Here is a 144,179-nt window from a genome sequence, read left to right as displayed (position 1 = left end):
GTGGTCATGGCAGCTTCCTGGCCCCTTTGCTCTGCCAGAACAGCTCGAAGGGGCCAGAACCCAGCCCATTATCGAACCTAGTAATGTCCATGCTTAGAAATCCCACTTCTTCCTTCCCTTAAAGTGCATCTCTTAACAGGGCCTGCTCTACCAATTTTGCCGCCCCAAGCAGTCGCCGCCGAATTGCCACCGCGGGACACGGACTGCCACCCCATTCTGAATGCCGCCCCAAGCACCTGCTTGCAAAGCTGGTGCCTGGAGCCAGCCCTGTCTCTTAAGTATCTTTGTAAACATGGATGCTGTCTCCTCCCTGTGTGCATGCGGACTACAGATGAGTTCTTCTGAAAGGTTCTGGGTGCTCTCAGCTCACACTGAATTCAATGAAAATTGAGGGAGCTAAACTGCTCACATAAAGTGCTTATCACTTTGCAGGGACAGGTCATCAACTCCTCCGACACTTGTCTGTGGAGCACCATGCACACCCACAGGGCTCTGGATACATCAAAATAATACTAGCATTAGTGACAAATATTAGTTTATTCCCTAACTTACCCTCATCAGACCAGCAGGGTGAATACAAGTATAGGAGGGGAAGCTGAAGTGTCTCTTGGCTTCTGTATCAGCAGATTGTTGACGGTACTACATTTCCAATTGCAGGGCCAGATTGTCCCCACAGACAATGGAGTCATACAGGTGTGACTGAGGCTATAATTGAAAACAGTAAGGTGTCATGGGTATAACTGAGGTAATTCTTTGAAGATCCAGAATTCCTATCATAGTAAATGGGAGGTTTACATGCTCAAGGAAATCCAGGATCACGTCCACTGTTACTATTAGATACGTTTTATCATTCAGATGTGAATGATTTGCGTCACCACCCAGTCCAGCTTTCCTCAAACCATTTGGTTGTTAGACAGCAAATCTTCCTGTTTCTCTTAATTCTTTTATTTCTGTGAGCTTTATTTCCTTAGTGAATATTTGTTTTTTGTAACAAAAACAAGTCGTTAGTCTCCAGTGAGAATAACACACAGATACGATGCTTATATTTCAGTAAGTAAGGAGACTTCCTTAATTCCATAGTAATGGGAATTTGAGTATTTTATGTGTCCCATAAAATCGTGCATCAGTTTTCTGAAATATGGAGTCTTTCACTTTAGGACATTCCCCAAAAAAATGAAGGTTCTTAATGTCATGGCATTTCCTCCAGTATTTTGTTGTGAAATTTTATTCGTACAGGCGAGAATCCCATTATTTTAATGTCAACTCAGACTTGTTGTATAAACCACTTTCTGGACTTTCTCCTGATGTCGTCTCCTCTTCTGGCAAAATATCCTTGCTTTTCCTTTCATGAAACTGCTACAGATGGAAGCAATTTGCAGTTCATGTAACACTCAAAGAGCCCAATCCTGCAATTGCTGTAAACTCAGACCCAGTCTTGTACCAACTGGAATCAATGGAAGTTTTTTTTTTTCAATGACTTCAGTAGGAGCCAGAGCAAGCCCTCATGGACGAGATACCTTGGGGATAAGTGCAGCACAAAAACCTAAATAGGTAAGAAATGTAGACTCAGAGAGAGAGAGAGAGAGAGACTGCGATGAGTTACACCAGTGTAAATACAGAGTAATTCCATTGTCTCCTGCCAGTATAAATGAGATCAGCATTTCCCTCAATGATCTGATCCCAAGTGTACAGATTCTGGGTACAGTTATAGCTGGCTCTTGATCTACCAAATGTGCAGAGCCCGAAATAGGTTTGTATGTTTCTGATGGGAAGAGTACTGGAGTGACAGGATTTAGGGCTTTCTCATAAAAGTGAAAAGAAAAGGAGTACTTGTGGCATCTTAGAGACTAACAAATTTATTTGAGCATACGCTTTTGTGAATGCATCCGATGAAGTGAGCTGTAGCTCACGAAAGCGTATGCTCAAATAAATTTGTTAGTCTCTAAGGTGCCACAAGTCCTCCTTTTCTTTTTGCGGATACAGACTAACATGGCTGCTACTCTGAAACCTGTCATAAAAGTGAGGCTCATGTATTTCCTGGAGGGAGAGAGATAACTGAGTAAGAATAAACTAACAGCAAATCTGCTGTACTCAGATTAGCAGAAATTGAGAGACACTCCCTGAAATTTCATTTTGTGACCAAAAATTGTATTAAGAGCTGATTGAAAATACTACTTGCATTTGTTCCAAGAACAGTTCTAGCAGCAGCAGTGGGAAATGATCAACGTAGCCCATTCTCATCCTAAGATAAAGACTTTAATCACCTTGAATGCTGAAGGCAGGATAGCTGAAGTGGTGGCAGGTCCCATGTGCCAGAGTTAACCTGCCTTGCATCATTAGACAGGAAGCTATGCATGCTCAGACCCAGACAATGTGCAAAGTACAGGCTACATATGTAGCCGTTATCATGCAAAGTACATATTCACACTGGCTCCACTGTCAGATACTCTGAAGGCATGGAAAATGCCCCCAAGAGATAAGCTATACATCTTTGTTCATTCTACAAGTTTAAATTGTTGTCTGCTCTGCTGCATGGTCTTTATCAGACCCATTTGTACAAAAAGCAGTCTGCTTCTGATAAGTATTGCTGGTGCCATTACTTTTAGCGGCTTGCTGGAGTCATGTTTATTTCCTAACAATGCACAATAGGGAACCAAAGACATGTAATCAGTGGTTTGTTCACTTATCTTGAATGTGGGTTGCCCTGTTGCTTGGGCCTGGCTATGAAATACATTATTAGAATTACAACAGTTACATCAAGTCATGAAAGGCACTAAGGGTCTGGTTCTGCTTTCCGTTGGTACCGCAAATCCCCACGGACTTGAATAGACTGTGCAGGATCAGGCCTTAAAATAGTTTAACATATTAGGAAGATTGTCCTTTTTCTTTTGTTGGGCTGAGCATTGACAGATATTGGAGGCTGGGCAGCAAAAGGCAGAGAAAATCCCTCTAAATTGTTTTTCCCCTGCTTGTTATGAATTTTAACCAGTACCTGAAAATGCCAAATCTGGAGAACATTTCACCGTAACCCCTTATAGGAAATACTTTCGTTCCACATCTAGGGGCCCAATCCAAATTCCATTAATGCTAATGGAAAGACTCCCACTGGCATCACTGCAATTTTATCAGATCCTTTTTTGTCCAAAGTTTTGAGCAGTCAAAGGGACTATCTGATCTGCCATTCTTACTGCTCCATTTGCCAATCTCTCAGGGACTGACCGTGAATTTCAGGATGACACTGGTGGTACGGGGCTGCATAAGAGCTCAAGAACATACATTTTAATATTATCGGGAGGGGAGCCCTGCTGACGGTGATAATTCTTCCGTACATACATATAATCACAGCTTGACAGTCCTGCAACTTTTGTGACCAAGTCATGCAGTGCTAGTGCCAGGATCACTAGTGACATTAACATGCTTTAAGACATGAGCCAACCTTAAACTAGCGAGGGTTAGGAAGAAACTTTCCATGGGGGGGCAGGTTGTCCCCTAGCTACCAACTGTGGGATTCTTACACCTGTCTCTGAAGCAGCTTGTATTGATCAATGTCAGATACAGGATACTGGACAGGTTGGACAACTGGTACAGTATGGCAGTTTCTGTGTTCCTAACTTACTGCAGCAGGGTAGCTGGCCCCTTAAATTAAATGGGGCTTGGCTGTCCTGTTACAGTCCAGGTGCATCCTAGTGTGGTGTAATGAGGAGAGTGGGGCTGCCCCCGGAGTTATAAATAAGAGTTCAGAAAAGAGCCCAGAATCCTGAGAGAGACAGTGAGCTTAGAAGCAGCATTTTAGAACCCAGAGTTTAGAAAAGGAAAAAAATTCCTGAGGCTTAAAGAGAGCTTGGAGGAAGAGGAGAGCTGGGCTGAGCGCTTCAGGGAGGGGATGCCCCGAAGGAGGGAGTGGTGAGAGTTCTCTGGTTGAGCAGTTGAGCCAGATCACGCTCATAAAAGCAGAAGGATGAAAGGCAGGCAGGTGTCCACCTACAAACTTCCCCAGGCCAGAGAACCATGGCCAGAGAGAGTGGAGAGCAGCTGTGGAAGGAGATGTCTGCTGGCTGAACTGCAGAGCTGAAGCCGGAGGGCCAGAGAGGGCTGAAGGCTGGGGAATGATGAAAGTGTGAGCCTGCTGATGTCTCCAGGCAAGAGCTGGAACTGTACCAGGAAGCTGGGAACAGATGTGGTGAGAACCTCTGCTCAGAACCCTACCTGGTGTTGGGCTGAACATACTGTCTGGACTGTGCTAGGGAACTCTGGTTTACGGTATTTAATTAACCCCACTAGAAGGGCTATTTGTGTACTCCAAAGGCTGTATTGAGTTTGAAGAATCAAGAGAGAAACTGAGGCAAGGGGCCACTTGCAGGGCTCCCCTAAGGCCACAACGGGGTGTCCAGGAGAAGGCCACGGGGTTACACTTACCAAATAATCCCAGGGAACTCTGGTAGATAAAAAGCAAGGTGGCTATTTTTGGTACATATATAGCTTAACCTCCTAGTGCCTATGACACTTAGAAAATAACATGAACCACAGTGGATTGTAAGTGGCAATCTCTCACTCAGAATATATATTCCTCAGGACTAATTCTTTCCTACAGCTGTGGAAGGCCCTGAACACCAGGGAACTAATGGGCATCTGCCATGTGGGACAGAGGGCATCAGCATGTGAGGGAGCACACACAAGAAGTGACTAGATCATAGCCCCATGGGAGTTTCCTAAGCCCCATGGCGGATGGGCATTTGCGGGGAAGGGTGGATGCACAACTGCATGGCTCCACCAGCTGTTCCTCATGCAGAAGTGGGGGGTACTGTAGCACCTGGAGCTATGTGGTGGAAACTCCATCCTCTGAAGTCTAATTCACTCTGGACAACTTTCTACAATATATGCTTTAGTTCAACCAGAAGATGGAGGGTTGATGTAGGAAGTACTATGTGATGCAATGGGTCAGACTGGAAGATCACGAGTGTCCCTTCTGGCATTAAAACCTGTTAATATATTGCATCCCTGAGGCTGCAGGGCATCAGATCAGTCCTGCTGCTGCTCTGCATCCTGTGGGAAGGAAGATTCTTTGTGGGGAACCCCCAGTGCCTATGCTCAGACAGTTCAGCTTAGCCCAGGAACCATAGCTTTGCCCAGTGACCCCTGGGTGTTGTCCATATCAAGGACAAAAGAAGAGCTTGTCTTTTCAGACAGAGAAAATGGATTTTAATCTAAATGTAATCATTGTCTTTTATTCCATTCTGTATGGTACAGTTAAATAAAGCCAAATGCTGTATTAAAACAAACTTAACTCTTACCCAATGTGATGATTTGAAAAGTAGATATTTCACCAAACTGTGCACGTGATTCACTGTGGCCCTGCACCATGGGTACTCCACACCACGAGAGCAAAATGGCAGCATTTCACACTCACTCTGCACTGCTATACTAAATGACTAGATAAGGTGCAAGGCAACAGGGAACTGGCCTAGTTTCTGCTGTGAGTTGGCAATAGTCTGTGGTTTGCCTACATATTATTAACAGAGCTAGTGTGACTAACATATGGCTTGCAGTAGTGCCTACTTGCTTACCTTTCACAACAAAAAAACCTTCAGTTTCAGGGTTATGAAAAATTAGAGATGGGTCAATATCAGAACCAGGTTTCTCCCAAACTGTAGGAGTAAGAAATGGGACATGGAGCCACTCAATCCATTTTGGTTTTACCAAGCCACCTAGCCACCACTGAACAGATGGTAGCAAGTATCATTCAGTACCACCCAGTAGTGAATTGATGATTGCTTCAAGCCCATTCCAAAACCCACTAATGTCAATAAGAGTCTTTCCATTGACTTCAAAGTGTGTTGGATCAGGCCTTTAATGAACTACTTGAAGTCAATTTTCTTTGGTAAATCTGGTGTTCTGTGGTTGTCATTCACAGACAGGAACAAATTGCTCTGCATACTGATCTTCTCTAACATGTTTTTAAGGATGCTGTTCTCCCCTATGTGGAAATAAGTATTATTTAGGAGATGCAGAATTAGTCTGGCCCATTATCAACATTATCCAAATGGGATTCTTGATGTCCACGTGAACTGTTTTAAAAGACTTTAGCTTCATCATCAAAGAAAAAATATAACTTTGTTGTTCTTAATTTAAGCATAATTTTGATCAAAATAAAATTGGAGTGGAGATTCCCAATGAGGCAAATTTAGTTCTAGTTAGTGTTTTCCACCTGGCCTGAGTTGCATTAGAAACATCTGTGGGGAAAGGTTCACTTTTTGATCATTATTTTTTAAAAAAATCCAGTCTGCCTCCCAAATTTGGTTCATTAATCTCTATGACTCCAGAGACAACTCATCCATTAGCAATAGCTCATTTAATGCACTTAGAGAGTAAAAATTGATGAATGGTGTGTGGGAGGCAATGCTGGTGATAATTATTTAGTGGTGGTAATAGGTCTATAATTAAAGATGCCATTATAAATCTGGTTTTCAACTCTCCTTAACTACCTCAAAAAGAAGCAGATTAATGTCACACTGCACCTCTCTTTACAAGGCAGAATTTTCCTGGGAAGCTTGTTTAAAAAACTAGAACAGGAGTTTTAAAGTTATGTGAACTCCTGGCACAACAGCTTCTAAGTTATGTCTACACTGCAGCTGGAGCGAGTTTCCCAGCCTGGGGAGACAGACTCACACTAGCAGGGCTTGCACCAGCATGCTAAAAAGAGCAGTGTGAACATTACGGCTTAGGCTGTTCGGGATCTGTCACCCACCCACCAACCCCCTAGGCTCAAAAGCCTGAGCTGGAACACCCACGCTGCTATTTTGATGTGCTGGCTGAAGCCCTGCTAGCACAACTCTGTCTACCTGAGCTGGGAGGCTCACACCCAACTGCAGTGTAGACAGACCCTAAGGGGCTATTACAAGCTAGTGCAATCTAGACCAGGCCTGAGGTTGCCCTAAAATGGGCTCTCCCTAGGTAGGGGCTGGACTTAAGCGCCAAAGACTATAAAAATCCAAACCCACTGAACTGACTGCAAATGTTTCCATTGACTTTAGTGGATTTTGAATCAGACCCGTCATGTAGAATAATAATACCTAAATCTTATAACAGGCTTTTAATCAAATGTACTTGGTAATTGCTAATACTGTTTTAAAAATCTCCTTGCCCTCTCTCTCTCTATATTTTGCCTACCTATGTTTAATGGCTGAGAACCACTCCTGGCTCAAACAGGCGGGAGATCAAATAAAACCTTTAAACTTTGCCTTAGTTATCAGTAGCTCATTTAGTGGCACCTGCATTCAGAGAAGTTTAGTTGAAAGTACAATTGTTAATGTGTAACCGAGCCCTCTGATTTCATTCTCATCATAACTGTGAAGGACAAAAGAGTCATTTCACTTGTCATGGCTAATTCTAAAGAGTGACCCTCTATCTGGCTAGACAGAAAAATATATGTGAAAAAATAATATAGAATACTTGTTTGACAGCTTTTATGAATATGCATGTCAGGGGGAAAATTACCAGAGACTACAGCTCCAGGTGTTTGCAGAAATAATATGGGAAACTCTGACTGTAGAATGGTTCTGGTGCATTAAGGTCATACTGAGCATAATAATGGTTAACAAATGAGATCTTGCAAAGCTTTTAACTTAAGTATTTTAATGATATTATATAAGCAACATGGATTTAAAAACTGAACAAAACTTCGAGGGCAGATTCTCAGCTACTGTAAATTATCATAGCTCCACGGACACTGACAGGATGCTATGACAATTTAGGCCAGATGAGGATCTGCCCCCTAAAATTCATCTCTGCAAAAGTGTTCAGAGGGCAGGACACCCACCAGCAATTCCATGCTTCTTAGAAACAACTCTACGTTCCTGTATGCCTGCCCAATGGACTGCAAGGAGATTATGGACAAAAACCTAGTCCCAGTGATGTTTGTCGTTTCAGGGAACTGGGACTTGCCCTTATGCTAGCCTTGCAAAAATCTACCTTCCCACTTGCCCAGAATAAGTAGTAGTTTTGTGTAAGCAAAATAACATTAATTCATATTTTCATTATAATCAATCTTCATGGTACAGGATGGGTGAGTAGATTCACTAGCCTGGACTGACTTATACCCTTTAAATATATTTTTTGGGTGATGAATATGATCTTCAGCCAAGTCTTTTATCCATTTTACTCCCACTGAGTGTACCCATCAAGGTGCACCATCACTGCAGGTACAACATTTACAAGGATGTTCTGCCTCTGAAAGTTATTTAATATTTTCTCTGATATAAAACATGCCCATTGACAATACTTGATGTTACATACTGCAACTTTGCTCATGCTGCGTCTTCACCAATAACTTATCTTACTGGACAGAAGTGATAGAAGTGGTTTGTGATTTTTTTCAGGGCTAGTCAGAAAAGGGGGAGGAATTAACAAGTATTTTGAAATGTGAAAATTTGAAATTTAACATGTCTTGACTAGCTTAGGGCTGGTTGGAAAATGGAGGGGGAAAGTTGTGAAAATGTCAAAATATTTTCTCACTTTTTAATTTTGAACCAATCCTAGTGATTTTCAAGGGGAAATGAATTGGAGGGAAATTGTTTTTCTACTTAGAATCAAAAACATCCTTACAAAAGAAGAGGTTCACGTTTAATTTTTTTAAGTCTATCCAGGATAAAGCAATATATAGTCAGCAGTGAAATTGCAGCTATTTCTAATCATGATTGTGGTTGACATGAGGCATATGTTTATGGAATAATCAATGAATAACATGAAAAAGTAGGGTTTTTTCCTGTTTCTGATACACTGTTTACGTCAAAGTAAAACAGATGTGTGGTAAAAGAACAAAGCTCTATATCCCTGATTGCTGTTCTGATTTTTAAGTTTTTAAACATGGCTATTATACCTATGGATACTGTACGCACGCATACATAAAATTTATAGATACAGAATCAAATAATTCTTTAATGATTTCAACCTTGTTGTCAGCTTTCGGATGCTGAAATAGTTGATACCCCTGAACATGAATTTCTAAACTTAGAATCAGATTGGTCGATGGTTGAAAACTTTGTTTTGGATAGGAGCCATTTTTAGGAAAAGGATTGTTTACTTAACCAGGGAAATTTGCCTGTAGTGCATATACATCAGAATTGTTTATTATTGCAACCCAGATGCACATTAATTATGTGATTTGAATGACTGGATAACATCAGCCCCTCAGGCTTTGTGTGTCAGAATGTCATCATGTACTGCACAAACTGACCCAAGAAGTGCATGTTCATACATTAAAGGTTAAAAGAAGACTGTCCTCCATCTCCACCCTAGCCCTTTCATGGTGGCTACAGTTCAGACTCGTGTCTCAAGTGGATCAGTGCACTTTGATATACAAAGAAGTGCAGCAGCCTTGCTTCAATTTCACTTCTGTGTTGTGATTGCCCATGAAAGATCATCTGTCATTGTGAGTTCTTGTAACACATTTGCAAATAAGGTCAAACAATTTGTTCAGAGATGAACACAAGTATAAACACACTGTAAATATTTGAGGATGAGTTTTATGGCATTTGTGAGCCACACACAAAACCACACAAATAAAATTGCTGTATGTTAAAAGAAATTAGAAGCTTACACATGATTTGAGACTTTGGTGGATATTCATCATAATTAGGGACATTTGTTTGTTTTGATATTGCATTAAGAAAAATGAACTACAGCTGCTGATTAACTGCAGTTAACTCACGCGACTAACTCAAAAAAATTAATTGTGATTAAAAAAATTAATCGCAATTAATCACACTGTTAAACAATAGAATACCAACTGAAATTTATTAAATATTTTTGATGTTTTTCTACATTTTCAAATATATTGATTTCAATTACAACAGAATACAAAATGTACAATGCTCACTTTATATTATTTTTGCTTACAAATATTTGCACTTCAAAATGATAAACAAAAATAGTATTTTTCAATTCACCTCATACAAGTACTGTAGTTCAATCTCTTTATCATGAAAGTGCAACTTCAAATGTAGGGTTTTTTTGTTACATAACTGCACTTAAAAACAAAGCAATGTAAAACTTTAGAGCCTATAAGTCCACTCAGTCCTACTTCTCATTCAGCCAATCGCAAAGAGAAACAAGTTTGTTTACATTTACGGGAAATAATATAAAAAGTAGGATTTAAGTGGCTCCAAGTAGTAACAGACAGAACAAAGTAAATTACCAAACAAAATAAAATAAAACACGCAAGTCTATGCCTAATACAGTAAGTGATTACAGAAAGAAAGTGATTACAGATGAAATCTCACCCTCAGAGATGTTCCAGTAAGCTTCTTTTACAGACTATCCTCATTCTAGTCTGGGTCCAGCAGTCACACACACCCCTGTGGCTACTGTCCTTTGTTCCAGTCTCTTTCAGGTAACCTTTGGGGGTGGAGAGGCTATCTCTTGAGTCAACTGAAGACAAAATGGATGGGTCTCTCAGGGGCTTAAATAGACTTTCTCTTGTGGGTGGAGACCCTCTCCTCTCTCCTATGCAAAGCTCAGCTCCAAGATGGAGTTTTGGAGTCACATGGGCAAGTCACATGTCCATGCATGACTCCGTTTTTGCAGGCAGCAGCCATTGCCACATGCTATCTTGAATGTCTCCAGGAAGACTTCTTATGTGGATTGGAGTCTTCCAAGATCCATTGTTCATTAAGCCACTTAAATCCTACTTTTTATATTTAATAAAATCACTTTTTACTTATTAATTAACCTAGAGTATGCATTAATACTGGGGGGGGGAGGGGGGCAAACCGCTGTGCATATTTCTTTATCAGTGACGTCAGTGTCCAAACTCTCACTGAGTTGTATAGGGTAAGGTCACAGGGTGGGGCCCTTAAAGCTTATTTTGGTATGAAAAATAGTGGCGGGGGAGATTCTGTGCTCTGCCTCTGAGGCACAGCTCAGAACTTGCAGTCCAGGGGGAGATGGAGTTAGCGGTGGCTTTAAATTACCTTTGTACCCTCCCAATCCTGGACTGTTTCTTGGGGCAGTACTTTGACATCCCTGGGGGCCTGTCCAGAGTTCAGGCAGCCTCCCCAGGTTGCCCGATGGGTCACAGCATTGCTTGGAATCTCTGCAGCACATGATGTGCTGATCCCAAACCCCCGGGAACATCCTCTGACAGGGTTTGCAATGTGATCCTTGGGAGGCAGCCTCCCATTTATCTTCCACAGTGCCTGTGCCAGGGGAATCCTGCCCTACACTGATTCATGGTATTTACCACCCCTTTACAGCGCTTTGGCCCTTTCACATGATGTATATGAGCTGGTGAGGATCTTACCCGTGTATCGGCCCCAAATTTTGAGCACATGGTCCCTGATTAAAGCTTGGATTTAAGGATTTTCAAATAAATCTATTAACTTCTGAATCCAAGAAGTTAAAAATCAGCCTTAAAAATGTTCATATTTTGGATCTCATGATTTTCAAGCCTCTCGCATGCATTCCCCCTGCTCTTTATACTGGATGCAGTCTTGCAAAACTTACGCATGTGCGTAACTGTGCTCACTTGGGCAAGATTACTGACCTTGTATATGTTTGTATGCTCAGGTCCTTAGACCACAAGCTCTTCAGAATAGGGATTTATGTTAATATATGTGTTTAAGGCATGCGGCACAGTTTGGGGAACTATAAATAACTACAAATATATTTATACACACATTTAGAAGTAAAATCAGTGGGTTAAACTATTTTGAAATTGGTTGGATTTCTAGCCAAATGCAACCCAGAGTTGCACTTATTCCATTCTGAAGCTGTAACATAAATCACAAGTATGTAGCGTGCCCAGAATAATTGGTTTGCTAAGGTTAATGCTGTTTTGCTAGTTTTACTGACACTTCTAAGCTCACTTTTCTGTTGTGACATCAGACTAACATTTGGACATGCCTCCTTTCTATTATATGAACACTCAAAATAGATTGCTGCCCTTATTAGATAAGATGCCAAAGTAGTGGCTGTTTTGATTTTGCAGTTCAGATGAATTTGACAGTCTATACCCAGATATCCGTTTTTGGTTATTCTGGGATCGTTTATCAAACAAACTTCAGTTCAGAGTTTAGACCAAGTTGTTCACCAGAGAGTTCTGAAAAATACATTTGGAGGGGCAAATAGAATTTGGAAATGGTCCCTTAGGAACCAACCATTGTACATTGAATACTCCCATTGGACTTTTGGCTTTTAGGCTCAAATCCAGAGCCCAACATCTCACGCAAATGGCTGGCTGTTGGAAAGATGTGTGGTGGGGTGGTCACCAGCATAGAAATGGCAGCTGAATCTTTGGGAACAGCTGAGATTACTGAGAGGTAAGGTGTAGAAGAAGAGTGGATAAAGGAAAGACCCCTATGGGACTCCCACCAACAGGGAGTGGTGAGGAGGAGGGAGATGTTGGGAAAGTGACAATTACTGCCAGTATCCAGATGCCTAAGTACAAGAGTATTAGATGGATTATGAACCAGGCTATTGGAAATGCTGAATGGGCAGTTGAAGAGTTAGGAGGAGGAGAACCAAGAGAGTGTAGGGACACAAAAGTCAAGTCACAACATTGTGTCAAGGAGCAGGGGATAGTCAATTATACCAAAGGCTCCAAAAGGTGAGAGGATATGAGGGTGGAGTAGAGGTCCTGAGACCTAGGCCGGAAGAGGTTGTTGGAAACAGATGAGAGCAGGGGTGCTGGAACTAGGGGTGCTGAGATGCGACAGCATCCCTTGGCTTGAAGTGTTTTCCGTCATATACAGGGTTTACAGTCTTGTTCAATGGCTTTCAGCACTCCACTATACAAATTGTTCCAATGCCACTGAGCGAGAGCAGTTTCAGCAGAAGTAAAACCATCACATGAAGGGGCTCCAGGGCAGGAAGTCACTGTAATGGTTTTAAATAGCCTGTTCAATGAGTTTAGAAGTGAGGGAGAGACGATAGACCTGAATATTCATTTTTTTAATGAATGGGGAATACTAGAGTTTGCGTGTGTGTTAAGGGGATGAAGCCAGAAGAGAGGAAAGAGGGAGATTGTGAATGAGAGAATAGATGTAGTCGAGTTAGAAAATGGGGTGAAAGGGGATTTGGAAGTGGAGGAAACTCAGCACAAGTCTTTTTGTTAAGAACTACTACTATTCTATGGATGAGCACTTCAAAGCAGTGCAAAATAAAATGACTGCAAAGTTCTTAGTGTGTCATAGAAGATGGTATTATCTAGAAAAGGAGTAGCAGAAACTTTTCAACTGAATCATACATCATCCTGTTGCACACTCCCTACTGTACATATCAGTGTCACCTTATCTATGCTGCCCTCTTATTTACCCCTTCTGCGTCCTATGTTTCTTCAGCCCGTTGGCTTGATACCATGTGGAGGATTACCACTTCAAAAAGCAAGAGCGCAACTATGGAATTAAGCTTTTTAAAATATTTTATTAGCATAAATTTGTTTTCCACCTTGTACGTATCACTATAGAGAGACCAGGTATCGTGGTCATTATTTATTATTATTACAGTGGAACCCAAAGACCCTGTTCAGAAACAGGACCTCCTTGTTCTAGGTGCCACAAAACATATTTCACAAGACAATCTTTACCCCCAAAGAGTTTATAGTCTAAGGCTCCTGCAAGGAGCTTCGTATGGGTAGACCCCAAATTAATTCAGTGGGGAGCCACATAAGTGCAGAGATCTGCCCTTGCAGAGCTAATAGCAGGATCAGTGCCTAACAAAGACCAGATGTGATGGGAAAGCATCACACCAAAGAGAGGATGGATGGTGGTTATTAATACTGGGTACAAGTGAGACTCTCTTTATAACAATACTGTGAATTCAGTTTTCTCTCGCACTCAGGCTATACCCTATAATGAGCAATAATAGGCTCGCTTGGGTGCAAATGGTAGCCAAATTTGGCACTAAATCTCTGTCCCTTTTTCTCCATCCTGCTGCAGTCCCTCAGCCCATGCTGTAGTCCCTCAGCTGTTGGAATAAGTTACATTAATTCACAAATGTCTTGCAGAGCCACGGTGTGTTATATTAATATAAGTGAGATAATGTATTGTTGTTACTTCACAAAATCTAATACAAAGTTAATGAAAAAAACCCTCCTCGGCACTGCAGGAGCTGTGAAACTTTATATATTTAAAAGAAAATATGGTAATACAGAGCAGCTCTGAGCTGTTTAACATTTTTTAAAAATCCCCCAGCCATGTAAGGCTGCTGATGTTTTTCTGTCTACTGAAACACTCCAAAACATTATATATCACACACAAAACTAGGTTAAAATAACATAAGCCAAGAAAAACTGAGGCTGAAATTTTGCCCTTTGCTTATCCTGTTATGCCTAGGTTTTGTGTCTCCCATCTCACATTAGCTCACTCTTTGTACTCAGGCCTCCCTGATAGAGTGCTCTATCAGCAGCAAAATCTAGGTGCAAAGGGTGAAAGATGCTGTTTTCTCTCTGACTCTGAACTTTTTGGCTTTGGTCGGTCAAACCGAGACCCTCAGGGCCTGTGGCCAAAATTGTTGCACCCTGGCCTACAGGATATAAAAACTTGCCATAATCCCATTTGGAGAGACTAAGATACTGGTACTGCATGTGGCAAACCGACAAAATTAAAAACAAGTCCTTGTGGCACCTTAGAGACTAACAAATGGGACCTAACCACATCAGCCACACCATCAGGGGCTTGTTCACCTGCACATCTACCAATGTGATATATGCCATCATGTGTCAGCAATGCCCCTCTGCCATGTACATTGGCCAAACCGGACAATCTCTACACAAAAGAATAAATGGACACAAATCTGACATCAAGAATTGTAACATTCAAAAACCAGTTGGAGAGTACTTCAATCTCCCTGAACACTCAATAACAGACTTAAAAGTGGCTATTCTTCAGCAAAAAAAACTTCAAAAACAGACTTCAGCTAGAAACTGCAGAACTGGAATTAATTTGCAAACTTGACACCATCAAATTAGGCCTGAATAAAGACTGGGAGTGGCTGAGTCACTACAAAAAGTAATTTTCTCTCTGTTGATACTCACACTTTCTTGTCAACTGTTGGGAATGGGCCACATCCACCCTGACTGAATTGGCCTCTTTAGCATTGACCCCCCCCCACTCCCACTTGGTAAGGCAACTCCCATCTTTCCATGAGCTGTGTATTTATACCTGCCTACTGTATTTGTCATTCCATGCATCTGATAAAGTGGGTTATAGCCCATGAAAGCTTATGCCCAAATAAATTTGTTAGTCTCTAAGGTGCCATAAGGACTCCTTGTTGGTTTTGCTGCTACAGACTAAAACGGCTACCACTCTGAAACCTGTCATGGCAAAATTTAAGTATTTTACAAGAGTGCAAAGCACAAATATAGGCAGTCTCTAGCTTGCCGTAGGAGGCTGCAATATTGTGACTTCTATTGCCCTTAGTGGGGTTATTATTATAATCAATACTTATCATTTGCATTTTAGTAGCACTCAGAAGTCTCAGCCAAGATTGGGGCTATGTTGTGCTGGTGTAACCCACTATTGTCTATACAAATAAATATGACAGCCCCTGTCCTGAAAGGGCTTAGAATCTAAATGGACAAAAACAGATTAAGGATGTGAGAAAAGGGTCTCAATGTGTTAGCAAAATCTTCAGCGTGATGGATGGCAAATGTCAAGTTGTTTGGGCATTTGTTTTCGGGGTAGTTCTGGTTTTGTGTGTGTGAGAGAGATGAAAAGACAAAGGAGATAAGTTAATAGGAGCATGAAAATAGGTGAAGGAAGGGAAATTTGGAAGGTTGTGGGAGGAAAGAGGAGAAGAAAGAATGGGGAACAAGGGGAGTGAGGTGCCAGCAGAGGGATAAGGACTGGGAGGCAGAGGGTTGGAATGAAGGGTGAGTCAGCAAGGAGGGGAAAATGTCCACAGTTGGCTGGCTAAGAATCCAGGGCTTGAGTGGATTCTTTGCTTTGCTTCTCTGGGAGTGGAGAAAAAAAATGTTCTGCTCTTATCCTGATTCAAGAACTAGATAACTCCCATGTGAAATAAAGCTGGACTTGCCAGAATCCAATTATTTAAAGCCTTTGGTTGACCTTTGAGACTTCATAAACTTTCTAACCCTCTTCTTCCCACTCCATAAACCATAAGGTTATTTTTTATTTTTAGAAGTTTTACAGTAATAAATTTTTAAATGGCTGGATCTCCCATACTCCTGCTTCTTGGTTGGCGCCCCTTTTGAGCAATGGATCATAAGGCTGACATTCATCTGGTGATGGATTACTTGCTAGCATGGCACCGGCCAGGAAAAGCAGGTCAGAGAGAGTTTTAATTTAATCTTTTACAGCTATGGACGAGATTGCTTTAAAAAAATTAAAAGATTCAACAATATACCTGGTTCACATGTGGGAGGGAGAGGATGTTGGGAGATGGAAGGCTTCTGGAGCCACTGACAACCATGTGTCAAGCCACCTGTCTCATTTTGGTGCAGAGCCAATGGCAAAACAACAGTTCAGAGGGAAATGATGGAGAGATTCTATGGAATGACTGCTGGATTGTGCGCTCACTTAGAGATGCTGTGGCTTGCCTCCAACTGCCCTTTAGATTGCCCCACCCCAAAACACCTTTTAGCATTGAGGCACCAGTAGCAGTTCCATAATTAAAGGTGATCATAATAAACTTGTTTGCTTTCTGATATTTTGGTTAAGAGCATTTGAGAAAGCTATATTGCTTATTCCTGGTAGTCCAGCTGCTAGATTTCTTAGGTCATTACAAAATAGCTACACTTTCAGTGTGTCCTTTGCAGAGGTAGGCTTGATCCTTCACTTCTGTGCACCTAAACCTCGTAATGATTTCACTGGGAGTTTGAGGTCTGCAAGAAAGGCATGCCTGGGCACCAAAACAAGTTGGATCTTCAATGAGCTTATTTAGTTCACAAAGGGTAATGGGGAACTGGGTTCTAGCTTCTGCATTTCAGAGGAACCAAGTAGAACTTACAAAGATAGATAAAGTTTGACATATGTAATCTAATATATTAGCACATATAGGGCCAGATGTGTGGCATTGGTAAGTCCCCTTTGGACTGCTCTGGTAGCACAGGGGGGTTACAAAGCTGACCTAGGCAGGCAACTGGGGAATTGCCAGCTAGTGTAGTCAGCAGACTGCCTACTTCTGTAAGGGGAGCCAGATTAGGCCCAGTATAGTATTACTGTTGTTGTTTTAGCCCCCTCACTAGGTTTTCCTCCTTCAATTCTTTTCAGGGAGTCAGAGTTCTATAATCAGCTGCTTCATGGTAGTACAATACTAGATTCTCCCACTGTGATTCAGTATAGCCTATTCCAAACCTTCAAAAATCATGAGGTGGGCCAAAATCATAAGAATGTCTTAAATTATTAATTTTAAAAAATAATAAATTTGGGGAAACTTTGGGGTTGACTTGCTTCACATTTCCAACAACCATGAGAGCTAGAAACCTACTTCGTTTTTAAATGAAAGCTGCGATTCTCATTAAATCCCCTTATTCCAGCAGCTGGGGCTCTAAGAAAGAAAACAAATATCACGAGATTTGTGATAAAATCACAAGAGTTGGCAACACTGTTTATCATGCTGAGTTATCTCCTTAGTCCACAAGCAGTCCAAGTGAAATCAGGGGGATTACTTGCCCCGCTAAATACTACTTGGTTGGGTGGCAGAATCTGGCCCTATGTGATATCTTTTACATCTTCAACTCCTTTTCCTCTTTACATAGGGTCAGAGGTGCCCACAATTCTTTGCAACTTTTTTGGGTCCATTGCACGGGTGTGTAGGTCTTGGAATTCCAGTCCTTTTCTTGTCAAACTTCTCTTGACAAAGTCTTTCCATTGTATCCTCGGTCTTCCATGTCCTTTCTTGCTGTCCTCTTCCTCCCATGCTTACTTTACTGGTGGTTCTTCTCCCATTCTTTTCACATATCCAGCCCACTTCAAACGTGAGCTCTCTAGCCTATCTATCTCTGAGAGCCCAAAGTTCATCTAACCCCTAATTTCTTTCATGCGCACTCTGCTTGTCTGCCATTCTCCTCAGTATAGTATTTTCTACTACCTGTATCTTTTTTCCTTCGATCTCTGTAAGACCCTCCATTTCCAAACCATAGGGCAGGCAGGGACAGATACATGCAGCATACGCTTTTCCTTTCAGTTGGTTATTTAATTGTTGGTCCCACTCTATGCCTGCAACCTTTTTCACTGCTGCCCGTGTACACTGTGTTCTTCTTTTCAACTCTCCAGAACTCTTGCCGATGGTACTAAGTGCCATTCCAAAGCACGCAGATTGATTCAGCTTCTCTCCTGAAACTTCAATCAGCATCTCTTCTGCCACTCTTCCTACTTGCATAACTTCAGTTTTCTTTGTTTACCTTCAACCATGGTCTTCAAACACAGATTCCCCCCCGATACACACACACCATAGTTACCAGTTTCTCTTTTCTGTCACTCTAAGAGACTAGATCACCAGCATACATTCATTTTCTCCATCTCCCCACAGGCTTGGTTCCCCTATTAAGTAACCCCATAATTAGGATGAAGAGAAGTGGACTCGGCACACTGGCTTGTCTCAGTCCCACTCTCTCAACTCTCGTGTTGTTACCACATCAGCTTGATACAGCTAAGTATACAGTAAAGAAATAATGGGCTAAATTCGGAAGTCAAGGCAACTACTTGCATGTGTAAAGCAAGCAGGATTCAGCCCAGTATGTCTACATCTTGTAAAATATCAAGTGATTGCTATGGCTAACCTTGAACCAGGCAAACTGCATCTGTGCAAAAAGAAAGGAAAATGACCTAAGATTGCCTCTTGAGAGCATGATGCTCACCAAAAGTACAGAGTTGTTTCTTTACAACACAGACAAATCAGCATACGAGTAACACTTTAGCTGGAGTAAATGACTTTTTGCATTTATCAGTCCTGTACTATGAGCAGGGGTGAAAGTAACTTAAAGGACTTACCCAGTTACGCGGGAGTCCTGAGCAGGGGGACGGGTCTTTAAATCCCTAGGCTCTTTAAATCGAAATTTAAAGGGCCTGGGGCTCCAGCTGCAGTAGCGGCGGCTGGGAGCCCCGGGCTCTTTAAGTCACCGTTGGAGCTACCAGCTGCAGAGGCAGCTGGGAGCCCTGGGGGTCTGGGCGATTTAAAGGGCCCAGGGCTCCGGCAACTGCTACCGCATCAGAGCCCCGGACCCTTTAAATCGTCAGCCTGGGGAAGCCAGTACGGTATGGTGTACTGGCTCTTGCCGGTACGCCGTACTGGCCCGTACCGGCTTACTTTCACCTCTGACTATGAATGAAAAACATATCTGAGTAGAACATGGGTATATGTTACAAGGGGGGGGTGTGTGTGTTTTGAAAACAGATGAACAGCCAGGTAAGTAGAGAAATTTTAAGTAAGTAAGTAAGAAAAATTACACATACATATGCAGCTAATTGAAATAAGCCAGCACTATTTCTAGTATTGTAGCACAACCCTCATGAGAATCACTAGTTGGCATTTGTAAAATTACATCTGCTGCCTACGAACAAGTATAATCAATCTTCATGCTACTACAGCTATTTGCATAACATATAATCAGTGACTGTGAGTGAATAGATTGAAATATGTACCATTTATTCCTGTCCATTTACAAGTACAAATACATAATCAGCAAGGCAGACAGGTAGTCATTAGCATCTTATTTCTGTGTCAAATCCAGTGTTTAATGAGGAGGTGCATTTTTTTCCCTCATTATCCGAGCCATCCCCTATACATCTTGAACCATTTTTGTTTTCAATTTCTCCCACGTCAGTCCTATGTTGAGACAACCAGCTCTGAACAAAGTACTTTTGGTCAAGATGTATCATAGTTTTCTATGAAATAGTTAATATCTGGGAAATATTAATTATGTAAAATATTGAATGCATTCAAGTCATCTTTGCTTATTTGTTTTGGGCAGGCATTTTCATTGCGCTATCGTATCCAAAATGATCCTTATCTAGTGCCTGAGGGAACCATGCTAACTCAGAGTCCACTAGCACACCGAGAAATTTATTATGTTTTCTAATGTGCAGTTTTGCACAAGATTTGCTGTTAAGATGGATGGGTGTAGATTTAGTTGGACCTTCATCTTTTTGGAGTGTGTAGCAATCATCCTTAACTTTTACTACATTTAAGCTTTGGCCAGTTTCATCATTACCATCTTTGTTTCCAATTATTAATAAGTATGGATCCATACTACTTCCCATAGGTAACCCTATTACCAGTTCTTCTCTATACTAAAGATCAACTGTTTATTATGGACTATTTGTTTCCTTTGGCTTTTGATTCACAACAGAACTTATTTATTTTCCTTCAAGATCTCTTATTAGGGGCCGTGTCAAAAGCCTTTTGAAAATCCCAGTAAATTGTGTCCACAAAATTCACTCTATCCATTACTTTATTCACTCCTTCAAAGAATTCTTGCAGGTTACAGAGACACAATTTACCCTTACAGAAGCTGTCTTGGTTGGTCTTTATCATGTTTTGCTTATCTTAATGTGTAATCTAGTCTTGAAGTAGATTCCATTTGGAGCCTTATCTTTTTCCAACTAAAGACAGATTAAAGAGTAAAGCCTTTGTTCATTGAAGTGCTGTGATTCACGGGCTCTCAAATCCTTGGAATTCAGGAGTTCAATCAGGCAAGGTGCTGAGCATTCTGGCCCCAATCCAGCAAAGCATTTATCCACTTGCCTAACTTTAAGCACAGGGATCATCTCACTGAAGCCAATTGGACTACTTACGCTTAAAATTAAGCATGTGCTTAAATATTTTTGCTAGATCAAGTGTTCAGCAAATTGCAGAATTGAGCCCCAGCTGAGGAAAAACATCAGAATGCATCATCTTCTGGCAATTAGGATATTATTTTTCTAGTGTATTTTCCATATAAAACATCCAGTACTCATGGCATTTGGCAAGGTTGTATTTAAATGCCCTACTTCACTGGCTCCAACTTCCTTACATTTATTTTCTGTCATACCTCAAGTGATGCTTAATGTTTCCGAAGAGGCACGATGAGAACATTTCTTGAACTGTTGAATTTTCTTGAAATGTTCTTGAAAAGAATTCATTGAAGAAAACATGAAAATAAAACGTGCCTGAATTTTCCTAAGCTTGTCATGCATGAATCCTGCCTAAATTGCTACACTTTCTTCACATGGAGATTTTAAGAGAAATTCTACAGCTAAAGCCAAACTGACAAAATTAGCCTACTCCACATTTTCCAGTGACTGGTGGGAAAAACTCTCCCATCCACAGCCACTGTGTAGCTTGCTTGGTTTCATTGTGTTAGCACCGAGTACAACAGCAACCCTTGCTGCAGGATGGCTGTGTCTTTTAACTGTTATATCCCCTTTGAAGTTTTCCCTTCTACCAAGAGGTCACTGGAGTCTTTCATTTGCTCCTTCAAAAGGATCTTTCATTCACTTCTGTGTTTTGTCCTGTAACCATGGGTTCTGCCCTTGACTGGCATTATGACTCACCCCACACAAGCAGTCTCTGCTTTAGGTGCTGTTGTTTGCCCTTCTTACTGCTTCTTTCATTTATCTTCTCTGACACACCAAAGGGAAGAGGGAGTAGAAAGAGAGAGACTTTATTTGTAAGCTAAATTGATTGCATGTTACATTTTTGGAAGTCTGGCAGCACGCTGCATCTGAGAGGGACAGTTCTGCAATCTCAGTGTCAGGAATATTTTCATTTCTATTGTGAAATCTGTCAAAGTAAAACTCAGCATGTCCTCCTTCCTTCCCCTCTGCAACCCATTAGTGAAGTTCCCCATACAGTCTCCACAATGATTTAGTTTCTAAATAGAACAAAAGTGACCCAAGAAGACACCCTGTTCGCTTAATAGGGCCATGCTGTATCATCAGTTGGTTTTTTTTTTAAATAAAATTCCCATTGATTTTTAATGGGATGCCTGGATAGATGAATGGCAGGAAAATAAATAAACTTAACCACAGAGAGGGTAAAATCAGAATGTCAGGCAATTCTTTAATATGTGGCAGTTGTCTTACTCTTCTGGTTGATATTAAACAGCACAGAGGCCTCTGGGATTGCTAGATATTTTTTTCAAATGAAAATATCTAACACTTCCTTATGAAAGATTCCCACCATCTTAGATTCTTTGTAGTAGAATTCTCTTAGGTGCATTTTTTCTATTAATGATTTTAACAAAGCCTTTTTGAGATTTATATTATGGCCCAGTTCTCCACAGCGCTAGTTCTGCTTTACCCACTCTTCTCTAGCACAAAGCAATCTTAAACCCAACAGATCCAGTTGCTTTAGAATGGGGATCCTCAGAGGGCATAGAGATGCAGTAGCAACCACCCTCCCCTTCCAGCTGCTGGCATAGGGGGCATGCCCATGGGAAAGTGGGTGGGACTCGGACATCCTTACAACACAGCAGTATCCTACAAGTGGAATAGCCCTTGATTGTCATTGGCAGCCCATACAGCTTAGAGCATCCTATGGCTTCTCTAAGTTATACCTTGACATTGGTCCAGTGCTTACCATACTCAGGATTGGGGAGTACAAAGATGCCTCAGAAGCCACTTTTGCTTCATCTCCTGCTGAGCTATGCCAAGAGCTCTTCAGGTACAGCCTGGTATCTGAGCTTATGTTAAGAACTAAATACAAGGTAAGGTTATCAAGGGCAAGGGAAGTGCAGAGAGCTACTGGTTCTACTGTCTTAGTGCTCTTTGTTCTACCTCACCTAGGATGTTCAGACGGTTAGTTAATATTTGAAAAGGGCTGTGATCATGTAAAGCACTATACAAGTGCTTATTATTAAGATTCAAGGAATGCTCTGAGATGTCTAGATTTTTAATAAAGCCTCAAAAATATAAAGGGAGGGGGTAGAGCGCTAGCCAGTAGGAAACACTGCCTCCCTTTACAATGTACTGTTCCCTGAAGCCAGTGCCCTGTTTTATGTTGAACTAAAGGACACTATGACTGCTACTTTTTAAAAAGCACCCTTTCACTCTGGACACAATCTTTCTCTGGTTAAACCCAATTCACTGCAAAGGCCAAACTGGGCTAAACAGATGATGAGGTTCTTTCAAAGTTTGAGCTGTGGGGTACTGGCAGTTCTGCCAATCAGTCTCAGATAAGGAAGTGTTCACCTTTACCATTAGTCTTAGTTGTTTCCCAATTGCTTCTAACTTGCCCTACTACTCTACTTCCACTGGCTCCAACTTCCTTAAACTTATTTTCTGTCATATCTCAAACGTTGCTGAATATCTCCAAAGGGACACAATGAGAACACTTCTTGGTGAGAAAAGAATCCACTGAAGAAAAAGAAAACATGTGCCTGAATTTTCTTAAGCTTCGCAAGTCCTGCCTAAACTTGTATACTTTCCTCCCAGGCAAACATTTGAAGAGAATTTTACACCTAACCCCAAACTGACAAAATTTAGCCCTTTCCACATTTTCCAGTGACAGGTGGGAAAAACTCTCTCATCTTAAATTTTGGTCTGATATGTAACAGTTTCATTCCATCCCTGAATATAAAAAGCCAGAAATAATGACTTCGCCTAGGACCCTGCATCCACTAGGGAAGAATGCAATCTAAAGAATATAATGCTGTATGATGTGTCACCACTCAAAAATGTAGAAGGAATCCAAGGGGTTACTTTATACCTTTTCCTTCCCGTGTTATCTAACTTACCGCTGGCTTTGGGGATCTTTGGCGCGAGTGAGAACTGATGGAATGTTGAGTCTGAAGTCGTCACTCAGCTGACAGGGTAGTGCTTCCACATGATACATAGCCACTTGCTGTAGTTCCAGCACCTGATTTGGGATGTAAGCTAAAGTAGAAACAGAAAGTGTTTGAGAGAGTTGAGCAAAACCAGGGCTTCGAGAAGGTTTTAATTTTGCAAAATCTCCCCTGCCAGGTTTTAGTTTTGCAAAGGCAAAGCCAGGGGTTAGCTCAGCTTCAGGTCCCATTTATCTGAACCCACAAAGTTTGGGGGCTTGTCTAATGCTTCTGGTCTGGCCCATTTCTTGTGTATGATACAAAATATGCCATCCCTTTGGTATGATGTAGGAACAGTATATTTGTGGAGGGGGGGGTTAGTTCCTTATTTTCTTGTTTTATGCATGTATAAATAACATGTTTATGAGGGAAAGAATATGTTTGAAGAATACTATGGATATAATTCTGTAAGTAAATGAAATATGAAGATCAGAAGAAAATTCACATGAATGAGATACATTCGAAGTATAGAAGAGGCAAGATCTGTTGTCAGGTTGTTTTGAAAGAAAGGAAGAAAGAGAGAAAGAAAGAAAGAAAGAAAGAAATTGTTCCTAATTAAATGTTCAGGGCAAAGTTTCCAAACTGGCTGCCTAAATCGTTGCACCAATCTTGCATCTGTGCACAAAACAAGCAGTTAGGGATGCACTTACCCATTCAGTATGCACAGACATGGGGCCTGTGTATAATGTAGCTAGCCAGTTTAGAGCCAGTGTCAGTTGTATAGCTTAAGCCTGGGATTTCTGAAGGGGCCTAGGGAAGTTTAGTGACTAACTCCCACCAAATATCAGTAGGAGCAGGGTGCCTAATTGCATTAGACCCAATTGAAAATTTCAGTCTAAGTGGCCAGGGGCTAGTCAGAAGTATAAGGCATATGGCAGAAAGAAATGCATCTGAGTTGGACTCTTCAGAGGCAATTTGAATATCACAATTAGGAACTTTTCACCTAACCACTGTTTGGAAGTGACTATTTTGCTGAGATTGTATTCCAAAACTTGACACACATGTGTACTGAATGCCCATTCTCAAACATAATCTTTGAACAGCACGCAGTGCAATATTATAATACCCACACTCCGAGAAAGTCATCAGATAGCCCCCTGTTTGAAGCTACCCAAATTACTTCCAAGGCCTGGCATATGTCTAAACAAAACAGACCTACCTGGCACATGTCTGCACTTAAGAATGACCCAGTTGGCTAAATGTTGTTCTTAACCGAAAGTAAATGATCTGCCTAAAACACACAGCTGTTTTCAAGATCTTGGATCAAAATCTATATGTGAAATAATTTTAATAATAAGCCTGGAGTCAATCGTTATTTCAGTTCTCTGCGTGTGCCATTGGTTATCAACTCAGACATTATTGGCTAGTAATGAATGATTTGTTATGTACTGTAGTATTGACTAAAGGGATATTTTGATAAAAAAATTATTGATAAACTATTTACTAGAGTTTAGCATATAACATGACTCCCATTTGGGAATCTCAGTGGGAAAGATTCCCATTGACTTCAAAAGGGTTTGGATCAGGCTTTGTATTGTCTTCAATTTGATTAATTTAGCCTCTTTTCTCCTTGTGGAAGTAGATCCTGCAAGTAGATCCTGATTTGCTCCAGTTATTGTTATTCAAATTGATTTCAGAACTATCTTTTTGATTGATTGATTTATTTTAATGTATGCACTGATAATCAGTATTCTGTGTTCAAGCTGTGCTGTTTAGATGTGATTGGCCAGAAAAGTTATATGATATTGACTCTGTGTCCTCATTGGATGAGACATGAATGTTTAAATTTAAAATGTATTTCCTCAAACTTTGATCTTCACTTCCTGCAAACATTTGTGCCAGTAAAACTAGACCACATGAACAGTCATGGAAAGTGAACACTACAGTTTTGTGAGCTCAGCCAAAATAAATTCATGCAAAATTCTGAATATCTGCACTATTCACCCATCTCTAGCTGCAGATCCTGATTCACAACTGGAGTAGGAGGCTAGGGTTCTATCCCTATTCTGTCACTAAGGATATGTTTATACAGCAGCTGGCAGGACTGGCTTTGCTTGAGCTAGCATATTTCAGGTATGTCTACACTCAGTGTAAACCCAGGCTTAAGACTAACCCCCCTTGCATCTATACTGCAATTGCACTAACCCAGGGCTCAAACCCAGGGTCCGAGCCCTATTGCTTTGCAGTGTAGGTGCAGCCCCGCTTGACTCTGGTCTCAGGAGCCATTCAGAAGTATCCTATGATTTCATGGGACCACTTCCTTAGTCCTCTCTGTCCCAACAATCTGTAATCCACTTGAAAACAGAAGCTGCCCCGGCCCCTTGGCGAATGGCAGTAGCTCAGGTCAGATCAGCATTCTCTTCTGATAACTGATCTGCAGGTGTAACGCTGATCATCAGCCTGGTCATCGGCGGGCGGGATCAAACTTGGGACCTCTGGAGCTTAGTGCTTGACCCTCTACCTGACGAGCTAAAAGTCAAGTGACTGTTAGCTAAGGCTGTAGAGCAGACTCATTCTCTAAGTGGTCTCAGTGCCACTAGATGGGACAGAAGGTGTGTGGGTTATACAAGCACTCTATCACAGTGGTTCTCAAAGCTGGTCCGCCTCTTGCTCAGGGAAAGCCCCTGGCGGGCCGAACCGGTTTGTTTACCTGCCGTGTCCCCAGGTCGGCCGATCGCGGCTCCCACTGGCCGCGGTTCGCCGCTCCAGGCCAATGGGGGCTGCGGGAAGCGGCGCAGGCCAAGGGACATGCTGGTTGCCCTTCCCGCAGCCCCCATTGGCCTGGAGCGGTGAACCGCGGCCAGTGGGAGCCGCGGTCAGCCGAACCTGCGGACACGGCAGGTAAACAAACCGGTCTGGCCCGCCAGGGGCTTTCCCTGAGCAAGAGGTGGACCAGCTTTGAGAACCACTGCTCTATCAGAGAGTCTCCTGTGTTTGCAATGAGTTTGGTGGTCTGTTCAAACTTCCTGTAACATACAGGGCAGGCAGTAAAATTTTCCTACAGGGTACCATGGTCCTAGGGCTAGAGAGGCCACATTTCATGGGGGTACTAGGGACTCTGGGATACAGTTACTTTGACTCAGGTCTTGCAGTGTGCATGCCAGAGCCCTAGGTTCGAGCATGGGTTAGAAAAGTCTTAATATAGGGTATGAATACAATGTAGATGTTCATGCCCAGGGTTCATTGGTCAGCTGATTCAAGTTCCACTTACCCTGTGCTTACATTGCAGTGTAGACATACCCTAAAAATAGCAGTGTGGCCATGGCAATATGGGTGGTGGCTGACTAAATGCCCAAGTACAATCCTGCCTAACCAGGATATGTGCTAACTCAGCTAACCCAAGCCACCGTCTGTGCTGCCAGGGTGGCACTGTTGTTTTTAGCTTGCTAGCTTGAGCCAAGCTAGCATGTGTATACCTCCCAGCTGCTGTGTAGACATACCCCTTGTCACTTGGGCAAGCTACATGGGCCAACATTTTCAAACCTGGGTGCCTGAAGTTAGGCACCTAAATCCATAATAAGTCACCTCAATGAGTGGTTTGATTTAGGTTTGCAAATCAGATAAGGGGATTTAGCCGCACTGCTCCCATCAATTTCAGTCTTCTCTGTCTGCTTTGAAAAGCTCATCTTTTATTTTCAGAGGGGCTGAGCATCTGCAGCCACTACTGAAGTGAAAGAGCAGGTAGTGCTCAGCACCTCTGAAAATCAGGCCACTTATTTACAGATTTAGGTGCCTAGTTTTGAGTACCCATGTTTGAAAATTTTCCCCTAGAGCTCTTTGTACATCTGTAAAGTGCATATGGACTATTTTCATCTCGCAAATTATTGCAAAGCACTTCACAGTCTTTTAAGGATGTCACTGTGACTCTGATCTAGCAAAGCACTTGATCACATGCTTAACTTTAAGCACATGTGTAGTGCTATTGACTTCATTTAGACTACTAATGTGCTTAAAGTTAAGCATGTGGATGGATCACTTGATGATTACCTGTTCTGTTCATTCCCTCTGGGGCACCTGGCATTTTCCACTGTCAGAAGACAGGAAACTGAGCTAGATGGACCTTTGGTCTGACCCAGTATGGCCATTCTTATGTTCTTATGTGCTTAAGTGCTTTGCTGAATCAAGGCCTATATAAGTGCAAAGTGTTCTAGAATATTTTTAAATGTAGACACCTCACACCACTTCCCTCTAACTTTCCTTGCTATTTTTTTAACTTCAAAAAAATTGGTGGCCTTTTAACGACATTCTTGTTCAATTATTTTCCACCAGAATTCCTGCTTGTAACCAGCTTGAAAAATTAGCCCACCAAACAGGAGTATTGTGAGGATTACAAGACTGATCCAGCCCCTCCTGAGAGATTATGAATATCCTTGATACCCGTTGATTTCACTGGGAGTTGATAGTGTTCAATACCTCTTAAGAGGCACTCTGTACCCTATAGCAGTGGTCTCCAAACTTTTTGGATCGCACACCCCCAAGGCCAGCTCTAGGGAAGCAAAAAAAAAAAAAAAAAAAGAAGAAGAGGAGCTGCCGCCCGCATGCCGCCGAAGATGGGGCGGGGAGAGCCGAGCTGCCGCCCGCGTGCCGCCGAAGAATCAAAGGGCCAGGAGTGCGCGCACCCCACTTGGGAGACCACTGCCCTACAGGATTGGGCTCTAATAAACGAATGTTGGTAGAACATCTTGAGATGCTTAGATTTAAAAGCAGTGGTTCTCAACCAGAGGTACGTGTACCCCTGTGGGTTTGCAGAGGTCTTCCAGGGGGTACATCAATTTATTTAGATATTTGCCTAGTTTTGCAACAGGGTACATTAAAAAACAGCTAGCAACATCAATACAAAATACAATTTCATACAGACAATTATTTGTTTATAGTGCTCTATATACCGTACACTGAAATGTAAGTGCAATATTTCTATTCCGATTGATTTATTTTATAATTATATGGTTAAAATGAGAAAGTCAGCAATGTTTTAGTAATAGCGTGCTGTGACACTTGTATCTTCATGTCTGATTTGTAAGCAAGTAGTTTTTAAGTGAGGTGAAACTTGGGGTATGCAAGACATATCAACTCCTGAAAGGGGTACAGTAGTCTGGAAAGAGTCACTGGATTAAAGGTGACATATAAATAGAACATACTATTTTTGTGGATGATAATGATTGCAGGTAATTGGCTGTATTCTATTAGTCCAAGCAATTAATAGTCAACACTGGAGGCATATGTTATCCACACAAGTTTCATAGTTCATTCAAAATAAAGTCACTTCTGCAACTGCTTTAATTTAAAATATTTAGTTATCCGTTATTTTTTACAAAAACCCCAATCAGTACATTTACAGCAACATATTATTTGCAAACCATTGCACTGGGAAATTTGTTCAAAAGTGAGTTTGCCTATGTGTTCCTTATGAGCACTCCTCCAATGTTTATCCCTGATAAATAACAGGAGATGCTGCCAAATAATGGAGGAGCTGCCTGAAAAATTCATCATGGTGAAACACAACGTGGAAATACTTGAGCATGTTTTGTCCAATTAAAAGGAAACAAGCCCATCTTGCAGTGGGAGTAGGGGCATGAAAAGATGTTAATCGCATGAGCAGTAATCTCTTTGGCTGTTCAGTGTGCCACACTTGGGCTTTGTTTGCCTTGACTTATCTGGCTTATCCCAGTTTGTGTGATCATGTAGGTGGTAGAAAGTCCTTTTTGAGTGTGCACAAGTTCAGCTACTGGAAAAGTGCAATGAAACGTGAAGAAGGAGAGGTGGAATCATACAGAAGCAATCGCTGTGGCCACCTCTCTAGACAGAAGTGTTCAGTCAAGTAGGGGGACCAGACAGCAAATGTGAAAAATCAGGACGGGGGTGTTGTGGGGGGGGGTAATAGGAGCCTATATAAGAAAAAGACTCAAATATCAGGACTGTCCCTATAAAATCAAGACATCTGGTCACCCTCCAGTCAAGCGATAAAAACAGAAATTAATTGAAATGATTTATTAAAATCCACAACTGAATGTAGAGGATGAATTTCCTCTTCTGTACTGCAGAAGTGCTAATTTGAAAAAGAAAAAAGGAAGGTGGTGAATTTTCCCACTACCTTGAATGATCAAAAAGTGATCCTGATTGATTAGGGGGAAAAAGTTGTATTGGGGTGACCATCTCAGAATCAAATTTAGATTGTGTTTTCTCAATGAACTCAAAACTGCTTGGTGTTAGTAGCTAAACTTCCAGGCTCTCAAATAATAATGGGAAATCATTAACGTTACAGTAACCAATTCCAGGTACATTCATTTTTTAACTCAAATGTATTTCTTGTGGAATCTTGATTGCAGACAAAACATACCCAGCACGTGACTCTAGTCACTGTTTACAAGGGACTATGACCCGCATAAGAACAGAAAAGTATATTATGTGGTTTCTTAATAGTCTTTACAAAGAACCTTCTGTTTCTAACAAACGGTTTATGCAAATGTATTCTCTGACCTGCGTCAGCAGTGTACCTGTGAAATAGCATTTCACAATAGGGAAAAATGAACATTCAGTGCAATGTTTTGGTCCTCTCAGCAAGTGAGTTAATGGACAAAATGTGCCCTGTACCATTGTCATTTTCCACTTTTGAAATGTCAATGAACAACTGGGGATGGCAAAGGCAAGCCATTGCTTTTCAGCTCTTCAGCCACAACTCCCGGGGTGGAATGTGGGATTTGAAATTGAAGACTAGACATAAATTTTCAGTTTCAGTGAGCCAGACTGAATGGCTGTTTTACAGAGGGGCAGCATAGAGGGAAAAAATGTGGCAATACCTTCTGAAGTCAGTTATATTGCTAGATGTTGGAAGGGAAAGGGGTTGAATGGTCTCATTCACAAAGCCTCCATTTTTTTAAGGTGGTGATAATGCAAAGAAGAGGGTGGGCAGTTTGGTGTTTTGGGGCCTGATCCTGCAGGCTTCATTCAGACCAGCAGCCACGCTGAAATGAATGGGACTCCTTGTGTGGGTAAGAGAAGGGTGAGTAAGAGATGCAGGATTGAGCTCTCATCTTAAGGTCAAATTCAAAGTGATGGATAAAGTGGTGTAAGTTTGACCCCTTTCAGTTAACTTCAGTGCCTTTACATTCACCCAGGCTCCTCTCAATCTACTGAATCCTGCTCTACCAATGTGTAGGAGAATCTGTGTGTAACTTACCCAGCAAGGAATAGAAAGAAGGAGTAAGAAGGGTAAGTTGAAGTAGCCTTTAGGGCTTTTAAAGTCACTTTTTTGGCTGTCATGCACTGAGTACTGATAGCAATAAGATGTATGTGCTGAGTCCAATGAGCAGATGTAACAGTTCACGGATATTGCAAGCACTCTCTTTCTCTAGCAGGAAATATTCTGCACACCTGCATTTTTAGAGATTTCCCAAATGTTTTTCTTTGGGAATACACATGAGTAGCTCTCAGTGGTAAGGGGAATGTTAGTCTTAGTCTTTGGATTCTGTAAGCTGGCTAATCCGCACTGTGCTGGGAAACTGGCTGACAGTACCTTTTGACATTTGGAAAACTAAAGGATTGTGGATAAATCTTCATGTAGTTTGAAAAGAGGATCAGATCTCTTTTTGTGATGTGCAGAGGCATTCAGTATATACAGCACGATAATGCTTTTGTGGGGTTTTCAAGTAACTTTGTCAAATTAAATGCACTTGAAACTATGGATCAATAACTTCATACATGCAAATGTCTACTGGTAAGTAACTCTGATTTAATTTATGACCTAGGGGATGTGCTGGTCACACTTTGAAATCTGCATCTCATCTGTCCCTTCAAAGGGACAGCTGGGTATGCACTCTAAAGACTCCAGTTCTGGTCAGTCATAGGTAAGATATATGATGGGTGATGTGCCACCATGGACTGGGATCTCATCACATCCTGCAAATTTAGGAGTCAGATTATGACAGGCACTAAAACAATTGTGCAGACCTGCAGTATCTTGTGTGACATGCAGAAGGAGCCATCACAATTGTATTCCCTGCACTGAGGGCAGAATGGTGCCTCAAAGGAGGCAGAGATAGGCATGGAGGAGATGAAGCTATGACCCTGTCCTGTCCCTCCCCTCTCCCCTGGCCCATAGCTCAGGCCAGCTGCACCAGGGGAAGTGGGCTGCATGACTCCAAAGGACAATGCAGTCTATGAAGTTGCCTGGCACACCTGGTTGCTCACGGGGAGGTTATGCCTCTTTGAGGCACTATTCCTCCATGAATTCCTAACGGCACAGCACAGCTCGGCACCGATCCCATATCTCAGCCAGTGGCTAAATGGCCCAATTTGGCCTAAGCAGGATTGGACCTGGTCTGTACTTGGATGGGAGTTCTAGTTGCTAGGTGAAAATTAAGCAGTGTTGATGAGTGATCCTGTTTTGAACCAATGCCCCCAGCATAATGTGGAAAAAGGAACTGCACTGCTGTGGGTGCCACATTTCAAAAGAGATCTGAGGTCCTGGCCTGGTCACATTCCTGGTGATCAAATGATTCCCTGGCATATATCAGAATGAGAAAAGTGATAACACTTTACACTCACGTAGAGCCTTTCCTCTGAGGATGAGTAAGTGCTTTAAAATGCTGGGAACAGCAAGGGTGTTTGCCAGTATCCTGGCAAATTCCAGCTTGGTTAAGTACATTCTTGCTTATATAAAATTTCCCCTGCAGTCTCGGTTTCAAAAGTTTATAGCAAGTGAAAAATAACCTATTGTGTAGCGTTGCTGGTACAGAAGGACTGCTTAGCCCCACCAAAGAATAGCTGAATTTCTATGGTGGACAAATGATCCTTGTATGCTGTGTACAAGCTATAAAGGGCCTTGGGAATCCTTGTAGATGAAAAATACTGTGTACATGTAAGCTATTTGTATGTGTAGCTGTGGCATAGGGCCGCCAACTGGCGGAGGCCAAAAGGTGCGGTTAGGATTTTACAGGGATCCCCTGGGTCGGATGTATACCTAATAGCTTTACCAGGAGCCAGTAGCCCACTAGTCATCATAATCACTTCAGAAATGTATGTATGGATAATATTTAAGGAATTATGTATCTATACTGAAAATTACATTCTTAATGTCTTGGAGTAAAGGAAGTTTTGAAAGTTTTTTTTTTAAAGAGATAACCTTTTTATAACCGTAAGGTACATACTTGTTCCACACAGCGCTGCAAACTTTACATGACACCTTATATTACAGAGCTGGAAAAATACATGAACAGGGATTAATCTTTCCCTCTCCCTTCCATGTATATTTCCATTGGCAAATGGTACAGGTTAGAATTAAACATTGTATCATTGATTGTTCCTTACCATGTTCAGCCAACATAAACAATTGTCAGCAACTGATGCTTCATTATACCCTACAGAGCAAGAGCCATAAGACCAGTAGAAAAGAGAAACTTTTACTTCTCTACTTGCACTTTGTAGCCTACCTTAGATAATGTAGCCAGTGCTCTGTAGGATCCTTCCCAGCTGTTTGATTGTGTAAGGCAAATGTGATCCAAAAAGCACTTACTGGTGGTTCCTGGAAAACTCCTCCTTATTTACATCAGTTAGTTCACATCAAAAGGCAGCTAAACAAACATTAAATACATTCCTAATTTAAATTTTTCATTAAAGCAATTGCTCTAATTGCCATAGGAATACAATGCAATTGTGAATAAGAGGGGGAGGGTGGCCTGTGCTGTTGTGAATGAGAGGGGAGGTGATTCTCAAGGTGATCCTTATATTAATATATGGTAAACTTTCTGAAAAAGTTTGAAACCACTTGATTTGGAGCAAAGTCCCTTTCACCATTGGGATTATACACCTACACTAACCGCCTGTTTTGAAAACCTCTCCCATCTAAACTCCCTTGACTTTGGGGTTTCCTAGTTCAGAGGGAAGTGTGTTATGCACCAACATCTAAAGCACTCAACATTTGAATGGAACTGCAGCACAATTCATATTGTGAATGAAAAACCCAGCAGCAAGACCACCAGACTTGCTGCACCCCTCTAGAAGGTCCTCAGTGCCAGAGAGGCGTCTATGGTGGACACTCGGGAATGAGTACAGTACCTTTTTGAGGTCACAGGGAATGGGGAAGGCAGTAGAGGAGTAGTCTCATCATTTAATCCATAATAAAGGTTTTACTCCTGTGTTTTATACAGCAAGTCAGACTAGAGGATCACAATGGTCCTTCTGGCCTTGAAATCCATGAATCTAGGAGTATGAGAGGAAGGCTGATCCAGTGGTTAGGACTTTAACCTGGGACTTCTTGCTCTGTTCCTGACTTCCTATGTATCCTTGGGCAAGTGACTTAATATCTCTGAATCTCACTTCCTCATCTGTAAAGCAGGGATAACAGTACTGCCCTACCTCACGCGGCTGTTGTGAGGATAAATATATTAAAGATTATGAGGTGCCTAGATACTACAGTAGTGGCGGGGGGCATACAAGTGCCTCAGATTTAGGGCAAGGGGCTGAAGTATGGGCCAAATTGAATTGTGGGGGTGGTGTTTACATGATAGAGATGGAGTGAGCCCCGTGGAACTTGGAGGTTATTCACAAACCCGAGTACAAATGCTTGATTCCATATCTACATAATAAAAATTTATATGGAAATGAATGTACTACTCTTTTTTTTTTTCTGATTGGTGAGTATTGGTTTAAATATTTACCTAAAGAAACTTGTCCAAATACAGATTTTCAAAGGAAGGGTGACAGACAATGCCAGCCTGCATCTATCAGTGCCAACCACTGAAAGAGGTTTGACTTATTCTCCAATGAAAAAGCCCATCTGTCCTGGAGATGCCGCTTTATTAAATGCATGTTTTTTACCATCTTGTATTGGCTCCGTGTGCTAATATGAAAGAACTAAACTGAACAGTATTTCTAACTTCCCTTGGAATAGATTTCTGGCCAGCGAACAAACAAATATTGAAAGTACTTTGCAGGGGAAAAAAAATACTGGAAACACAAAAAGATGAGTTCCATTTGTAGATTTAATTAGGAGATCATGTCAATAGAGCATTGCACTGTCACTGGATAATGGTCTCCTGCTGCTATATAAATAGTGAGGCAAAGCTAAGGCGTTTATTTTCAAAGCAGGAGACACTGGTCCTGTGACCCCTTCCGAGTGAAGTGACTTTGATTCTCTTATACCTAGTGACTGATGTTGATTTAATAATTTCCCTGGTGCAGTAGAGTGACAAGTTCTCGCTGTGGGCATGATTCCGATACCCTTCCTCGTGTTACTCCACAAGTGGCCCCTCTAAAGCCAGGTGCTACTCAGTGGGAGAAGAGGAACCAGACTCTGGTCCTGTATCACTATTGAACAGTTTCGTTTCTCACTGATTAGTAAAAGAGGCTTATTGTGTGCTGTAGCCAATCAGAGAACAGCTTATCTATAAACATCTGGGGGTGTGGGGTTTGAAAGTGAAATGAACAATTAAGCTAGTGTCTGGCTAAAATATATTCTTTCAGATCTTATCAGAGCATAACAGTGATTCAGCTTTCTGACTGGTTGATGCATTTTTGATTGGACAAAATAAAACATACATGGGGCCAGATTCTCAACCTCTCTCCACTTCTTTTTGGGTCCCTGAGTGGCACCAAAGGACCTGAAGCTCCCTCAAGTGCCTTACTGTGGATGCTCCCAGCATGAGGAAGTGCCCAGGAGGCCCAGCAATGGCAGAGCTGCCTGCCAGGCTCTGTGTCATGGTGGGATAGGGGTTGGGAGTCAAGGTGAGGAGAGCTGGCTGGAGCCTGATGCATTCTGGCATATGGTACGTAGGGAATCACAGAAAGCCAACACACTTCAGAGAATTCCCCTAGGCTGCTATACCCCATACCGTGGGCCAGGGTCAAGGAGAGAATCATGAGCTCCCTTTCCAGCTCTGCTGCTGCACTCAGCCTACGCTGGACACAGTGGAGGATACGACTGCATACGTTTATCTTTTAAAACAAATAAAGATTAGACCTCGGCTTGACATGCAAGAAGCTGTTTCCTTTTGAAAAAAAAAGTAATATCAAAATGTTTATTAAACACCAAAAGGAAATCGCTGGCCTGGCCAAATTATAGCATGTGAATTTACCGTTTAAAGGGAGTATTTTGATTTCCTCACTGAACTACTCTAATTATTTCAAGTAGCGCTAGATACCGCACAAACCAGAACACATTCTGTAGCAGTACCATTCACAAAACATGCAACATTAGGTGTAAAACTTACAGTAAATCATCTTTCTGACAATGAGCATAATGTGAACAGAAAATGGGTTAAAACTCAACCAGAATCATGACAAAGGACATAACAAAAATGAGCATGCATTCAAACTCTTATTAGTACAACCTCAGAGTTCTTCTCAAGTTCCTTTTTGGATACTCTGGTTGCCCCACTTAAACAGAGACTTATATAACAGCCTAGGAGAGACATTACATTGGGACTAAACTACTAAATTGGCATTAATTACTTTACTCAAATGTTCTGCAAAATGAGATATTTTACTTCAGCCCTAATATTTAAGGTTCCATTTAATATTTTTGGCTAACATACTAGATGCTTTCGAAGTCTACTCTGGAGCATGAAGTGATAGTGTCTGCTGAATCCATCAGTTCTTATTGACAAGTCTGGTTAAATTATCAGGTTGTAGGTAATTTTATTTGAGTGTAGGAAAACGCATGTTACAGCCAGGAGCTTGGTGGGGTTTTTCTTTCCTGAGATGCTGATTTATTCCTTTTGGCTTCAATCGCTCTGGTGTCAGGCATATTTTATATTTCTCCAACTCTGACACTTCAAACATTTGATTTCCCTTTGCAACTTCCAACCTAAAACATGTTTCCCATTATAGATATTCAAGGGACTGCCATGCACATACTGAGTCATGAGGCTGTTTTTTATTTTCACAAAATATATAACCCTATTTGAATAAAATACAGATGGTGTCCTATACGTAAAAAAAAGCAAATTTGCATTCCCTCCTCCATCCTTCCCCCCATCTTACATCCCCCAAATTTTCTGCTCTACAGTGATATGAAATCTTATCACTCTGAGTCTGAATAGATCAGAGATGTAATGGCAACAGAACTTTTTATAAAGTGTTCATATTTTCTCCATTTCACTAAATATTAAGCAGGAAAAAAAAAGTAAGGACTCAGTTAGGCCAGTGCATGGTCTCTGAAGCTTTGTGAGGATGATCATAAATGTTACTGTAACCAGTCTTGACCATCAGTGGAGTTTGAACCAGAAACACAGTGCAAAAAGCATGAGCTAAAAAGCACCTGCTGAGCTAAACACTAAGCTTTTTAGCTAGCTACTGTGGCACACTAAGTGACCTCTTATATTGACCAGCCACCAGAGGGGGGACAAAGACTTATATTGCCCTAGTAGGCTGTGATTTATTCAGAAGAAAGTTAGCTTTGCTCAGAAGGCAGTGGACCCATACTGTAATAAGAAAAGGAGGACTTGTGGCACCTTAGAGACGAACGCATTTATTTGAGCATAAGCTTTCGTGAGCTACAGCTCACTTCATCGGATGCATACTGTGGAAAGTGTAGAAGATCTTTTTATACTCACAAAGCATGAAAAAATACCTCCCCCCACCTCACTCTCCCGCTGGCAATTGCCCATCTAAAGTGATCACTCTCCTTACAATGTGTATGATGATCAAGTTGGGCCATTTCCAGCACAAATCCAGGTTTTCTCTCCCCCCCCCACACACAAACTCACTCTCCTGTTGGTAATAGCTTATCTAAAGTGACCCTCTCCTTACAATGTGGGCCATTTCCAGCACAAATCCAGGGTTTAACAAGAACATCTGGGGGGGGGGGGGTAGGAAAAAACAAGGGGAAATAGGTTACCTTGCATAATGACTTAGCCACTCCCAGTCTCTATTCAAGCCTAAGTTAATTGTATCCAATTTGCAAATGAATTCCAATTCAGCAGTCTCTCGCTGGACCCTACCAACCCTACCAACACTACAAAAAGAAGGATTCTGGGTGGACTCCTCCTGAAGGTCGAGACAGCAGACTGGACTTCTACATGGAGTGCTTCTGCCGACGTGCAAGGGCTGAAATTGTGGAAAAGCAGCATCACTTGCCCCATAACCTCAGCCGTGCGGAACACAATGCCATCCACAGCCTCAGAAACAACTCTGACATCATAATCAAAAAGGCTGACAAAGGAGGTGCTGTTTGTCATCATGAATAGGTCGGAATATGAACAAGAGGCTGCTCAGCAACTCTCCAACACCACTTTCTACAAGCCATTACCCTCTGATCCCACTGAGAGTTACCAAAAGAAACTACAGCATTTGCTCAAGAAACTCCCTGAAAAAGCACAAGATCAAATCCGCACAGACACACCCCTGGAACCCCGACCTGGGATATTCTATCTACTACCCAAGATCCATAAACCTGGAAATCCTGGGCGCCCTATCATCTCAGGCATTGGCACCCTGACAGCAGGATTGTCTGGCTATGTAGACTCCCTCCTCAGGCCCTACACTACCAGCACTCCCAGCTACCTTCGAGACACCACTGACTTCCTGAGGAAACTACAATCCATTGGTGATCTTCCTGATAACACCATCCTAGCCACTATGGATGTAGAAGCCCTCTACACCAACATTCCACACAAAGATGGACTACAAGCCGTCAAGAACACTATCCCCGATAATGTCACGGCTAACCTGGTGGCTGAACTTTGTGACTTTGTCCTTACCCATAACTATTTTACATTTGGGGACAATGTATACCTTCAAATCAGCGGCACTGCTGTGGGTACCCGCATGGCCCCACAGTATGCCAACATTTTTATGGCTGACTTAGAACAATGCTTCCTCAGCTCTCGTCCCCTAACGCCCCTACTCTACTTGCGCTATATTGATGACATCTTCATCATCTGGACCCATGGAAAAGAAGCCCTTGAGGAATTCCACCATGATTTCAACAATTTCCATCCCACCATCAACCTCAGCCTGGTCCAGTGCACACAAGAGATCCGCTTCCTGGACACTACAGTGCTAATAAACGATGGTCACATAAACACCACCCTATACCGGAAACCTACTGACCGCTATTCCTACCTACATGTCTCCAGCTTTCACCCTGACCACACCACACGATCCATTGTCTACAGCTAAGCTCTGCGATACAACCGCATTTGCTCCTACCCCTCAGACAGAGACAAACACCTACAAGATCTCTATCAAGCATTCTTACAACTACAGTACCCACCTGCGGAAGTGAAGAAACAGATTGATAGAGCCAGAAGAGTTCCCAGAAGTCACCTACTACAGGACAGGCCTAACAAAGAAAATAACAGAACGCCACTAGCCGTCACCTTCAGCCCCCAACTAAAACCCCTCCAACGCATTATTAAGGATCTACAACCTATCCTGAAGGATGACCCACACTCTCACAAATCTTGGGAGACAGGCCAGTCCTTGCCTACAGACAGCCCCCCAACCTGAAGCAAATACTCACCAGCAACCACATACCACACAACAGAACGACTAACCCAGGAACCTATCCTTGCAACAAAGCCCATTGCCAACTGTGCCCACATATCTATTCAGGGGACACCATCACAGGGCCTAATAACATCAGCCACACTATCAGAGGCTAGTTCACCTGCACATCCACCAATGTGATATATGCCATCATGTGCCAGCAATGCCCCTCTGCCATGTACATTGGTCAAACTGGACAGTCTCTACGTAAAAGAATAAATGGACACAAATCAGATGTCAAGAATTATAACATTCATAAACCAGTCGGAGAACAGTTCAATCTCTCTGGTCATGCGATTACAGACATGAAAGCGATATTACCTAACAAAAAAACTTCAAATCCAGACTCCAGCGAGAGACTGTTGAATTGGAATTCATTTGCAAATTGGATACAATTAACTTAGGCTTGAATAGAGACTGGGAGTGGCTAAGTCATTATGCAAGGTAACCTATTTCCCCTTGTTTTTTCCTACCCCCCCCCCCTAGACATTCTTGTTAAACCCTGGATTTGTGCTGGAAATGGCCCACCTTGATCATCATACACATTGTAAGGAGAGTGATCACTTTAGATGGGCAATTGCCAGCGGGAGAGTAGGGTGGGGGGAAGTATTTTTTCATGCTTTGTGTGTATAAAAAGATCTTCTACACTTTCCACAGTATGCATCTGATGAAGTGAGCTGTAGCTCACGAAAGCTTATGCTCAAATAAATGTGTTAGTCTCTAAGGTGCCACAAGTACTCCTTTTCTTTTTGCGAATACAGACTAACACGGCTGTTACTCTGAAACCTGTCATACTGTAGTAGTTCCTTTCAAAACTCCAGAAGCTAGGTTTAAATAAGAATCTGTCAGTGGCATTAGATGGTGATGCCAGGTAATCTTGCTTTGTATTAAAGAATATGTAATTTTTACCATAGTTTGTGGCTATTTTATTTGGGTAGTTAGGTGTATATGAGTTGGAGTTTAGTTCTTTACCTCTCTAGCTGTTTAAAAGTTTATTCCAGCACAATTCAGGCATAAAGTAGGCAACTGGAAGGCATTTTTCTGTGCAATTTTGGGGTGAAACACAACCTGACCTGAGAAAGAGGACTGGAAAGATGACTAAGCAGTCAGTCAGAATCATTAGCTGAGCATTGTGCTATTTGTATACACAAAAGATATCAAACGCCTAGAGTTTGGGGTTCACTGGTAATCAGGAATTGGAAGACTCTAGATCTAGACTGTAAAGGAAATTCTTGAGAAGCTGACAGCTGGGAGGGAAGGCTATGGGCCATGTTGTGTTCTGATTTGGCTTCAGGGCATTAAGAGTTAATTATTTCCTGAAACTGAGAGTGGATTGAGTATTGTCACTGTGCAGCCACATGCAGTCTGGCACATGGTACAAGCATTTGCTATGTCAGTGCTCTCTCTGTTCAGGTCTGAGGCTGACCTATGTATTTCTTCTTATGCCCTCCTTTTCTGTGCCCCTGTTCTTTCTATATCTCCTTTTTGGAGCTTTGTCATCTTGTAGCAGTTGGGATTTCAGCACCCACAACCACCTTGTGAGTGAGTTTCATGTGACTAAAGTTAATTCTAATAAGCCAGTGTTTGTACACTGATTACAAGTGTTTTATAACTAGGATCAGCAACCTTTGGCACGTGGCATGCCAGGGTAAGCCCCCTGGCGCCCCGGGCCAGTTTGTTTACCTGCGGTGTCCGCAGGTTCGGCCGATTACAGATCCTACTGGCCGCAGTTCGCTGCTCCAGGCCAATGGGGGCTGTGGGAAGCGGCGGCCAGCACATCCCTCGGCCCGTGCCGCCTCACACAGGCCCCATTGGCCTGGAGTGGCAAACCGCGGCCAGTGGGAGCTGCGATTGGCCGAACCCGCAGACACGGCAGGTAAACAAACTGGCCCAGCCCCCCAGGGGGCTTACCCTGGCGGGCCACGTGCCAAAGGTTGCTGATCCCTGTTTTATAGTATCAGTACACAATGCCTCACAACTGGAGCTGCTGTTGAATTGCATCACTTATGGCTCTCTTTTATCCACACTGGTTAGTAGTTACGAACATGTAGCAGCTTTTTGTTCACACATGACTCCAGGAATTGGGACTTTAAGAAAAACCCAATATCAGAACATCAAACTCATGAGAGTTGGCAACATTAAGTATAATGTCTTCCCACAGCTGACACACTGGTAGTACTGTACTCCACAAGTAGCCACCATGAAAGCAATGAGATTACACTCAGAGTAAGTATTACTCTTGAAATATAGGGTTGGAAAAGACCTGAAATCATCAGATCCAGCCCCCTGTGGCAGGATGAAGTAAACCTAGACCCTGCATGACAAGTGTCTGTCTAACCTGCTTTTAAAAACTTCAAATAATGGGCATTCCACAGCCTCCCTTGGAAGCCTGTTCCAGAGCTTAACCACCCTTATGGTTAGACAGTTTTTCCTAATATCTAACCTAAATTTCCCTTGCTGCAATTTAAGCCCATGACTGTTATCAGGGAGCCCCTCAGTCGTCTTGTCTCAGGACTAAACATGCCCAGTTTTTTTAACCTTTCCTCACTGGTCAGGTTATCTAAACCTTTTACCATTTTTGTTGCTCTCCTCTGGACTCTTTCCGGGTTTGTCCACATCCTTCCTGAAGTGCAGCTCCCAGAACTGGACACAGTCCTCCAGCTGAGGCCACATCAGTGACACACAGAGCACTTACGCAAGCTGAGTAAGGTGGGCAGAATCTGGCCGCACGTAAACCCCCCCCCCTTACTTGAATCTTGGATACCACCGCACAGCAATTGTCAATACATGTTGCCTCTATTTCAGAACTTTCACTCCCAATCCCATCTAGAAATAGAAATCAGAAACACCCAAACAAAATTGCTAAAAGTTAGCTGAAATCTGTTTGAGTCTCAAACAAGCTTTGGCGTAGATGTTATTCACGTTTTGGACAAAGTGTCAGCATGTTTTAAATACTAATAGTAACACTCGTGTTCGCGTGACCCACAGTTTGTTCCCAAAAGTGAGAGGAGATCATCAGTCACTGTGGCAGAGACAGGGGCTTCTAACAGGTCATAACCCCTCAAAGCCAAAGTCTTGCACAAAATGTTATGTACACGCACTTCTAAAATTGGCACTGGCCACTCAACAGTCTGATTAGCTGGCACACATTCCATTTGGTATATTTACAGAAAATCTGTATTTCATAAATACCAATTTGTGCTATTATCTACATGTGTAGTAGGTTCCTTTAAATATCGAGAACTGGCAATTGTCATTAGAATGTACTTGAAATTAGTCAGCAGATGAATAACACATAGGAATGATATTTATTTGTTAAAAAAAAATCAGTGAGGAAAAAAAATACCTATCCCCTGCTTTCTTTAAGTAAAGCAAAGCAAAGTGGGAGACTTCTATTTTTTTCATAAACAGATTTGGCAAAGTCCAACTTAAAATTAAAACAAAAAGCTATCTTCATTAACGTTTTTTGTCAGTCAGTTGTTGGAATCCCACAGAATCACCAAGAACTATGATGGGGAGCGGGGGGGGAGGGGCGGGTGAGACAATGCATTTTTTTCTCACTTACATGGTCAAAACATTTGCAGCCAAGAAAAAGATTTTATTTGGATCTTAAAATATAGCCACTCTGAACTCTAAGAGCGTGATTCTGATCTGTTACACAGGTATAAATCAGGAATCAACTGAGTTATACCAATAAACCCAGATAGATAAAATCAGATTCAGGCTCTAATATGTCAAGTGGTGAATTGAAATTTTCTTCTTCCCTGGTAGCCTCACAGTCACTTGCTGAACAAGTCTATTTGTTTACAGGATGCAGCTTCCATTAAAGAAGTTATTTTCCCTGTGGCTTTAAATCAAGGGCAATTTCAAAATGAGGGTGACTGCTTTTTAATGTAGTTACTTTCCCCTTTGGTAAAGGTGCAGCTACTGACCCAGGGCAACTGCTAACACAATGAAGGACAATGGGTTTTTTTCCAAAACTTTCACATGCATCTCCTAAAAGATTGAAAATCAATTAGATGAAAATAAAAATACAGGACTTGAAAATCTACAAAAGGTAGACCTGAAAACGTAGAGATTTCAAGTTCTAGGTCTGTCTGAGGGAGGGCAGAACATGTGACCACACAGTGAGAGCTGTAAGTGGCACTGGACCTTATGCTGCAATTACAAAAAAGGAAATTGGCTCATGCCTACCTAATCACTATTGTTGTACCTTAGAAGATGTGGAAATCCAAAAATAATTACATTCTTCATAAATTCCAATTACCAAAAAGAGTCCACTAAATTTGAGTATACATTGGTTTTAACAGTATTTCATAATTTTCTGTTTTTTTTTTTATTAATCCAGGGTTCTCTGGCTTTTCCATTCTGTGGGACACTTTGTAAGAGAGAGACCCTTTCATGGATCCCTCTCCCCTTCCCAACCCCCCTCTGCTTGTTTCCACAGATGTTTGACACTGGATAAAGTATTTTATCAAACTTTTATTTTAGAAAATCCTCAGTTTTTTCATTAGAATTTCAAATTTTAGCCAAAAAAAAATCAGGACCATTTTCTAAGAAAATATTCATGAAGATTTTTCCCAATTTTTGACTGGCTTTACTTATTTCTTTATTGTACAAGACACAAGGAAGGGTTCTCTGGACTAAAGTTTGAGTACCTCTGCATCTATTTCCGGTTCTTGTGCTTTGTACTGCAATTTTCATTATATTTGGTGTTTTTTCTTAGTCAGCTGACTCAAGGAGCCGTGGATTTTATGTGAGAACTTCAATGTTCATTTTTAGAAAAGCTAAGTTTCTATCCCTTCTGGTAGTGGAGAAAAGCTTGGAAATATGATCCAAGGGGTCCCTCAAAAACCAGACAGCAAAGAAAAATTAGAATTTTTTTTAATCTCATGATTCTTGTAGGATTGACTAGCGATTTTCAAATGCTTAAGGTTGGCAATACCAAACTCTGTCTCATGGCTCCCTCTAGTCTTTTTGTCACTGGATTCCGCTAGTGTATCGCCTTTGCTTTTCCTCCCTGGGTAGTAGCAGTATTCTACCACATTTCACCAACTGCTTATTCAGGTTCATTCAAATAGGCTTCTACTCCATCCCTTCTGATGGCTGTCTGCTGATCAATCAGTGTCTGGCAGGGGTAGGACTAGCTGTTAAGTAATCACTCCTAGCCTGTAGTTTCCTGTATTAACTCCTGTAGCAAAGGGACCGCAGATCTAAACAGACCCCTAAACTTTCAAGCCTTTCCAAGAGTCATCAGGCCTTCCTTACGCCTTGTCAGATTTATACAAATGATCAGATAGAGCATTTTGTGAACAATGCTCACTATTTTATAGATCTCACTTCCCCCAGGCTCATTCAGTACATTGTTGGCAGTTCATTTCATATGCAGTCTGTTGGTTTTGCACTGAGTAAATCCCTATTCAGCTCTCAGGAATTAATTTCTTTTTTTAATACCAAGAATCAACCACGTAGAGCCTAGTTGGTGTCGTCTTTCCTTTTCCCACTTCGGAGCTGCAGGAAGCTGTTTGAAGATGCCAAGGAAATGTAAGAAACAGTCCAAGCCTTCAAGAAAAGATAAAAATACCTTTTTCCAGAAAGAAATTTATATATGATTGCTGCTCCAAGTCTAGAAGGGTCTGACTGGATCAAACCTGCCAAATTGCTTTTGTGAGTCTTCTTATACTGTGGGTTATCATCTCAGGGTTTTCCATGCCACAAGTATGCACTACATGGTAGTCTGCCCTCACGTTGCCCATTGTGGATAAGTTTAACAGGTGAGGGATTTAAGGTAGGGGACGCTTGGTAAGCTTCATGGTCAGCAGAGAAAGTAACACAATTATCTTGTCTCAGACCCTACCCAACGTCTAGCTGGGTTTGATTTACAGCAAAGCAGACTTCTGAACCAGTTTTGTACTGGACATGAATTTGTGCTGCAGCAGAATTTTGGTGGCATTTTAGAGACAGTCAGTGTCAATATGGGCAGCCACAAACCATGACACAGGGTTGAGGACTGCAAAATGACTCCACTTCCTGGAGGTCTTCGTGCCTTGAACATCGTGGCTTGGCTTGACCGTATTGCATACACCAAATAAATAAATGCCACAAGAACCAGTCCGAGCATTTGCTGAATCAGATCTTAAGCTGCCAAAGACACACTGCCCTACATAGTAAATATACTTCTGTTACCAGTGGTTCTTCCAGCTTAGAACTACTAAAGTGCTTCTCTTGTTAAGATTTTATCAGCATTTCCATAGGAAACTCCTCTTTTCAAAGGGTTATCAAATGGTCCATATAAAATTGATCACCACTGAAATTTTGTCATCCAGTCTTTTGGCTCAAAGCTACATTTCTTTCTTTTTGCAAATTTTGGTGAGAATTGTTTTGACAGTTTTTCAGTTTCCATGGGGCAGTATGTTTTTTGGTTTCAGATGTTTTTAGGAAAACTTGAAAGGGTAGAATGAAATTATCCTGATCATTAGCCTTTGGATGTCTTTTTTTCCTTGAAATTTAAAAACCCTGTTGGATACTTTTTATTTAGAAAAATGACTAATTAGGCAACAATTTATAAAATACTTTGCATTTTAAAAAAAATTAATGTATTTTATGTAATGTTTAATATGAAGGCACACAACCAGGGTTAAAGGCTTTCAAAGTATGTACTGACACCGCAATGCCAATAAGGTGGATCATGTCAATGGTCTGTACATCTAAGTACAGTATGTGTTGGTGTAATGAATTTTAAAGGACTCCTTACTGTGTGTTTATCACCATTAAATGAATGATGGACTCCTAATTATACAATCAGTTATTGCAGCAGCTAAAATGCTAATCTGTGAATTATAGCTTGTCATTTTAGTGATTTGTGAGACATTATTACAGTATAAGTGATCTCTGAGAAACTGCAATCACTAACAGGGAGTTTCGAGAGGGAGTTCTCCAGGTGAAGGAGGAGCAAATACAGGACCCTTGGGGTAAGTGGCTGTCTGTAGTGTGTGTTTGTGGGTTACTTGCTGTGTGCTGAGCTTGTTTGTCTGAAAGACTGTGTGCTGTGGCCAGCAGTTGGAAGCTGTGAGCTTCTAAACAAGGTTTGAAATCTAGAAGCCTCTGTTCATTGGCTGAGCCTTAGTCGGGGGCAGGGCTATCAAGAAGGCCAGGGCTTTATAAAGCAGTGAGCAAGCGACCAGGGACCGCTAACAGGGAGTTTCAAGAGGGAGTCTGGAAAGGGGGCGAGGTATACTTGCCATTCTTTAAAACCTTTAAACTAAACTATAATCAAAACTTCTTGATTTAAACAAAAACCCTATCATTAACCTAGGTAGCTGTAGAAGAGAATGCAGGCAGAAGCCCAGCAGCAGAGTGGGGGCTATCCTGTTTATTGAACTCGGTGTAGCATGTACGATTACCTGCCCTGTGGGCGGGTGGCATTTGTGTGCATTCGGTGCAAGGAGCTCCTGGCCCTCAGAGACCGTGTACGGGCTTTGGAGGCCAGGGTGGCAGAACTGAAGGAGCTAAGGGAGGCAGAGAGGTATGTTGATGAGGCTTTCCGGGACACTGTAGATTTGTCCCACCTCTGGTCAGACAGCCCCTGCGCTGTTAAGGAGGATGAAAGGCCCAGAGAAGGAGAGCAGTCAATGGGATCAGAGGGAAATCTTCCCATAGTTGGGACCCTCCTTCCAGATGATGTTGGAGTATCCCCTCCCACTGAGGTTACCTCTCCGGGGGAGGGAAACTCCAGTCATTAGGAAAAGGCAGGTGTTAGTAATGGGAGATTCGATCATTAGAAACATAGATAGCTGCGTTTGTGATGACCAGGAGAACCGTATGGTGACTTGCCTCTCTGGTGCGAAGGTTGCGGATCTCCCGAGGCATCTAGATAGACTTACGTGTAGTGCTGGGGAGGAGCCGGTGGTCATGGTACACGTAGGTACCAATGACATAGGGAAGAGTAGGAGAGACGTCCTGGAGGCCAAATTTAGGCTGCTAGGAAAGAGACTGAAATCCAGGACCTCAAGGGTGGCATTCTCAGAAATGCTTCCAGTTCCACATGCAGGGCCTGGTAGGCAGGCAGAGCTTCAGAGTCTCAATGCGTGGATGAGGCAATGGTGTAGAGAGGAGGGGTTTATTTATTAGGAACTGGGGAAACTTTTGGGATAGGGGGAGCCTATACAGGAAGGATGGGCTCCACCTAAACCAAAGTGGATCCAGACGGCTGGCACTTAACATTAAAAAGGTTGCAGAGCAGTTTTTAAACTGAGAGATGGGGGAAAGCCGATTGTTGCAGAGGCGCACGTGGATCAGACAGACTTCTCTTAGAGGAGAGTCTATTGATAGAGATTCTTGAGGTTGTAGTCAGGAGGAGGGGATGGAAGAGGATAAAGTATGGGCCTAATCAGATGAGAAACATACACAAAAAGAATCTGACACATCAGAAAAGGGCAGACAAATAAACAGTGACAAGTATTTAAAGTGCTTGTACACAAATGCTAGAAGTCTAAATAATAAGATGGGTGAACTAGAGTGCCTCGTGTTAAAGGAGGATATTGATATAATAGGCATCACAGAAACCTGGTGGACTGAGGACAATCAATGGGACACAATCATTCTGGGATACAAAATATATCGGAAGAACAGAACAGGTCGTGGGGGAGGAGTGGCACTATATGTGAAAGAAAATGTAAAATCAAATGAAATAAAAATCTTAAATGAATCCACATGTTCCATAGAATCTCTATGGATAGTAATTCTATGTTCTAATAAGCATAGAACAGCAGGGATCTATTATCGACCACCTGACCAGGACAGGGATAGTGACGATGAAATGCTAAGGGAGATTAGAGAGGCTATCAAAATAAAGAAAACAAATAAAGGAAGTTCTTCTTCACTCAGCGCACAGTCAACCTGTGGAACTCCTTGCCTGAGGAGGTTGTGAAGGCTAGGACTATAACAGTGTTTAAAAGAAAACTGGATAAATTCATGGCGGTTAAGTCCATTAATGGCTATTAGCCAGGATGGGTAAGGAATGGTGTCCCTAGCCTCTGTTTGTCAGAGGGTGGAGCTGGATGGCAGGAGAGAGATCACTAGATCATTACCTGTTAGGTTCAATCCCTCTGGGACACCTGGCATTGGCCACGGTCAGTAGACAGGATCCTGGGCTGGATGGACCTTTGGTCTGACCCAGTATGGCCATTCTTATGCTCTTATGTTCTTATATGCAGTGAGGTAAAGACTTTTGCTGAATGTGCTGCCCCAAGAACATCCTCTCCGGCATAGTCAGAAAGCTGAGAGAACTTCTGCTTCGCAGCTGCAGCTCCCTTCCTCCCTGTCCCCCACTGCCCTCAGCAGAGCCCGGAGAAGACAAACAGAATTTAGTCCTATGATTAATTACTTCAGATTCTATTCTAATCCACTGTTAATTCAAAATGTTTGAACACCAGTGAGCTATATTTACATGACTGAAGTCACAAAGAAAGAGAAGCTACTGAAACATGGTCTCTCGACTTAAAGGTCACTTATTTCAGCATAGACAAACACACATACAGGGCCAACCTACGCTCTTGGCTATGTGTACCAGATTCCCACTGAAGTCAGTAGGGAGTCGTGTATATCCTAAGGCAGAATTGGGTTCTCTTAGATCCCAATTCTGCAAAGATTTGTGCACATGACTCACACTATTCTACGTTAAGAACTTACATACATCTTCACAGGGTTCAGGCTTTAGTCTGCAGCACAGAAAAAAAATGACAAATTTAAAATTTTATTTTTTTTTTTACAAAAATAAACAATTTAAGGAACAAAAGTACAAAAATTTCTGAATGTACAAACTACAAAATAGTATGACATTGGTCACTTTTAGCATTTAATTTATTGCTTTCACTGAAAGCAAATCCTCTAGACACACTATGCCTATAAAATGCATCTATTTATATAGAATTTCAGGCTAGTTTTTTCATTTTTCATTTCATTTGTTCTAAGAATTAGTAAGAAGCACCTTAGAAAACCAAGGATTTGAGGATAATACAAATGGAAAGTCTTCCATGGCAAGATTTTCATCAAAAATTGTGTTGTTTAAACTGCTAGATTGCTTTGCTGATCTGTCAGTGAAATATTTTAGGGAATATTTTGGACAGTGATTAAGGCCTTGATTCAGCAAAACACTTAAATATATACTTAAAGCTATCCCTATTCAGCAAAGCACTTAAGCATGGGCTTACATCCCCATGGCTTCAGTGGGACTACTCATGCTTAAAGTTGGCATATGCTTAAGTGCTTTGCTGGATCAGGGCCTAAACAACTGAAAATATGGCTTTATTAAATTAAAAATAAATGTTTTCATAAACTTTTAAAACAAAATGAAAATTGGCTACATTTTTAAAATTATAAATATGGCTGAGATCCATTGATGACAGGCCCATAGTATTTCTATAAATGTTTTTGGTCTTGCATATCTGATAACATTGACATAAAATGTTGATTGTCTTCTATAACATTTGATATGTAAAGCTTTGTAACTGATAAGCTTCATTAACTCTGTAGTGATTGTACTTGTCTAAATAAATATCATGGCAGAGGACCCAGACTTCCTATGGAACTTATGAACTTCCAGGTCTGTGCAAATATGTACAGACCTAATTAACCTTGGTTAGAAAGGCTTGGGTTACCTACTGCTTTATAACCCAACTTATATTCCAACAGTGTATCACATTTTGTATTTTGTTTTGTTTTAAAAAAATCACATTTTGAAAATGTTGTTGTATTGCACATTCATCCTGGTCATGCAGGTCATTTCTTTAAAGTTTTGCTTAGCACTCTAGATTAGAATGAGTAATAGTGCAATTATCTCTCCCTCCCGCAGACATCTTGTACATAACAGCTGTCTATATTTATACACAAACAGCTCCTGTCATTTACAAGTCAGACTAAGCCACTTAAGCTGTCAGCCTGTCACTTTCACATATGTTATCTTGTCAGGATCAGGCACGATATGATTTGAGCCCATCTTGAAGAAGACAAGCTGCCGACCTAAACAGAACATGAAAGAAGAAAATAATTAGAAGTGATAACCAACATTTTGGTCTATTCCAAACATTGAAATCTCATATCCTGATTCTGTCTCTGCATTCTTTAAACTACACAGGAGGCCAAATTCGTCTCTCTCTTAAGCTGGTATAAATCTGGAGTCTTTCTGCTGAAGTCACAAGGGCCAAAGTGCTCTCTGTTACACCAACACTACATTGATTTCCATAGGTTTATTATGGATTCAAACCAGTATCACTCAGAGCAGAATCTGGCCTAATATAGCTACTCCAGGTAGATGCTAGGATAAGTGTGGTCAAGATTTGGCTCTGTGGGGTTGCCCAGGTGTAACTAAGGGAAGCATTTCAAGATTAAAATTGTATTAATCTGATTTATTTATGGAGTTGAAGGAGCTTCTGTAAGTCATCCCATTGACTTTAATGGGCTCTGGATAACAGCTTAAATGAAGAGCATTCACTAGATCATGCAAGAATATCTTCTTGGACTGCTTGAACCTACACAAAAAATGTATATATGCACCAAATTTGGCCTAGTCTGAAACACAGATGCTAAATAAGTCATCTCCTGTTGTTCTGCAGCTCAGATTTTTAAGTCAACTGTAGCAGATTTTCCACTCTTACCAACAAACTAGTACAACAAAAACCACTGAGTGATGGGCAGCCTGTACCGTTTCCATTACGTAATCAATCCTTTCATAAGCCAGAGTTCATTTAAGGCTGTCCTTCAGTAAGGTGTTGGTATTTGCTGCTGCCTTGCTAGCCCTTTCTGCTCTCATCATGCTTGTCAAACTAGGATCTTTCTTACATCCCCTCTATCTGGATGTGGTCCCAGCATACTGAAATCCCTAAGGCACCTGCTGTAATTGATAAAGGAGAGTCACTGGAATGTACACTACTATGTCCTTATGCAGTTATTCAACCTTCCCCTACCTTCTGTCTCAAGGTAATACAGCCAAACGTTATTCCCACAAATCCTGCCTCTTAAGATGGATAACAACATTTCCCTAAAAATCATATCACATTCTGATCTGTATGCCAACAACGATGGTTTTAAATAATCAATAACTCGTCAGAATGCCTGAGAATAAAGTGATAATGTAGCAGCAATTAAAGTACTATTTTAAAGAATTATTTTGATGGTGATATGCAATTAAGGGAGTTGTTCCTTTCTTCCTACAAATCTCACCAGAGCTCAAGAAGGTGTTTTTAGTGGCATCTTTGATAAATCTGATTGTCAAGTAATGGACAGTATGCTATGATCAGTTAGAAAGTGTTGGCTCCTCAGGATAAGACTTGCATAAGCGTGTGATATATTCTTGGTTCCAGGTAGGCCTCTGTTCACGTCTTTGGGGTACACAATGGCTGTGAAGACCCACAGCTGCATACCACACCTTACAGTGAATATCATCCTATGGACAACTTTTTTTTAATATATATATATAAAGTGTATATTGTGGGTGCCTCCGGTTTTGGGGTACCTGAATGAGATAAAGAGCCAGATTCTGGCCTGGTCTAAATTAACATAGCTCCACTGAAGTCAAAGCTCCATTGATTTACACTAACTGAGAATCAGCTTTAGAGTGTCTCTAGCTGGACACCAGAAACCAAGCTACCAAACTAAGTGGCCACTTCTAGATATGTAGGCCTGCATCTTTGCTATCTACCCACAATGGGGCACAATGCACGAGCCAGTAAAGTAGCCCAATGTTATGCCCAGGTCGTGTTGTCATTTCTACATTTCTGCCTTAACCGTTTTACTCCCTTTTTGTGTCACTGTTGTAGCATCATTTACATACAGCTCTTAGTACACAATGACTTTTAAGATTAGAACGGACTTTCCCAGAGCAGAACGCTACTGTGCGGAGAAGCTGAAGGAGATTTTTCTTGTGCAGTCATATCGTTTCTTTAAACGAGGGTTTTACAGTCTCAGGTATTTGTATGGCTCCTATTACCACAGTATCTGAGCCCTTCACAAATCACAACACCCCTCTGAGGTAGGGAAGGGCTATCGTCCCCTCCGACGGGAACGGAGACAGGGAGGGTATAGCTAGACTGCTTTTTAAACCTGCAGCAGCAAATTTCAGTTACCAGGGCTACCGACAGGCTCACACCAAAAACAGCTGTGTACCCGGTGCAGCTCAGGCTCCAAAACTCACCCCACACTGAGCTTCAGAGCCCAAGCTCCTGCCCAAGCCCAGACATCTCCACAGCTGTTTTTAGTGCCGTGGCACAAATCTAAAATTCAATGCAACAGGTTTTCACACACAGTGTAGACATTTCTCTGGACGTGAAGTGACTTACCCAAGCTCACCCAGGAAGCCTATGGCAGAGCAGAGATTTAACCCCAGCTCTCCCAAATCCTAGGATGGTGCCCTAGCAACTGAACTATCCTTTGTCTAGAAGGTTGTGCCAACTCTCCTTACCAACAAACTGCATCTAAACCAGAACACCAGCTGCTTATTTATTACAGCTGACAACAGCACAGCATTCCCGTCAAGATCAGGACGCTCTTCTGTCTGCCAGAGGGTCACTGCTGAGTGATAGAAGGAGGGATGAGAGAACTTGTTTGGCCTAATTTCAAACCAGATCACATGCACTTGAATGTTTCTTTCAAATTCAAATGTTGGACCAAATTTTGCCTATCTTACTCATGTGAAAACTCCCAGGGAGGTCAAGTCCCTGTGATCCCTGTCCAGCTGCCCCCAATTGATCCCCTCATGCCAGGCTATTCTTAGTCAGTGCACAGACCCCCTCTATGGAGCACAAATAAAGTAGAGCCTAGCCCACCTCCTCTGCTCAGCTCCAACTGAGGGTTAAGAGACATCCTCCCATCTCTAGCAACTATGCTCCCATGAGCCTACTTCAGTGTAACTCATTCACCAGATGGTTTCAAAACCATACATATTTATATGGGCCAGTAGCTTGTTTTGGATTATTAGCACCAGCTGCTGCATTTGTTCAATGGCACCCGTTACCTGTCCACGTTGTCTGGTTGGTCAGGACAAAAGCTTTGCACTGGGAGTGATTCTCACAGACCTCGATGGCTTCACCAACATCGAACACAGAGAGGAGGCAGCCCTTGTGATGGTAAGAAGGCCAGCACCTGTAGTTCTCATCAGGAATAGCAGCTTCAGGTATCGGTTGGTACTCTGCAAAAAACAGAGCTAAGCAATCAGTTGGAATCTCTTCTGAAAGAGTTTGTTAAATGCCGTGAGGGGTGGGGGGAGAAGGCATACGAAGGGACGTGTCTCATAATCTATCACATAAGATTTTCATCACCTCCATTCGCTAAAACTTCTTTGGTGCTCTCATTTATTTATTTACAGAAAAGGGTCTGTCCATAAAACTGTCCGTACACAAGATGTTTTTGCCTCCTTCCTGAGCAGGCACGATAGATTTTATGTGAGGTTTTACTGAGAGAATGTCCCATTCAATAAACAGCATCCACTTGAATGAACTGATTCCCTGTCCTCGTTCTTAACACTGAATGGGACTGTCAGGGTGAGACCTGATCGGGCACTCCTGCCCCTCCCTCTCAGTCAGGAGAGCATGTTATTTTACTCTAGCTTCTTTAGAACATGAAGAAAAGACAGGCTTTTAATTAAGCAAACTTTTTTCCTTGCTCAGATTAACACAAAAGTGGAGTTGCTTGATGGGCCTCAGGGGTTGGGGGGGAAGAGGAGGGACAAAAAGAGCCCATGAAGCATGTCAGCTTGGTTCTTGCCCAGCTCCTCTGCATTGCCCTGTGGATTACTTGGCTCCCTTGGCTGCCGTTCAGTCTCTCTCTTGCCTTTATGAGCTCCCTCTTGTTCTCTGTTCACAGCTCCTCTCAGTCTCCCGGCTGCTTTTGGGCTTCTCTGATGAATGCATCAGCAAAATTAAACTAATCATTTATAAATATTTCTACTTAGCTCCCAGGACACAGAAATAAAAAAATAATTCTATAGTTATTCTAATTGCATCCATTAAGGAAATTGTAGCTGCGTGCCCTACTTCTTTAGTCACTTTAGTTCAAGGATCTTTTGCTTGCAGCTGCAAAGTTCCAGCCTGCTAATATTTCCAGAGAGAGCTTTGTAAGGATGCTCCCAGTCCAACAGACAGTGTTTACTATAGACTTAACAGCCAACAGTTTGATTCATAAAACAATTATTCACCATTTACGGTACATTCCATATTATTTACCTGGAAAGTGTGTGAAATATTCAATATGCTCTTATAAGCCTGGTCAAAACAAAAATAAGACATACACCAACACAATAAGAGTCCAGTCATGTCCCATTTAAGCCAATGGCAAAACTCCCATTAACTACAGTAGATGCAGGATCAGACCCCAAAGTGGATTTTAAAAAATGGGGAAAAAATTACCAAAAAATGTCTCCTTAAAAAGCTGCTGCATGAATAAGAACAGTCACCGGTCAGACATATGTCATTCAGTATTACATGTAATGGAATTATTTGGCCAGAGCTACAGCAGAGAGACTGATTTGTGTTGATTTGTGCCTTCACACTAAGGTCAATGAGACTATCCATGTAACACAAACAACGGGTCCAGTCTACAGCTGCCCTGCTTCTTATGTAGTCAATTATATCAGTGCCAACTGAATGCAAAGTGGAGATGAAATGCTCACCTTGCAGTGGTGTGACTACAAAAGGTGCAAGGCAAAGATGAATCAGTACACCTAAACGGACACCTGCAAGCTGGACATAATTCTCCTCTGTTACTTAAAAAGTAACATCTACTACAGTGCTGGAATGCCGGTAGGGATCAAGCCCTGGGCCCTTACAGGGAATTCTCAGGGCTTGCCAAGCTCCTGACAACAGTGTCGAAGGCCAAGCTCTAGCAGGCCTCGGCAGGAAGTCTGAGTAGTTAGCATAGCAACCCCAACATCATGTGATAGACCTTCACTATACAAACAGAAATCTGTCTCCGAGTAACCCACCTATCAAACTGCAATTTACTTTTCAAAAAACTCTTTTACAGGCAAATATATTTTAAAAGTCTCTCTACTACATATTACATTGTTTCATTTCTAATGTGTTACTATATATTCAATATTTCTCTCAAGTTTTCCTCAACTCCCAAGCCTACCTACCATTACAATTCTTTAACCACAGGGGGGCCAGAGCCTCAGGTGGCATAACCTGAGCATCTGAAGCCCTATTTCCTTCATACAGCTATAAAGAAAAGCAGTTCTCAATAACTTTCAGAGACCGACGGCTTGCTTTGATTGAGGGGTGTGAATTATAGAGTGGGCTAATGTGTTGTGATCTAACCGTCCCGTGTAGACCCTGCTGGCACAAATTCAAAAAGGTACCTCATTCGTGTTCATGTAAACATTAGAGTGAAGTTAGTCTTTCTACTTGGAGTAGCTCTGAGGTGTGCAGCAGTGACCTCTTTGTCCAGTTCCTAGAGCAGGGAAGCCACAATGGTCTGCAAAAGTCTCTGAGCTCTGTACTAATGTAAATAGTGTCGCACTGTATTTAGTAAATGATCATCCAAACCACAAAAATATACACAGAGGAAGACTAATACGTTCCCTGGCTGGGACGTTACTAAGCTTCCTTGCACAGTCCAGGAAGAGGTAGAAACATAGGAGGCCAATGGGGAGTGTGGAGGAACAGGACCTCCCTGTGGATAGCTCTGGCAGAACCCCAAGAGTGGCACATTTCGCAGAATACTCACAGATTCTGGGGTTTTCCAGCAGGGGTGCTGGAACAATTTGTATAGTCGGGGTGCCGAGAACCATTGAACAAAACTGTAAACCCTGGATATAATGGAAACCACTTCAAGCCAGGGGGTTCCAGCACCTATGTTGTCCAGTATGGGGAGAGTGGACGGGGGAGGGGAAACGTGAGGGGATTGTCATGGGGTTCCCTTTCCATTGTGTGGGTTTTCCTGTGGAAAGGCTGATGTCCTGAGCATGATGCATTTCAGCAAGCACAATGTGAAGAGATGCACAGTTTACTTTTTAAAAGCATTAAAGTTTTCCCACAAAAAGCCTGATCCAATATTTACAACTGGACTTTGCATGAAACGTAGATCATTATGGATCCTCTCCTGCTTCCACTGAAGTCAACAGAAAATCTCCCATTGGCTTCAGGGACAGCACGCTCAGGTCCTTAACATATGAGTAACTGCCAAAGTGAGGACCAGATGGCAACCCTGACAGCCACATCAAGACACTCTTCAGCTTCCTTCTCCATACATCACTTTTCCCCTTACCACTAACGTAATAACTCTTAAAAAAATGATTAAAGGGAAAATGCAGTATGTCTATTTTTAAAATAGATGTGAGGGGGTGAGCTGCTCCCTAAAGGCCAGCTGTGCCTCTGCCATAAGTGGCCCTGCAGGGGAGGAACAGGAAAGGAGGCTTTGTCCCTATTTGTGTGGCCTACAACAGGAAAGCCTAAATCATAGCCCTGAATGAAGGGGCTGCTGTCAAGAGGCTTTGGTCCCCTGGCAGCATCTCACCTGAAAGAGGGCAGCAAGGATGACAAGTAGGCTGAAATGTAGCTCCTTCCTCTCTCTCTCTCCAGCCAGCAGAGCTTTCCAGCCTTGCAGGGGAACAAGTTTGCTGTACCCCTTTAAACCGGTGCCACAAATTATTCCTCCTCCTCAATTAGGGAGCTCCAGGAGGCATCCCCACCCCCACCCCCCCAGGGCGGTCAGGCCCATGTGGTTTTTTGGGTTAAAGAAAATATCTTCAAATTGCTTGTACCTAAACCTAGAAAAAACTCTAACTCATAACAACCACCACTGAATACTGGTCTGAAAAGTGAATCCTTTTCCAAAGATTCACCTTGTCTCATAACATGGTGATCTAGTATCTTTGTAATTTGCACAAAGAAGAAAAATATCATGTGAATCTCACGTGTATATCACTTCAAAGCAAGGGTCTGATCCATAGCCTTTACTTGTGTGAGTAATCCCATTGTGCTGTGAGTATTTGAAACCAAGACACTTTACTCACTTAAGCAGGGCTATCAGGATAAGGAGCCCTTACTTGAAGGCAACTGGACAGTTACTTAATTAACAGGAGTTCTGACAACACTAAGTGGTATGCCCAATTAAAAGGAAAGCTATGTATTTTAGATATGCCCAAATGTAAACATTCAAATACATAATGAATCAAAATACTGATAAACGTGGTACTAATGCAATGGTTCAGAGAGCATTCCTCTCCTATTCAAAACTTGCTCAATCTGAGATAAACCATCAAGATGAAAAATAAACCCACTAAGTGATAACTTTCCAGTCACTCACTTTCTATCCATTTGTTTTTATGTTCATGTCACTCACCTACCTCTTTGTGGTGCACTATGTAGTATATAGCAAGATAAAAATGTTACATAGCTCACTTGTACTTTGTTGTATGTATCAAAGAGAGGTTTGAATGAGATTTGTAAAAGCCACATCAGGACTCTTTACCTGCTGTGTGAAATGGCTTAAAAAAAATCTAAGTTGCATTTCTCACACAACAAATTTAAATGTTCATCCTGGTCACAATGGTTCAATGTACTTGTTCTAGTTAGAAAAACCCGACTGATTTAAAGACAGCTTTAGCTCAGGTTTTTGTCTTCCCAAACCTGAAACTTACTTAAATGGAGTTCTTGGAATTTGAAGGCTCACAGCAGTAAATCACATCATAAAAAAGGTCAAAGTTCTGGTCGATTTCCAGACTAATGGTGTTTAAAACCAATAAATACTTGCCTAATACTATAAATGCAGCAATAAATTTACACTTTCACATACATATACACAATTTGACATAGCATACTTAAAGTCTATCACTGTAAAGTCAAGGAATAGATCAAAGAATTACACTGTGTTCATAAATAACTCCTTACCAATGCCCTAACCAAAAATATTCCTTTTCACTTGTACATATTTTTGTAAAGGTTGAAGCAAATAAACTTTTACTACACTAGGCCTGATTCTGTTATCACTTATGCCATTTTTCATACCAGTTTAATCTCTGGGACCAGATTCTCCATTCACACTAATCTAATCAGAGCCGGGCAGGAAACAATTTTCCCATCCTGCAGAAATTTGAGATTTCAAAACATTTTCCCAGTCCAAATCATGATTAAGTTGAAATCTAAAAATTGTTCATGAACCAAAACTCCAAGATGTTTTCTTAAATCACTCATATTTCATTTAGGTTTTTTTAATTATCTATAAATTAACCTGAATTCTGAAGTAAAAAGTCATTTTAAATAAATTTTTTTTCCCTTTTCTTTCTTTCTAAATGGGAAATTAGTTGAAACTGACCCATTCCCATGAAGTTTGCTTTGTTTAACTGGCATTTTCCAACAAAAAATGTTTAGCTGAAAAATTCCCAAGCAGCTCTAGATGTAAGGTAAGTAGCTCCAGCAAAACTGGGGCAGTTACACTGGGAAAAAGTCAATGTAAACCAAGATCAGATTCAAGCCCATTCACTTATGTTACTTGTCAATTTACGGCAGTGTAACTTAAATCAGGCCCAAAATGTCCTAAAGGCTCTGGCCCACCCCTATATTGCAGAAAAGACATCTTGACAATGTACCATTTCACAGGATAAAGTGATACATTTAAAAACTGAAATCAGTTCATGGCAAACTAACAAATCACTGACCAAATACTATCATTAAAAACAAAATAGCAAAGCTTAAAAGGTTCTAACATCCCAAAATTACCTTAGCAAAAAAATCACCTGTGTTGTCCCAGTGCTGACTCTAATATATAAACATGCCCATTTTCACAGTACCAGACTCAATCATATAAATAACTCCAGGACTACATTATAAACAGGCTGTGGTTTCCCCTTTTTAAGTTGCTTAAATCACCCTAAATCTGACTTTAATCAATCCTAATGACCATTTATTTCAGCCACAGCAGCTAGATTGCATTTTTACTACCAGCTACAGCTACCAGTTGGAAAATTGCCCAGTCTCTTTTCCAGTTATCACCTGCCAATACACCATGGGTCAATGACACAACTGCATCCTTGACAAAGTAATCCTGTTACTCCCTATTTCACCTGCACTTCCATTGTAATGATAAAATAATGAAACCTGCTTCTGGATTTCTTTCCCCCCCAACCGCCCTTGCTTGTAGTTAAACATAAAGGGCCTGATTCTACCAATCTCAGTAATACCTTGCTATACAAATAGTCCCACTGATTTCCCAATGAGTACAGACAGCAGAATCAGACTCTGAATAACAGAAGAATATACTTATTGCTTCACATCATACGTTCAGAGTAAGAAACAAAGTGTAAACTTTGGTATTACTAACGTTTGCCCTCCTGATGTTATATTGGTTTGCTTGACTTTCAGCAGATCTCATTTTACATTTGTCCATGTTTTCATATACTATATTAAATTCGTTCCAAAAGAATGCCCCATAAATATGGCTCTTAGGCAAAAGTTAATGTGAATCTGCATTATACAAAAGCTGTTTTGGGAAGGGGCAGGGGCGCTACATGCCCATGCCAGCAACAAAACAGTAGTATAGCAGGGAAAATTACTCATCAAGTTTATTCCATTTATCTCCACTTCCAAGCACACCTGCCCTCCTCCACTAAATCACTGCAGCCATTTGGAGAGGTGCTGTAGTCAAGTGAAAAAGGCATCTGGATAGGACACTGACCTGCTTCATGATCTTGAGTAAGACACTTCTCTTCTCTGTTTCCACTCCATCTTTTGTCTGTCCTGTCTATTTAGACTGTCTGCTCTTTGGAGCGGGGACTGTCTCTTATTATGTACCTGTACAGTACCTAAGCACAATGAAGCCCTTGTCTTGATTGGAGCCTGTCAGGGCTGCTGCAGTACAAATATTTACATTTTGTCCTCCTGTCAACATTGCACCGTGAGAGGAGAAAAAGTTGGATTTTTTTCCTGGCTCATGCATTGACAATAGAACTGTTAACCAGGGTCCAACTACAGGGGCAGCTTCTACCTGCAGTTACGCCTCTGCAGTGCAACCTCATTGAAGGTAGCTGTATCAGAGACTGGGGTTGCACAGATGTGACTGAGGCAGAATTTGGCCAGCAAAATCTTTATTGGTGTATGAAAAACTGTATTAAAAAATTGTAGAGCTATCACATTAAATGCTCAGGGGATTCCCAGGTTCTGCTTGCAGGCAGTGGGCTTTGTAGGGAAGTGTGTGAGCAATACTCTCGCAGCAGACAGGCAGTCTAAAATAAAGTGAGACGACCTGTGCCTCTCTGTCTTAGGGAGCAGCCTGCTTTGTCTCTCTATTTTTGGGTTCTTCTATATTATTCTAAATTCTAAAAAAAATCAAGTATTGTTACAATACTTTTGCTGGAAGGTTGCACTGTATTGTTTTATCTAACTTCTCTGTTCCTATGCTGAAAACGTACCAAACGGGCGTGATACCACACAAGCCAGAAAATGTATAGGGTCAGATTTTTAAATATATTTAAGCTGCTAAAGATGCAGCTAGACACCTAGTGGAATTTTCAGAAGCTCCTAGGTGCATAGCTCCCAACTGGAGTTCGGCATCTCGTAGTGAGATTTTCAACGGGGCTTAATTGCCATTGGAGTTAGGCACCTCAGCACTTTTGAAAATTCCACTAGGTGCCTATCCGCATCTTTAGCAGTGTAAATAAAATCTGGCCCCTAACACGTCTGAAGGTCCAGCCCAGCAATTAGAAAAAACATTTTTACTACTAAATGTGTGTGATCAAATTTGACCTAGAGCAATGGAAAGATAATAAATATGAAACTCCATGATGCCATTTTTAGAGTCACTTTTCAGAGCAGAAAGGAAAGGAGTACCTTGGCTGCACAAGGGTAGAGATGTATATCCTACTGTCTACACATGGGGGAAAGGTATTTGCTCAGGGCTATGTCATTATATTTATGCTACAGGCCTGTGAAAGTGAGTCAGACCTACACCCTATGGAAGACAGCTACTGTCTCTCTGGTAGAGGTGAGCACTCTGTTCCATAACTACGCACTCCCAGTGGATTGGCCCCACTCCATGGGCCAATAAAGGTGGGGGTCAGACCATGCCTCTCCCCTTCTCATTTTCAGGCTCCTGCCCCACATACGGCTGCAAAACCAATCCTTGTGCTCCCTAAAGTGGAGAGAGCACACAGACTGCTAGCAGGGGAGGCCCTTGCATGACCAATGGGAGGCTTCCTCCATGCTCCTCTATCCCTACGTGACTCAGTAAGAGGCCTCATTCAATCTGGACGTATATGGTTGTGGAAAAGGACACCACAGGGGCACAATCCTGGCCAAAACTAATTCATTTTAGAATCCGTGAGACTATTTGTAGGGAATTGTTTGTAATGTAGTCCCAGCTGTAGCACATATGTCTTTAAGTATCTTCAAGAAAGTGCATATTGTCTTTTGTAGCTCAACCTAATATGGGGTATAAAAACTGCCTGAATATAATCTGTTCCCACCCTCCAATGTTTCTCTCTCTCTCTCTCTCACACACACACACAGACCCCATTAAAATTTCTCAAGCAGGTTGCTACAGTATTTTTTAAGAAATATTATTGCACCGTAAATATTTACATACAGCACAACCCTGCCAAAATGTCAAAGGACAAAGGAAAACAGGGAATGTCTTTTACCTTACTCCTTGGCATTCTGTGTCTAGAGTCCTGTAAATGTACTTGGTTCAACAACTTCTTTTATTTCTGCTAATTATGCCTTTCTTTTGGCTAACCCACCCCTCAAGAATTAATAATGGGTCACCTATTTTCTTTAATGAATAACAAATCTACACGATTTACTAGCTGTAGTGCACCTCATACATTTTTGTGTAACTCCTGAATTCAATGACAGGTTGGGCTGAGGAGGTTAGACTAAAACTCCAGAGCCAGACTCTCACTTGGTTTAAATCAGCATCACTCTTGAAGTCAATGAGAGTTTTGCTGTAGACTTCAACGAAGAAGGAATTTCACCCATAAAATCCAATGGGTTTGTACAGTATAGTATTCTTGTAGTTATAGCAATACTACTGTCATTTTAGAAATTTTTTTTACAAGGAAATAAATATATGATCCACATTGTTCAATGTTTTCAGAAGAAGAGACTAATTACAGAAAACGTACATGGCTATTCTTCCCCAACCCCTTCTCTACTTAGCTTCAGTAATTTAGAAGCAAAGCCTAGAGTATAATATAAATTTACAACACTGTAAAATGTTTTACAGCTGAAACACAGTGAAAGCTTAAAGACCCAAGTCCTTCTGTGACATGACCGTGGTTCATGTTGTTAAATTTAATTTATGGACAGGCTCAGATTGACAAGAACTTTCCTAGTGTCTCTTTCCTACTGATGGTCAATATCACCTCTCTCACTTGAAAAGGGTTTCCTTGCAAAAACATAGGCTCATATAGAGAAATCGGTTTCATGAAAGGTCAGATTTCAGCTTTTTCCTTACGTCCCTTTTCAGAGATCACCATTACTTCTTGTAAGGATTTACAACTCTCTATTAAAGACAATGGATAACTCAGTTTCTAGATCCAAATCAAATTATGAAGCACCATGAGTTGAATCTTCTAATGTTCCTTTTTTAAAAAGAGATATCACTTGTAGTTCCTGTATCTGAACCCACTATTGTGGCTTTGGTTTCAGTATAGATTCTATACCAGAATGAGCTCATTTTCTAGGTCTCTTTCAGATGCAGCAGGAATCTGTTGGTAACAGTTATTTGGTGAGATTTCAGCCCAAAATGGAGGCAACCTCACATGAGCTGTTAATTTCTTGAGATTTCCATTATTCGAGATGGTAGAAATCTTGTGAGATCCGGTCACCTGATGAGATTTCCACCATTTAGACCAAAATCTAATGAGAACAGCCTTGTAAGATTTTGCCTCATTTTAACCTGAAACCAAAGCCTGGCTCCAATTCAGCCTCGAACCCAAACCACAATCCCTAGCCCAACCCTAAATCAGCTCAGCATCTGACAAACAGCCTCCTCCCCCTCTCACTATATTATAGAACAAGACAGAAAAAGAACAAACAAGCCACCACTTAAAAAAATATTTTTCCCTTGCCTTGGGAGAGAGTTATACAGCGTCCCGTGACATGCTACTGGTTTCGCTGTCTTTCCACAGACAATATTTTGAGTGGTGTTTTAAGGTGAAATTTGTCTCACCCACATAAAGTGCAAGGGATTAGGGAGCTGAAATCCTCCTCTCCCCGTCCCAGGCAGGGCCAGAACCTGAGCATGTAACTGCCTTTGTGGCTGCTTTTGCCTCTGTGGCTGCTGAACTGATGGGTTGGAACAGTATCCATGACCTCCCCCCCACCACCACCTCTTGCAGTTGTTACATGGCCCAGTGGCCCAAACTACTTATTCTGTGGTCCCAGCATGGCTTGGGAGTAGCGTTGCCTTGTGTGCTGGACCAGCATTCGGCTGTTCTCCTGAGCACCCAATCCTCCCCTACTACCACACCCGGCCTTGCAGCTCCACTGCACCATCAGGAGAATTTCACCGTTGGAAAATCATCTTTGGATTGAGAGTTTTAAAAAAGTGAGTCGCCGTGCTAAAAGTGAAATCTTGCAAGAGAGGAGCCTGTGTGGAGAAGGAAGGATGCGAGTGGACACATGGGGCCTGATTACACTCATTTGCCCTGAGGCCTTTTTAGACTCCTCTGGGAGGATAAAGTAGGGTGATCGAACGTCCCAATATTAGGGGCTTTGTCTTGTATACGCATCTGTACTCCCCCTACCCCCAAAAAGGTATTCCGATTTTTCATGCTTGCTATCTGGTCACCATAGGATAAAGGGGCCTTAAATTATGAATACATTATATATACACACCCACTTTAAGGTCCTTTTACATGACTATAGTGGTGTAAAATGGCCTTAGTGCAAATGAGAAATAGGCCCATGCATTCTGAAGACATGGTATCTAAGTATGAAAATTTACCCATAAGTCAACAAGGTCTTGTTTCAGTGTAATTTCTGTGAGGATATTTGATTTCTCTTGATTACCATTGGCTGAATCCTCACATAAAATAATTTAAAGAACCTAAATGTTGTGTTAAATCAGAATTTTATTAGAATTGCATAAAACTGTGCTCACATGCTCTATGTGCTGTTACACAGGGCAATTTCTATACCCTTTACTCATGTTGAGTAGCACTTTGCTCCCTGAGTAGTTCCTGGGACTACTTGCAAACAAAGGCACTAGCCAACATGAGTAAGGGTAGCAGAATCTGAGCCACAGTTATTCAGGATTATACATAACTAAACCACATATGAAATACAGAAACCTAATCTGAGTGCAGGTCTGCTCCATATCAGTGAAGCCTTGCACTGTTACATCTAGCATTGCTATCTTGGGTTTTCTCCTCGCAATTCTTTATAAGCAGGACAGCCTTTAAAATTCAAAGCCTCATATTATCCTGACACGGCAGCTAAATCTGGAATCAGCCAGCATCACAGAAAAACCTCAACCTTCCTGGCACTTCCTCAACAAAGGATGTGTTTGTACTGTTGATTGTGCTGCTGAGAATGATTTGACTGTGTTGACAGGTATCACTCAGCAAAGACTGTGATGAAAATCTGAACATTAGAAAGTTAAATGAACACCTGAAACAATTTTCTTGCCAATTTTACAACTAAATAAATATCGAATTATTTGTGATTAGTGAGCCAAATTCATCCCTGGGGTCAGAGTCCACTAAAGTCAGCAGAGTTACACCAGGAATAAATTTGACTCATGAGTTGGTCACAAGGGAAATGCTTTACTGAACTTTTCTAATCCTTTACCCTAAATCCATCTTCATTTACCACCCATCTCTTTCTCTCTGCTATGCATATGCAGCAAAACCATCATATTTTCCTATCACCCTCCAGCAGCTCAAAGTATGACATGGATATTGCACCTACAAAAAGATAAATTCTGCACAGCATCTTTTTTTAAGTGGTTTGTCTAAACAAGAACATTTACCTATTCCCCGCTTTCAAATGTTACATTCTGTAATGTGGTCTTCAAGGTAGAATACTGATCTATTCTTATGTTTGAAAAGCACTGTTTTCATTTATGGTGCTATACAAGAGATTTTTGTTAAGATGTAAAAGAAAAACCTTAGCATGTAAACTTTATGCAATTTCTTTGTCAATTTATGCAGTTTTGTTACCCTATCACTGCTGCAAGCTGAAGGCTGCAGGGATTTTCCCCTGCAGAGTAGGTAGGAGGCTTAATGCTTCTAACCTGCAGCAGCTGCAAGATCTTCAAGGAAATCCCATGAATCTTAGGATATCCATGCAGAGCTAGGGTATTATCATGGAGATAAATTGGCTCTCTCTTCATGGGCTCCCTGCTCTGGCCTGCCCCAAACTCCCACCTCAGGGAGGTTCCAAAATGCAGGTTGAGAGATAAGTGTTTGGACATGATACACCTTTCAGCAGGAGTTTATACTGAAGATTTCCCACAGGTTTGACATGGTTGATAGCTACTCTCCATGGCATCAACAACCCACCTTAGTACTTTCCTTGGTACCCATGGAAGTCTGACTATCTGGAAGCCCTGCTGTGGACTTCAATTTCCATGACTTCAGGGACCTTTTTGGTCTCTTCTCCTTATTTCTGCTCCCCTCTACACCTCAGTCTAGATTGAGCCAATAGCTTTACATTTGTCAAAGGAATACTTTACCAGCTTTCGGCATCCGTGTAGTGTTCTGTAGGTATGTGCCACTCTTGTATAAATGCAAAACTCTTTCTAGCTGAGCCACTGTTTCATCTATTCCCCAGTGGAGTTCTCCTTTAATAGTACAGAAAAACAGTGATTTAGACAAAGAACTTGGAATTAATAGGGATTATACCAGAGTAAGGGTCCAAAGGATCAAGATTCAGCTGTGCCAAACTGCGTGATGTTTTTGTAATGTGGACTTAAAGTCCATTAGGCATTACAAAGTGACTGCCAAATTGATTTTCATATGTGCGATGAGTCAAGCCCTAAACCTACGTCTCCAAAGCTGTGCAGCTAGTGTACTGAGACAGCCAGCTTCCTGTCTGAATAGGATAGGATGGGTTACCCACAAGAGATGGAAACTCCTTTCCAGTGAATTCCCTTTGAAATTATTTATAGCCTGGCACATTATACCTCCCCATAAAATGTATTGAATACAAGGCAGGGAAAAAAAAACCTCTGGCATGAAATCAAAAGTACAGTTAAGACATACTCAAGCTACTCTTGTCTGAATGTCATTTTATGGTAAAGATAATGTTATGGTCTACTCTGGATTCTGAAGCATAAAATCATCTCTAATGTCATCCGGGTGATGTATGCAATAAATTGTCTCCAAGGTTCAAATTCCTCTCAGTAGAGATGGCCCATTCAAGGCCCTCCATACCAATGAATCCCTTAACATGGGACTAACATTTTGCAGAGGGCTGTGCATGGGCCCTTTGGTCAGAATGAATTTCATTCTGTGGCCTGGCTTGTTCCTCCTGAGAGCTGCATACAGAGAAGACCAAATTTGGAGTCAAATACTGCTCTGGTCAAACTGCCATTGACTTGCAGTGGGATCTGCACCTATGTAATGGTGAAATTCATCCCTGTGCTGGGGCCCAGGACAAGGCACATACCACTTAAATACTACTTAAGACCTCAAACTAGAGAGTTAAATGGTATATAGGCCTCATCTTGGCTCCTCTGAACAGGAGTGAATTTAATTCTAAAGGCACATCTACACTGCATCTGGAGGTGTAATTCCCAGGTCAGATAGATATTCATGTGCTAGCTCTGCCCAAACTAGCACCTAAAAATAGCAGTGTAGCCAAAGTGGCATGAGCAGCGACTCAGGCTAGCCACCCAAGTACAATCCCATAGGAGATACTAGGTAGATACTCCAGTGACTAGCCCATCCACCACAGTTACACTGCAATTTTCAGCATGCTCGCTCAAAGCTAGCATGGGTACATTTCCTCAGGCTGGAACTTACACCTCCGGCTGCAGTGTAGACGTACCCTAAGTGAGAGCAGAATCTGGCCCTAAAGCAATACATGTAAATGTAGCGCCCTTCCCACCCTCCGCCCTCAAACAAACACTCAAGTTTACAGTAATATGAAAAAGAGAGACATTTGGCAGTATCACATATTTACAGTGGGATTACCTGTAGCATTGACTATCATATCCAATAATGGTCTTAAGGAGGATGGAGCACTGTGTGGCAGAAGATATGTAAAAAAAAACCTGCAATGGAAAAGTAACCCATATTTTAAAATAAAGTTGGCATGGGTCTAGTAACCACTGAACAACATAAACTATTAGAATTTTATTTCTTAAGTCCTTGACCTATTCAGGAAATATAATCATATTCTATAATCAAATAAATATACAGCTGAGACTAGTCACACAGCTGTCTGGCATACCCAGCCTAAGCTGCAATATACAAGGCTGCCTTGTAACTACCTGTAAATGTTCCATTAACACAGAAATTTGCTGTGAAGCCCTATGGATTGTGTCTATTTGCCAAGCTGTCTGTACTTGGACAAACTTTATTAAAGGGACACTGTCAAACTCTGAAGTCTTGTTTTTTCCCCAAAAATCCTTAAAAATACAGGTCAGATTTTTGCTTATTTCATTTCACCGATTATTTCCTTTGCAGTTCTGCATTATTTTTAGGCTTTAAGATGAATGGGGGAGGGGGTTGGGGGGGGATCATTCTACACCACCGAAATTCAGGACATCTTCAATATTCCCAAGAATATTGGTGCAGTCATCACTAACATGCATTCATGATGTTCCCGAATGGACTCCATGTTTGAATGCACATTCTCTGCTGAAAAAAGAACAAACCAACAACAAAACCTGCTAGGGATTCAGGTAGTTTGTGTTGCTTTTCCTAGGAAACAAAAAGTAAAGCAGGTTCTACAATTTCTGGCTTAATTTCTCACAAGCTTGAAACAAGCATCTGGTTATGAAGGCTCTTGACCTGTGCTCAGTGCCTGGTGATACCGAAATGCGAACATTTAACTGGTAATGCAAGTTAAATGATGATGGCTTCACAAAAACACATCTAGGGTTTGGAAATGCAGGCATAGCAATAAATTCTTGGAATTAAAGGTATGCTGATTTCACTTCTCTGTTATTATTTAAAGGTAGAAGTAATTTCACAGTGCCCCTTTAAATTTCTATTGCTAAGCCAATATTACTAACCTCTACAAACCCTGTTTCAGAGGGAACATTAGATAAAGATGGACAGTTCAGGATCTGGTAATATAAACAAAAGTACCAGACATAAATATTAGGTAATAAGCAGAATGGTAACACAAATAGGAAATTTTACTGAGAAAGTTGCCTTGTCTATCCTGTAAAGTACAGCTTCCCCATCCCCCACATGGCCATAGAAACTGCAGTGAATCATACTCACTGGAGAAAATAAAGCAGGTTTCACATAAGCATAATTTTTTTAAAGTTAAAGTTATTGATTGGAAAATGTCAGCTACAGGAGCCAGTATTGTGGCCTATTCAGCTGACATGCTTCCACTTTATACAATTAATATTTTCTGAAGATGTTAACTTTTTTTTATACAAGAGTAAAATTCATCCCTTCTAAAAAGGATATTTACAAAATCCCCACGTTAGATTATTATAAAAGATTTCTTAGTGTTTTATATAAAAAGCAGCACTCTAAATACATAGTGTTTTAAAGGTAAGCAAATCATTACCAATGAAGAATTCATCTGGTAAATGTTTTGCACCTGTAAAATCCATAAATGGATTGCGACTGATCACCAGAAGCATTCTGAAAGTATTTGAAGGTCACAGTTTGCTTTTCAGACTGGGTTGGATATTACAATTGGACAGAAAAGTCACATAGTATTGTTTCTGATCCTCAATTGAATGAGCGTGCAAACATTTTGATATGAACACTCACACGTGTGACTTTGAAATGCATCGACTTCAGTGCCAGTGAAACTCAAACTGGCACTGATGCATCTGATGAAGTGGGTTTTAGCCCACGAAAGCTTATGCCCAAATAAATCGGTTAGTCTCCAAGGTGCCACAAGGACTCCTCGTTGTTTTTTCCAAAGTGGAACATTCATGCAGAGGTACCTTGTAGCGGGGAGGGGATGCGGAGTCACGTGCGCCGACCCCCCCCCACCCCCCAAGATTTCTGCCAGGGTTTATATGCCCTGCCCTGAGTCCCACTGCTACCACCAGAAGAACCTTCACATTGTGCCCTCCCTCCCCCCACTACCGATAGTTACGTTACGTCTCTGCATTCATGATTTGTAGATTATAAAGCCAGAAGGGACCACTGTGAGCTTCTAGTAGTCTGACCTCCTGCATTACACAGGCCAGATAACTTCTTGGAATATGATTCCTTTTTGAACTAGACCATCTCATCTACAAAAAGATCCCATATTGTTTTTAAAATGTTCAGTTATGAAGAATTCACCAAACCTATTGGTAAACTGTTCCAATGGTTCATTACCCTCACTGTTAAAAACGTGCACCTTGAGGGCACAAAAGGATGCATATGTGACTGAAGGAAATAATTTAAACATCCAAGCCAATACTTGCACAACAATTTTTTGTAATATTTTCTCAGCTCTAATAATCCACCCTGAGAAGGAACCAGGAGACTGGCCTAGTGATATTTCTCGTGGGTGGCTCTAATAAATTCAGACACTACTGAAAATTTATACCATTGGTTAATGTGCTGCAGGTTTGGACTATCAAGTAGCACCAGATATGGACAAGAAACCTTTTTTCCAAGCTTCAGAAAGTAGTACTGCCATTCACCTGCCATCACAGTGTCCCAATACATGGGAATCTGGGAACTGGAAAACCTAGTCTCTACCAAGTAGATTGTAGTTTTGTCCTTGCCGAGTGAGCATATAGAGATTGTTGCAGATGCATTCATAAGGGCGGCTGCAGCCTACCATGGTGTAGGTCTGCTTTCATACCAAGACCTATTGTGTGAGCATAATAATAAGCAATAGGGGGTGCTAAAAGCATTAGGATTTTCAAAGTGTAAAAACAGATCTTTAGAAACTGATGACCAGATGGAATAGTTCAGGGGTTCTCAACCTTCATTGCACCGCGATCCTCTTCTGACAACAAAAATTGCTACACGACCCCAGGACGGGGGACTGAACTTTGAGCCTGCCCGAGCCCTGCCGCCCTGGGTGGGGAGCCAAAGCCAGAGCCCCACTGCTCTTGGGATGTGGGGGGGGGGGGAGGGCAAAGCCAAATCCCAAGGGCTTTGGCCCCAGGCGGGGGGCCTGTTCCCTGAGCCCCCACACACTCAGGGCTCAAGCCCTTGGGCTTCAGTCCTGGGCAATGGAGCTCGGGCTTCAGTCCTAGGCCCCAGCAAGGCAAATGCCAGCCCTTGGCAACCCCATTAAAACAGGGTTTTAGAACCTCTGGAATTGTTCAATAGCACTCTCACAAATGTTAACCACTGTGATAGAAAAAGACAGCTTTCTTCAGTGAGACCAGCAACCATTCCATGAAATCACTGTGTCATGGGCATATCCCCATTTATGATAGTGTATGGCTGAAAAGCACACTTAAATATTAAACGTTTTTTTCTGGCCAGTCCAGCAAAATGGCCCTAATGAAAAACTAATCCACTAAGAAGGATCTTTAACCCAAGCAAATGGAAAATTTTGCAGAATACACTAAAAATTGCACTGCGCAAATGCACATGACAGTCATGTAGTGGAATGCATTTCAGTGTGGTCAGATAATGTTACACATATGCTGGTAAGTGCATTGGGACAAAAGCAGAAGACTCTCCCTGGAGAAGTCTCTTCTAGCTGTGGTCTGGCAGGGAATGAGTGGTGTGATACTTGAAAGAGAAGCCTAAGAAAGGAGCACACCCAATTATGGCATTGCCTTGAGACCTTCTACCGTCCTATCTGGATCAGTGCATAGCACTCTGTCTCTCCAGCGCACTTGCACATCAAGCCACAACACAATTAGAAGCAGTGCATTAAGAATGAATTCTTGATCCTATGAAAGCCAATAGTAAAGTTTCATTGGGATCAGCGTTTGGCCCAAAGAGTGAGTTGAGTGATCAGCGTTAGTGAAGAGCCAAGACCACAAACATAAAACCCTCATGTAAAATTCCTCAGTTGTAAATCTGAAGAGACCTTAAGAAACAAAATTCTAAGAAACACATTTGAGCTTGACACTTTCTTCAGAGTTCTGACTGGCCAGACATAATATCACCTGATTACCTAACTGCCATGTGCAGACCTCAATGGGGGGCACTGGAGGATGGACAGTAGTGCAAGAAGCAAGCAAAATCATTGCCTATTCAAAGAACAGCAATTGGTTTGTTGGCGTGCGGAAGCATGGGGTCAATTGTCAGGAGAGAACTATATCACTATATTCATTATAACCCCTGGGAGATTGGTCTACACTAAAGTAGTAAAATGACGTTACAGGTTTTTGACTATCAAACAATTGAACCAGCAAGTTTTATAATCAGCAGAAAAGAGGCATGGTCTAATGAGAGAGGCGTATGGTTTAGTGGTCAGAGCACAGAACTAGAAGACAGAATCGTCTGAATTCGAATCCCAGCTCTGAAGTCATTTCACTTCTCAGCCTCAGTTGACTCATACTTAAAAGGGGATGATAACACTTACTAATCGACAGCATTGATGCGTTGTGTGAATCATTTCATTAATAATGCAGTAACTGTGCCCAAATCATCCTAAGATTACCCCAGTTTTTCATGGCTATAAATCTTTACTGTGTAACTGACTTCGGTAGAGTTATACCAAAATAGACTTTAGTAGTGAATCAGACCCAATGGTTGCAAAGTACTTCCAAGATATTAATGTTATGTATTATTATTAATGAAACAAATATTTACAACACAAATTATTCATGGTTTTAGTTATTAGTCTATAAAGGCCCGATCCAACATTTCCATTGACCTCAATGGCTATAAATGACTATACAGAATTCTTGTCAAATTTTATTCACTTTATCTACTTAGATAACTGGTCATCTACCTGTACGCATTATAAAGATTCCTCTTCTCATTCATATTTCGACATCGGCCCTCCACAGAGCAGGGAAGAGTGAAATTTCTGGCTGGAAACTCTATAAAACAGTCACGGTTACTGGTGCAAGAGCTTTCTTCTATGCTGGCGTCATCCAAATCTGTCACTTTCAGTTCTCCATCTACAATCACAAACTGTCGAGGGCGAAAATCCAACAGCGTCACGGAGCCAAGAGGCGAGTGAGCCAAATAATGCAAAAGCCGAACTAAGCTGAGACATATCTGAAAGGTAAAAGCACAGTCTGGGTTACTTGTCTAGTATGGAGCATGTAAAAAATAATAATAATAATGCATCTGCTTTAATTAAGTTACACACATAATAATGAACCAAGATTGGCATTAAATTTATCATCAGAATCAGAGAGTGAGTACATTCCAGGCATTCTTCATAAAATTTAACATTATTCTTTCAATGTAACCTTTAGAAGCTTGATACTAAAACGTGCTTCTTTACCAATTTTTCCCCTATGCAATTTTATTATTGTAGAGTTGCTCATGAGTTCTGAGCTGCTGAGGCTTTTTTGTTTTGTTTTTATTATTTTAATAGAAATAAAAGCATTTTTTTTAATAAAACATCATACGTAGACCCCGATCCTGCAATCTAAGTCTCTTATCCTCTAAAAATGGACACGTACTTCACTTGTCACACTGAGAGTAGTTTGACTTCAGTGGAACTATTCACAGCACATAAAGCTAAGTCTTTGTAGGAACAGGGCCTATCCATGTAGACAGACCCTTGTGTCCACATAGAATCCCATTCAAGTTAATGGATCTCCACACATGTGCATCAGATTGGGGCCATAGAGTGAAGACTTATCTGGGCTTTGCAAATAGATAGAAGAGAATAATATTTGGAACCTTCAAATTTGGACCCAACCCTATAGTTTTTATTACTGTTGGCAGTTCATTTATGTGAAGACTTGACAATATTTCTTTGTATGTATTGTATAACACACTAATCAAAAACAATATTAATATGCACGCAGCTAAATATTTGCATGCTCATTCACTGTATTCAATTAATGACATGTCTTATGCAGGCTAGAAAGCTTTTTATTGTTTACATGTTAGCTTTGGTTTTTTGTTAAAACTGTTGTTAAGGCCATATGTATTAAAGTAGTCAAATCACAATTCAGTCTCAGGACATAAATGATATACTCAGGGAAATACTTAAATGCATACTTCAGACGAAAATAGAGGTTGAATGTGGCTTACATTATACTTCACAGACTTTACGTCTGTGAGATATTAGGACTATCCAATACTTCTGTAATCATTTCCCCTGCCTTACCAACCTGAAACATTTTTGTTCCACTTAAGCAATATCAAACGTTTATGGAGAGATACTTGTAGGTATAAATGAATACAAGCATGGTTATGGGATGTCTGCACTGACTGCTCTTTTGTTCCTCTTGAAATTTACAGAAATCTTCTATACAGAGTCCCAGAGGATGCTATATATAAAAGGCGTATCGTGTTGCTGAGGAAATGAAAGTAGACCAAATTGAAGCATTTAACATTCAGAATATCAATGTGATTTCTTCCTTGGGTCAGGAGCACTGCACAGAACCTCATTATAGGAGCTGAACACTGTGCTAAAATCGTTACCAGAAGCTTGAACAAAATTATAATTAACATCTAACTGCTCAAAGGTAAATATAGAAAAAAAAATCACTTTTCACAGATTTCTTAAACTACTACAGAAAACTCTGCATAAAAGTATACAAATGTTGCCAAAAACTAAAGAGGGATTTTTGTTTGCAATCTGAAATCATTCCTCCTTCCTCAAACACTACCAAGGCCCTGATCCTGCAGATGGATCCACTGACACAGACCCTTGTGCCTGTACTGAGCCCTGTTGAAGTCCTTTATCTATGTACCTGCCCTCAGTGTTAATATGGGCTGTGTGTGTATATCCCCCACAACAAGATTAAAATACACATTTTAGGACTCAGTTCTGCACCATTGCTTTCCACTGATTTCAATAGGTTTGGGGAGATTTGGTCCCTGTCCTGTAAGCACAAAGGTACTACCTGAGTGTATAAAGTTAAACAACCATGTTAATGTTTGCTTGACTGGGGCAGATACATAAATAATTCTTATGTATTCAGCTGAGAACTTGCATCCTTTTTCCTCTCCTCTATGACAGCTGCACACTAGATAAGGTAATAGTTATGACATTGCCTAAGGCTTCATTACAGTAGTTCCAAGAATATTCTATTTATAATTACATCTCTATGATTCAGACCAGCATTGCCAAGGTATTTCTCCTTCATCTCCCTCTAACTGCCCTGTAAGGGATACCCATTCTAAAGAGAATTTCCACCCACATCCTATGTGATATGGTCAAGCCAGTAATCTACTGCATCGTTTGCAATTTACATCACTGTGTCATAATTTGCAGTTGCATGGGTGAGGTGTGAGGGAGACAGAAGTACACTTCATTGGCCACTGCAAACTAAAAACTCGGATTGAGTCATCATTAGGAATTTATTTCTTTTAGAACAACATAGTGGAAGTTTAACTCATGGGCCAAATGCAGTTCACAGAGCTCTAAAAGAAGCCTGTAACTGCCCTAATCGTTAATAGTAAGGTACATCCCACCGAGACTACAGCTCAGCATACCCTATCATGATGAAAGTACCTCTACAATCTGGGCTCCATTCCATACAAATTAAATGTGACCTCCATGTTTCTGTTAAATTGCCAAAGTGGGCTTCACTGGGCAAACTCTCTTTTAGGATCTGTGTACATTTATAAACTTGCTTTACCCTTTACTCTCTCCTAGTAAAAGGCAACATAACAGGAAACAGTAGGAAACAATTATAAAATCAGCTTATGATAATGATCAAGATAGGGATGTCACATCCTTCTATTGTCTGAATTCCAGTTGCAGAGCACAATGTTCAAGCCAAAAATGCCAAGCTCTGAGTTTTTAACAAGTATGAAACCTTTGAAGATATAACATGAATAGCACAGAACATCCTATAATTAGATACCATCAACAGACATAATAGCGCAGTGTCTTAAAAACTGAAAAATGGAAGTGTTATGTCTTATAGACAAACCAAGACTTAGCATTCCCAAGCAAAGCAGTTGTTTAATAAATGCGAACAAAGCTGTAAATTATGTAACCTCTCTTTCCCCCCCCCCCACATGCTTGGAGTTGTGTGTTCACATCCTACTTAAAAGTCCTTTAGATACCATGGTTGTTGCACTTACTCGAAATCTGTCCTCCCAAGAGGTCTGTAAAAGCTGAATCATCTCCAGTGGTGAGCCTAGCTCAGTGATGGTAGTCAGCGTGTCTGGGATGTCATTGCTATCCTGATAACAGTAACCATAGAGCTGAAAAAAGTACACAAAGGGAGAGAGATTAGTATAATACTTCTTGGCATGCTCTTCTTTTCTCCATGGATGCGGGAAACAGTCTCCTGTATCCTCCTGGGACCTTTGGATCCTATATGTTTTAGGACGCTGCCCTTAAGGCCCCATGTCGCAGTCATGTATCCTTCCATCTGAGGAGAAGTCCTGTCGAAGCCCATCATTGAAACTCTTAAGTTGCCCAGTGCAGGCTCTGCAGGCCACACATGGGTGGCTGGGTATGCAGTATTTGCATATCCTTCTGGCTAGGCTTTTATAATCAAGGCCCTTATCAAGAAACTTATATGGAAAAATATATATATGTGTAGATATGGGAATTCATTTTAGCATATGCACTATCTGGCATAATCATAATAATTCTGTACTTAAAAACAGGCATTAGAAAATCTCATGTAAAGATCAAGGTTTTTTGCAGTACTATTGCTAGTGCACTGAGTGTCTATTTGTATTTAAATGCGACAGAGGGTTCAACTATATCTTTATAATGAACTTTAAAAAGCCGTTGCAAATGTCAAGGCATATCCTTTTCAACACAGAAAATGCTTCTAATAGTACTTGTTGAAGTTACATGTGCAATTATGTTAGAGGGGTGAATACTGCAAAATATTTTAAAATGAATGCACTTCAGTGATGCTCTAGCTCCTTTTATGTTTGCTTTCCAAAAGTCACATGAGTGATCAATTTTTACTTGCACAGACACTTTCACATTAACAACATTTGAAGCCTGTGCTTGAAGTGACTTATTTCAGATGGGATGGGGACTGTTTTACACAGCCAGGAGACAGGCTTTTAGAAACTCCTTGCCAAAGCCTTAGCAGAGAGGCAGTTAAATGAGCTGAACAAAGATCTGATTACAGACTTTGCAGCAGGGACAATTTTACACTCTACTCCCAGCCAAATAAGTCTTATGGTAGAAGAGCTGCCATGATTTAAAAGGTTAAAAATCCCCTGATCCTACTCATCTCCTCCCCATACCTAAGAGGCTCAAAAACACCACGGCTTCTTCAAACCCATTCGTCTCCTGATTATGGACATCATCCAAAGCTCATTGAAGTCAATGGGAGTCTGTATTGACATCAGTGTGCTTTGAATCAGATCCTATAAGAACTACGCTCAGCCAATGTAGGTTCAGAAACAATACCTTGTGTGTTACGTGATCAATCACAACTAAGCAACATTTGAATAGCCAGAGCAATTAAATGTTCTCAATCAACTAACAATGAAAAAAAAAAACATTGCAAACAAATTCACTCACTACTCTGAATAGCAAGCAAATTTGTGCAATACACTCACAAACATTTAACAAGCAGAAAAAGAGGTTAAATTCAGTAAGCAAATTATTTGTTATGAATCATCACCTTAGCTCTATCGTTGCCATGTTTAAAGGAAAAAAAATATTCCAAAAACATAAGTGAAGTAAGCAATTATTCCTTTCAGTGAAAGAATAGCATTGTACTTCAAAACAACTGGTAAAACATGTACGTCAAACAAAATGAAAGCTAGAATAGTTTATACATAGTTTATACATACACAAGTACATCTCCCATGCCAAAAACATACAACAGAGATTTTGGCATGGGAGATGTACTTGTAGCAGGTATTTCTACACTAGAGACACATGGAATTGAAATAGGGATACACCATAGTTTTAATAATACACATTAACCTAGGACTTCTTGGACCAGATACAGGGATTGTCCCTTAATATCTGTGACACGATTTTTTATGGAAGCATGTTTCTGATATAGGTACAGTAGTCAAAACTTAGCATGACACAAACTATCTTAGAAGAACACATCAGCACAATTACCACCATTACAAACCAAAAAGAACACAAATATAAAGAGAATTAAAATATTTTATAGAATATGCATCTTTGCTAGAATGCTACTGGACTTGCCTGTGAATTTTTTTATGTTATATATAAAATATGCCTGATCCCACAGTCCTCACAGTTTAGCCTTTGTATGGATGGGGACTAGCAGTGTAAGATTGAGCCCATTATATTTAAATGTTAATTTCTGGTGTCAGAGCCTAATAAGTTCTATATCCTTCTGAAGTCTAGTTCTACAGAATCAGAGGGGATTTATAAAATTGTATTGTCTGGTGGAAAAAAACTAATAAAACAGAAGAAGTAAGATTTAGAAGGCAAATTTAATGAAAAATGTCAATTCTACAGTAAATGTCAATTCAGAGCAATAATGAATGACAAGGACATCAGTCTTCATGAGCCATTCAAGCCCTCTGAAAGAGTGCAATAAAAACAAAATAATTTTAATTGAGACAAAGTATCTTTATAGCAAATGTATATGCATATTAAAAGATTATGAATTTATCTTAATTAAAATATATATTTAATAAGAATAAATTCAGAATACTTTTGTAAGTGTTAAATCTCAAAGTACGGGTTCCAATTGTCATAATAATATAATAGGTTTGTTCTCGGGAGTTGGGTAGCACTGCATTTAATTATCTCAGTTTAGAATCCAATTGCACTCCTGCAAAAATCATTGCTGACTGATGTTTATGTTTAGTACAGATTCTGCTGCTTTGAATTGCTGTGAAAGCTTAAAGGGCCCAATCCAATTTTCCTTCCACAAGAAACTCTCTCTTCAAATCACAATGGGAAATTTTCTTGCATAAGTCCATTTAATTTAATTAAGTCCATAGTTAAATACATTAAAAATTATTTGATATTTTTCCTTCATCACACGTAATTCTAACTAAAGAAATAGATCTGGCTCTTCTTTATCACTATTATTTATGTAAAACATTTCTAGCTATAGAATTGCTGTTTTATTATATAGAATCATTGACGCATGGAAGTCATAAATGGAAAGGAGATATTGGGCTACATTTCAATATATTTTAAATGAAGGCTGGGGCCTAAAGCAAAACTGCAAATGCAATACACTGCAACATTTGTAAGTACAATTGTGGTGACTGAAAATTTTAAAAGTAGCTACGTCCTGATGCAAACAAATAATTAGGTATCCACAATGGCCATTTATATGTGCACAGCCACACAGCATACAGATGTACATGTATTTTCCTTTAAAAATTTAGCTCATTAGATCATCTAGCCCTTCTTCCTGCCAATGCAAGGTTGTTTCCCAAAGTATACTTTCTGATTTTTGTCCAATCTAGTTTGTAAAAGTTCCAAATAGAACAATGTCATTTTCACTACCAATAATAAAGTAACTAATTTGTATACATACATATTTGGATCAACCACCTGCAATTGGAAAAATAACCACACAGATAATTTGAATGAAACTGGAGTCACAAGATTACCCAAATGGGAAAGATATAAAAGTAGAGCAAGCAGAGTGAATCAGGAACTTCCACAAATGAAATTCTCTTTGTAGGGACAGCATTTTTTCTATCATCTAGTTACATATTATACTTTCCAAATATATTACTATTTCATACCCCAGTATGGCATGGCTTCAGTTAAATGTATCAAAAGAAATATTATCCAATGAATATAGTTGGATATGTCAAGCCATTACATTGAAATACTACAAATACATAATTTTGTATAGAATCTGTAAACAGTTACTAGCTGGGGATACTTTTCTTTTTCCTTAGGAAAATATAAGACTGATATAAAATTTTGAACTGTTGTCATATTGTGCACAATAATCCCTGTAAAGCAGGTGTATTTACTGAGTTCTTCACTAACTGTTTAGATTTTCTCAATCAAAGACTGTATTCCTTACGCACCTAAAGCTCCCACCGACTTCAGCAGGAGTTTTAGATGCCTAAAGAACACAGGGTCAGCCCCTGAGAAAGTTATATTCTTTTGTAAGATTTCACGTCTGTGCTGCCAGTCAGTCCACATCCCTTTAGAACTGCCTTTTATTACAAATTATAGGGACAGAGGTGCCCCTTTCAGACAAGAAAGGGGGTGGTGGGGAGCAGAGGTCAGACTGCACACAAAAGCCGACAAGCTTACTGAATAAAAACACAAAATAAAGGAGCTTATTAAGCTGTCATCAGAGGGTAAGTATATGCAAACAACAGGCCCTCATGCATTAGTGTAGTCACCAAAGCTGGATTTAAAAAAAAAAAAAAAAAAGGTCAAGAGAAAGCCTTAGCAAAAGTTTTACTTTTTATTTATACAGTTTGCTCAAACAGGAGTGGTACAATTGAAAATCTTACAAAATAAAGCCAGATTATGTTCTAACACTGGTGTAAGTCTAAAGCAGGATTGCCAGCCTGAAACATCCAAAGATCAGGAGTCTGGCCCCCAAAAACAGAATATTGGCCTAAAAATCATGAGATGTTAAAAAAAATGATAAAATGTATTTGCATTCTAGTTTTTGAGCCCTGAGGATTCCCCCCTTTAGCTTTCCTCTGTAACCAGGAGGGCTAGAAATTTACTTGTTTTTGTAACGAAAACTGAGATTGTTCATATAATCACATGACTCCAAGAACTCGAGCTTTCAGGGAAAAAAGGAATAATCGCCTTTGATAGAATTGTGAGAGTTGGTAACACTGCTAAAGTAACAGCATTAGTTCTTAAGCTTTCGTGAGCTACAGCTCAGCTCATGAAAGCTTATGCTCAAATAAATTGGTTAGTCTTTAAGGTGCCACAAGTACTCCTTTTCTTTTTGCAAATACAGACTAACACGGCTGTTACTCTGAAACCTAGCATTAGTTCTGATTCTCTTCTCACTCACACCTCAGTGATTTCACTGGAGTTACTGCAGATTTATTCCAGTGTAAGAGCAGAGTTTGGCCCTGAACTGACAAAAATTTTCTTGTTCATGTGCGCACTGGAGCTCGTGGGCACAGGGCACACTGGAGCTCGTGGGCACAGGGCGCACAGGATGGTGTTTATTTTCAAAGATACATGCGCACACCTAGCCAAACTGAAAATTAGTCCAGAATTGGACATGGCAAGGCCAGTCTAGTAGTAAGCTAGGGCCTGAATCAACGCTCATTGCACTCAGTAGAAAGACACCCACTGACATCGCTGAACACTGGATCAAGCGCCTAGTGGCTAAATTAGAGGAATCGATTGTAGAGCGCTTTGACATTCCTATGGCATCAGACCAAATGAAGACAAATTGGGGATAAACTTTTACATGCACCTGACACCTTGGCCATGCCCTCTGTTGCCATGGCAATGGGCCAGTCCCTCCAAGGAGGGATATACAAGAACAGCCATGATGTATAGTTGTTACTTAGCAATAAATACTCTAGGATTTTCATGTTGGCCTAAAAGCTGTTTTTTCCCCTCACATTTTAAACATGTTCTAACTTTACGGAGTATATTATAAATATTTTTGCCATCCCTCCTCAATCCAAAAGCATCTGTAAACTGTAAAAGCATCTGGTGAGCGCTTTTACATGGCAAATGACTAGGTTATTTCATTAATTTTAATCTTCCTAGGTAAATGTAACATACAGAGGAGTCGCAGGGAGCAGAGGTCCCTCAGCACCATTCAGGATGCATTCAGCATCTTGTAGGATTGGGACCAAAGCTGGATGTCAAAGCCAAGAGGCAAAATGTCTTCCTGTTGTCTGAGGCTAGAGATGGAAATTGTAAGCAAGCAGTGGAAAATTTAAATATTAAACTAACTGCTCACAACTATCTTTAGGAGGTTTTTTATTAATAACTTTGCTATTATTAATAGTGCTGCATGCTAGAAGAGCTAAAGGTTACACAAATGTCATCATAGCTGCCATCCATATTAATAGCTTCAAAAGAAAACAGAACAAAAATGAAATTCACGTGTATATGTACACATTATACTCACACAAAACCTGTAAGGCACATATTTTGGCAGTAAACTTGAGGCTTACAAAAGTTCTCTCCCCTTTTCTCTCCTCATTTTATTATAAAAAATTCTTTATAGCACTGTAAATTTACACTGTATTGCACAACCCCTGGGTCCAGCCCAAGAAAACACTTATTCCTGCAAGCTCTTGCCAATAGCTCAATTAAAGTCAATGGGACTACTAATTTAACCATGATTTCAATGGGACTGGACAGGTATAACTGAGGGCAGAATTTGAAGCCAGACCTTAAATAATCGGGAACAAAATCTACCCTGACTTCCACCAGTGATGACTGCATCCCCTTCGGTGGGGTTGTGTGGAAGATTGGCGTCATTGTAAACCCGGCACTGATTTAGAGTCAGTGGCACCATTTAGCCAGGCTCATGCTCAGAAGGGGCCCCGGCCTGCTCTGCTTGCACTGTGCCCTGAGACCCAGCCAGCCCACTGGCTCCCCCCCATCCCGCCACCACCACTTGCTCCTCTCAGCCAGCCAGTGGCTAATCTCTGACAAAGGCCAGACCCCAGTGCACCTCTGGCTCCAGACAGTCTCTGCTTCTCACCACCTGTCTCCCTGGAGCTGAGCTACCTGGGACTGGTGCAGAAGCCTGGCCAGTCTCAGCCAGTTGCAGGGGGAAATGGTGGGGTGGGGGGCGTGGCTTGGCTGGACCCCTCCAGTCAAGAGGGTCCTGAGGGAGCACAGCTGGGGCAGGCCCTGGCCTGGCTGTTCTCACCACTCCCGAGGGGCCAGAGCGATTCGCCATCCCAGGACCAGCCCTGGCGGCTCAGCCCGGCAGACAAAGTGGCCTCCCAGCAGGGCCATGGAGTGCAGTGAGGAGGTGCTGCTGGGATGTGAGGAAGATCTCGGCATGTTGGGGCACAAGGGAGTGGGGGTTGTGTGTGGAGGTCTTGGCAGTTGTGGTGGGGCTGTGGGCAGGGGGGCGCTGGGCAGGGGTGGTGTTGTGTGGGGCACTGTGTGGTACAGCATGGACCATTGTGCGTCTAGCAACTGCTGGTTTGTAAATAGTGCCCTCACACTGGGCTGGGCGGATCATGTCATGCCTCTGGCCGGCCCCTCACTCTGGGGACCAACAGCCCCCGTACCGCACCATGCTCCATTGCCCCAATCGGGGCCCACAAGTATGTTTGGTGCCAGGCCGACAAAAGGTTAATCTGGCCCTGCTCTAAATTATGCAACTATTTAAATGATTAATCTCTGTTTTCTGTTCTGAAGCAGCAAGCAAGGCAGTGCTGTTGAAATGTTCATGAGATCTGGCCATATTAAAACTGACCCCTTCAGTATGGTTCTATTAAGTTAAGTGTCTCAGTCTTCTTCACTGCTGGGCTTACTTCCCTCAAATGAGCTTTGTTTAACTCAGAGTCGGTCTGCAGTTGCAAAGTCCCAGAATAAGTAGCTCTTCCTATCATAGATCACTCTGAGTTTAGCCAGAAACAATATACGGCCGTCAAGGCCTAGGTCCACAAATACTCCACTGGCAGTTCTTTTGCCTAGCTTGAGCGGCCAGGCTGAGACTGGGGGAAAAAAACAAACAAAAACAGTTTGCTCCTTTATTATTATTGATAAATTGTATTGCCATAGTGCGTGGGACTGCCAGTCATGGAGCAGGACTCCATTGTGCTAGGCACCGTACACAGTCCTTGCCCCAAAAGCTTACAATCTAAGTAAGTAAGAGACAACAGATGGATACAGATGGACAGCTGGAGGCTGTGGTCTCAGCAGCCTAACCCCTGTATAGTTTTTTATGTTTGTTTGTTTTTTGAAGGCACCATGGAAAAGGAGAATTCCAATGAGAATTAGGCACTGAGACACTTCGCTAGAGGCCTATTTGCATCTTTAGGTACAAAAATGCCTTTAGCAATCTGGACCTAAGTGAAAAAGTATTAAAAACAGCACTGGTTGGTATATACGATGTATGAACACCACCTTGTCTCCTCAAATGCTTTACACATATATGTCACAAGACTGGAGAATGTGGTCTTTAACTCAAGTCTGAGTGAATCAGTGCACCCTACAATAGTTTCTCCCCATTGTGGACAAGGTTGCCACACAGGTGGCAGCATACTGGTTTGGCTAATCCCCATGCCCTCCCACAATGTAGTAATGCAGAAATTATTCTAAAGCCACCCCCTCCTCTCAGCAGCAGTGGGTATTATGGGCTAGGTCCTACAGGCATCTTAGAACTACAGCTGTTACAACTGCAGTGTGTATGGTGTGCGTGGATGCACCAAAACAATTCTGTCAAAATAGCGTTTGTGGGTGGGTTAAACCATTGCAAGGATGGTGATGCTAGAAACCATTTTGTGCAGTCAAGTGCCATTGAAGCTAGGGAACTGAATTGTTTGTTTGCAACAGCTGTTGGGAAGTGTTCCTTCTGAACTGGTGCAGAAGGATTTTAATAATTGCTAGTGTAGGAGGTCCAAACCCTTTACAGAACCATGACAGGAAGTATGAACAAGACAAGTTTTCCTCAGCTTAATGCAGACATACTCATTGATCAAGGGCAGGATGCAGATCTAAAGAGACAACATGGCTACATGGGACCTTGGAAGCCAGGAAATCCTGTGTCTAACCCCAGCTGTGGCAGACTTGATGGGTGGCCTTGGACTAGTTATGTAACCTCGCTCAGTCTTTGCTATCTAATAAAAGAAGTAGGACAATAGTACTTACCTACCTTACAAATTAGTCCAATTGGTAAGTAATAAAGCAGGTTTGCCCTTGGAATCCTCATTATACAAAATGTTATATTTTATTGAAACATAGTGTCCTGGGCAGGATACCCACCAACTTGAACAGCTTTATATGTGCAGCGTGTCTCTGAAAAATTCAAGTAGCAAAGGTGATTTTTGCAGAAGGTGAAATGGTGCCATTGGTCTCTGTTCAGTGCTGCACAGAGAGGAGACTGCCAGGATCCTAGGCAAGGAAAGCTGATGAGGTTGCAAATCATCAGCTCCCATAAAGGAGCCAGAAATTCAAAACAGAGTCTTTTGGGGTAATTTACATGGCACATAACATAGAGGAACAATCAGAGAAATCATTCGACAAATTAATGGGATTAGTTTTATGAACGATTTATTTGAAAGTGAGTAATGAGGGTGTAGCTCTTTAACTAATTCTATGGTTTTTGCCTCGTGGAAATCCCTTCCTGCCAACAGCTCTGTAAGTTAAATCCCCATCTACAATCTCATGCAATTCAATGGGAGAAAATATTATTTGGCCACTTCAGAGTTGAGGCATATGGCTTGTCTAATAATGACATGAATAGTTATGGCTGGTTTGCAATTGTATCAGCTCTGTGCTTCCAACAGCACTGGAGTTCCTGTTAACAGATCCTTTCTTCACTCTTAAAAGTGCAGGATAACATCTGGGCCTGTTGGGAAGCACTCTTGCAATAAAGAAGTACTTTGTGTAATTCATCTTTCCTCGCCAAGCCACATCTGTCTGCTCTCCCTGGCCTTCTCCATTCCCACCCCGAGCTCCTCAGGGCTGTGGAGGCATACTGGAGCTGCAGCAAGCTGTCTCCATCAACAGGTGGCACTGTTTGCTTTTTTCCTCCTCACCCTACAAAGCGATCCAGTGCTGCCACCCCACATTACATCTATGGTTAACATTTTCAAAAGTGCTTACATCACTACATCTCCCTGTGGATCTAGTGCTAACTCTCACTTCAGGGTCTTAAATACAAAATATAGGCACCAATGATAGCCTCAAAACCCCCACTCAGATGCCACCTCACCCTGTCAGTGCCTAAATTCCCTAGACACCTCAATTTCTGCTGGTGAGCAGGTGTAAAACCACCTAAGTCTAACACCACCAAGCTGCTCAGTGCCCTAGTTCATGCTTTACCCCTGGTGGGATTCTCCAACTTGGCATTCCTCCATCTATTTTGCCTGCAGGGACAAATCTGGTAGGTATTGTCAGAGCATGCCTTACCTGCACAAAAGACAACCAGATCTAGACTTTTTTGATGCGGGTATATTTGTCTCAGAATATCTGACAACCAAGTGGGTAGAGCTCTCATGCAGCTTATTGGAGACCCTGTTTTCAAATCCCCACTCTGCCTGATTTGGAGCAGGGACTTAAACCCAGCTTTCCCGGATACATGCCTTAACCATGAGGCTACTGGGTATTCTAGGGTGGGAGTGCTCTCAACCTGTCCTGCTGAAGCTGTTCCCCTGTGTATTAGATAAATAAATATTAACTGGGCTCAAGAGAGACTGACTTCATGGCCCAGTGGTTAAGGCACTTGCCTGTGATATAGGTCCCTGCTCCAATAAATATTTCATTTGTTATACAAAATGGAACAGCTTGAGAGATTGAGAGAGCCCCACCTCAGCACGCCCAATAGCCTGGTGGTCAAGGCAGCGATAGGGGAGACCTGCTCCAAATCAGGCAGAGTAGGGGTTTGGAAACAGGTCTCCCAGAGCCCAGGTGAGCACCCCCTAACCACCTGGCTATAATGTAATCGGTCTCTCTCTCTTTGAGAAAGAGCTGAGGTATCTTAGGAACCTCGCTCCAGGAGAGGGTTCACAGCTTTCAATCCTGAGTAGAAATAGATAACAGGCTGAGACCCCACCCCTCTCCTCAGTGGTTCCTACTGGCTAGCATAGATAGAAGCCGGGAAACTTGGCTTCTGGTTTGCTATGCATCTAACTCCTCCCACCCTTTGCATAGGGGAACCTGGGTTCCTAACTCGGGGCTGTGAATTCCACTAGGCAGCTGGGCGCCTAGAAGTTAGGTGTTGCCATGCCTATGTCCCTTTGTAGACTAATCCTTAGGAGCCAACCTTACACAGAAAGTCACTGGGACTTAGGCTTCTATGTTCCTACATCACTTTGGGGATTTAGGCTCCTAAGTCACTTAGATGCTTTTGAAAATGTTACCCCAAGGACCTGCCTACCCTGGGAAAAATTTCTGAGCAGTTTAAAAACTTGTTCAGCTAAACTCATTTTAAAACCATCGAAGTCCTGGTGTGCACTTGGTTTCAGGCAGTTTAAAAATGTCTTAAAAATGCTCCAATAAAAACAGGTTAACAACAGTTAGAAAATTTCACAGTGTAGATAGGCCCTTGGAGCTATATTGTGCCCTTTATCTATGGATGCAGATCAAGCACATAATAAGATCCCAAGCTCTCATTCTAGCAGGTTAATTCTCTCTAATTAGGGGCTCTGTTTTGAAGGTTCAATTCCAAGGGAAATTTCTACACTCCTCTCCCAATCCAAATTTCATAATGACAGTTTCCCCAAGTGATCAGCTACCGTCTTGCCTGGGCTCTTCGTTGAGGACACTACACCACAGTCTACTCAGAAGGTTGCTCAAATTTTCCAATGAAAACAAAAAGCTCTTCGGGTTCACCACCAAGTATTCTCCACCACTACCAGCACAAAAGTGTTTCATGATTTGAGCTCCTGATTCCACTGGACCCCACTTTCTTGAAACAACAAAGGATTTCCTGAGCATCTGACCCTTCCCCCATAACTAGAGCTCACCCCATCCCCATGTTGTATGCAAGTTTTGTTGATTAAAAATTAGTGTGGACTCTGAATGAAGCAACATGATATAATATGACCTGATTCACGTCAACTCATTTAAGCTAGAAATGCATTTTAATTAATTTACCCCTTGGAGAAATTATTTTCTTCTATACAGAATTACCAGATTTTAATATTAAGACTTCAACATTTTAATTCTCAAACTAAAAATAAGGGTCCTGCTTTTGACCTCACTAACTGGATTTGTCTATGCTGAAGAAAAGCACCATGTTAGAAAACATGTTAACTAACACAATGGTAACATGACTTTACAGCCTATTTAAAAGAGGAACAAGTGATGTTCAAAATGTGTTAGCTGGTTGTAATAGCCTATGCCAGGACCACCTAAAACGTTTTCAAATACCACTGGATTTGTCTGCGCCAAAGGCAAAAATCTTTTAATACCATGTTTTTTAACATGATACATTTTCAGAGCGTAATCAAGGCCACTTACACAAATGTAAATCCAAAATAATTCCCCTAAAGACAACAGAATTACTCCAGATTTAAAATGGGATAAAATCATAATCTGGATTGTGATTTTTAAAGTGTATTTGCTTTAACAAACCAAAAAAAGGGGGTTGGTCTTAGTCAATAAGCCTCTGGTCTGCCATCAGCTGCTGTTCAAGGCTGTTCCTCCCCACCCCACTGCCACTGTTCTGAAATGAACTCATCGCTTATTTTTATTTTTTTAAATAAAATAAAGATTTATTTTGGTTGACGTGGAGACTCTTTCAGAGAAACACACTGAATTACGCTATGAGTGATTATAAAGATACCTAAAAACCTACAAAGATAATCTTGAGGTTTCACAAAACGTATGTCAGTTTCAAACCTGCACTCCCTTCCATTCCTCTTCAGCAGTGTAATGGGAAAACCAGTCAAAAGATTATTTATACCCATGAATGGCAGCACCCTTAATTCAGATCTACAGGGCTGTAATTATATTATTACAGGAAATCAAACATTGCCAGTGTCTTTCCAATCGTATTCATTGTCTGAAATTAACAGCAAATGGTGGTTGATGTTCTTTTCTTCCCTGGATACAGACAGACTGGAGGGAGGAATCAGAGCAAACTCAATCACTGCACGGAAAAGCTGGATTCAAAAATAAATATTTTAACTCTCTAAGAAAAGAAACCACGGCGGAGAGGGAAAGAAAGAGGAGACCCGCCACAGCACTTGATAGAGAGCATGTGCAAAGCAATTAGTGGGCTGCTGAATCCTGTGTTACAATAAATCAGTGACCCAAATCCCCCTCTTCCCCAATGCCCCTCATTATTAAATCAACTTTAATGAACTAGCCCCTTCTCTCTCCCTCCAAACCAAACACGGTTCCATTTTCATCTGCACCTGCCTATCACAATGGCTGGTGTGCGGCAGGAATGTTTATAGGAAGCGATCTAGAGCAGTGTGTGATTGACAAGTTCCCAGCCTTGCCCTTTGAATCAACGCCTCTGTCCAGATCCCGATGCAATGCCCCATCAGACAAACCAAGCCTGACTCAGAGACGGTAAATACACTTTAAAGCGAAAGGCACCTCATGTTTTCTTTGCATTAACACCAGCTAACCCCTGTATCTAACACTAACCCACACTCCCTTTTCCAGGTTCTCAGCATTTCGTGTGATAGCCTGATGTGCCACATCTGGCGCCTGGCCCGAACAGGCTCCGTGCATGACGAATGTGCCAATATGGGATGCGAGGACAGGGCTACGAGCTGAGAAGGGTTGTTTTTTGTGTGAGTGTGTGTGGTTTTTTTTTTTTTATTTCAACTTATATTGTGCCCTAATCAGGTATTCTAAAAGGATGCCTGGGGGGGTCGCAGCAAAGCTAGTTTTGACAAGAGACAGGCCACAATGGGAACTGTAGAGACAGTCAAGAACAAGTTTGTTATCTTACAAAGTACACTTCAGGCTGTCAGCTGCGAGAGATTTACAGGAAAATCCCCTTTCCTGGGACTGAACCTCCAGGAAAGAAACGCTGGATTTCCCCCGAGCAAGACTCAAACGTATTTCACCTTAGATAGCCCCTCATAACAGGCCTGAGTGGGGACATGCGCTGCAGCGCCAGAACGCTAGGAGTACAGTGCGGGGCAGCCACTTAGCAACAATAACACAGCACACCGCGTTGTGCCTCTCTGTGTGTACGATCTCTGTGTGTGTGTGTGTAGGGGGAGGGTGGGCTATTTATCTGTCCGTGTTTGACTCTATGGGAGAGGGGGAGATCTCTCTTCTCCTTCTAAAAACCCCACTTCCCTCCATCACCAGCTGCAGTTAGCGGGAAGGTGGCTCCTGTTTTCATGCTCAAGTACAACTCTTTGGGAAGGCGGTTTTAGAGGGCTGCTGAGCGAGTCAGCACTGAGCAGCTCCAGCCCCGCGTCGTGCTGCTAATTGGTCGCAGCTGGCTGAGGGGTGTTAAGTGTTCACTGTGTGTTGGGGACGGGGGAGATAATTGGAAGGGGAAGTTTGAGAAACAAAAGTGCAATATTTTATGGCTGGTTTACAGTGATGTCAAACTCCGTAGTAAACACATTGCTATTGAAAACCCACTCTCTGAGACTATCTGAGCTGTCAGGAGCAGCTAACCCCTGGTAGCTAACGGAATCGCCGGGCTAAGCCGTGGCTTGGCGTATTTGAATTTTTTTTTCCAGCACATTTGATTTTTCCCATGTCTGAGATCGCTAAGAAGGTCCTTACCTGAGAGGGACGGTAAACTGCTGCTGGCGGGGGTGGCTGGATAGTCATTTCAGCTGGTCTCCTTAACTCTTTCGACTCAGGGAGAGTGATGATGAAGCTGGAAATTCTTTTTAAAAACTAAGCCCAGCAGTAGGCAGAAGTCTTGTATTTTGCTAAATTAAGATCCAATAAAGTAGCACTGGCCACGCAGTCATTAACTGTATGTAGCAATGTTGTTTTAGCCCTGTAGCTCCCAGGATATTAGAGAGACAAGGTGGGTGTCAGAGCGTCTCTCTCTCTCACCAACAAAAGCTGGTCCACTAAAAGATATCGCCGCACCCACCTTGCCTCTCTAACGCAGAAACGGACTGTCCATTTTGCTAGGGAAGTAACTCGGTGGTTGATGGATACACTGCATGCAGGCAGAAAGTGAAAAGCGCTTGAGGCCAAACTGAGTGCTCTCAATGGTGTTTCTACAGTGCTGGATGAAGAAACCCGATGAAAATGAGCTAAGAAAAAGCTTTTTCTTATGAGGACATACACAGTTGTGCTGTAGTGAATTTGACATCAGTTAAACGGTTTGGGTCCTTTACACTCTTTCCCTCTACTTAAAATGGATGCTCATGTCAAAACCCAGAATAGATTGGGGAAAGTATGTTGGCTTTTGAGTTTCTTTCCTCTGTCTCCGGCAGAAATGTATCATTTCTAAAACCAGATACGCCTTAGAGGCCTAAGCCTGCGTTAATGTTGTCACTGACGTCAGCAGATGCAGGACCATGGCCCTGTGGGGGATTTTAGAATAGACACAACAAAAAGGAGCAGCCTGATTTGGAAGACGCTCCCTGTTCCCCGTTGCACGCGCCCCGATGACCAACCCCCCCCCCCCCGGCCAGTATGACATTACAGGTCTACTCCTGGACCATAAGTCTGCCCAGCTGTGACCAGATAAGGCCCGTCAGGTTTTTATAGTCGCCTGGCAAGGTAAGGTCTTATCAAACATTGGTGTTCGCCCGCGGCGGTCACCTCGCCCCGCGCTCTACGCAACGAACGGAACATGGTAAACAAGAAGGCAGCGATGTAGGTGGCTTCGCAGCTCTCTTTACTAGCGCATTTGCAATCTGATCAGAGCAGCCAAGTCGAAAGGAAATTCTGCTCGTGTCTGAGGAGAGCGGGGGCGGCCAAAATAATAATAAAGAAAGAATCTGAGCCAAATGGAAAACATGTTTCTGATTTAAGTTTAATCTATTTTGTAAGTAGATGGCATGTAATTTGTGAAAACATAATTAACACAAGGGATTTTTGCTCATTAGAACGTTCTCCCAGCGCAGCGGGCTGGGCGTGTATTTTCTAATTGGCGTTTTTAGAAGCGTCTATTCATGTGTCTTTTCTAGTTCAGTTTCCACATGACGTGACTGCTCACAAGGCAAATGTGACATGAAGAAGAGTGACTTCATTTACCTATTATAGGGTCCACCAGCCTTCAGCAAACAGGGGAATTAACTGACAGCGCTTCCTCTAGTCTTTGGTACAAAAAATAATCACTCATCGTGAGCAGATTTTTCAATAAGATGTTCCATAATGCACACCCCAGTGTAAAGGAACCCTAGTGTCTACACATGTGTAAACACTGAAGTTTGTTGTTGTTGCTCGTTGCATAGATAATGCAGGACAGAATGTTGGTTTCCATTTTGTGAAGATGACTATTTCCAAATTATTCTCTGCATACGATGAAAGTATCTATTTGAATAACATGTGAAAGGAATACAGCACGATCACTATAACCCACCGAGGAAGCCAGAGAAACTGCAATTCTAAAATGTTTAAATCATCATTTTTGCCAACTTTTAGAGACACTGGGTTGCCTTCTACGGAATAAGAGAAAAATCTTGAAAACCAATATTTAAAAATTGAGTTTATTTCCTACTGTCAAGCTAGTATCGATATCCTTGTTTGCATTACAGTGATAGTAGGAATTTCTTCCTATGAGGATATATGACATCATATGGAATAACTGAAAACCTCTTAACAGTGGTTGTAGTGCAGCGTGCGAGATGTTGTTTTCATTATGTCTTATAGTTATACCTGGCAGCATATAGGCAATAATTAGCAAACGCTGTATTTAGTTGTCGATTTTTTATTCTAAAGCTACAAAAAATGTTTTCTCCAGTTTTATCCCAAGAAAGCAAGCAAACTGACTTCCCATTCCCAATTTTTGCATGTACTCATGGGGAAGAGGAGATATTAAACTTGCATCTGGCCCTTCCTAGAGTTCCAGTGTATGAAAATTGACTGTTTTGTTCATTTCGACCTTTAGTTCTTATGGGGGAATTGGTAGCTTTTACTACAGAAAAAAAATCAAAAGCTGCCTAGTTGATTTCTTTTTAAAAATAGCTACGGGGAATGCACGTTCTAATATTGTTTTCTTTTTCATCAACGTTCCATACACTGTGCGAAATGCAACAGGAATTTCAATCCAAACGGGCACGTTGAAATTAATGTGAAGGTGTAATAGTCGCACAATGCAACATTTCTGTCAAGTGGAGTAATGTCAGTGTACAGGAAGAATAATACTGCGCCCTGTTACAGTTAGTACTTCTAATCTTCCATTTGCCAGGATTCTGTGTAATTAAGATTCACACGACAAAATACACAATAAACCTAAATAACGACTACAGTGCCAGGTGAGGAACAATCACGTTTCCATTCCCACAATATTCCGGGGAAGGGGAGTTGTCGTTTGTATTGATTAGGGTTAACATTTTATTGTACGTATTCTGAGAGAGTTTGTATCTTCTTACGCTTCCTTCGCTTTTCAACATCACAATTTTATTTTTTATTTATTTTTTTCTTAGGTAAAAGAACAACCAGAAAAGAGTGCTAGGCCAGGCATAGCTATACGCCTTCTCCCATAATGACATTACTTCTGCACCAGTTAGCAGAATGAAAATGTATAATATTCCTAATCTTTCCCCAGTGCTTTCCTATACAGGCCAGGGTAAATCTGGCAGAATTAATCACTTCAGAGAGGATGTCAATATCTTTAGTTGTGCATGTATGTCTACTGAGCGTTTTTGTGTACAAAGGTTTCCTATCTTCTCCGTATTATAAGTAGAGAGCTCTTAGAAGAGAGCAGAAACTATAGATCTGTATAGATGATAGATCAGAAGAGATTTTGCGTATATAAAATGTAAATGGTGATGACCTAATAACTACAAATCTTTAGAGAACATTAACTGAAGTAACTTATTTGACTCCATAAACATTAGTCTAAAAGGATGTTAGAACTATACTTGTCCAAAGAATGTTACATTTGTATTTAGAGGGAGGCTTGTTATCACAAGATGGCATTTTTCGACCCATTGGGTTGACATTAGTGATAGTCAAATACTATTTATTCGATATACTATAATCACTCGGTATGGAAGGCTAGGAAGGGCAATGTTATAGGTATATCAAGATCAAAGCTTTCTAGTTCTTTCATACAGATCACAAATGCAATCAACTCCACCGTATATACACCCCTTTCTGCGGTTACTACATACTTTTATTCCCTTGGTATGAAGAGCGCCAACAGGTTGCCTGTGGTGAGAAATAAACCCTTGACACATTTTTCCACATCCTATCTGTACACGTCGGCTGGTTTTCACTCGCTGTCTGGTACAAGCCCTGGCATTTTTAAAGAAACCCGAAAGAAATGACCATTGCCTACCGTGTCGCGATCTGCAAAAGCTTTACCTGTAATTCCTTTCAAAGAGCCCAAGCGTCCCCCACGGCACCAGCGCCAGAGCGCCCCACCCCCTGGCCTTACCTGGAGGATGTTGGAGTGCTGCAGCCTTTGCAGGAGGATCATCTCCTTGACGATTTTGTAGGAGGCTAGCCGGTAGCAATCTTCTAACGCCGCGTATTGCTTCACGCAGTTCTCGATGTCGTGCCCCCCAAAATCGACCGATTTCAGCGCCACGGCCAGCGTGCGGTTCAGGACGACCTTGTAGACAGCTTTGGTGTAGCCGGAGCCCAAGTAATGCAGACTGGTGACATTGTGGATGTCTCGGCACCCCAGCAGAGGGGGGTTCAGAGCCAGGTCTACTTTGGCTTCGGGATAGGAACCCCCTCGGCTGCCAGCCTGCGGCGCTTTCCCCTTCTCCAGCCGAAGTGTCTGCTCCGAGGAGGTCCGCTGCTGGGCGAGGTCCATCAGCCGCCGCTCCAGGGGTCTCACCAGCCGCCGGGTAGCAGCCGCGGGCGCCTGGTGCTTCTGGTAGCGGAGCACCTCCTCGTAGCGCTCCCTGATCTGCCGGGCTAGCTCCCAGCGCCGGCTCCCGCGGTCCTCCCCTCGCCGGTACCAAGGCGAGCCCGCAAGCGCCGGGGTGACCCCGCGCCGCGGCGGCGGCGGCTGCTGGTGCGGATCAAAGCCCGGGATGAACAGCACGTTCAGCAAAGTGCCCAGGAAGAAGGAGAGGCAGCAGCCGGCGGCCACTGCGATCTTCCTGCGCCTCATCGCAGCGCCCCAGCCTCTCCCCTCTCCCCCCAGGACGCAGGTTTGGGCGGAAAAAGGCTCCTTGGGACCGCAGCCCCTTCACGTGGCCCCGCCGGCCCTGGCCCCGCGCAGGCACATCAGCGTGACACTTGCCTCCCTGCTCATGAGCTTCTGGAGCGCGGATTATGAGCCAGACCCGGAGGCGAGCGGGGGCGGGGGGGGCGGATAATCACCCTGAGCCCTCTCCGCTCGCTGACGTCCCCTGATTGACAGCCCGGCCCGGCCCGCGGACCGGCGGAGCAGCAGGGGGCCCTGGGAAACGTAGTCTCTTTAATGACTCTCCCCGCCGCCGTTTGATAGCCGGGAAGTCAGGACTACAACTCCCAGGCGCAGCCGCAGCTCCCGGGCGCGGCCGGGCCGTAGGCGGGACCGAAATGATAACGGTGTGCTCTGCAGAGTGGGGAGCGGGCTCCGGCTGGCCAGCCGCGCTAAACACGAGATCATAGTCTCGGGGGGCCGGGGTCGGGCTGGTATCAGTGAAGCCACTTTTCTCGCAGGAGCCTCTGAGCTAGACCCAGAGCTGCCGGCTGCTGCTTGGAGGCGCCTTCATTTTGGGATTCATTTGTAAAAACCTCCCCCTCTAGTGATGAAGGCTTATCTCTCCCCCCGCCCCCGCTCCCCCCACGGTGTGTGTTTATGTTTGAGCGGGACGTTTAAAATCTCACCCATAGTTATTTGTTCACGGGCACTCGTTCCCATTCTCCCGGTTTGACAGCGCGGGTTGCACGGGCATCACGCCAGTCACACGCTGGAAAGCGTTTTGCGACTGAAAAGCCAAGGCTCAGAAAGCAGCAGGCACACGCCGACAGAGGTGAGGATAAGCACACCAAGGGAAGATTTTGCCGACGAATTTTCCGCATATTTTCTTGCAGTTGGTTAACTTACAAATAAAACAATCCGACTAAGATAAATAACAGCTAATTCATTATGTCTGCGTGAGGTGGTGTATATATTTTCTCTCTCAACGCAATAAGCTGGTACATTACCCAGGAAGAAGTTATGGCCTTGTGTCCTCTGGCAGGGCTAAACTGTGATTTATCATAAATTTACTGATAATATAAGAACCGAGAGCTGTGATTTCGAGATGAAAAATGAAAGCCACGGAGGAGATAGGTTAGCTGTGTCTCTCTAGACTAGATCTACAAATCATGGTCTCAACATGGGGTAGCCCCTGCCCTGCGGGAGATGTGAATTGCAGGGGTGAGTGCTAATGACATGGTTATCCATCAAGCCCACATTACGATGCTGTTAGCAACTAATTAACAAATACAATCGGCCCAAGAAACGTCACAAAGAAAAGCACATCAACAAAAGAAAAGCCATAAAGAGTCTAGGGGGGACTGCGAGCTAAAGTTCACCGGGACGCAAAAAGAGAAGCATTTCCAATAAAGGAAGGGGATCATTTAAAGCACGAGTCATTTAGGTAATACACATCGGCTACAAAAATTCCGTTTACCCTCCCAGGCGCGTGTGACCGATGCTCGAAAGCATTTATTTTCGGTGAGAGTAGAAAGTAAAGCAATCTGCTTTGTATGGCTTGTAATTAATCAAAATCCAAAGCCTACTGTTTGTCCATTTTTGCTGCATATGTTACACGTGATACTCTATGACTGCATGCTGACTCATAAGGAATACTGTTTTCAAGAGACAAGATACATTAATAAGAGGCCTATATGGTCAAGATAATCGGGAGAGTTTAAAAGATTCAGTTTACTTTTACAACGTAATCTCTTCAATCACGGGTTTAACTAAGAACCGTCAGTCACTTGTAATAAAACTGTCCGGAGGGCGAATTACAAGTTTATGAGAAGCGGCCAGCAGATCAAATGGTTTTTAATGAGGCCTAATTTTGACATATTTTAATAGTGGCTGTACAGTCAGGCTTGAAACATAATACCAAGAGCAAATGGAAGCGTTAAGGTCAAACATGATGAGAGCCCCCGAATGAGGACAATAAATTACCAGTAAAGAGACCGTGTCTGAAATAGGTGTGGGGCTAACAAGCCATTAAGTAGCCTGCAGCCCATTTCCCGAACGCCTCGCGGTGTTCTCATGCCATACTGTCCCGTTAGCTTTGTGGCCATTGCAGCCTTTGTATGTGAGCAGAACTGAGCTGTGTAAGGAGGCTGGGAGGAGATCGCATTCAAAAGCCAGGTAAATACTGTATCAGCTAAGCGCCACCTACTGTTCCTTGCAACTGAATGCTCAACCAGCCGCACACGCTCAGTCCGCCGCAAGCTTATTGCAGGACACATGAACCGGGTGAAGCTTTGCGTGGTTGGATGGCAACTAACAATGCATAAAACACCCCAACGGTGCCTGCTGCTGCATCTCATAGCTTTTATTCTTTCCATTCTTATCTAATTGTCACCACGGGCAACATTCTCTCCTCGCTGATACCAGGGCAACCCCGCGGCAGTTATCCTGGGCCACAGCCTGCTCCCAGTCATGTAAGTGAGGGCAGAATTTGGCCGGTGATATGTCTCCCAATATAAACTCTGATCATAACGACTAGCCTTACTTTCAAAGGCGCTGAACGCCTGCCGCTCCCGTTGATTTCAATGGGATGTACGGGGGACCAGCACCTTTGAATCCACTCCTTTTTATTACATTACAATAGTAGGCCTCTGAAACTCGCATACAACTAAGTATATTGTACCTGGGTTAATGCAGGGCCTTCCCACTCTGATTTGTCAGCCACACCTGTCTCCAGTGCTCGAGCTGGGGGCTAATGTATTGCAATGAATAATATAAATGAGAATCGTGCGTATACCTGGACCCATGTACATTCCAGATCAGATAACCAACCATTAAGCTACCATCAATCAAAGATCTCCAACCACAATGTCAAGTCTCTGCCCCACTCCGCAGCAGAAATAAAAGACTCTCCCAGAGCTATATGGGGGAATAATTCCCATCCCTCCAGAAATATTTTAAATATCTATTTTACACGGTTTTATGATTTGTTTGATTTTAACCAATGTTTCCCATTTATTCCAAAGATGTAAGTACACGAGTTAAGTTGGAGCGTTTATGAAATGGGAGAAAGGAAGAGCAGAAGGAAACCCTGTATATAGTAATTGTACCATCTCAGTTTTATTTGGGTTTATAATTTGCCCAGTAACATTCAAGGGCCTAGACAGAGGCTGTCTGGTGAGAACAGTGAGGTTTAGGAGGGCAGGGCTAAATTCTTATTTTGTTTTCCCGGGCGTTTAACGTTACAAATTAATTTCTTTTAGAGAAGAAAACACTGAACTACTAAGGCAAACTTGTTGGAGCAGATCTTCCTCCCACTGAAGTGCATAGCTATTTAGACTTCAGTATAGAAAGGATCCAGCCCCGTTGCTTGCTACAACTGAGGTGGTACTTTCCCCTAGGGTGGAAATGCTCTCAGACTCGGGGGACCGATTTTCAGTTGATCTTTTATTTTAGCTCCTGTCAAGAATCACTGCTACAGTCTTAATTCACCCCCAAATGCTTGGGAATGGATTGAAGTGCTGTGATCTGAGAGAGAGTCCAGTCCAATGCCTTTCCCAGGCAGTTCGCTTTGATTACAGCACATCGGCCAATCTCTTCAACGTGAACTATGGAATCAGTGGGCCAGGTTACTTCACGGTTCTCCGCCTCCCCGTTCCCCCAGCCAGCAGCCCCGAGGGTGACACCCGCGGAGCGTCTTATCAGCCCTGTCTTCTCCAGGGTTCTAATTTAGAGCTTCCCCCTGATCGCTCGCGTTCTTTGCAGACACCTAACAGCTATTTACCATCCTCACCTTTGAATCGCACAAGCCATTTAGCGCGGGATTATCGAACTTCACACACAAGCAACGGAAAGCCCCTGAGAGCTCACAATCCAGCCTCCTCCCTCTGGAAGATTTCTATCAGATAATAGGCCAAACACTGCCTCATTGAAAGGGAGGGAAGGGAAGCTTGTTTAGCCAGGTACTTTGCATTACAATTTTACCTGTGGGTGGTTTGGGGGGAGGGATGTAAATCTGCCTGTATGGGAGAAAGGCTGGTCCTGCCTGGTGTTCTGCAAGGGCTTCCTGCTGGGAGCAAAAATGAACTTTTAACTGCTTTTCATTATTAAGGCTGATTTAAACAATTTCACAGGAGGATGGGGAGTATCCAGATTCTCTTCCTTCTTGGCCCCCTAAACACACACACATTGTAGACTTTGTCTCAGCACCCCACCGCTGAGTCATTTTCTCACCCCGCAGTGCTTTTGCTTTCCTCGTTGTGAATTACTAGTTTGTTTCAGACCTTGTGATCAATCCTTTAAGTGGACATGACCGCTCATATTCTGCCTCAAAGGTTTAGTTATGGTGGGAGAACTTGTTTAAAGCAGGAAACATTAATACCTTTGAATAGTAAGCATAGTGAAACACTAATAACAGTGCCCCTGCAAAATGAGTTTATTGCCTTGCTTTCCTGGGTGCATCGTTGCAGACAACTTTGCAAGCACATAATTTGTTTGGATCTGACTCTGGGTTGTTGGAGCATGCATGCTAAGTGTAATATCTGACATTAGCTTGTGCCTTGTTTATGAAGTTTACAGGAAAAAATACAACTGCAAACAGATGCTTCCAAACTCATTCAAGTGGGCCAGCTGTTTTTTAAATCAGGCCTCTCTCAAAGCCGGTTTTCTTCATTATATCATTCCCGACAGACACCATGAAATACATCACTCATTTAGATATGGAAGCAGACTTTGGAAGAGGACTTGTGTGGAACACTTTGATGTTAAGAGACAGATTTCAAAAGCCAGAAAACTTATTCGATGTTTCTAATTACAACCCATTCTGGGCCTGTCACTGATTATTGCACTGGTACCTATGCTACATAAACTGGGAGTGCTGTTAAAAACACAATCTAGAAATCAAGAGTATGGTGAGCCCAGCTGTCTGTAGTCTACCTAATTAAACTATGCAGGGAGAAAAATCAACAAGGATTTATAAACAAAGCTACTGACTAAAGTCAACAATGAGCTGCAGGGGACAGCAAACATACTTCTTAACACTTCATAGCTCAATATAAGCCAAGGGGGAAGGGTTTGATTTAGGTGAAACAGAAATTCATAAATCTGCATTAAAACTAGGCAGACAAAACATTTTTTTATGTTCTGAGACAGATTTTTTTCCCCACCAAGAAAATTCTGAATAGATTTTATCTGTTCTCTATAACCAAAACTTTTGCAATAGTGAATGCAGAAGGCATCACAGGCTTGGGTATTTGCTAACAGTTCTGCTCACATGCTAGCCTTTTATCTCAACAGCACAGTTGGGAAAGATTGCACATTGCAGAAAGGCTAAAAGCTGCAGTTAATTTTTTTATTTACAAAAGGCAGCTCTTTATTTGATCTTACCAGTTCCTATTTCTATCAATATTCCTAAGGCTGTGGGATCAAACACAGAAAAATTAAAACCATGCTACCATGCTAAATAAGATTAAGATTGTGGCAATGTATTGACTGCTCCTGGGGGAAATCACTTTGTTGCTCCAGGAACCCTAACAGTCTTGGAGGGCTGAGCCTAAGAAAAAAAATTGTGTTCCAGTGACTGGGGATGGGAAATAAAGGTTTAGAAGCCTTCTGATCTGCTGGACCCAAATGTTTGCATAAACATTTTCTGTCCTACACTTGTGCTAACTTTTGGGCTGTGTTCACAACATAAGCTTCATAACGGACTGTATAGTGAATTAAGAATTCCTTTGCGAAGCTAACATTTCTCAGTATCTAGCTGTTTTTAACAAAGTTTAACACGCACATACAAACACACTCACAAAAAGGCATTTAGCCTCGAAAGGAACCTTTGCCATTGGACTTTAAATGAAGCTCCAGAAGACCAAATTCCAGATTTTCAAAAAAGTTCAGGGCCTGATTTTCAAGAGCCCCATCAGCACCCACAAATGGGGACAGATTTTCAAAAGCGCTCAGCCCCCACTGAGGTACTTGAGTAAGAGCGGGATTTTAAAAGCCCTCAGCATCCAACAGCTCCCAAGGTGACACTTTCAGGTGTACCATTTGAATATCTAGACACTTATTCCGGTGTCTGAATGGGAGTTGAAAATCCATCTTCAGTTGTGGGGGCTGCACACTTTTGAAAATCTGGCTCCGAGAGCCTGCAACCTTCTCTGTGAGAGTTCCTCAGTGTTGGAATGCTCTCCCATTCCTTTGTTTGCCAGAGCCCAGATTTGACAGCCTTCGGGCATGCAACCTCTCTTCCTTTTCTCAGGCTATTTGGAGAGAGCAAGCATAAGGTTGAGGTGGTTATATTCAGACACATTTTATACTGTCTTTCTGCACAATTTTCTGGGCTTTAAGCTATGGGGCAGTCTGAAGTAAATTATACAGTGCCTTACACAGTCACTTTAGACATGATTTCATTTGGCCACTTTCTCAGTAAACCTGCTCTCATGTATATTTGAAACAAGCTCAGAGGAAGCCAATTTTATTAGTTCTGGCTAGAGCAAAAAATGCATCATGAAAGGCTGGAAATGTGTTGGTCACTAGCCGAGCCAGCAGAATCCCTCCGGCATAGAAAGTTGCAAAAAGGGAAGGCTTGGATTCTGCCTGTACTGGAGGTACCCATCAGGACTTTTCCAACAGAAAATTCAATTTTACATCAGAAGGGTTTGGAGGAAAGAGATTAGGGAGCAGTCCCTTATCATGTTAACTTTAGGAATTGTGATGATTCTTCTGTTGCTGTGCACACAGTTCTTATCTGGGGAGTGGGTTAAGTGAATGGTGGCTTACCGCATATCCATATTTCCATACAGTTCTAAGGGGAAACTCTGTGTATCTGGGTTCCCCATTTGTAAAATGGGGTAAATGCTTCCCAGAGCTGTTGTGAGGATAAATGCATTAGTGTTTGTGAAGGACTCAGGTATTACAGTGATAGAGGTCATATAAGTACCTAGACAGAGAAAGAATGCCTAGGTCCTCCTGGGAATTATAGATTAATAAACTTTACTTCATTACAAGAAGGTAGTTGATAAAGTCACTAATATATTACATGAACTGTTGTTATTAGTTAAACATTGACAGGATACTTGGTATGGGTCCAAGACACAAAATACAGACAGTTGGTGCTGTGAGGTGTTTACAATCTAGAGAGAAATATAAAACGCCCAGAAAAGTAACTGATCAGGACAAAGCAAGGTAGCTGCTATAAGAATAAATCTCGCCTGTCTAACCTTTTACAATTCTAAGAGTTAATAAAATAGTGGGTAAAGGAGAACCAAAGGATATAATTTATTTAGACATTCAAAAGCCTTTTGATAAATTCTCTTACAAGAGGCTATTAAGGAAACTTGGTAACCACAGAGTGAGAGGTAAAGTTCTGTCATGGATTAAAATCTAGTTATAAATGGCCATGGAATAAATGGCCAATTCTAAACCTGGAAAGAGATTAATGGTGTGGTGCCCTAGAGATCAGAACTAGGACCAATATTGTTTAATACTTTATTAATAACATGGAAGACAGGGTGAACAGTGAAGTGGCAAAATTTGATGTCAATAAAAAAAATTATGTGAGTTAGGTCAAGAGCAGGTTTCTGAGGTACTTCAATAGGATTTTAATAAAATGATGGGACCATATGCAAAAATATGCAGGGAGCAAAAAATGCAAAGTGTCTTTGAAGAGCTACTGTAGCACTGTATTGTTCCCCTGGCACTAGAGGATTGGCAGAGGAACACAAGAAGCAGGGCCACAGAGAGATTTTTGGAGGTTTGGGGCAAAATCTGAAATGGGCGACTCATGTGAGAGACACAAGGGGGCACCAGCTGGAGGGAGGCACGTGACCTCCCCGCGTGACCGCCCCCCCCACATGTCTCCTCCCCACCCTGCCCCCAGTGCTCTCCCCGTCCCATCCCCATCCCACATTACCTGGGGGGGGCCCTATGTCCTCCCGCCGTACCCGATACTTTTCAGGTGAAAGGAGGGCGGCCCCATGCCGGCATTTCCTCCGGCGCAGCTGTACTGCCCCCAGCCCTTCCACGAAGCCGCGCCTCCTGGGGTCTGTACAGCCCCACTGGAGGACAGGGCTGGGGGCGCTGGCGGTACAGCCGGGGCGGCCGGTGTGGGGCTCTGGCTCCCGGGAGCTGCAGCCCCACGTGCTGCTTCTTTCGCCGCCGCGGTTCCCGGGGGAGCCCCGCGGTTCCGCTCAGCGAAAGGAGCAGACCCTGGGGCTGCCGGGCGGCTCCATGCCAGCAGCCCCGTCCTCCGGTGGGACTGTACAGACCCCAGGAGACGCAGCTGCGTGGAAGGGCCGGGGGCAGCGCAACCGTGCCAGCCCCACGTTCTGCCCCTTTCGCCACTGCGGCTCCCTGCTGAATGTGCCCCCCGCGTCTGGGGAGGGGCAGGTGACCCTTCTTGACCCCCGCCCCGGCATTGCCGCAGTGGTGTCTTCTGTCCCACAGCGGAAGCCTGGCTCCCCACGCCAGGCATTGCGCGATCTGGAGGACGGGATCGCTACACCACTCACTCAAATGTGGCCCAGCTGCCTCTCCATCATGACGGGGGAGTGGCTGGGCCAAATTTGAGTGGCCCTGAGACCCCATGCGCCAGGTCGCAACGCCACTGAGTTTGAGGGCTCTCTCAAATGGGGGGTCCAGGGCAAACTTCCCTTCCCCGCCCCCCAACCTGAGCAGCCCTGATAAGAGGTACTCAGCGTGTCCTGACGTATGCACAGAACTGAGGGATCTGCCAGATCACATGGATCTCAAGCAGGCTATCCAGACATACCTTCGCTGCCTCTAAATCATTCTTCCCAGCCCCTGCCTGCCCAGATGCAGCAGTGTCTCCTGTGCCATGTGAATATGGCTGGACACCTACCTGGCATGCTCCTCTGACAGTTTGTGGAAAAAGTCATCATTAAATCTCCCAGCAGTTTTCTTTATAAGCAGCAGTGTGTTTCCATGGGAGCTTCTCCCTCTCTGCCATGCCAAGGCCCCTAAAACATATGAATATAAGAATGGCCATACTGGGTCAGACCAATGATCCATCTAGCACAGTAGCCTGTCTTCTGATAGTGGGAGGTGCCAGATGCTTTAGGGGGAATGAACAGAACTGGGCAATTATTGAGTCATCATCTCCTGCCATCCAGTCCCATGTTTCATGAGTATCTCAAAATGCATGTATTTGGACTTTTGGGAATGACTTGGGAGCAGTCTGCAATACTGCTTAAACTAGGCTGTAAGCTCTTTGGGGCAGGGACCTTTACTCTATGGCTGTATGGCACCTGGCACAACAGAGCCCACCTGGCTGGGGCCTCCAGATGCAGCTGTATCACAAATAGTAAATACATACATCATAGCTGTAACTTATAGAAAAGAAAATATTCAACTAAATACATAGACTGCGGAGGGCTGGACTCACTGCTATTGAGATTTTGGGTTAGTTCTTTGAATATGACCTGTTTTTCCAATGGTGATTTCTGTGGTATTTGTGTCACTGTGTGACATGGCTCTGTCTTGCTCACCCTTATAGCTGTGAGTGGTATAGTCAGAAACTTTCATATGCACTAATGCTCTTTGCATACTGTAGACTTGTGCGTGATACAGAGAAATTGAAGTATTATTGGTTTATTGGTTTTTGGCTTGACAATCTAGGACAATAGCTTTTAAAGGGGCTGTTTAACCCAGTAATCTTATTACTGCTGGTGCTCTCCCTCCCCCACTTTCCCTCCCCCCCCCCCACTCAAATGGACAAATGAAGGCAACAATATCCCTGGCCATTTGAACTGTTGTTTTCCACAGAGATTTATGATACGTTTTTAACCAATGGATCATTTCCAAGGATACTATTCTTGAAAACAAAAGCAACTCAGAAAGACAGAGGAAAAGCTGTCTTGACATGGCCTGTAAATTATTCTAAAACAACAACAATCACTTGAAAATTTGTCCTCTTTCATCTCTATTATTATTTTTATTACTCTACATGAGCAACCAGAGGCCCCAGCCAAGATCAGGGCCCCATTGTACAGGGTGCTGTGCAAACACAGCGTCTGCGACAGTCCCTGCCCTGAAGGGCTCACAGTTTAAGTAGACAAGACAGACAAGGACTAAGTGGGAAACAGAGGCAAAGTGGTGAAATGACTTGTCTCAGGTCACACAGCAGAGTCAGGAAAACAACCTAGGTCTCCTGTCTGCTATGTCAGTGGTCTAGCCATTGGACCATGCTGACTCTCCTTATTCCCTCCTGTAAGCATTTGACTTTTCACCTGCTCTATGATAGATTTGTAGCTATTTCACTAGCACCTATTTTTGCACAATTTGAAATAAAAATATTCTAGGAAGGCCATGCAGACTAATAACCAGAGGTGTACTTTCAAGGCAGTGGGCCAGATCCAGCTGGTGTAAATTGGCTTCATTTATGGAGCTGTGCAATTTACACCTTCTGAGGATCTGGCCCAGTATTAAAGGCCCTTTAATAGGTTTTAAACTAATGTGCCTTTGTTTTATCACATGGGCCCTGATATGCAACTATTTTTGCCTCTGACGTCCAATAAGGAAGGAACCATTGAGAAGGCAATTGAGCATCTACAGAATGTTCATGGGAGTAGCACATAGTTATTTACCACAGGCCACTGAGCCCTACTGTCAAGATATAATGGGAAATTATACTATTCAGACTACCTCAGGCCTTGTCTACACTACGAAATTAGGTCGAATTTATAGAAGTTGGTTTTGTAGAAAGCGTTTTTATACAGTCGATTGTGTGTGTCCCCACACAAATGCTCTAAGTGCATGTAGTCGGTGGAGTGTGTCCACAGTACCGAGGCAACCGTCGACTTCCGGAGCGTTGCACTGTGGGTAGCTATCCCACAGTTCCCGCAGTCTCTGCCACCCATTTGAATTCTGGGTAGAAATCCCAATGCCTGATGGGGCTAAAACATTGTCGCGGGTGGTTCTGGGTACATATTGTCAGGCCCCTCTTCCCTCCCTCCCTCTGTGAAAGCAAGGGCAGACAATCGTTTTGCACCTTTTTTCCTGAGTTACATGTGCAGACACCATACCACGGCAAGCATGGAGCCTGCTCAGCTAACCATCACCGTATGTCTCCTGGGTGCTGGAAGATGTGGTACTGCATTGCTACACAGCAGCAGTTTATTGCCTTTTGGCAGCAGACAGTGCAGTATGACTGGTAGCCGTCATCGACTTAGTCCTGGGTGCTCTTTTAACCAACCTCTATGAGGTCAGGGGCGCCTGGGCAAACATGGGAGTGACTCAGCCAGGTCATTTCCCTTTTAAGTTTTGTCTCATGGCGATTCAGTCCTACTGGCAGTGCACTGTCTTTTAATCAGCAGCCAGGAGAAGATGATGGCCAGCAGTCATACTGCACCGTCTTCTGCCGAGCACCCAGGAGATGACGATGGCTAGCGGTCATACTGCACAGTCTGCTGCCAGCAAGATCTACAAAGATAGATGAAGTGGATCAAAACAAGAAATAGACCAGATTTGTTTTGTATTCATTTTCTCCTCCCTCCCTCCATGAAATCAACGGCCTGCTAAACCCAGTTTTGAGTTCTGTCCTTGAGGTTTTGAGCTCTATCCTTGAGGGGGCCATTCTGTTTCTCGCGAAGCCAACCCCTTTGTTGATTTTAATGCCCTGTAAGCCATGTTGTCAGTCGCCCCTCCCTCCGTCAGAGCAACGGCAAACAATTGTTTCGCGCCCTTTTCCCTGATTGCCCGAACAGGAGCAGACACCATAGCACAGCAAGCATGGAGCCCATTCAGCTCACCACAGCAGTTATGACCATTGTAAACACCTCATGCATTATCGTGCAGCGTATGCAGAACCAGCACCTGAAAAACCAGGCGAGGAGGCAACAGCAGCGCAGTGATGAGGACATGAACACATTTTCTCTAAAACCACATTCCCCCACAATTTGGAGATCATGGTGTTAATGGGCCAGGCTTATGCCGTGGAACGCCGATTCTGTGCCTGGGGAAACAAGCACAGAGTGGTGGGACCACATAGTGTTGCAGGTCTGGGATGATTCCCAGTGGCTCCGAAACTTTCGCATGCGTAAGGGCACTTTCATGGAACTTTGTGACTTGCTTTCCCCTGCCCTGAAGCACAAGAATACGAAGATGAGAGCAGCGCTCACAGTTCACAAGCGAGTGGCAATAGCCCTGTGGAAGCTTGCAATGCCAGACAGCTACCGGTCAGTCGGTAATCAATTTGGAGTGGGCAAATCTACTGTGGGGGTTGCTGTGATGCAAGTAGCCAACGCAATCACTGAGCTGCTGCTATCAAAGGTAGTGACTCTGGGAAATATGCAGGTCATACTAGATGGCTTTGCTGCAATGGGATTCCCTAACTGTGGTGGGGCAATAGACGAAACCCATATCCCTATCTTGGGACTGGACCACCGGGGCAGCCAGTACATAAACCGCAAGGGGTACTTTTCAATGGTGCTGCAAGCACTGGTGGATCACAAGGGACGTTTCACCAACAGCAACGTGGGATGGCTGGGAAAGGTTCATGATGCTTGTGTCTTCAGGAACTCTGGTCTGTTTAAATGGCTGCAGGAAGGGATTTACTTCCCAGACCAGAAAATAACTGTTGGGGATGTTGAAATGCCTATAGTTATCCTTGGGGACCCAGCCTACCCCTTAATGCCCTGGCTCATGAAGCCGTACACAGGCACCCTGGATAGTAGTCAGGAGCTATTCAACTATAGGCTGAGCAAGTGCTGAATGGTGGTAGAGTGTGCATTTGGACGTTTAAAGGGTCCCTGGCGCAGTTTACTGACTCTCTCAGACCTCAGCGAAACCAATATTCCCATTGTTATTGCTGCTTACTGTGTGCTCCACAATCTCCGTGAGAGTAAGGGGGAGACGTTTATGGCGGGGTGGGAGGTTGATCCAAATCGCCTGGCTGCTGAATACGCACAGCCAGACACCAGGACGGTTAGAAGAGCACAGCAGGAAGCGGTGTGCATCAGAGAAGCTTTGAAAACCAGTTTCATGACTGGCCAGAGTACAGTGTGACACTTCTGTTTGTTTCTCCCTGATGAAAACCCGCCCCCTTGGTTGCCTCCAAATTCCCTGTAAGCCACCCACCCTCGATCACAGCTTGCTTGCAAAGGAACTAAAGTCACTATCATTTAAAAAACATGTATTCTTTATTAATTGATTATAAAAATAGGGAGATAATTCACAAGGTAGCCTGGGTGGGGTGTGGGAGGAGGGGAGGAGGGAAGGAAAAGGCCACTTTAAAACTTGTTGAATGACAGCCTTCTGTTGCTTGGGCTGTCCACTGGGGTGGAGTGGTTGGGTGCCCGGAGCCTCCCACCCCTCATTCTTGGGTGTCGGGGTGAGGATGCTGTGGAACTTGGGGAGGACCGAGAGCAGTTAAGCAGGGGCTGCAGCAGCAGTCTGTGATCCTGCTGCCGTTCATGAACCTTCACCAGACGCCGGAGCAGGTCCGTTTGATCCCGCAGTAGCCCCAGCGTTTCCTCATGCCTCCTCTGATCTTTCTGCCGCCACCTCTCCTCACGTTCATCGGCCACCGTCCTGTACTCTGCTATTGTGTCCCTTCACACAGCTCTGTCAGTGCCGGACGACTGCACGAGCTCAGAGAACATGTCATCGTGCGTGTATTTTTTTCATCGCCTTATCTGAGATAGCGTTTGGGATGGAGGCTTGAAACATTTGCAGCTGCTGGAGGAAAAAAAAGGAGAGAAGTATTTAAAAAGATACATTTTACAGAACAATGGCTATACTCTTTCACGGTGAACAACGCTATTCACATTACATAGCACATGTGATTTTGGTACAAGGTCGCATTTTGCATCTTATATTGAGTGCCTACGGCTTTGGTGTTAGAGATCACACACGCAGGGCCAAGCAACAGAATTCAGCTTGCAGGCGGCCATGGTAAGCCTTAGTCTTTCGGCTTGTGCAACCTTCATAACAGCAGTCCCCTCCTTTCCCATACCAAGCAAAGCCCGTTGAGTTGGCCATTTAGTGCTGCAGTTTTCCTGTTAACGTGCAGCAGCAGAAACCAAACTAACTCTTTCCCCCCATCCAATTCTCTGGGATGATCGCTTTTCCCCTCCCCCACCACCTGGCTGGTACCAGGGAAGATCCCTGCTAGCCAAACGAGAACAGCTCAGCACCAATGGCCCCGCCCTCCCACCGCGTGGCTAACTGCAGGGAGGATTTATTTTCAGCCACAGGCAAACAGCCCAGTAGGAATGGGCACCTCTGAATGTCCCCTTAATCAAATTCCCCTATTTCAAGCTGGTTACCATGAATGATATCACTCTCCTGAGGATAACACAGAGAGATAAAGAACGGATGTTGCTTGAATGCCAGCAAACACCGGGACCATACGCTGCCAGGCTTTGTCATGCAATGATACCAGATTACTTGCTACTAGCATGGCATGGTAAAGTGTCCTACCATGGAGGACGGAATAAGGCTGCTCTCCCCAGAAACTTTCTGCAAAGGCTTTTAGAGCACCTCCAGGAGAGCTTCATGGAGATGTCCCTGGAGGATTTCCACTCCATCCCCAGACACGTTAACATACTTTTCTAGTAACAGTACTGGCCACGAATGCATCCCAAGTCCTCAGGGCTACTTAATCATTAAAAAATGCTTGCTTTTGTAACATGTATTATAGTAAAAAAGGTACACTCACCAGAGGTACCTTCTCCAGCTTCGTTGGGTTGGGAGGGTATTTCAGTCAGGGTGATAAAAAGATCCTGGCTGTCAGGGATAACGGTGTGCTGTGTGCTGTCCCCAAGCTTGTCCTCCTCCTCCTCATCTTCCCCATCTGCAAAATCCTCAGCCATGGTGGAGAGTACCCCATCATCGGAGTCCATGGAAAGGGGTGGGGTAGTGGGGTGGCCCCCCCCTAGAATTGCATGCAGCTCAGTGTAGAAGCGGCATGTCTGGGGCTCTGTCCCGAAGCGTCCGTTTGATGCTTTGGTTTTCTGGTACGCTTGTCTGAGCTCCTTAAGTTTCATGCGGCACTGTGTTGCATCCCTGCTGTAGCCTCTGTCCCTCATGGCCTCTGAGATTTTTTGAAATGTTTTGGCATTTTGTCTTTTGGAATGTAGTTCTGATAGCATGGATTCCTCTCCCCATACAGCGATCAGATCCAGTACCCCCCGTTCGGTCCATGCTGGAGCTCTTTTTCGATTTTGGGACTGCATGGTCACCTGTGCTGATGAGCTCTGCATGGTCACCTGTGCTGATAAGCTCGCCTGGCCAAACAGGAAATGAGATTCAAAAGTTCCTGGGGCTTTTCCTGTACACCTGTCCAGTGCATCCGAGTTCAGAGTGCTGTCCAGAACAGTCACAACGGTGCACTGGGGGTAGTTCCCGGAGGCCAATACCTTCGAATTGCATCCACACTAACCCTAATTCGAAATGGCGATGTCGATTTCAGCGCTAATTCCCTCCTTGTGGAGGAGTACAGAAATCGGTTTTAAGAGCCCTTCATGTCGAAAAAATGGCTTCGTTGTGTGGACGGGTGCAAGGTTAATTTGGATTTAACGCTGCTAAATCCGACATAAATTCGTAGTGTAGACCAGGCCTCAGACTCATTTCCGCTTCCAAGCTGTGATGATCTAGTGCAGGGTTTCTCAAACTTTTTGGGCTCAGGAGCCATTTGTAAATATTTATGGCCTGTCACAACGCAGTAAATAGTCTGGGCGTGGAGGCCCTGGGGTGGTTTCGGTTGGGTCCTGCCCAGCACTCACCCCACAGTGGCAGTTCCTGCAGCTCCAGTGCTGTGGGGCTGGCTGGGCTTGGCTCTCTGCTCCAGGCTTTGCAACCTCTGGGGTTGCAGTGGCACTCAGGGTTGGCCCTGCCTGCTCTGACTGGACCAAATTTGTGTGAGTGGAATTGAGACCCGGCTTATGGGGTTGTAGTGCCACTCACTCAAATTTGGCCTTCTCGGACTCCCGTCATCATGATGCTTGGGCCAAACCTGAGTGGTGCTGGGACCCCAGAGGTTGCAGTGGCTGGAGCAGGGAGGTGAGCCCAGCTAGCCCATGGGACAGGAGCCACAGGAGCTGCCACGTGACCCTTCGAAACATTCTGATGACCCAATTTTGGGTCCCGACCCACAGATTGAGAAACCCTTGTCTAGTGTAAGCATAATGAGCACTGATGATGTGAAACACAGAGACACCAGCCAGCTTAAGATTGATGCTTTTAAATGGGTATTCTTCTACACTGTCCTAGTTTCTATTTCTGAGACACTTTCCTCTTTAGGTGCCATCAAAAGACAAACCTCTTTGCAAGCGGCCAGGAGGTATCAAAAGAAGGTGGTGGGTAGGGCATGTGCTGGCGTAGGGAAAATTGCAGTGTTTAGGTAAGACAGAACAAACCACTATATCTGGTGGTTTATATTACAGCCTCATATTCAGGTTTCATGGACACAGAGGCAGCAACTTGGGTCTTCCCTGGAAGTGGCTCTGCTTTGCCTCCCTCATCCCCCCAGTGCACCAGGAAGCAATGCTGCCTCCTCTCACGACTTGATCACTCTAGATGCCTTATTGCCCTGAACTAACACCACTAAGTGATTGTCTTTTTGTTAATTGTCACCCAGTGCTGCTTGCTTCCTCACAGCCCATGAAACCCCTCAGGTCTCCTTCTCACTTCCTGCCAGCTCTGTTCCAGGTCCCACTTTCCCTCTGACTGCAAGTTCCCTCCTAGTGCTAGCAACCTCTCATCTCCCACCGACCTGGTTCCAGACATCTTGCTTCCTACCTGCCAAGTTTTAGGGCTACATATCCCCCGTTCTCAAAGTTCGCTCTGTTCCTTGGACCTTCCTTCTCCCCAGTTCATCTGACTTTCCTTCCCCAGGGAGCCTTCCCTTATTTGGTAACACCTATTCTTCCCCCCGCACCCCTCCCCCCGACTAGTGCCTTCTCTCCCCCAGATACAGAACTGCTCCAAGCCCTTCTGCCTTAGAGGAAAAGTGCAGATCCCCATGACTTTTCTTCCCTGGCCCTAGTAGGTAGGCAACCAGATGCTCCTTCTGCTCTGCACTACTTTCAGGGGAGGAGAATGAACGTTTCTGCACCACTGGTCTGGCCCTCCTTTCCCGTGTTTTGGGAGTGTGGTGACAAATTTCCTGGTTCAGCTCCAGTCAGATAATCTTAATTGACTTTCCTCCCATACCATCCAACACAATTACAGACTAGTAGCATGTCATCACAGAGATAGTTAATCAAGCCAAATACCAATATTTTGTTTTTCATTTTTGCATTTCTGAGCTTTTATATGTGATTTTAAAAAATACTGAGGCTGGATTTTTCCATGCCATAAAATCTATTAAAACAATAGCAATTTTTTTTTAAAAGGACAAGATGATTTAAGGTTAAAATCAGGACAAAAATCTGAGTGTCAGATTGAAGAGATGCAAAGAGAGTAGAAACTGGCTGCTTCTCCACTGCTGAGGATTCCCAGTGGCGTACACCATGGGGAGGGAGTGTGGCAGGAGCACTGTGCACTGGGTGGACTGCAAACTGCTACCAGCTGGCAGAGACTGGGCACAACAGAAGACTGGGGACTTCCTGCCTTTTTGCTATCTAATTCATAGGGATGTTGTGAGGATAATTTCATTAATTGTTGTGAGGCACTCCATTGTCATGGTAATGGAAGCTATAGAAGTATCTTAGATAGACAGATACCTTCAAATACAATATAAGCTGTTTCATGGCTCCTCTCTTCTGAATAGACAACACATTTGATTTATTTCCTGTAGCCAATAAAAAAAAGCCTGTGAAAAATGTAAAAAAACCCAAACTCACACATACAAAATCAAATAAAAGCAAACACTTTTGTTACAAATGTATTAGACGACTCCCGCCCCCCCCCCAGTCTCCCAGTATGCATGCATTTCCCAGATGAATGGGTTAGAACAGCTGCTCTCAACCAGGGGTCCAAGGCCCCTTGGGGGGGCCGTGAGCAGGTTTCAGGGGGTCCTTCAAGCAGGGCTGGCATTAGACTCATTTGGGCCCAGGGCAGAAAGCCAAAGCCATGCCACCCGGGGCTAAAGCTGAAGCCTGAGCAGCTTAGCTTTGCGGGGCCCCCTGTGGTGTGGGGCCCCGTGCACTTGCCCTGCTTGCTACCCCCTAATGCAGGCCCTGGCTTTTATATGCAGAAAAACAATTGTTGTGGCACAGGTGGGCAGTGAAGTTTTTATAGCATGTTGAGGGGGGGCTCAGAGGAAAAAGGTTGAGAACCTCTGGGTTAGAACTCACCCTACAAGAGCTTCAAAATCAGCTCCAAAATACCAACTGAGTCAGTAACTCTAGCAACCAACGACAATACTCAGAGAAAAAGAGCGCCTTTTCATTCGCTTTGCTCCTCCAATGTAGCACTGTTGGTTCCTGGAGCTATTTCTGTCTCCCACAACCCAGCAGTCCTCCTAATTTGACCATTTTAAAGCCTGCTAGAGCATAGACATGAATGCCCAGAATAGCTATAAAAAAATCCACATAATAACTCCCTTTGGCTTATTAAACAATAAGAACTGTTCTAATGTTGTAAGAAAACTGAAGTGGTAAAGTACACTCACGATGAGAAAATGTGGCAAGCATGGTAGAAAGTATATAAACAAACGACTGCCCTTTATAGCCAGTTATTTTTAGAAAGACTTAAGATCTGCACAGAAAAATACATTTGCATTTTCATGCCTACATTTGGATGCACACTCACCAAAACTGCACTCACAAATCAGGCATCTGTGTGTACAAATGGCTGTTTGATGTTTAAATATTCACGTGCATACACAGATGCCCAACTTGCACACTCCACTATAATAAATGCATGTGAAAATGTATACGGATCATACCTCAGGCCTGAGAAATAGGAAGAGTTGTTGTTATTTAATTTGGGCTTTAAAGTCTCTGGGACTGATTCTGATTTCACTTACAATGATTTTACTTGGGTACAAATCCATTGGCTTCAGTGGACTTACTCTTGAGTCATGCCAATGTAAAGGAGGCTAGAATTAGGCCCTTTCTTTCATTCCCTTTCTCAAATTAATTCTATTAGCCCTTTTGGATGCAGTTCAGATTACCCTTGCACTCTAGGCATTACGGCAGTACCCATATGTTATCGTCTTTTTTACAACAATTTATCTCTTATCAGTCAATATACACAACAGCAAGCATTAAGATAAAAGAGCCGACTGTCTTAACTATTGTTTAATAAAGCGCTTTATTATTCACCAAATATATTTTAATAGCTTGGCCTGATTTATTCTGAGAGTTTAAAAAAACAACTTGGTGGAATTGAGGAAATTCTTTTTACTTCCAAAGTTCTTCAGTTCCAAAATTAGTCTCACTCTAACAGCAGTCATATTTAAATTTAGAAAAATCATGTAGGTTTCAACCAATTTTCCACAAGTGCTTGAAATTTTCTGTTCTTTGAGCACCCTGCTGAGCTGAAAACATTCCCATGAGGTTAGTAGACTGAGCTACTGCTCCAATTCATAGAAATTAAACCTTCCATCATCTGTTTTCTATATTTGGAAAATGTCAACTATACTTCCTATCACGTATATTGTTGCTTCAACACACTGAGCCTTCTGTGAATTTCTAAATACATAACTCCACTCTCGAGCATTTCTTTTGTAAATATTGATAATGGTTTCAAGTTCTTTATTAAATAACTTTTTAATGAGGTTGAGGACAAAGAAATATTTTTTCATGGTCTCACGCAGATAAGAATCATAACATATCTTTCTGTACCACGGAACACATGGTTCTCAGTACACCACATTGTGTAGCGTAGGTTTTTTCCCATTTATTAAAAGTTTACTTTGAAAAAAAAAATCCAGAAACAAAAACAAAACCACTGATGAGAAGAAGCAAAATCAAACCAGCTCATAGCAAAATTTCTGAAATTGCACGTAAACTCCACCTCACAGTTGTGCCCATCAGTGTGTTAGCTTAGGAGCAGCATCCAAAAAGTCTCCTTCACCACATTGATCAGCTTCAACAACAACAACAAAACCCTATGCGATCCCTTCTTAATAAATTCCAATATGCAGGCCTGTCCTCTGTGCTATGTTATAAAAACATTATTTATTGTCTAGTCTTCACCAGAGAGCATCCCTATATGCACTCAGGACCAGAGACAATAAAATACAGTGTATTATGGACGAATTCACCAGAGGAAGTTTCTGGGGAGAATTTTTTATCATCAGTCTAGAGGCATGGAACAGGAGCTCCTTTTCTGAGCAGGCTGTAAACAATTTACACTGGGTAGGCAATAGGAAGTCTTTAGTGTGGCTTGGAAAATATTAACTTGTAAAAATTCTGACCTCTGTGTCCTTGATCAGGCCCAGAGGGCTGATGTTTACTAAAAGGCATTTGACTCTCTAGGAAACTGCATCATGTCAATGGAAGTTATTTTCTTTTGATGCATTTCAGTTACAAGTCAGAATATGTGGCTGTACACAAAACAAATTGGCTGTGCAACTAATTTGCTCTATTAAAAATAAATGTTTGTCTTTGAACTTGAAAATGTGGCCCCCCGGCATTAACTGTTCCAGCCAGCTGTAGTTTACAAATATGCTGCAGATTCTATAGCTTGCTTTTTCATTCAGCACTTACAGATCATTCATATTTGCTAAACTGAATTAAAAGCCAACTGGGAGCATATTACTGATCTCCTGGTATGAGCCATTCTGCTCACACATTCACAGAAGCCTTTCAAAGCTAATAATAAAGTTTCCCTAGGCTGGGCTCATTGGCAGCTTGAAGCCTTAATAATGATCCATTTGAAATGAAAACAGTCAGTCTTTTTTGCACATTTATTCATGGGACCATACATGGAACCAATTTACCAGTGACAGTAAAGGGAATTTAAGAAGCAAACAAGAAGTATTCTTCTAGGGCTAGATTTAGGTCCAGCCCTGAGCTAGGGATGGTGTGTAAGCTGCACTTCCCCCGGAGTAGCCCCCAGGAGACATTGTGATTTAGAGACACTTCTGAAGCACAGTTCCTCCTCCTTGCTTCAGAATAGCAGTGGGGTGGGGAAGAGAAATGGGTCACTGGCCTATACCTACTCAGCTGCACTTGCTAGGTATAGAAGTGCCAAGGCTTTATCCATTCCTCACCAACCTGCTTAGGATGGGGCAAAATAAACCAGCATGAAGTACCTGCGTACTCCTGTGTGCTTGAACCAAGACAACAGCCCATGGAGGTGTAAGGGGAGCTCATACTTTCTATTACTCCCTTACTCATGTGATTAGTCTTATTTAAGTGACTGGGGACTGTTTGCGTAAGTGTTGCCTTTGGGATCCAAAGTCCTCATGTACAAATTTGCCCCTGAGGAGGTTTCCATTTGGAGAATTACATTTTGTAAAATGAAATTACAACAAAATACACTGGCGTTACTTTATTTCTGCAGCCAGGAGGGCAACAAACCCAAAGGACCCATCTGTTAAGCAAATGTAGAAAACGACCCCTTATTATGTTGAAGGATTGGGAAGGAGTTGGGTAGCTGGGTTCCTGTTGCATTGATTATTTTGATGCTGCTGAGATCTGACTGTGGTATTAACAGTGTGTTTGGGTACCTAGAGCCGTGAATAGACACCTTTTGGGGGTTTAGTTAAATCCAGTTAAATAAATATTACTTGATTGTGTGTTATGAGAAACACACATCTTTGTCACTGCGTCAACATAGGGGATCCTAAAAAGTGCTGAGCACCTGCAAATCTCATTAAAGTCTCTCTAATGTCACCCATCCACTGCTTGGCAGACTCCTAAATGGCCGTGTTATGATCTACTTGCTTCCAATTTCCTAAAGATTTTTCACCACAGAACATAGATTATTGTCCTTGCTATCAGGAATTTCCTTTCTTTTAAATAGAAACATGAAAACACCAAGTATAAACTCAAATTCTGTGAAAATATTGTGTTTGACTCAAACCTATACATTCGGGTTTACGGCTAAATTTCTCACCTGAACTTGTACTTGAAGTGTGATGCTGTAGTAAAGGGGCTCTTAAGAGGTTAACGGAGTGACTCAGAGTATTATGGACTGGAGTCATGTTTCACCCTTTGACTTTACTGACTTCCCATTAGTTGGTGGGGTTTGCAAAACTTGCCCCACCATTTTGAGTATGTAGTTCCACCAATAAAGCAACATGTTCTTTAGCCCGCAGTAACTGTAAGTAAACAGTGTGTTATCATATCATCTGGAGTTCCCTATACAAAACTGGCAATGAGGAGAAAACAGAATGACATCGATAGGAAAATTGATTTGTTTGTGGTATCAATGATGAAAAAATTCAAAGGCAGAAGGGAACTTGACCCGGCCCAAAGAAGTAGAACTGGCAATCACTATGAAAGTAGCAGTGAAAAATTTACAAGATTTGCATTCAGAATACAAGCACAATCAAACTGATTCTGTATACAAAATGCAAAGCCAACAAAAACAGCTTCTGCTATGGAGGAGCTCATTTGGCTTCCATTTGTAAATATAAAATGGCCCAGTGTTATAAATGCCTTAAGGCTGGACACGTAGCCAGGAAATGCAGAGGGAACTAACAACCAGCACATCAAATCCAAGCAGTTAAACTTCATAATTACAGAGAAAAAAGAGGGAAGCAGAGGGACTTTTTCCTGAAGAGGAAGGAAGGAAGGATAGACACAGAGGAGGAGGTAGACAGTATTTATTGTATTCCAGGGAAGAAAGTGGAACCTTACAAAATAACAGTAGAGTTAAACAATTAGTTGATACACATGGAAGTAGATATAGGGGCTTCAGCTACTTGGCCTAGGGGATTCAATGAACATGGAGAAACAATGTTTCCTTCACACCTAGAAATGGGCCCTCTGGATCAGGGTTGTAGTGAGGATTGACAATATCCTCATTGCTAGCAGAAGTGATCCGGGACATCTTTCAACACTGGAGAAAGCATTTAAAAGATTGGAAGTGGTGGGACTTTGCTTGAAACAAAATAACTGCTCTTTTATGAGACCAGAAGTGGTTTACCAGGGCTACAGGATAGGCCAAGAAGGAGTTTCAGCCCTTTTAGAACCTTGAAATCACTATTTGGAAAAGGAGACCCCTTGGCATTGGGAAAAGAAACAAAAGAAAGCAGTTCAGGAATCTAAAAAGCTACTCAAATCTTCAGAGCTACCCTCTTCATTTTGACTTGGGCAAAGAATTAATCCTGTCCTGCAATACTTCATCATATGGGGTGAGGGAAATTTAGTCCCATAACATGAGAGATATTGGAGAAAGGCCAATTGGATATGTCTCCAGGACCCTAAATAAAGCTGAACGGGTTACTCCCAGTTGGAGAAACAAAGCCTCACTATAAAATAATTCCTGCAGTACCTACATGGAAAGTCTTTTACCATTTTGACAGATCACAAACCACTGGTGGGACTCTTCAATGAAAATAAGGGCGTGCCAAATATGCCACCAGCCTGACTACAACATTAGCCACTTATGAGGATAAAAGAGTTTATAAGGCCAGACATCAGCATGCCTATGGTGATGCCCTCAGCCAATTACCATTACTAGAACCAGTTGGTTCTATGAAACCACCAGGAGAAATTGTGTGACTCACAGAACACCTAGACCAGACCTCAATAAAGGCTTCCCAGATAAGAAAATGGACTAGAAAGTTGTCCTAGTTTTATCATGAGAGAAATATTACTAGAATCTGTGGCATTTTCAAATATACAGTGTACTGCTGCAGACCCATGAGGTTCCCATTTTTGCTTTTCAACAGAGGCAGGATGAGGGGACAAAATGGAGGTGCACATCCCCAGTAAGAGCTTCTGGAAGCATTGTGCATTAGTCTTCTTCACATCCATGCAGAACCAGGCCCAAATGAGCCTGATTCTTGTCTCTTCTGAACTACTCTTACAGTCAGGTTACTCCCGATGTGCACCAGTGCATGTAAGAGGAGATCAGGCTTATGATGTTTAAGGTTTTTCTCCAGCATGATTTGAATTAGGTTAACCATATTATTTTTGTTAGATTCTGACAAGAAATAATCTCTGTACTCCCCCTTCAACAGCTGAGTCAAGTTTATACTAAAAAGAAAAAGGGAACTATTATCAGTCATGTTGAAAGGTTTAAATGTAATTCTAACTGAGAATATTTTCTCCATTACTCTCTGTTCTATTTTAATCCTATCCCAAACTCTCTCCTAAGAGAACATATGCTGCTTATCATAAAGGAGAAGAAATCTTACATGTATCAGACATTTTCTACAAGGTTCTACCATCGCTACTGAAAGGTGATTTTTGTTTCAGGGACAGCAAGACTTAAATCACATGATTAGTTAAGGGCCAGAAGTTACTAGGACTTCAGAGGAAGTAAATGATTTTCAGTCTGGCCCTTACATGATGCTAGCACCCAAAGGGTGCCAATGTGTTGTACGGACACAGAAAAGAGAAAGTCTCTGCCCTGAAGAGCTAGCGATCTCCATCAATTATCTTTTTCATTGGAGAGGATAAGGGCCATCTTTGGCCTAATGGAGCCTATTGTCCCCTTACCAATCAGCTACAGGATGGTGGCTAGAGAAAAGAAGCATCTTTGTGTTACAGGCCCCCTCAAAATTCGGACACCGGCTGACTGAAAGGCAATCTGCCTGAGCCTGATCGCCATACGTGAGAAGGGGCAGTCATAAGCATGGAAGCAGCAGCAGATGGCCAGTTCCAAGAGGGAAGATGCCCGAAGAGCTACTGTGGCCCGTGGGGGCTGTTTTTTCCTGCATAGTATTCTAAAAAGACACAGATGAGCAACTAGTGCTTCATTTATTTTCCTGTTCTTGTTTTAACCAGCACTTTTGGCTAAAATGAGACTCTAGTCCACCCAGCCTGTGTTTCTTGCCTGAGGCCATCACACTGGCAATTTCATCTATCAGTTACATCAAACCACAGCACACTTTTCTGAGCTTAGTTTGCGATTGTCTTTCAGTCTGTAGCATAACCTAGGGCAATGGAACAGTTACTGGCACTATAAATGTTTTTCAGACACTGAAGCTAGTAATATGTAACCATGTTTAAATTAAATTACCTCTTTAAGAGGGTCTTAAACGGGATGACTTCACATAATTTAGTATGTTTAAGAGGGCAGTTTAGTGTGGCATGTTAAAACCCATTAAATTACAGTGTAGTTTTCTTGGCTGCCTTTGGTTTTGTAAAACAGAACATAATTAAAAATAAATATTTACCAATATTCTAGCCTGTGAAACTCTATAGCCCATAACATGAGCAAGGAGAACTGACACATCTTTGGTTTTCTATACTGATATCCTACACGGCTTCAAATATAGGTTTGATGTGCTGGCTTTTCAGCAAATGTGGCCAGCTGACGTGGAGCTTTGATGGGGAACCCAGAAGCGGTGCACTTTAATTTATTTAAATATGAGGAGGAAACTGCTTCTCAAAACTGATCTTTATATACAGAATTAATGTGAAGATTGCAAGGGCACCACAGTCAAAGAGCTTTCACCACAGTGATCCTGGCTGAGGGTCTAATAAAAAAACAACACTGAAATCAATGGAAAGATTCCCACTGAATTCAATAGGCTTTGGATCAGGACCTCTGTTATAGTGTGGTAAATTGTAAAAAAACATGTAAGTGACTTAGTCAAGTCAATGGGCCTGAGGTTCCTAAGTCCCTTAGGCATCTTGAAAAAATTACTAGTGGACATCAGGTTTACATAAGTAAAAGCCCACAAATGTGTGAGCTCATGAAACCACTGTCAGAACAGAAGCCTGTATATCCATCTAGGCCCAAATTCACAAAAGGGTCCAGTGGGTGCATCTGTTTTGGTAATCCAACCTTGAATCACCCAGATTTTCAGTAGTGTGAGTCAGACAGACGGGATTTAGCCCTGAAATGTTTTAAGGGTGTTTCAATATGACTGTACTCTCCCTGCTTCTGCTTTTCTCCCTTTACTTCTAATTTAAACGCACAATGGGCCAAATCCTGCTATCTTGTACACTACTGTAAATCCTGAGCTTGTCCACTAAAGGCCACAAAGTCAGAGAGTTAAGAAGTAGGATGGAAGAACTCATCCAGTTGGTAAAACTACGTACTGACGCTTCACTAAGGTAATTCAGGCACAGATTCCACTACTTTTACTCACATCAAATCTGTTTCACATTTAACTAAAGCCCCTTTATACCACTCTGACACTATGAAGGGACAGCTATTCTAAGGCCCATTTAGAATCTGCCAGAAGAATAAGGTTCTACTTAGAATGAGTAAGAGGATCAGAATCCGCCCCAATGGCACTACTTCTGGAGTAAGGCAGTATATAATGAGAATCAGGGTGGCGCAACCTATCCTTTTAGCTAATGTGCCTGAGCCGGAGTGCTCTCAATGCCCACTGACTTCCATTAAACTCTACTGGAGTTGAGGGTGCTCAGAACCTCAGAGGTCCAGGTCCACATTAGTTAACCTCTGAAGAGAATAGGATTTTTAAGTCTCTGGGACTGGATTCTGAACTCCCTTCCACCAATATAACACACAACGCATGGTGTTATTCTGGATATACAACAGTGTCCCCGAGGTCAGAACCAGTCTCAGGTCAGCAGTCCCTTAAAGATAATCTGAAGCACTCAACTAATTTCAGTTACAAGTGAGGCTTGAACATGTGTCAGGCAGGTGGAAAACTTGAATTACAGAGGGGAAAAATCTTAGCAACCTCTTTTGTTAGACTTGTATGCAGCTACTTCTGTCATTGCACATTTTTCAAAAAAGGGAGGCAGAAAGAACCCTGGGTTGTATTTACATCTGCCAGTACTTGTTCTATACAGAATGGAGCAATCAAGATTTACCACAGACTACGTACACAGGGAGTAGTCAGGGGAGGATCTTTTTTTTTTTTTTAAATAGCACATTTTAAAGTGAATTATTTATCCTGTAAAAGATGAGCAGTGATTCTGCCATCTTCCCCTAACACAGCCCCCAGATGTCCTGGAGGGACCACTGCGCCCACTCAGTCTTTGGTCCGCCTGGTAGAACTGCACACAAGGGTGCCAATTAATACCTATTATGCTGTTAGAACACAGCACATGCATTTCAGTAATTATTGATTCCAAAACCTTTTCCCAGCAATGCGCTTGTTAGTGTGCTGCTTTACTCAGAAAGATGAAATATGGAAGTGCCTGCCTTGACAAGACAACAGCTTATGTGAGAGCTCTGTGCAACTGAAATTCAGACATTTTTCTTTGCAAGAAAGTGGTTGGATTGTTTCAGTCTTTTGGGGCTCTGCTGTATAGAGGAACTGCCAAAATGATTAAAAACTGAGTTATCCGCACGTCTGAGAAACAATCTGTGTGTTCAGCTAGACTAAATTAAGCCAAGCATGCTTCCAATTGTACCTTGATAACAAGCCAACTACTTTTCAACCATCCACCCAATTCTTCAAGCCTTCCTTCAGTTCAGATTTTTCATAATGCTTTTACTGCAATTCAGCAGTGGTCCTTGATGGGTGAAGTCTAATTTAATGCTAGACTAACATTCTGCTTGGTAGCACTGCAGTGAGGGGCAAATTTCTTTGCCACTAAGTACTGGCAAAAAAGGAAGGAAGCTGACAGTTGCATAGTCCATTGGGGTTTAAGAGAAGTGCTGTGAAAGCTGCATTCATAGACTGCGTAATCCCTTATCTAATTGGTAAATTACCCCTCCAATATGGCCTGCAGTCATACTACTCTGGGCTACAAATTTGTCAGATTTTTGTCACAAGTTCAGCAGATTTGGACCTAGTCAGTACTTGGACGGAAGACCGCCAATGAAAACCTAAGAATTGATAGTGGGGATTCACATTTCTATCTGAGTTATTCCTAAACTAATGCCCACAGCCAGATTTAGAATTTTTAGGCAAGCCTCAGTGCAAAGCAACATTTCACTCCAGGAAAATATCACCAGCTCCTCTCCACCATTATGAAACCACTAAGAACAGGGATGACTTTTGGATTTTGAGGATGGTTAGTGAGATGATTTTTTGAGATATATACTCAAACTCCTGTTACAAAAAATGTGTATAATGAAAATTATTTGAGTCCCTGTTCCCAGGCAGCTTATTGAGAATAAACTTGCACAGTTCCTGGTGCCATCAGCTGCAGCCTGGGCAGCACTGTTCGCACAGCCACAGACTGATCTGAGGCTCTCACATGTCAAGGGCCATGGTTTTTACAAACCCCAAAGAGGAGCCTGGATTGCTATCAAGGAAAAGGGTGGGGACACGGAATAACCGGTGATCTTTAGGAACAATCAGAGACAAGCTTTTAAATCTAGGTGGGTTTACACCATTTCACTTTGGTTTATCGAGGGTAGCTCTGCAAGGAAATGGATATCTTAATGAAAGCTGAGATTATCTTTTACGTTTATAGGTCTCCAGTAGCTCTGACAATGCCCCAACATGGAGTTGCTGGTATTATGTTACTAGAGATGCCATCTTTTAGATGAGATTCAAATCACAGTTCCCAACCACCTGTGGTCAACAAAGGTACTATGGCATTTCTTGAAAGAGCAAGGGTGACCTGTACAAAATTTCAATTTAGTTAATGATACCCTGCCTACTTTAACCAGACACAGTACTCTTCATGTTCAGTTGTGTTATTTGGCTGCGAACTCCAAAGCATTCTACTACAGAGGTGGCATTTCAGTGGGGGTGAAATGATTCCTCTATTGTATAGTGTGTGTGTGTTTATATGGTGGAAAGAAGTTTCTAAATTATCTTGTTCACAGTTCACAATTAAATTGTTCACAGTGGCGCAGAAACAAATAAATATGAGTGCAGGGGGAGGGGTATGTGTGCGTTCGCATGAGAGAGAGGGAGAGAGCTGAGGGAAAGGGGCACTGAGTAGAAGAGGTTGGGAATTAGGCAGGTCTACACTTAAAATGCTGCAGGGCAGCTGTGCTGCTGTGCATTCAGGGAAGATGCTAGAACTGTGGTGGGCAATCTGTGGCCCACGGGCCGCATGTGGCCCATCAGGGTAATCTGATTGTGGGCCATGAGACATTTTGCTGACGTTGACCGTCCGCAGGCAGGGCCCCCCGCAGCTCCCAGTGGCCACGGTTCGCTGTTCCCGGCCAATGGGAGCTGCTACAACACTGTGCTACAACAATGACTGGAGAGCTTCTCCCATCGGCATAGTTAATCCACCTCCATGAGAGGCAGTAGCTATGTCAATGGGAGAAGCCCTTCTGTCGACATAGTGCTGTCTACTCCGGGAGTTAGGTCAGTATAATTGTGTCATTCAGGGGTGTGGATTTTTCTCACCGTTGAGTGACGTAGTTATACCAATAGAAGTTTGTAGTGTAGACCTGGCCTTAGTAAGTAAAAGGAAGGAGACAATGAAAGAAAAGGAAGGAAGAGAACAGTCACAGGAGATGAAAGAGAGGAAGGGAAAAGTGGGTGGAGGGAGGGTTATTAGACTGAGGGAAAACAGAGACGAAAGAGGTTTGAGAAAAAAAGAGATACCGCAAACAGCAAAATAAAAATTTGAATAAAGGAACATGAGGAGGAGGAAGGCGGAGGGCATTCATTTACTATTTTTATTTAATCATTCTTAATTCGTAAATGCATCAATAAATTTAAAAAATGCTTATTAGACATGTAGGAAGCCTTTGGAGTGGCCATAAAATTCTACCTTAACCCTTTCACTGCATCAGGTTTGATATTTCCCTTTGTATTTCACGCAAACAGCTCTGAGATGCTAAGGAGACTTAAGAATTTTGTGAGCTGCACAAAAAAGATACTGTCCAGGCTGCTTCTGCCACCTATCCCTCTGGCAGTGGGAAGGAGGGAAAGGAATGTAGTTGGGGCATGAGAAGAGAGGCAGGTGCTGTGTTCAGGTGGGACCATGTGTTCTAGAGGGGCCTAACTGAGAGGAAGTTTTCCTATATTTTGTGACCTAATTAAAAATCATTGTCTAGGTCACTTTGCACAAGTCAGCTCAATTCTGAATGGAGTTCCACCCATGTACATCAGAGGTGAATTTGGCCCACAGTACAGTAATAGGGCGTGAAGTCGACATCTATTTTCATTGCTGTTCTGGTGTCATAAGGTTCAAATTACCTTTCATTAAATGTTGAATCAAATCTGCTTAGAAAAGCATTTCCTTGCAAATGTTGCCATCCCTTTAGATGCTTCTGTGAATGTATCTTTTTGGTCATGTTTTAAATGTCCTCGCTGCATGATGTCAATGATTTATTTCAGTCAAGTGAATCACGGGTACTGAAAATGACAGAACTTTTGATCTCTTTGAAGGCAATCGAGAGTTTCCCCATATACTTCAATAGGAGCAGGAATAGGCCCAGAGTGTTACTTCTCCAGTAATAACTTGCTTTTTTCTCCTCTTACAGCCATGATCTCACATAATTTTTTTGAACTGCTGCTCTCAGCAGCGGTCTGTTGTTTCCCGCAACTTGCTTTGCTGGGATGTTTACTTCCTGGATTTAATTCTAATTTAGCTACTAGCCTAATCCTTAAATAAATCCTTTCCAATTTAAATCCCTTCCCTTAACCCTATACGCCAACGTTTACACTAATTTAAATAGGCAGGATATTAGATTAACGTTAATTGATGGAGTCAACATACTAATCCAGTTTCTACAGGTTTCCACCTTTGAAGAAAATATTAAGTGCAGCCACACAAATTAATCTCTTTCTCACAGACACAGGGGGAGAGAATATGTTTAGAGAGAGGCCTTCTATTAAGTTTTTGAAAGCCAAGCCATTTGTATTGTATATTTCTCAGATCAAGTGTAATATAAGACACCACACACTGTTAAGCTGAATTCTCTCGCTCACCCACTATGTGGTGAAGAATTCCACACAGTCATTTGAACTTAGTTTGAAAAATTTCCGGTTTTTACAGCTGACATTATAGACATTTAATAGTTCATATAATTTTGTATGTTTAGCCTTTCAGACAAGAATAAGAGAAATACAGTGGCATATTTTGCATGTCATATATTTTAGAGAGAAAAAAAAACAAATTTTAAGACTGGGTTTAACTGGACCTCATTTTTGTGTCTTTTTACCAGCATAAATAATTGTTGATGAAAATTTACATCATGTACCTGTCAAAATACAGGATTTGCAAGTGCAATTAGCCATCTAAAGAAACCAAATTGCATCAGAAATAACTGTGGGCACAAAATTTTAAAAATCTGTAAATAGTCCTAGTTTACTAACCTTCAGGATGTGCTGCAAGGTCTGTTTACTTTCCCTACCTCTGAAAGGGAAGGCTCTGGTGAGGGAACTTGAAAAGTTGATGCAAGCTAATGTTCATTGGTTCCATGGTACCTTATAGCAGCTCAGGTGGAGTACCATCAGGTCCAGCAGCACACCCATTCCATAACTTTTGGACAGGCTTTCATACTTTCTGGAGTGCTGGGAGGATAAGTGTTCACCTCTGGGTCTGCAGCCATGCGGTTTGCCAAGTCACATAGCTCTAGACAGTCATCAGCAGGTGCATGTGTAAGCACATTTCCATTATGTGTTTTCCTTCTGTCCAGGACCTCGTCCATTGATGATCAGGAAGAGTCATTTGGTTTCATGATGGGGATGTTAGAAGGCTGTTTATGGCTGCCAGCTGGCTGTCTGATGGCTTTGAGGGCAGGACACAGATTGTTGTACTTTAGGCCATCCTCTGCTTCATCAGCCTGGGAGTTGGTGTAGCTCGCAGAGTCGAATTTCACCATGTCCTTTCAGCCATTTAAGTTCTTGGACATTTTCATGCTTGTGTATTTCTGCCTTCTTCACGAATATATTAAAGACCTTCAGAAAGCCAAGATTTCTTGCACGACTGTCTGAAGCCAATTGTTCCAACAGTGGCACGTAATATGGCATTAGCTCTTCCACTCCAGGCAATCTCCAGGTTGTCCAAGAGGGCACTGAGGTTACATACGTGATCCTCAAAGGCCTGTGGGTATTTCACAGCTTCAACAGGATCCTCAGATAGACACTGGACATTGTACTGTTGGTGCGCATCTGGCTTGTGAGGAGTTGAAAAGTGCAGTGAGAGTGCAACAATTAATCTGTGCAACAATTAATCTGTGGTCTGAGTTTGCTAGTTCTTCGGTACCACAGAAGACCTCGTGAGATTTCACTATGGAGTGATTTCTGACAAGGATGTGGTCAATTTCCTTCATGGCATTTCATTGTTTGAAATCCAGGTCCACTGATGGTTGTTTAGGCACTTAAACTAGGAGCCTATAACAGACAAGCTCTCAACAGCACACGTCAAGAGCAACTTTTGATTTGGTTGCCAAGGCAGCACTTCGGCTCACGTTGAAATGAATTGGCATCCCAGATGTTCTGCTAAATCTGGTGCACAATCTTCACGCTAGAACCAGTGCGAGAGTGCATGTTGGTTCACAGATTTTGCTGCATTTCTACACAGCCACAGGTATGCAGCCGGGATGCCGTCTCATCTCAACACAATTCTGTTGAGCTACTGACTGGATATTAGCACATCTGCCCAGGGCAGATGAGGGTCTGCAGCTCCCCACAGCTGACCACTAGTCTCTTACCATGGCCCAGCTTTGGCTTCTGGCTTGGCCTGCAGGCGGGGCCTCCGGGGCTGAAGAGCCGCAGCAAGACCATGGTAAGAGCCACCTGGGCAGCTGTGGGGAGCCATGGATCATCTACCTAACCTGAGCAGGAGGCCCAAAGGGTAGGGACATGGGCCAGGGTCTGCCCTCGGGCCCCCCACCTCAGCAGGGTGGAGGGTCCATGGCTCCCTACAGCTTCCCAGACTCCCCTGGCTGGGCTTCAGCTTCTGTCCTGGCTGGGGGGCAGGGCCTCAGGTGGAAGAGGAGGGGCAGAAGGCTGGCCCATGGCAAAAAGTGGGAGGGCCATGGCCCCTTGACCCCTCTCCAACCCCGTTCTGACATCCGTGTCTTACCACCTCCTGCATGAAGTCCATGTGTCACTTATGGATGCAAAATGTCTTTGCGCTGAGACAAAGTTCAGGATCTATCCAAGCCTGCATACTACCTGTATTGCTGTAAAGGTCAGAAACCTGGACCCTTATAGCAGACTTGGAGCAGCTAGAGACATTCATATGCACTGTCAGAGCCAAATTCTGAGCATAAAATGGTTTGACTTTGTACTATAATAATCTTGCAGATATTTGGCCTGTCTTCAATTGCTCATTATAGTCAAAAGCGGCAAAGCATGCTCTTTAGCCACATCGCCAGGATGAAGAAAAACACCCTAGCACACTGTGCTCTCAAACTCTCCATTGACATGTGAAGGAGTGTATGCCCTGACCCTACCTAGCACTGCCTGTGGAGGGCCCTAAGCCAGAGATTCAAGGATTCACAGGATTGAACCAGATCTGGGAACTTCACTATACAATGCCTGGACACCATCAACCGTGGTCACTCTGGCTGGCACAGTGGTCCTCAGTAGATTGTGCGTGTTTGATAATGCATATTTCTGTAACAACATCAACAGTAAAAAGAAAAGGAGTACTAGTGGCACCTTAGAGACTAACCAATTTATTTGAGCATGAGCTTTCATCCGATGATGCAGTGAGCTGTAGCTCACGAAAGCTTATGCTCAAATAAATTGGTTAGTCTCTAAGGTGCCACTAGTACTCCTTTTCTTTTTGCGAATACAGACTAACATCAACAGTCTATGTTTAAATACAGACACTATTGTACGTCATACTCAGTTGTTAGACCCAGGGCACTCTGGGGTAGAAGTTGTAGCTTTTCCCTACAAGGTAGGAGTTTATGAGTATGGTAGCACCAGAAGTGTTTCTGGAACCACAAACATAATTTAGCTGCGGTAACATGAAATTCCTGATGCTCTGTCTCTTGCCGACATGTGTATTTCCTTTTTACAATTGCTGATGGAATTGTAAAAGGGAAAATAAAAAATCTTAACAGCTTAACCACAAAGGAATGTTTATATCTGATTATACTTAACAGTTAATTTAATGGTAGTTAATCAATGGCACAGAATACAAACCAAGCTGCACTCTGGCTTTGCTGATGAATGGTACTAAAGTTGCCATTAGAATTCTTGTCTGTTTCCTTAAACATGCAGGAAGGGAGCCCTTTGAAACAGTATTGCTAAGGGCCAAATTCTGCTTTCTGTTATGCTGGTATAAATCCTGAGTTGCTGGAGTTACTCCAAATGTTTATGGCAGTTGAAGTACAGGACAGTTACACTGATCTCACAGAACATAATTTGATCCTATGGCCTGAATTCTGCAATGCATGCAGGCAGTTGTCAGCAACTGTGGAGCCCCACTGACTTGATTAAGGGATCTGCAGATGTGCAACACATGGCATGAGGAGGGCCTAAAGGAGAGGGTAAATGGAGATAAATACCAATACCAAGTACTCATTTTTAGCTGCCTTCTGAAAACTTCACAACAAAGTTAAAGCAGGGAAAAGCCGTAACAAAAATAAATTGTAGAAAAAGACACTGGCTAAAATTTTCAAAAATAGGTTTGGCTCTTAAATGAGTATTTGGAGGCTTGAAGGTGAGATTTTTTAAAATGCCTAAGGGATGTGGGAGCACGGGTCACATTGTCTGCACTGGGACTTGGGCTGCTACATTACTAAGGTGATTATGAGAATCTCACGCTTAGGTGTATAAATAAGGTCTTCGGAACCCAGCTTTAGCTCCCACTTGAAAATGTCATCCAGTGTGCTCCACACATTCAAAGTTAGATAGCAAACTATTACAGAGTTTCAACTGCAGTAAACTTTTATTCTGCTTCTGGATATATATTTTAAAGGGCCATCAACTTAATCTTTACGATGGTCCAAGCCAAACAGTGGGTGTTGAGGCTGGCATTTAGACATCTAACTATCTGATTTGTAGGCATAGTCAGGTTTGGTCCTGGAACCTTCAGATTCCACCTATTCTGCAAGAAGAGAGTGTCTTTTTCGTAATAAGAAATCAATGCTATTCCGTGGATTGCAACCTTTAGGACAGGAAGTCCCTTGAAGGATAAGTGAAATTTTAAGTCCCCAGGTCTGAAGCTAGATGTCTTAATATTAGAATGAGACTTTTTATTCTCTCTGTTGTAGGTTCTATGATGCTCAACACAATGGTATATAAGCTCTGAGAAAGGTAACTTAGAACTGCGTAGAGTTGTCTATAGTGGAGTCGTAATGGATTTTACACTTCATCCTTCGTGTGTGTGTGTTAGTGTTACATGGCCATTGGGTTACATGTGTGCATGTTAGAAATTCCAGGCCGCAATATATTGGAATATTTTATTACATACATCCTCTGCTTTGATCATAGAGTTTTAACTCATTGGAAAAACAGCACAGTACAGTATAAGTGCTGAGTGCCCATGGTTCCCAATGACTTGCAGGCATTCACCACCTACCTACAAGGATCAAGCCTAAGGCAGCTCTTGTCCTGTGTGCACAGTGATTGTCTATAAAGAAATATTAGAAATGTATTAGATTTCAAAGAGGCTCAACATGGCCCTTTTCATTTACAGAATCTTCCACTGAATGTTCACTGCCTATTGATCACCCATGAGATAGTGCAGCCACCCTGTTTTATACACCTAGGGGCCTGATCCTGTTTCTGTCGAAGTTGATGAGAGTTTTGCTGTTGACTACCATAGGAACAGGATAGTTGCTAAGAATTCAGTGGGAAGAGAATCTAAAGCAAAAAAAAAAGCTAAACATTATTTAATTTTATTAATTAACGTGTGAAAAGGTTCATTTAATGCTGCCAAAATATAAGAGTTTATTTCTATGAGAGCCTTAGAAACATTTCCCTCTTGTATAATTGTCAGGAATGTGTCCTATGCTGGCTACTCCATGAATAATTTTCTTTCATCTTTCAACTGGAAGATTTCAAAGGTATAAGATACAGAGAGATTGCATACTATGAGCTGCAGCCCCAAGAAGAATGGCCCATAGACAGTTAGAAAAATCTCTAATTTACAGGTTGACCTGCCAAACCAGGTTCAGAACAACCCAGTTTCTTAATTATAGGGTGTAGCAGTGAGTTTCACTCAGAACTATCCAGCCCAGTTAAACCTTTAATACAACATTAAAATCATTCCTGGTATTGTTACCCCAGGGGAAATGTGGGATAATTAACCTTTCATTAATGGCATGGACTTCGTTGTTCAGTCTTAGGTATAAAGACAGACATAGTGGAGTCAATGCATTCAGTTACATGGTAGGTCACCTCTTGATCTGAGAGCGAGCCTAGGGAGCTACCTAAACAAAAGCCTGGCTTCTATTTACTGACTCAAAGAAGCTCATTCCTGAGCCACGCTCAGCTGGCTACTGACCCTAATTTGGGCTTGATCCTGCACAGTGCAGGTGTGGAACGTTGAACAGAAAAGCCCAAGTTTGACAAGGAGTTCAAAGGAACCGTAGCCTACATTAATGGGAACCATGCTGCACAGTTGCCAAGTTACTCCTGTCTTGTAGCAGCAACCAGGCATGAGAAGGAAATCTGCAGTGGTTGATGAGCACCCAAAAAAAGTATCATGCATCAGCTCACATGTCCTCAGAGATGCATGTTTGCCAACCAATGAAAAACAAACAAACAAAAAACACACCCCTCTGCGCACTTGTAGGAGATGGAACATACAGAGATTTACTGCCACTCCATGAGGACTATGCTTGATATGTAGTCATACCTCCAACCTTGCATAACCTCCATCTGCACTCCGGTTAGAGTGCAACTACCAGGAGCACTGCAATAGCAGCTGCAGCTTTAAGGCCTTAGTAAATCAGACAAATGAAAATGCTTTTTTTTTTTTAATTTAAAAAGAGGAAATTAAGCTACAGGAGACATTACAGCCCTAGCAGCACACACCTAAAGACTTAACAATTACAAGTGCACTTCACAGGTGAAAAGAGTGGCTTTTTACCCCTCAGGCCCTGTATTCAAGCCAAAAGCTTATGCTCCAATACATGTGTTGGTCTCTAAGGTGCCACAAGTCCTCCTTTTCTTTTTTTGAGAGGTTTGTGTTTCTCTTGCAGTTAGATGCAAAAACCCCAAACCACGGCAGGCTGCTGCGTTTCTTACAGTGCTGCAGGTGTCAGTAAAATCACCAAACGTTGCAGAGGGAGCATAGCACTCTGAACTCAGGTCACGGCAGGTAAGTAAAGAAGAAATATATTTCCTAGGTGGTTTTCATAATCAGATGTATGCATAGGGAGGCAGCATACTATGTGCCAACAACCCCAAATCCTAAGCCCAGCTGTGACCTCAAACTAGTCATTAAGACCCAAAATGATTTAAAAAGAGTTCACGAAACATAGGAGTCTCCATTTTGGGGGTGCTCAACTTGAAATATCTAAGTCCTGATTTTCAGATGTGCTGCACCCACAACTCCAACTGAAAATCAGAAAGAGCTGTTAGTATTCCACACCAGTGAGTATCAGGTGCTTATTGCCCCAGGCGGCTGGAGGCAACTGCCAAGTTGAATCAATCCCATTCTCCTTCACTGTTTGAGAATATTTACCATTCGTGTGCTAATTTACACTGTTAGTACAATAGATTGTTCTGTGTAGTTTTGAAAATGACGAAGTTATGTTGCTGGAGAGTTCTTGTGCAAGAAGCAGTATCCCCCACGTAGAAAGATTTGTCGCTTATTTCTACAATTTAATTATTGTTTCTGTTCAGCTCCGCACGTAGGAAAAGAAACCCAGGCAAATTGTGTGTCAGACACAGAACATGCTGTGGAATTTGTTGCTGGTCTGGTATAAACAGCCAGTCTTGTATATTGACCTAATGTAAGCAGTCAGTAGCCTGTGTAAACTGGCAGCAGTTAAACCCAGGCTAAATGAAGTCCAAAAAGTATATTTAAGCAGCAAGAAATCAAACATTAATACATATATTTTCATGTCATACACAGTTGGTTTTTTTCCCCCTTCCTTGAAGGCCTTTAAATTTTTTCCCCAAAGTTTTGACCATTGGGCTGCAGCCAGTTTTCCAGTGAACGAGGTGGTGGGGGACATCGTGAGAGTCCACATGGCAGTGTTACAGCTACTAAGCCTTTGCTCAGGGCTTGATCCAGTTCCCATTGAAGTCAGTGGCAAAACTCCCATTGACTTCAGTGGATGAAGCAGGACCAGAGTGCAGTGTTGTCACAGTTTGATGGTCGGAAGGGGGAACTTCAGGAGGTTTGCAGGTTCACGCCTAATAAGTATCCATGAGATATAGAATAGGATTTTCAAACACTTTTACTAAGAGAAAGCAAACTAAAAATCATGTGAGGACAGGTTTTCTTATACAATTGCCCATTACAATGGGCTCCCTGAAGAAAGCTGGGCTAGTTTGAGAGATTATACCATGTCTAACATAATTCCCTTTTATACAGATAGGGAAAAGAACTGACAGTAGTAAACACTTTCAAAATGGTAATGCTTTTTTCTTATTTTAAGAGCACTTAGAGGTGAAAATACCATGGGGGAAAAAAATCACCACATATTTCAGTACGACTGTTTCCTGCAGAAATGTGTAAATATCATGGTTTTCAAAAAGCCAGTTCATGGCTCCAGATTCCAACGGTGACCTTAGATCTGACCATTTCTCTTTGCCTATGTAATGGTCCTCACTCAGGGTCTGGTTGGGGAGCATGGCCTAGTGGCAGTCAGGGGTTGCAGCCATGACCAAGGGGGTTGTGAGGAGGCAAGCCCAGGCCTTCCCACCCCATTGGGCTCCAACACAGGGCCCTTTGGGCTACCTGTAGTCTGGCAACCAAGGCTGTCCTCCTTAGCCCTCTTCCTCTCATCCCCCTGCCCACCCTGGGATCATCTTAGTCCAGGGCATAGGCGCCAACTCCATGGGTGCTCCGGGAGCTGGAGCAGCCACAGGAAAATGGAAGTGCACCAGATTAGAAACTCAGCACCTCTGGTCCAAGGCTTTCCTCTGGTGGGGAAATCCAAACCAAAATAAGTAAAAGGGAGTTACCAAAATCCACAGGATACTTCCTCTCTGATTGTCTCTGGGATGGAGCCTCCCTTCCTTCAGGGAGGGCCCCTTTGGGTAGCTGTGTCAGAGCCTTTAGGCTTCCCACTGCACTGCTGGGGCTGCAGGTCCAGTTGCCTACTCTGACTGAAGCTATTCTGGGAGATTTTTTTCTCCCCGACATGACAATGTCATTTGCTTAAAATATCCTATTAAAATCTCCTGGATTGCTTTCAATAGTCACTGGGGATCAATGCCAAACCTGGAAGGTTAACACCCCTACCTGCAGGTCTACTCACCTCCAGCTCTGCCACCCAATGAGCTAATTCCCTGTCTTTTACTTCCTCCAGCAGATGGAGCATTTGCTGCAGGTGTGGCGGAGCGGGGCTGGCTGAGACCAAAATAATCCCTTAACCCTTTGTTGACCAGTGTAGGGTTTGTAACCCCATCACAGCCCCATATAGATGGACACAAATGGTAAGTTTCCACTGAATGCATCCGATGAAGTGAGCTGTAGCTCACGAAAGCTTATGCTCAAATAAATTGGTTAGTCTCTAAGGTACCACTAGTACTCCTTTTCTTTTTGCGAATACAGACTAACACGGCTGCTACTCTGAAACAAATGGTAAGATGGGTCAATCTTTTCTTCACACAGTGAGATGGAAATGGTGGAAGATTAGGGGGAAAATAGCACCAAAAGAAGGTAATGAGCGAAAAAAGCCTTGAGTGAAGTGGGGGAGATCCCCACATTCAACATGTTTGGTGACACCAGGCAGATATGAAGATGATGTTGTTTTGGGTGGACTGACTGGCACAGGGGGTTGCTAGTGGGAGGGAAGACCCTTACATCTCTAGGTTGTTGGTTTGAATCCCACCCCCCTCATCAGCCACAAGCCATGTAATCTGAGGGTTGTTCACTGTTTTTGTGTTGGGTAGTCTCAATCCAGTGCCTCGTGAACAAGTGTCCACATCACTAAGGGTATGTCTACACTATGGAATAAGGTCGAATTTATAGAAGTCGGTTTTTTAGAAATCGGTTTTATATATTCGAGTGTGTGTGTCCCCACAGAAGTGCATTAAGTGCATTAACTCGGCGGAGTGCTTCCACAGTACCGAGGCTAGAGTCGACTTTCAGAGCATTGCACTGTGGGTAGCTATCCCACAGTTCCCGCAGTCTCCGCTGCCCATTGGAATTCTGGGTTGAGATCCCAATGCCTAATGGGGCTGAAACATTGTTGCGGGTGGTTCTGGGTACATATCGTCAGTCCCCCCTTCCCTCCCTCCCTCCCTCCGTGAAAGCAAGGGCAGACAATCGTTTCGCGCCTTTTTTCCTGAGTTACCTGTGCGGACGCCATACCACCGCAAGCATGGAGCCCGCTCAGGTAACCGTCACCGTATGTCTCCTGGGTGCTGGCAGACACGGTACGGCATTGCTACACAGTAGCAGCAACCCATTGCCTTGTGGCAGCAGATGGTACAGTACGACTGGTAGCCATCCTCGTCATGTCCGAGGTACTCCTGGTCGCCTGTGTGACGTCGATCAGGAGCGCCTGGGCAGACATGGGCGCAGGGACTAAATTTTTAGTGACTTGACCAGGTCATTCTCTTAAGTCCGGCAGTCAGTCCTATTGAACCGTCTTATGGTGAGCAGGTAGGCAATATGTCCTTCTGCACCGTCTGCTGCCAGCCAAAGATGTAAAAGATAGATGGAGTGGATCAAAACAAGAAATAGACCAGATTTGTTTTGTACTCATTTGCCTCCTCCCCTGTCTAGGGGACTCATTCCTCTAGGTCACACTGCAGTCACTCACAGAGAAGGTGCAGCGAGGTAAATCTAGCCATGTATCAATCAGAGGCCAGGCTAACCTCCTTGTTCCAATAAGAACAATAACTTAGGTGCACCATTTCTTATTGGAACCCTCCGTGAAGTCAACCCTGTAAGCCGTGTCCTCAGTCGCCCCTCCCTGCGTCAGAGCAACGGCAAACAATCGTGCATCTGAGTTGAGAGTGCTGTCCAGAGCAGTCACAATGGAGCACTCTGATTGGGCTAAAACATTGTCGCGGGTGGTTCTGGGTACATATTGTCCGGCCCCCGTTCCCTCCCTCCCTCCGTGAAGGCAAGGGCAGACAATCGTTTCGCGCCTTTTTTCCTGAGTTACCTGTGCGGACGCCATACCACCGCAAGCATGGAGCCCGCTCAGGTAACCGTCACCGTATGTCTCCTGGGTGCTGGCAGACGCGGTACGGCATTGCTACACAGTAGCAGCAACCCATTGCCTTCTGGCAGCAGACGGTGCAGTATGACTGATAGCCGTCCTCGTCATGTCCGAGGTGCTCCTGGCCACGTCGGCTGGGAGTGCCTGGGCAGACATGGGCGCAGGGACTAAATTTTTGGTGACTTGACCAGGTCATTCTCTTTAGTCCTGCAGTCAGTCGTATTGAACCGTCTAATGGTGAGCAGGCAGGCAATACGGATTGCTAGCAGTCGTATTGTACCATCTTCTGCCGGGCAGGCAAGAGATGACGATGGCTAGCAATCGTATTGTACCATCTTCTGCCGGGCAGGCAAGAGATGAGGATGGCTAGCAGTCGTACTGTACCATCTTCTGCCGAGCAGCCATGAGATGTGGATGGCTTGCAGTCCTTCTGCACCGTCTGCTGCCAGCCAAAGATGTAAAAGATAGATGGAGTGGATCAAAACAAGAAATAGACCAGATTTGTTTTGTACTCATTTGCCTTCTCCCCTGTCTAGGGGACTCATTCCTCTAGGTCACACTGCAGTCACTCACAGAGAAGGTGCAGCGAGGTAGATCTAGCCATGTATCAATCAGAGGCCAGGCTAACCTCCTTGTTCCAATAAGAACAATAACTTAGGTGCACCATTTCTTATTGGAACCCTCCGTGAAGTCCTGCCTGAACTACTCCTTGATGTAAAGCCACCCCCTTTGTGGATTTTAGCCCCCTGAAGCCAACCCTGTAAGCCGTGTTGTCAGTCGCCCCTCCTTCCATCAGAGCAACAGCAGACAATCTTTCCGCGCCTTTTTTCTGTGCGGACGCCATACCAAGGCAAGCATGGAGTCCGCTCAGCTCACTTTGGCAATTAGGAGCACATTAAACACCACACGCATTATCCAGCAGTATATGCAGCACCAGAACCTGGCAAAGCGCTACCGGGCGAGGAGGCGATGTCAGCGCGGTCACGTGAGTGATCAGGACATGGACACAGATTTCTCTGAAAGCATGGGCCCTGCCAATGCATGCATCATGGTGCTAATGGGGCATGTTCGTGCTGTGGAACGCCGATTCTGGGCTCGGGAAACAAGCACAGACTGGTGGAACCGCATAGTGTTGCAGGTCTGGGACGATTCCCAGTGGCTGCGAAACTTTCGCATGCGTAAGGGCACTTTCATGGAACTTTGTGACTTGCTTTCCCCTGCCCTGAAGCGCATGAATACCAAGATGAGAGCAGCCCTCACAGTTGAGAAGCGAGTGGCGATAGCCCTGTGGAAGCTTGCAACACCAGACAGCTACCGGTCAGTTGGGAATCAATTTGGAGTGGGCAAATCTACTGTGGGGGCTGCTGTGATGCAAGTAGCCCACGCAATCAAAGATCTGCTGATATCAAGGGTAGTGACCCTGGGAAATGTGCAGGTCATAGTGGATGGCTTTGCTGCAATGGGATTCCCTAACTGTGGTGGGGCCATAGACGGAACCCATATCCCTATCTTGGCACCGGAGCACCAAGCCGGCGAGTACATAAACCGCAAGGGGTACTTTTCAATAGTGCTGCAAGCTCTGGTGGATCACAAGGGACGTTTCACCAACAGCAACGTGGGATGGCCGGGAAAGGTACATGACGCTCGCATCTTCAGGAACTCTGGTCTGTTTCAAAAGCTTCAAGAAGGGACTTTATTCCCAGACCAGAAAATAACTGTTGGTGATGTTGAAATGCCTATATGTATCCTTGGGGACCCAGCCTACCCCTTAATGCCATGGCTCATGAAGCCGTACACAGGCAGCCTGGACAGTAGTCAGGAGCTGTTCAACTACAGGCTGAGCAAGTGCAGAATGGTGGTAGAACGTGCATTTGGACGTTTAAAGGCGCGCTGGCGCAGTTTACTGACTTGCTTAGACCTCAGCGAAACCAATATTCCCACTGTTATTACTGCTTGCTGTGTGCTCCACAATATCTGTGAAAGTAAGGGGGAGACGTTTATGGCGGGGTGGGAGGTTGAGGCAAATCACCTGGCTGCTGGTTACGCGCAGCCAGACACCAGGGCGGTTAGAAGAGCACAGGAGGGCGCGGTACGCATCAGAGAGACTTTGAAAACCAGTTTCATGACTGGCCAGGCTACGGTGTGAAAGTTCTGTTTGTTTCTCCTTGATGAAACCCCCCGCCCCTTGGTTCACTCTACTTCCCTGTAAGCTAACCACCCTCCCCTCCTCCCTTTGATCACCGCTTGCAGAGGCAATAAAGTCATTGTTGCTTCACATTCATGCATTCTTTATTCATTCATCACACAAATAGGGGGATGATTACCAAGGTAGCCCAGGAGGGGTGGTGGAGGAGGGAAGGAAAATGCCACACAGCACTTTAAAAGTTTACAACTTTAAAATTTATTGAATGACAGCCTTCTTTTTTTGGGGCAATCCTCTGTGGTGGAGTGGCTGGTTGGCCGGAGGCCCCCCCACCGCGTTCTTGGGCGTCTGGGTGTGGAGGCTATGGAACTTGGGGAGGAGGGCGGTTGGTTACACAGGGGCTGTAGTGGCAGTCTGTGCTCCAGCTGCCTTTGCTGCAGCTCAACCATACACTGGAGCATACTGGTTTGGTCCTCCAGCAGCCTCAGCATTGAATCCTGCCTCCTCTCATCACGCTGCCGCCACATTCGAGCTTCAGCCCTCTCTTCAGCCCGCCACTTACTCTCTTCAGCCCGCCACTTACTCTCTTCAGCCCGCCACCTCTCCTCCTGGTCATTTTGTGCTTTCCTGCAGTCTGACATTATTTGCCTCCACGCATTCGTCTGTGCTCTGTCAGTGTGGGAGGACAGCATGAGCTCGGAGAACATTTCATCTCGAGTGCGTTTTTTTTTTCTTTCTAATCTTCACTAGCCTCTGGGAAGGAGAAGATCCTGTGATCATTGAAACACATGCAGCTGGTGGAGAAAAAAAAAGGGACAGCGGTATTTAAAAAGACACATTTTATAAAACACTGGCTACACTCTTTCGGGTAAACCTTGCTGTTAACATTACATACATAGCACATGTGCTTTCGTTACAAGGTCGCATTTTGCCTCCCCCCACCGCGTGGCTACCCCCTCAACCCTCCCCCCTCCCTGTGGCTAACAGCGGGGAACATTTCTGTTCAGCCGCAGGCAAACAGCCCAGCAGGAATGGGCTCCTCTGAGTGTCCCCTGAAGAAAAGCACCCTATTTCAACCAGGTGACCATGGATTATATCTCACTCTCCTGAGGATAACACAGAGAGATAAAGAATGGATGTTGCGTGAACGCCAGCAAACATACACTGCAATGCTTTGTTGTACAATGATTCCCGAGTACGTGTTACTGGCCTGGAGTGGTAAAGTGTCCTACCATGAAGGACGCAATAAGTCTGCCCTCCCCAGAAACCTTTTGCAAAGGCTTTGGGAGTATATCCAGGAAAGCCGCGAATGCCAGGGCAAAGTAATCCTTTCACATGCTTGCTTTTAAACCATGTATAGTATTTTAAAAGGTACACTCACCGGAGGTCCCTTCTCCACCTGCTGGGTCCAGGAGGCAGCCTTGGGTGGGTTCAGGGGGTACTGGCTCCAGGTCCAGGGTGAGAAACAGTTCCTGGCTGTCGGGAAAACCGGTTTCTCCGCTTGCTTGCTGTGAGCTATCTACAACCTCGTCATCATCATCATCTTCTTCGTCCCCAAAACCTGCTTCCGTATTGCCTCCATCTCCATTGAAGGAGTCAAACAACACGGCTGGGGTAGTGGTGGCTGAACCCCCTAAAATGGCATGCAGCTCATCATAGAAGCAGCATGTTTGGGGCTCTGACCCGGAGCGGCCGTTCGCCTCTCTGGTTTTCTGGTAGGCTTGCCTCAGCTCCTTCAGTTTCACGCGGCACTGCTTCGGGTCCCTGTTATGGCCTCTGTCCTTCATGCCCTGGGAGATTTTGACAAAGGTTTTGGCATTTCGAAAACTGGAACGGAGTTCTGATAGCATGGATTCCTCTCCCCATACAGCGATCAGATCCCGTACCTCCCATTCGGTCCATGCTGGAGCTCTTTTGCGATTCTGAGACTCCATCATGGTCACCTCTGCTGATGAGCTCTGCATGGTCACCTGCAGCTTGCCACGCTGGCCAAACAGGAAATGAGATTCAAAAGTTCGCGGTTCCTTTCCTGTCTACCTGGCCAGTGCATCTGAGTTGAAAGTGCTGTCCAGAGCGGTCAAAATGGAGCACTCTGGGATAGCTCCCGGAGGCCAATACCGTCGAATTGTGTCCACAGTACCCCAAATTCGACCCGGCAAGGCCGATTTAAGCGCTAATCCACTTGTCAGGGGTGGAGTAAGGAAATCGATTTTAAGAGCCCTTTAAGTCGAAATAAAGGGCTTCATCGTGTGGACGGGTGCACATCGATTTAATGCTGCTAAATTCGACCTAAAGTCCTAGTGTAGACCAGGGCTAACACTACCATCATAATTAGCACTAACTGTTGGCAACTTCAGCAAAGAGGCCACAGGCTGGATGAGTTTGTAGACTCAGCTGCCCTGTCCTTAGTGCAGCTTGAGTTGGGACACATACTGGCAAGACCAACGTGGGGACACGTTCACTTCAATTCTCCATGCTGCAACTGTTCTGCTGATATGGTAAATGGAGCACTTCAGTCACCAGTGCTGTTAATTCAGCACTTTTCAAAAGTAGTAAATTCACTTTTTAAAACAGATCATAGATGTATGCACTCTAAAGCTGAAGGGACAACCTTCTGCGCTGATTTACACCTCTTGCAACACCACTGACTTTATTGGGGCCACACAGAATGTAAGTCAGGGCAGAATTCAGCCTGACATGAACACTGCTGGGAAATAATGCATTAAGTCTTCGTACCACTGAGCCATGTAATGAATCCCAGTGTTAGTGCTAATGAAAAAGTAGTGGTGATGTGCTAACTGGTTTAGCTGCTCATAAAATGGTGGTTAACCACCTGCCCAGTTATTACTGGGCAAGGGAAACTTAGCTGCAGTAATAAAACTGCACTGTATAAAGTTACAGCTTTACTTAGAATCGAATACCTATTCTTAACAAACAAAAATAGAAAACACAGTTAAAAACCCTAAATTTAAAAAAGGGCAAACTTTTCCCATTTGTCTCCTGAAAGAAAACACAGTATTTAAAATGCCTTCATCAGAAGAAAACTTCATGGGCTATCACATTTTCAGCCAATGTTGAAGCTGGGTTTAATCATTTGTAGACCCTGATACACTAACTAGTAAATGGAGTTAACATTAAGCATGAATTTGGCTTAATATATATTAAACACCAGATTCACAAACATAGATGAGCAGATCAGTATAGTAGCACCACTCAGCTATGGCTGGGGTTGTATTTTCATTTTTGTTATAAAACATATGATAGTAATTTGAACAATATTTTGGGAAGAAATACTCTGCGTGGCCAGCATCTAATAGTAGAAATTAGTCCTGCTTTAGTTACATTTTAACAAAGTGAAAAATAAATGCATTGTTAAAAACAAGCTTGCTTGCATGTTAAATTGTTAACATTAAATTGTTAACATTCTTTTTCCACTGTTTGTCCTAGAAAATGTGAATCCTACGCTTGGAAATACCCATCTGAATTTGAAACGTTAGCATCAATTTGACTTGGAGACATGCACATCACTCCATATCTCGGAATATCCTGCATGTGCACTAGTGCTAGTGCTCTGTAGTAGATTTTCCAAAATATGCAACATAGACAAATTTCATGCAATTCCTATTAACGCTGTTAGGACCTGTGGCTGCAAGGGTCATTCTGTACTTATCACATAATCCTTATCTTGCAACAAGGGTCAATACACTGAACTGTGAGTTCATCAGTTATTAAAAGAACATGAGTGCAAATTCCACTCCCTGATCCCGTATCTTATAGGAGTAACCTATTTCTCTGTGGTTTCTGTGGTTTCAGAGATGCTTTAAGCGTCCCTGTTATGAATGGATAATACTTAGTTGAGCTTGGACTTTTTAGATAGCAGTTAGCTGTCTTAATTTTTCGGTTAATTTTAAAATAATTTAACATCAAAAGCATATGGATGTTTATGGTACATTAAATATCTTGGAAATAGAGTGAAGTCACATGTTATGCTTCGTGACAAAGAGAAATCTTCCTTTTTCTAACCTGTGTACCCTGAAGAACAATTAAGGAAATCAGATCAATTTATCAACTTCTCTTTTAAGAGCTACAACAAACATTTTTTCCTGCAATGTGTCTTTTACCAAAGATTCAAATTCTGGCAAACAAGGCCCTTACAAGTTTGTGTGGATCATTTGGTACTCCACGTTTTCCCCTATAAAAGGCCCCATGATATTGTCACTCAAGCTTTCAACTGAGAGTTAGCTATGGCTCCCTTCAGAGTACATCAGCTAGAGGTGAGTCACTGGAGAGACATGATAGGTCAGGAATTCAGAGCACTATGCCACTATCTCCACAGATCCTTCCAGTCTGGTGAGAGATGAACTGACACAGAACTTGGAATAATTATATACAAGAACACAGACTTTTAAAAACCTTTCCCTTTGATATATTCCTGACACTGTGTCAAAGTCTGTTTTGACATAGCATCAGAAAGGGAGTCTCCTGTGGCATCTCAAATCCAGAGCAAATAGATTTTAAAGTGATAAGGCTAATTGGTGTTCTAACTATTCTTTGTTTACAGGTTGAACATAATACTGAGGTACCTTTCAATACTCTCAGGAACTGAGAGTTCTCTTCAGCACTCAGTCTGGCTCAGTAAATCCTCCCAAGTCTTCAAATCTACTCTTAGGAGAACTGGAACCTAGATGTAGCAAATGAACAGAAGCACAAATATCAGAGGGGTAGCCATGTTAGTCTGTATCCACAAAACCAACAAGGAGTCCAGTGGCACCTTAAAGACTAACATATTTATTTGGGCATAAGCTTTCGTGGGTAAAAACCCCACTCCTTCAGATGCATGGAGTGAAAATACAGATACAGGCATAAATATATATTGGCACATGAAGAGAAGGGAGTTACCTTACAAGTGGAGAACCAATGTTGAAGGCCAATTTAGTCAGGGTAGATGTAGCCCACTGCCAATAATTCATGAGGAGGTGTCAATACCAAGAGAGAGAAAATTGCTTTTGTAGTGAGCCAGCCATTGCCAGTCCCTATTCAAGCCCAAATTGATGGTGTTAAGTTTGCAAATGAATTGTAGCTCAGCAGTTTCTCTTTGAAGCCTGTTTTTGAAGTTTTTTTTGTTGAAGTATGGCTACTTTTAAATCTGTTATTGAGTGTCCAGGAAGATTGAAGTGTTCTCCTACTGGCTTTTGTATGTTACCATTCCTGATGTCTGATTTGTGTCCATTTATCCTTTTACTTAGAGACTGTCCAGTTTGGCCAATGTATATGGAAGAGGGGCATTGCTGGCACATGATGGCATATATCACATTGGTAGATGTGCAAGTGAATGAGTCCCTGATGGTGTGGCTGGTGTGGTTGGGTCCTATGATGGTGTCGCTAGAGTAGATATGGACAGAGAAGGCAAAGGGGTTTGTTACAGGGATTGGTTCCTGGATTAGTGTTTCTGTGGTGTGGTGTGTAGTTGCTGGTGATTATTTGCATCAGGTTGGGGGGCTCACCTCCTCATCAATTATTGGGAGTGGACTACATCCACCCTGACTAAATTGCCCTTCAGCATTGGTTCTCCACTGCTAAGGTAACTCCCTTCTCTTCACTGTTTTTTAAACGCACAAATGAATTTGTATTATATGAATATCAATTATACAGCCTGGGAAGATTTTCAGCAATCTGAAAAATCTGAAAAAATCTGACATTTTCCTCTCACAAATGACAAACCCATATTGATGGTGTCCAACTTTTTAAATTGTGGAAGCTCCTTGAGGGTCATTATATGCTGCTATAAATTATGCCTAACCAGCCACCAGCAGCCCCAGGGATCAGGGAAAACAAAGGTTGTGTATGGTGAGCTTTTCCGTCATTAAGGTCCCCCACTGAGCAAAGCACAGCCAGACCCAAGGATCAGGGTTAAAGTGTTCCTGTTTAGATCAACATATTGGAATAAATTAGGAATTATTTTTTTCCAAAGGTAAATATTGGCCTTGGCGTCAACTAGGTTGTTTCCTACCATATGGGTTGATGAATCCTGATGTTCATTTAAAGAGAGGTCTATATCTTCATATGATCAGATGGAAGAACTCTGTACAGAGAGGTTAAATGACCTTCCCAAAGTCAGTCAGTGGACAAGCTGGAGATATGTTCCAAGTATGCTGACTCTTTCACCACAAATACAACCCCTCACTTATCAGTAGGCTTGGAAGGATTAGACTTTTATCAGTAAATGCTGATAAACATCAATTTCACCATAGACACACATGAGCCAACAAAAAAAATTCCTATCAATAATAACCAAAATTTACAAATAGGGAAAAATAAGAAAAAAGCTGCTTGAGAATTTATTAGATTAAATAATTTTTGTCTGATACTCCCATAATTTCCTGCCACTGTGAAAATTTAAATCAATAAAAATTGAGAAAAATCCTTAAAATATACATAGGTATTATCCATCAAAATTGTGAAAACAATAACAATTGTATTCTGCCAAGCCTTATCAGGTTGGTTTTAATAAACTCAGACCTTAAATTTAAACAATATTGGGACGCCCAGGGAACATATTTCACTTTAATTGTATAAATTCTCTCTTACTTTATGTGTTATGTTTGTATTCTACCACAATCATAATTCCTACAGGTTTGGAGTGATGCAAATAAGATAGCATATTAAAAATAACTATAATCGTCACTGAAGTAAAGTTAAATCATTTCAAGGTCAGAA

The 144,179-nt window shown here is 42.7% G+C and overlaps 1 protein-coding gene and 1 long non-coding RNA gene across 2 annotated transcripts; one reads left to right on the top strand and one right to left on the bottom strand.

Annotated features, from left to right (window-relative positions):
- The first annotated feature begins 30,360 nt into the window (after nt 1-30,360).
- LOC141985326 (uncharacterized) lies at nt 30,361-30,960 on the top strand. The gene is made up of 3 exons (XR_012638906.1): nt 30,361-30,401; nt 30,638-30,758; nt 30,874-30,960. It is a non-coding gene; the product is annotated as an uncharacterized LOC141985326 (long non-coding RNA).
- An 18,138-nt stretch (nt 30,961-49,098) lies between these two features.
- PKDCC (protein kinase domain containing, cytoplasmic) lies at nt 49,099-94,312 on the bottom strand. The gene is made up of 7 exons (XM_074949337.1): nt 93,488-94,312; nt 75,507-75,629; nt 72,235-72,506; nt 67,371-67,450; nt 65,909-66,016; nt 53,253-53,426; nt 49,099-50,263 (listed from the first exon to the last, which is right to left on the bottom strand). The coding sequence occupies exons 1-7, from the start codon at nt 94,172-94,174 to the stop codon at nt 50,178-50,180; spliced, it is 1,530 nt and encodes a 509-aa protein (XP_074805438.1). The 5' UTR covers nt 94,175-94,312; the 3' UTR covers nt 49,099-50,177.
- Between the last annotated feature and the right edge of the window lie 49,867 nt (nt 94,313-144,179).

This window comes from Natator depressus, chromosome 3 (assembly GCF_965152275.1).
Source record: "Natator depressus isolate rNatDep1 chromosome 3, rNatDep2.hap1, whole genome shotgun sequence".
NCBI lineage: Eukaryota > Metazoa > Chordata > Testudines > Cheloniidae > Natator > Natator depressus.
This window is presented reverse-complemented; position numbering and strand designations above follow the sequence as displayed.

What these genes read in the sequence shown, in the direction of transcription:
- PKDCC (XM_074949337.1), bottom strand. Translation starts at nt 94,174, where the DNA reads ATGAGGCGCAGGAAGATCGCAGTGGCCGCCGGCTGCTGCCTCTCCTTC. An exon ending in TATGATAGTCAATGCTACAG is followed by an intron (nt 66,017 to 67,370) that starts GTAATCCCACTG and finishes GTACTATTAAAG; the next exon opens with GAGAACTCCACTGGGGAATA. An exon ending in CAACCAGACAACGTGGACAG is followed by an intron (nt 50,264 to 53,252) that starts GTAACGGGTGCC and finishes TGTTCTGTTTAG; the next exon opens with GTCGGCAGCTTGTCTTCTTC.